A 144,179-nucleotide genomic window follows, 5' to 3' on the forward strand; every position below is an offset into this window, starting at 1 on the left:
CTGCCCCTGTCTACCACATATCAACCCACTCTTGTATTTAAAATGGTCGGCCTGCAAATATATTAAATTATTATCCAAAGATGGAAATTTCAAATTCTGCATTCGTATTTTAACCCTACTTGTTCATTTTCTCCTTTACTAGTTTAGGTTGCTCAATTCCACACAGATAATTACAACTTGTAATATAAATATTCTTAGAAAGGTATAGCAAATGCACATAACTTCTTTTTTAAAATAAATTTAATAAAATAATTTTTGTTGAAATTTTGACTTTTAGTTTTTCGTTGATAATGTAATAATAAAGTTACAGCTGATGATGATGCGGTAGAGAGATTTGATTGATGTTTCTTTTAAAAAAATAAAACTTTTATCTTAGGTGCGTTTGGTTCACGGAATGTAAGATTACTAGTGAGAATGTAAGATTATCAGGAATAGGATTATTGGGAATGTTGTATTTTGTGTTTGGTTGGCTTAGCAGGAATGTAAGATTATCGTGTTTGGTTAAAGGAATAAAGATTATTGGAATGTATATTTAATCAAATTGTCCTTATTATATATTTGTTTTTTTAACAAGTTAGAAGATTTATATATTTTCTTTAAAAATTTAAATTCATAAAATTTATATAATTTTTTTTACAAAATTTAAAATGTAAAAGGTTTAATAAAAGGGTAAAAAATTTATTTTAACTCCTGAATTTCATATAAAATTTTAATTATAGATTTTTTTGTAAATAAAATAGTTTAAGGATAAATTTGTAATTTAACCTTCGTAGAATTTTTATTATTCAATGACAGAATGATATTTTTGGAAAAAAAATTAATGGCATTTTAGTCCAAAACGTCAATAATCCAACAATACCTAAGGAAAATGAGGTAATGACATTCCCGGTAATATACCCCAAAGAATCCACTATTAGTAATCTTACATTACCGGGAATGGGATTCTCGAGCTAACCAAACGAGGAATGTGAATTCCATTTCCATGAATATCCCACATTCCCCCATCCAAACATCCCCTTATAGTTATTCATATGATAAGTGTTACATTAATAATATTATCGATTATTTATTACAAATATATATATATATCGAAAGATTTAATTGATAGTTTAGGTATTAAACACGTTAAATTTTTAATGGTAGAGTATTAAAATCAAACAAAAATTAAGTGTTGGGTATGATTTTAAAAAAATTAAAATTTAAGTATTAAAATGGATCAAAACCGATAATTTAAGCATTAGATGTATAATTTACCCTATGTTTTCGGGGTTTATTATGGCGGAAAAGTTGATACCGGAGGACAAATGGTGAGTACAAAAAATACACTATTTCCCCTATTTGTATTATGCAAGAAGGTTCCTACATGTTTCTGATATACAATCCAAGCATGAAGTCACAAATTTAAAGTAACAGTCTCAAATAAAGGTGTAAAATTTTGAAATTATTTTAAAAAGTTTAAATTGAATTATTGATGATTGAGAGAGGATCGAAACAGTAATTATTCCATTTAACTATAGAGAGCCAGGGGCTTAATTAATGAATGTTACATTTTTAAACTTTGAAAATGCCGTCAATTCCTGAAAGTTCCCCAGGGTTAACGTATTTGACTCGCAGATAGTAAGATTAGCAGGTCAATGTGAATAGGTTTAACATGTATTAATTTTATAATTACACAAGTATGTATGAGTTAATTAATTCATATTAGAGATAATTACATACGATGCCTTAAATTATGATCTCCATTTTGAATTGGTCTCTAAACTTCTAAACATTCTATGTCGATCCTTAAACTATTAATATATTATATTTTAGTCTTTACGTTAATGTGTTCTTTGAAGGTCATGAGAATTAAATTCGCTATTTTTAAAATCTCAAGAACATTTAAAAATCAGTTGATTTAATGACATATTAACAAAAAAATCAAAATGAAGTAATATTAATAATTTAATGACTAAATAAGAGTAATATTTTAAAAATTAATGATCAAATTAAAATAGTTAGAGTTTGGAGACCAATTAATTCGACTAAATCTAAATATTAAATACTTAATTAATATATGCAAATTAAATAGAAGTATATATTTTTTAAAATTAATCGTTTGTATACAATCTATTAATTAACTAATCCAAATCGAGTTATACAAAGGCTTGGGGCGACATTCTCAATCCAGTTTGCTTCTTACGCAAACGTCATGATTTGAACCCAGATTTTGCTTAAAGAATCTAATGTCTCGTCCTACTAGACCAACTTATTATTTAAAATATTAATTTTAATTAACTTAGGTGAAAATTTCACGAAATGAACAAAATAGAAATTCTAATTGGCAGACAAATAGTAGAAAAAATGAATAAAATATTAAAGTAATGTCTGCCAAAGGGGGAAATGGAATAACCACCATAGCCGGCTTAACAGAAAAGCTCGCCCAGCAAACATCTAAGACTTTTCTGAGCATTTTTCAGACAGCTAATTGCTATTATCCAATGCCTACGTTTCTCATTTGTCTCTTGTTTTTGCTATATTTATTTTCCTCATCTTTTCCTCTCTATATTACCCCACCTCCCTCTTCCACCACATCATAATCTCCAATCAAACCAATAATCTCTTTGATTAGATCTTTTACACTTCCCATGGAATCCAACCAGCTCGAAGACTCGAAGAGCTCGAGCGAAGACACCGACGATATCCGCACCGGCCGGTCCTACGAGTGCGTGTTTTGCAGGAGAGGGTTCACCACGGCACAAGCTTTAGGAGGGCACATGAACATCCACAGGAAGGAGAGCCAAGCAGCAGGCCTAGTTCTCTTCCTAGATTTGCAGACAAAGTTTCTGTTTATGATGATGACAACTACAACGTAACCCTAAACCCTAAACCCTGTCCGCCTATCCAAAGCTATCGCCCGCATTACTCCGTGGATCTTCATGAGGTATTACCTGTAAGTTATCAAACCTTTTTCCCAGATTCGGGTTGGGGATGTAGACCCCAAAACAGTGATGAGTTGTTTGTAGACAATTCACAGCATGTGAATCATTGGCCTAGGAGTACTCTTAGCTTGGGAATTGGTCCATTTGATCATGAAAACAACAACACTATGGGAGTAGTCAAGAATATGAACTAGACTTGGAGCTGCGATTAGGTCATGATCCATAGTATTATCATATATATATACTATAATTAAGAGGATTTCTCTGTATATGTATAGTATAGTTGTTCGTAGATTATTATGAAGTATTAATAGCTGGTAAAATCATAGTACTTCAAAGAACAAGGGCTTTTTTTCCTTTTTTTTTTTATTCGTATTCTTGTTTTCTTGATCTAGAACTTGATGGTGTTTGCAAACAATGGAGTATTATTGTTTCATGTTTTAGTGAAGTTGAGCTCCGAGTAATTGTTCTATAATATGGGTTGTGAGACTACAGCGATGCAATCAATGGAGAAATCAAATGAAAAGAAAACCAAAAAGTATACACTATGGAGCGTTCAAATGAGTTTTATTTGGAAAATTATGTAATCAACGAACAACACTTCACGAACCTCTTTAGTTCTCCCTGCAAAGATGCAGATCAAAAAGTTATTTATACAGTCATTTGCCAAATTCGGCTTAAACATAAATTAATTCATGCAGCGTATGTTTTCGCCATGAGCTTTAGGTATATCCATGAAATTTCATGGATTTTTTTTCTCAACTCGAAAATCGGTAGCCTTAATCCAATTTTAAGTGGGGTTAGTAAATCATATCCAGTGAATGAAGCAGATTTTAAATTAAAGATTTCTTGTTGCAGCTGCCTTGGCATTTCACTCCTGTACTGTCGTGAACTAAGGCTTTCAATTCGTCACAAGTATTATTCCCAGACAAATTCTTGTAGATGGTACAGCTTTCACGTCGCAAAAGGTGATGGTATCCAACAAAAATCGCCATTTCTTTGTCAGCTTATGATCAGGACATACGAGTGTATGTCTGGTTAATTTGTTCGGTTTGTAAAAAACGAATTCCTACAGAAAAATAAAGGGAACAATGTTTCATTGGATGACTGCATCTGTCTGTGTTCTGAATGAGAATTTGCAAACACCATGAGATATGACATTCATATTGTTGAAGGCTGTGTGAAAGAACACCATAACAATGACTCAACATTAAACAGTTAAAGCATCCAGAAAGTGTATACGTTTTTCTGGTAAGTTAACGTGCTATTTTTGAGTTCCAATGAGAAATTAAATACCATGCATTTTACACTTAGGTTCCTATTTATATGTGTCATTTTGCCCGCTGTATCAAACTCATTCAGTGACCTCAGTAGTAAAAGAGAATGTTGTTCTCCCTATACGACCCAAGTTTGAACAACTGCATCTGTAGAGTGCTCATTATCAACAGACAAAAAAAAAATCTAAACAGATATAGTTGCTTAGTTTCAAGTAGGAGCTTGGAACTTAGAAGACAGTTACAGTCAGTCGGGATTCGAATCTTTAACGCAATGACAGGAGTACAAGAAGATATTTGCAAATTGGTTATGTTGTAGGATGGTAGAGCCTAAAAGGTCATTAACTGCTTGCTACTTCATGCCACCAAGGTCTGCTTGATATACCAAAACATTTACATGTTTGAGAGAACATTGTTTACAGTAACCATGTATAAAGAGGGTCTTCCAAATTGTCACATAAAGTTCTCAACAAAAACATCGTAGATCTGTTACATAGTAAGTATACGACAAGGAAAATAACCACAAAAGATGCCACCAGTGTAAACATTCTTCTGCTTGATTTGGTCTCGAATACCTGAAAGGCAGATCAAGTTCATAGCTATGGCATGAAACAGTTGATGTACCAAGTATCAGCACACATCATACTCATATCGGGAAGAAATGGAAGCTGCAAGCAAAAGTAGTTTTGAAAAAACTCACAAAGAGCAAAAGTTCATTGAGTTCACATATGACATACCATCTTAAACTTGTCCATTGTTCCTGAGAGTATTCCCCTGGATGCATCCATATCATTTCCCTAAATACAAACCATAAGCCATAAACTAACATCATGAGAAATGAAACCAATAACATCGTGAAAAAGACAGTTTTACTGCTGCTGCATACTTACCATCTGATCCAGCATGCGATTGTGACTATTCACCTCCTCATGTATATCACCTGACAGCTATCGAAGTGGCATTTATCAGAGCATGCTTGCATGACATTTGTGTTTACAAAAAAAATCAGGACATATATGGTTATATTCTGAATGTGTTATCAATTCCACAACCTTATAATGTATCAAGATTGCATTGGCCATATAAGTGTATGATTGTATCAGGATTCAAGCTTAAAATCTACACCTAAACATGATAAATCCTTGACACTTGAAATGATAGAAAGACCTTCACTTAGTAGATTATAAAAAGATGGACAATCAACCCTCTTATTTCTCAATTCAATTGAAGAAAAAAGAAAATAAAAGAGGTGAATAGGGTCCTAAATAACGAGAGATATATAAAAGAAGACCCAACTATGTCCACTTTTAACCCTAAAAAAATAAACCATAGATTTTTCTGAACGATCTACCGTACTTACAAGAGCATATCACCTTTAATGCTCTTTAAAATAAGTTATTTTAGGATTCCACTCCCCCAGCTTTGTCAAATAGGAACTAATGAATATAAAAGAAACATTCTATCACAAAGAGTAAAAAGATTCTAACATCCCAAACCAAAAATAAAATGCTAAAACACTATTAATTCGTTAATCGGCTATATATGGAACCAATACAAACAATTGAATTAGTAATGGCATAAGATGGACAAGACTTACTCTCTTAAACAGATTCACTCTATCTTGCAATCCTTCCATTGCTCTTTCATTTTCATGCTCATCGATTTCGTGTGAGTAAGAAGATGAGGTCCTTATGCCACCTTCCTCGATGACATCGAAAAGTGCAACTCTGTTGTTACGCATGTCCCTGTAACCAAAGGAGAGATCTTATTACCAATAATGACAGCCAGAATAAGAACACAACATAACAGTAACTTCATATGAAGCATAGAATCCACAAATCAAAGTCATTATGAAAACTAACAATCAAAGAGAAGCGTTACCGTTTTAGCTATACAAACAGATAGGAAGCTCAAATTTAGAAAGGTCGATTGAAAAATCTGATATACGAACGAAGCTATAATGGCAATACCTGCTTCGATCACAAACCTTGCGAGTTGATAAACATAAACATGAAACTAACACTTTCTCAAACGCAAGAAAATGTTGATAAAATCATATGAAATATCAGATTAACTGAAAAATCAAAGGGGAGAATCAAGAAGAAAGGCTTTCAGGGGAAAAAGGAACTGATCAGATGAAAATAAATCATAAACAGATCTGAGCAAGCAATTTAACGCAACTAAACCATTGATTACAAAAAAGAATTCGCAAGATAAAGATTCGACTGACCGCCTAGGATTCATGGTTCTGCAAAATGGGAGAATCAAAGCCCTTTTTTATCCGATTTAAATGGAAGATGGACTGGATTACTTCTTCTAATTTCCCAGGCTATGGTAGCAGAAGGGAAATTATTATGAAACCAATAGATAAATATATATTTACTGATCTGATTATTTACATTTACATTTCTGATACTGTTGTATATGTGTATATATATATTTACCAGGGGATGTGATTAAAGTTAGCAATGGCAGTATGACCCGAACTCGACGGGGAAACTCGAAACCTGATTAAGTTCGAGTCGGGTCGGGTTGAATGATATCGGGTCGGGTTTGAGTTTAGGGATTTTTTCGGAGATTTTTTCGGATCGGGTTCGGGTTCGAGGCAAGGTATCTCCGCCCCGACCCGCCTCGATTATATATATATATATATATATATAATATTTTATATATTTTATATTAATTATATATATAATATTTTATTTATTTTATATTAATTATATATATAATATTTTAGGGTTCGGGTTTGAGTATAATATTTTGGGTCGGGTTTGAGGACGGGGTAAAAAAAATCTCCGACGGGACGCCCCGATAAAAAATCCATCGGGAATCGGATCGGGGATTCATTTCGGGTTCGAGAACGGGGTGAGCAAAACCCACCCGAACCCGACCCGTTGCCATTCCTAATTAAAGTAAACTAACAAAACAAATGGGCCGAAAGAGTCCCAACGCTTCTAAGGTAAATTTATAGCTCATTTTTTGCTTAAATATACAAAAGGTGTCCAACATATGTTCTTTTTCTCAGTTTAGTATCTAACGTTTTTTTCGTTTCAGTTTGGTGCCTAACGTTTCATTTTGTTACACAAAATGGTTCATGCCGTGACGGATCATTAGTTTTTTTCTGTTAAGTGACATGTGTCACAATCTGATAATTTTAAAATTTTTATTTAAAATTTAAAAAATAAAATTGTATATTTTTAAAAAAAGAAAACACAAAAATTTTAAAATAACCCCAAAACTTTGAAAACCATCATTTCAACCCATTAGCCTTTAACCCTGTCACCAGACCACCCTTCTCCGACCGGTGGTGGTGTACACCGTCGCTCCCACCTAACTCAGCAGCAACCGACGACCTCAACCCGACCCTCAGATCACCCGAAATCGGTCACCGTCGAGCTTAATCGCAAGGAAGCCATTCGGTCGCCCACCTCTAACCTTGGCTACTGCTCGTCGGGATTCATCACCGCCTAGCCCAGTGGAAGCGCCGTCCTTGACCGATCATAGCCTAGTCATCCACTCGTCTCCGTATAACAATCATTCGTGGTGGAGTGGCGTTTGAAAGTCCGACGAAAAGCCTCCATCACCGTTCGTTTTTTGCGATTTTCGGCCAAAACTGCCACCTTTCCACCTCACCGCCACTGAAGCTGAGTTCGCCGGTCCTGTCCGACCAAAACCCAACTGGTTTGGTAAGCCACCGTCGCCGAGTGGACGAGCTTGGAAGAGTTAGCTGAACGATTTAGGGGTTAGGGGTTGAAATGAAGGTTTTCAAAGTTTTGGAGTTATTTCAAAAAAAAATTGTGTGCTTTTTTTTAAAAATATATAATTTTATTTTTAATTTTAAATAAGTTTTTTAAAATTACCAGATTGTGACATGTGTCACTTAACGGGGAAAACTAACGGTTCGTCACGGCGTGACCCATTTTGAGTAACGAAATGAAACGTTAGACACCAAACTGAAACGAAAATAACGTTAGGCACTAAACTAAAAAAACATGTATATGTGGGCACCTTTTATATATTTAAACCCTAGTTTTTATACACTATATATTTTCATCTAATTATGATTATATTTTTTTTAATTATCCAATTATGTTTTGATAAAATAATTATTACTATTATATTTATATTTATATTTATATTTTATTTTAATTATAATAATTAAAAAATTAACAATGTTACATGTAAAAGTAAAGCATCGATCGACCGACGATAGTCTATTGTATGATATGAAAATTCGAGATTAATTTATGATGGAATTTTACTTAAAACAATATTTTGTTTACTCTTAAAAAATTATACGATTAATAATAATTTAATTCTAACTGAGAATATTATATTGCGATATATTTAACTTAAAATGTTATTTTGTTTACTTGAAAAAATTACACAACTGATAATAATATTGGTTGCAACCGAGAGTGCTACTTTAGTTTATTGCCTTAATTTTTTAAGTTACAACTGCAATAATTATGTAATTTATATAATTTATTATGGAGAATGCAATATTTTAAAAATCTCTAAAATAGATTATCTTTTTCTTCATTCTTATTCTTAGTTGATAGACAACGACACCAACCTCAATATTTCTTATTTTGCTTTTAATTTTTTTATATTGCATATTTAATTATTTTTTAGTTTTTTAATAACTTTGTTTTATGGTATGCTTTTCACTGTCTGATTGTCATGATTTTCTTTACTTTTACGGCACGTTATTGGTTGTTTGATCGTTGTTTTCGTTTATATTTTTTTATTATAATTGAATTTGACATCATCATGAATGATAAACACGATGCGTATTTGTTATCATGATGATCTTTCTTACTTTGGACCATCGTATTGACGTGATTTACATTAATAGATAGTTTTTTCACTCCCTTGACTTTGATTTATGATTTGTTGGTGGTTTTTAAATAGTTTAATTTCTTTTTATAGTTTGTTTATCGATGCAGTAAGATATATTTGTATCTATCTTTTGTTCAAGTTTTTATTAGGTTTTTAATCTTTTCATTGTATGGTATTTGTTTGATCTTAAGTGGCTAGTTTTTGTATTAATGGTTGTAGTAAAATGATATTTTCCTTATATCAATGGTTAGTTTTTATTATGTTTATGGTTGTAAACCTTGATTATAATTCTAGATATTTTATATTCTTAATAAAACTAATGATTTTGTTAAAAATAATAATATTTTCAATTTTAACCCAAAATATTATCTATATTATTCTAAATATATATTTAATAAATTTTCCAATTCTAAATATATAATTTTCCAATTATATTTAATAAATATATATTTAACAAATTAGTCAATAATGTTATCGATTTGAAACAAATTGTTCACTAACGTTATTGATATGTAACAAATTAGTAATTAGTGACTCAGGTGGTGTTTGTTTTCACTGTGTAAGCTCTTCAAACCACTTATGTCTGCGTCGCGCAGACCACGCGCAGACATTAGGCTTCGCAGACTGTTTGTTTTTTAGAAGACAGAAGCTCTTCAAACGTCTGTGCGAGCTCTTCTTGGTGCAGACTTGGTTTTATGTCTTTAAAGGTCTTCAAACCTCTTCAATAACAATTATAAAAATATAATTATTTATTAAAATAATTTTAAATAATTTAATAAGGTTATTTATTTTAAAATAATTTATTATAAAATAATTTATTTTAAAATAATTTATTATAAAATATGAATTGATTTATTTTAAATAATTTATTTTAAATAATTTATTAGTATGGATTGATTTATTTTAAAATATGGATTGATTTATTTTAAATAATTTATTAGTATGGATTGATTTATTTTAAAATATGGATTGATTTATTTTAAATAATTTATTAGTATAGATTGATTTATTTTAAAATATGGATTGATTTATTATTGTAGTTGTATGGATTGATTTATTTTAAATAATTTATTTGTATGAATTGATTTATTTTAAAATATGGATTGATTTATTATTGTAGTTGTATGGATTGATTTATTTTAAATAATTTATTAGTATGGATTGATTTATTTTAAAATATGGATTGATTTATTATTGTAGTTGTATGGATTGATTTATTTTAAATAATTTATTAGTATGAATTGATTTATTTTAAAATATGGATTGATTTATTATTGTAGTTGTATAAATTGATTTATTTTAAATAATTTATTAGTATGCATTGATTTATTTTAAAATATGGATTGATTTATTTTAAATAATTTATTAGTATGGATTGATTTATTTTAAAATATGGATTGATTTATTTTAAATAATTTATTTGTATGGATTGGTTTATTTTAAAATATGGATTGATTTATTATTGTAGTTGTATGGATTGATTTATTTTAAATAATTTATTAGTATGAATTGATTTATTTTAAAATATAGATTGATTTATTTTAAATAATTTATTATTGTAGTTGTATGGATTATTTAAATTTCAGTATTGTAAAACTAAAATTATTTAAATCTCAGTATTGCAAAGCTCTTTTAAGTTTAAAAAATCACTTTATTTATATTTCAGTTCATTTTAGCAGTCTACAGACATTAAAAAACAAACAGTCTTCTTCTTGCAGACTGTAGACTTTTGATCTACCTCTTTTATTGCAGATGCCTGTAAATGTAATCCGCAGACTATAAATCTTTTACTTCTGCAAAAACAAACATCACCTCAATGTTAATCATTATTAACTTAAGTGACATAAAACTACTGTAGCACGTTAGTTTGACTTTTATGACACCATTTTACCACCAAAAATAATTTTGACTATCCCTCGCCTCTTTTTATACTTCTCCTACTTTAACTCACAATTTCTCTTCTTTCTCAAAATCTCGAACAAATCATACATTGTTCAAGAAAAAAGGAAAATGGTGAGTTGAAAAGGAAGGATAGAAAGAGACGAGGGTTGGTCACAAAAGTCACACGTGATCAAATGATGTAAAAAAGTCAAATTAACGAGTCACATCAATTTTTCATCACCTAAGTTAACGTCGAGTGATCGATTCGTTACAAATCGATAATGTTGACCAATTTATTACTCTTAAAATTTTAGTGAGAAAAATAAAAATTTCTTCAAATATTAGTGACTATTTGTACAATATATTCTAATTAATATCAGAGCTCTATATGTTTAGAAATTGAAATGGGTCGAGTTTTTGTTCATCCCGAACTCTAACCTGATCTGAATTTTTTAAAATCTAAATCCAATCTGAGTTGACTCGAATTCGAATTAAAAAAAAAATTGATTCGATCAAATCGGATCAAATAGTAAACAATCGGGTGGGGGCGAAATTGCCATCCCTATTAACACGTTGAAATAGGAAAATATCGAGCTCTAAAACCTTTTGCCCACTAAACCAATAATCCAAGTCCCCAGACCCCGGCGCGCGTCGTTTCCAAGCAGCTGCTCAAAGGTCCGCCAACTGATCTGAATCCCCAACTCATGGGTTCATTGGACGACGGCGTATCAGCATCGGGATCGTCTTTGTCAAACAACGTGGAAAAATTTCTGTGCGACCGGTTGCTCGACCCCAGCCAGCCAATATCTGAGCGCTTCCGAGCTCTCTTCTCCCTTCGCAACCTCAAAGGCCCTGACCCTCGCAACGCTCTCATTCAAGGTCCATGCGCTTCATAATTTTGCATATCAAATTTCACGTCTTTCTCCCTTTTCTAATTATTTTCAGAGAATGTATGTTTTTTAAGTATATAATTAGGGTTAAATAGAGGACTAATTACTTTATTTTTCTTGAATACTTCTTTCTATTTCCATTTGCATCGTTTTTTTTAACTCAACTAATGTAGAAAATGCATGGAAAGATGAGAATTTGTGTCCCTTAATCTGGGTTAAATAGTTCGGTTGCTACAATTGATTATATAAATCTCACTAAAGATAAACGAGCAAATGATAACTTTATCAATGAATTAACCGTAAAAGTCTGCTTTCTTTCCCATAGTGAACAGTCTAATCTTTGTTGCAATCTATGTTCCTGCAGCCACAAGGGATTCATCAAATTTGTTGGCTCATGAAGCTGCATTTGCATTGGGTCAAATGCAAGATACTGAAGCTATTCCTTCTTTAGAAGCTGTTCTAAATGACCTTTCTTTGCATCCCATTGTTCGTCATGAGGTTGGTTCATGTGAAGTTGTTTTACTGTTTTGTCTTCAATTTATCTTTGTGGTGTGATAGATATTTTCCTTGATTTTTTCATATGTTATTCTGCCACAGGCAGCTGAAGCACTTGGTGCGATTGGTTTAGAGAGTAACATTCCTCTTTTGAAGAATAGTTTGGTTCTAGATCCTGCTCCAGAAGTCCGGGAAACGTGCGAATTGGCTCTCCAGCGAATTGAGGAGTTAAAATCTAGCAGTAGTGATGATAAATCATCAATGAAAGAAACATCACCTTTTTTGTCAGTTGACCCTGCTGCAGCAGCTCCATCTCATTCATCTGTTGATAAACTTCGGTATTTCTCATTATAGTTGGTGGATGCAACTTTAATTTATCTTGTTTCTTTGTTTAGGCTATTTACTGGTGTTGTCTAATATTAAGGGAGGTGCTATTGGATGAGGAAAGAGGCATGTACGAGAGGTATTCAGCTCTCTTTGCTCTCCGAAACCATGGTGGAGAGGAAGCTGTTTCTGCCATTATTGATTCTTTGGAATCCAAAAGTGTTTTGTTGAAACATGAGGTTTGATGGCGTTCCTTTAATTAATTGTCTTACTTTCTATGCAGTCTTAATTTTTTTCCATTGCAACTGGATGGATTTTTATGTTTGTCAACTGGCTGTGATAAGGTTGCTTATGTCTTGGGTCAATTGCAAAATAAAGCTGCTTCAGCTGCACTTAGCAATACTGAGGAATGTGGGTGAACACCCAATGGTTAGACATGAAGCTGCTGAAGCTCTCGGCTCCATTGCAGGTTAGACTATGTAATGCTAATGGTCCCACATAACTGCCTTTTTGTGAGGGTTGATAATGAGACTTAAGCCAATTTTGTTGTTTTCATAAGGGATAGACAATAAGTGCTGCTAAGCAATGACATCTGATCCGTCTCTTGCGTTCACTTTTTCTTGGATGACTTCTATGGCTTATGAATTTTTCCTCTTGCTGTTTTGACTTATTTAGTCTAATTGAATTCCTCATCGTGCCAATGTTATAGATGATCAAAGTGTAGCACTGCTTAAGGAATTTGCTAGGGATCCTGAGCCTATCGTCTCACAGAGCTGTGAAGTCGCTCTTAGCATGCTGGAATTCGAGAGAGCAGGAAAATCATTCGAGGCATGTAACTCACAATTCTAACTTAATTCTAGTATGATTGTTATTGAAGTCTTTTACTTTCTCGTGATGACAGTTGTAATTGTTTTTGTGTGCAGTTCCTCTACATGCAAACTCCTGCGGTGCATTAGAACTGGTAAATACTCGAGTCTCTGGGAAAAGACAGGAGTTGAAACACTAAACCACAACTTATAAATCATCTTATCTGGGTGTCTGTGTCACCATTTTGCTGCAACTTACAAATCTTTTGTTACAGGTAATGATTGCATTGTCAAAAAGAACGAGAAAGATGAGAAATGAAGTTGGAAAATTATTATTAATATCCCTTTTGTTTAGAACTCGTAACCAAAGGAACAACCCAAAACATTTGTTTTCTACTACAAACTTTTCAACTCGAGCATGATGAAAAATGAAGTCAGAACTATGTATGTGGCATCAGAAGCCTAGCTAGCTAGCGAGGAAGACAGTCAGAACTATGACAGTGGAATGTAGTTTGTTTTTTTGGGTTGCTTATGCAAACCACCATTTGCCTTTGTTAGGGAGTAAAGAACCATGATCTTATTTATGCTTTTTTTTTTTTGGTGGATGACATCAAGTCTTTGGGGTCATTTTTCTTTGCATGTTAATTTGAGTTAGCTCCATGCTTTTTCTTGGGCCAACGTGCCACGCCATTTTTGTTCTGGTTGCAGCTGTTTTGTCTGCATTTAGACTTTTTGGTTGATTGATATGATACCAAATTCTAACATGGCTGATGCAAACATACAAATATCCATTATTACATTGCATATCTGTGAATTATAGCATTAAGTATGCCTTTGGTTAGCATGTGAATTGATCTGAAATATTGCAATGGGTTGTTATTTATATGTAATATACAAAACATATATTGAACTCACAAGGAAATAACATTTATTGAATGAAATATCCACAAGTGAGCATGTGTAACACCCCAATTTAGGGGCTAAATTTAAGAAAATATAAATTGGTGGATTTAATTTGGTATTTTGAAAGAAATAAGGGATTAAATTGTAAGATTTCAAAGTTGACAGACCGTTTTAAGAAGTGCAGGAAGTTCAATGGCTAAACTCTTGGTTTAGCCATTTTTAATTATGAGATATTATAAACCCCCAGACTCCCGTATGTTTCTGGAAAATTTTCCAGTTTTCCTCTCCCGTTCTCCTTACTTCGAACTCCGATCTACTCGCCGTCCGACCTCCGATCGACGAGCCGAAACCACCATCGTGTTCGTTGCCAACCGAGGAACAAAACCCCTCAAACCTTTCGTCGTGAATCATCACCGTTCGTCGTGAATTTCAGTTGGAAGTATCGTCGGTAATAACTCGGTTTTAGTTGGTTTTTCATCGATTCACGACGATCGGGTCATCTGTTTACGACACCTCCCGCACCATCGTGTTCCTTGTGCCGTTCCGAGTCCACCGGTGTTCTTCTTTTTCTCCGGCGGCGGCGGCGCGTTGGGAGGTGAACCGGTCAAACTTCCCGATTTGTTGAAATCGAGCTCTCCGCCGTTCAAAATTGTGAACCGAGCTTTGTAAGTATCTCGAAATCGCTCAAAATAATTTTTAGAAATTTTTCCGGGATTTTATCACTGTTCACGCGCCCCCACGCGCCGCCACTGCGCGTGGGGAAGGAAAAAGTGACCGGTTTGACCGGTTTTGGAACTGTTTTGACCGGTTTGACCGGTCACAACCCGACCCGACCCGTTGACCCGACCCGACCCGTTTACCTGACCCATTGACCCGACCCGACCCGTTGACCCGACCGTTGACCGTTGACCCGTTGACCATTGACCGGAGTTGACCACTGTTGACCAAAACTTTGACCGGCTTTGATCGGGCATTAAACGACCTTTGACTTCGACCGAGTATACCTATCCTGACATTTTTCGACGTTCCAAATCCGATTCCGCTGTCCGTTTTTCGAAATTCGAACCCGAAGGCCTCGTAATTGTCAGTCAAACCCGTTGACTTTGATTTTGACCAAAAATTCCAAATTTCCGAAAAGTCATATTTTATGCTTTCGACGTCCTGAATCCGAATCCGAAGTCCGTTTCGCCAAATTCAAACCCGGTAAGCCGTCTTTCACTGATTTATCACCCGATTCGATCCGTTTATCGTAATTAAGCTCCGTTTCTGATATAATTTATGCGATATGTATCTGAGGAATTATTGGAAGTTGAATTGAAGATCAAAGGCGTTCGAATGGAATTTTTATGGTCGATCAGTATTACACGGAAATCGAGGTAATACTTTACTACCTCTTTATGCTTTATGGAACATGTTGATATTGGTAAATGCATGAATAAGATAATGTTGGTCACTTTTGTGGAGTTGAATAATTTATTCACTCGATATGAATGTGGTAGAAATTCTGTAACTGAATACGGATCGAATGACTAAGATAAGAGATTGATAATTGTTAGAATTAAATTACAAGTTTGTGATTGGTGATAAAGAAATCAGCTCTGGATTTGTAACTTATATTTTATATCATCAAGGGTTAAATGTTAAAGATACTTGGATGAAAAATTATGAGAATACTCCGATATGGTAAAATTACGAAATTACCCTTATGTTGGAAAATGATAAGAATTGCCCCTGGAAGTTGGTTAATAACTCTGAAAAGACATATTGATCCGATATAACTACTGATGTGCATAAGAAATGTTAGTTTTATTTGGAAATTATGGATAACCGGTTTTAATCCTATGAGAGTTTGTGAAGGAATCATTTCAAAATCAAAGAATGTTCGGGAAAGCAATTGATCATAGGATCTCTAAATTATAATTATTTTCGTTAAGTGCTAATATTGAAATTATTTGGTTAAGAAATTACGAAAATGCCCTTGAGAGATAAAATAGTCTGAATTGACCCTGAATGAGAGAGTACTTTGAGGATTTGTACTTAACTCGATTAAGTACGAATTTAATTGTTAAGATCCTGTCTTTGTACAGAAAAATTTATAATATTCCGTTTGAAAAATCTGAGAAGACACTTGACCCGAAAATATTCGAATAAGGGGTAATACTTGAAGAGTAATTTATTGGAGGTATTCTGCTGACAGAATGTTCGAAAGGACTGAAGTAAATGATAAGATTGAATTAAATAATAAGACCGGATGGAAGGAAATGATTGAAATATTCTAGAATTATAAAATGACCAAATTACCCCTGGAATGGAAATAACTCAAGAATGTCACCAAGCTCAGGAATGAATGGATATACTCAAGCTTTGAAATGAATAGAAAAAAATGTTAAGCACCAAAATGACCAAAATGCCCTTATGACCTAGAATAAGTAAATGTCTTGGATTAATTAAGAAATCCAAATAAACATGGATGTTGTGCTACCAGTAAAAGTTGTGAAACGCAACTTAAGTGATTAACCAACGTTAGTACTATATCATTACCTGAATGATATAAGTATCACTTGAATGTTTGTTCATCAGCTCAAATTTGGATCGATGATAATTCTGGAAGTACTTGGCGCAGCTCAACTCTAGAGCGCATACAGTACTAATAAGTGAGTAGTCGTTAGTCAAATCAACCACGAATACCAGAATGACTTTATTATATGAATAAATTGAAATGAAATGTAGTACAACGTGTATTTGAAATTCAGAAACGTCTGAATTATTCTGGAAAACTTTAAAGTAATCGAGATAGACTTGCTTACCAAACGAACTAAGTAACATCAATGAGTAAGGATTAAATAGGTGATTTGATGAGTTTGGAAACACTGTTGAACTTACATGATGAATTGTCATTATGGGTTATGAGCCATGGATCAAGTACGTCAGTATTTCCTGATATTGTTGAAACGTGGAAATGAAATAAAGACCGTTGGAAGATTTATTCAGTGATGATTATGGGGATGATCTATGGATCTGCACTATGGTATTAAAGAGTGAATACACTGGAAGGATAATGAATTGACTTGTTGACATGCATCAGTTTGAGACTTGTGTAACTCGAGTTGTTTGATAATATGATCGATAGTCGTAGATTGTAAATGACTTGAATCTTCGATTCTATATTTCATCTAAAATCACTTCGGTCATGTTTGGAAAAAAAAAACAAGTAACGCAGATGGAAAAGATTCTGAATATCTCATTTGGTTCAATTGGGCTGAAATCCTATGAATTTAAAGTATATTCCTGAATACCCCTGATTGTTTGGGTAATGGAATCACTCGCAGTAAATCTGAATTTAGAATTATTATGTATAAAGGTTCCTGAACGTTTTCCTAAAGCACACGAAAATATAGTGGGATTCTAATGTATCAACATTAAATGTCTGGCTAGATCGGTTAGTAATCGATTCTCCTCAATAGGACCTTGTTCCAGGAATTCGATCAAATTTCATAAGTTTCATGTTATCCAAAATGATAACTACAATGGCCTCTGGAAATACTGGGATTCTCTAGTGTGTTCCCTACTTATTATTGAACTATTTTATTGGTTTTAATACGTGGTACACCGAATTCATTGGTTATTGTTTTATGGATGCACCAATTTAATGTGACAATTTATGGAATATGGCTGCTATCTAATTTTTGTTTTGAAATGGTATATGATTACCATGTTTTTGGATTTATGGAATTTATGTCACGGTGCAATTGAATTTTGGAATTGAATTACGATGGAATAGCTCTGATCAAGCTAACTGGGCCTAATGTGACTCTTGAGGGCCCCAAGATGTTTCATTAGGTCGGCTTTCCTTTGCTGTGTGCTTAGGGTAAGCTATATGGACTTATTGACTTGGGCTTAAGGATACAAGCTTCAGAGCCTATCCTTAAGTCGGCTTTCTTTTTGCTATGAGCATAAAGTAAGCTATATGGAAAATAATTTTGGCAACTACTGATGGTGTACCAGAAAAGGGTTTAAACTATGATTTTCAAAAGTTAAACTCTTTTACGAAATTGTGATATTTACTGGACTATGATTTGTACCTATTATGATTTTATTATACTGTTGGAACACACTAGACATCCTATTCGATCTCCTGAAAATGTCATACTTTGAAAGGTTTCTTATGAACTGAGATTCATGGCTTCTACTCGATGAACTTCTAAGGGAACCCCAAATTATTCTACAAGCTGGTATACATATGATTCAATAAGGAAATTATATGGCTTTCTATTTATCTACATGTCATGTAGCATCATCTGGTAGTTCTGTATTACTGAGCTTTCCAAAGCTCACTCTATTACTCACCTTTTCAGGTTAAAACAATTGTACCAGTGCATCTATCGACTTCAGTAAGGGAGTTCTTCCGGCGTGGTTGCAGAGTATGGTATTTGTGATTAGGGGGCATGTAATTGTATTTTGATTTATATACGAGTTTGGAAATCTGTTTTATTTTTAAATAGTGATAAATGATTTTATAAGTTTACATGTTCTGATAAAAAGTTTTAAAATTTCCGTTATTTTTACGGTGGGTCGCTCCGGTGACCCTAATGTGACTTCCCGAATCGGATCGGGCTACCCGCATCGGTTTGGGGTGTTACATTTAGTGGTATCAGAGCTATGGTTTGAGTTAAGATTTTTCAAGATAGACCGGCCGGTCAAATGTCAAAATATGTCTGATCAGTACATGCCCCTAGACTGCAATCGTACCTCTCTGAGCCGGAACTCCAGGGCTGAGTCCCTATCTGTATTGAGTAAACCAAAGTTTCTATCTGCTAAGGCTATACTTGTACAAAAAGGAATACCAGCAACATCTGTCTAAACGCTGTAAAGTATCTCATGAGCCATGTGAGAGTTATTCATCTGAGAATTTCTGACTCGACTCCGGAAATGAAATTGAGATATGTTGCTGCTCTACGAGCCTATTCACGTATCCAATGCTGAATTGATTTCACAAGAATAAAGTTGTTCTGATTATTTACTTGGACTGAGGGAGAATTCTGAAGAGATTGATTACTCGAGAAAATTTTAAATTCTTTTATTGAAATAAGTAAAATTTATGATAAGAATGTATGCTCAGCTGGTTAAGGATAAGTGGAGGAATCGTACTTTTATAAAAGCTATTGATAGATTTGAAAGAACTGATGGAAGTTTTATTTATGCAATTATGTGACATGAATGAATTTCGAGGACGAAATTTTTTTAAGGAGGGGAGAATTGTAACACCCCAATTTAGGGGCTAAATTTAAGAAAATATAAATTGGTGGATTTAATTTGGTATTTTGAAAGAAATAAGGGATTAAATTGTAAGATTTCAAAGTTGACAGACCGTTTAAGAAGTGCAGGAAGTTCAATGGCTAAACTCTTGGTTTAGCCATTTTTAATTATGAGATATTATAAACCCCCAGACTCCCGTATGTTTCTGGAAAATTTTCCAGTTTTCCTCTCCCGTTCTCCTTACTTCGAACTCCGATCTACTCGCCGTCCGACCTCCGATCGACGAGCCGAAACCACCATCGTGTTCGTTGCCAACCGAGGAACAAAACCCCTCAAACCTTTCGTCGTGAATCATCACCGTTCGTCGTGAATTTCAGTTGGAAGTATCGTCGGTAATAACTCGGTTTTAGTTGGTTTTTCATCGATTCACGACGATCGGGTCATCTGTTTACGACACCTCCCGCACCATCGTGTTCCTTGTGCCGTTCCGAGTCCACCGGTGTTCTTCTTTTTCTCCGGCGGCGGCGGCGCGTTGGGAGGTGAACCGGTCAAACTTCCCGATTTGTTGAAATCGAGCTCTCCGCCGTTCAAAATTGTGAACCGAGCTTTGTAAGTATCTCGAAATCGCTCAAAATAATTTTTAGAAATTTTTCCGGGATTTTATCACTGTTCACGCGCCCCCACGCGCCGCCACTGCGCGTGGGGAAGGAAAAAGTGACCGGTTTGACCGGTTTTGGAACTGTTTTGACCGGTTTGACCGGTCACAACCCGACCCGACCCGTTGACCCGACCCGACCCGTTTACCTGACCCATTGACCCGACCCGACCCGTTGACCCGACCGTTGACCGTTGACCCGTTGACCATTGACCGGAGTTGACCACTGTTGACCAAAACTTTGACCGGCTTTGATCGGGCATTAAACGACCTTTGACTTCGACCGAGTATACCTATCCTGACATTTTTCGACGTTCCAAATCCGATTCCGCTGTCCGTTTTTCGAAATTCGAACCCGAAGGCCTCGTAATTGTCAGTCAAACCCGTTGACTTTGATTTTGACCAAAAATTCCAAATTTCCGAAAAGTCATATTTTATGCTTTCGACGTCCTGAATCCGAATCCGAAGTCCGTTTCGCCAAATTCAAACCCGGTAAGCCGTCTTTCACTGATTTATCACCCGATTCGATCCGTTTATCGTAATTAAGCTCCGTTTCTGATATAATTTATGCTGATATGTATCTGAGGAATTATTGGAAGTTGAATTGAAGATCAAAGGCGTTCGAATGGAATTTTTATGGTCGATCAGTATTACACGGAAATCGAGGTAATACTTTACTACCTCTTTATGCTTTATGGAACATGTTGATATTGGTAAATGCATGAATAAGATAATGTTGGTCACTTTTGTGGAGTTGAATAATTTATTCACTCGATATGAATGTGGTAGAAATTCTGTAACTGAATACGGATCGAATGACTAAGATAAGAGATTGATAATTGTTAGAATTAAATTACAAGTTTGTGATTGGTGATAAAGAAATCAGCTCTGGATTTGTAACTTATATTTTATATCATCAAGGGTTAAATGTTAAAGATACTTGGATGAAAAATTATGAGAATACTCCGATATGGTAAAATTACGAAATTACCCTTATGTTGGAAAATGATAAGAATTGCCCCTGGAAGTTGGTTAATAACTCTGAAAAGACATATTGATCCGATATAACTACTGATGTGCATAAGAAATGTTAGTTTTATTTGGAAATTATGGATAACCGGTTTTAATCCTATGAGAGTTTGTGAAGGAATCATTTCAAAATCAAAGAATGTTCGGGAAAGCAATTGATCATAGGATCTCTAAATTATAATTATTTTCGTTAAGTGCTAATATTGAAATTATTTGGTTAAGAAATTACGAAAATGCCCTTGAGAGATAAAATAGTCTGAATTGACCCTGAATGAGAGAGTACTTTGAGGATTTGTACTTAACTCGATTAAGTACGAATTTAATTGTTAAGATCCTGTCTTTGTACAGAAAAATTTATAATATTCCGTTTGAAAAATCTGAGAAGACACTTGACCCGAAAATATTCGAATAAGGGGTAAATACTTGAAGAGTAATTTATTGGAGGTATTCTGCTGACAGAATTGTTCGAAAGGACTGAAGTAAATGATAAGATTGAATTAAATAATAAGACCGGATGGAAGGAAATGATTGAAATATTCTAGAATTATAAAATGACCAAATTACCCCTGGAATGGAAATAACTCAAGAATGTCACCAAGCTCAGGAATGAATGGATATACTCAAGCTTTGAAATGAATAGAAAAAAAATGTTAAGCACCAAAATGACCAAAATGCCCTTATGACCTAGAATAAGTAAATGTCTTGGATTAATTAAGAAATCCAAATAAACATGGATGTTGTGCTACCAGTAAAAGTTGTGAAACGCAACTTAAGTGATTAACCAACGTTAGTACTATATCATTACCTGAATGATATAAGTATCACTTGAATGTTTGTTCATCAGCTCAAATTTGGATCGATGATAATTCTGGAAGTACTTGGCGCAGCTCAACTCTAGAGCGCATACAGTACTAATAAGTGAGTAGTCGTTAGTCAAATCAACCACGAATACCAGAATGACTTTATTATATGAATAAATTGAAATGAAATGTAGTACAACGTGTATTTGAAATTCAGAAACGTCTGAATTATTCTGGAAAACTTTAAAGTAATCGAGATAGACTTGCTTACCAAACGAACTAAGTAACATCAATGAGTAAGGATTAAATAGGTGATTTGATGAGTTTGGAAACACTGTTGAACTTACATGATGAATTGTCATTATGGGTTATGAGCCATGGATCAAGTACGTCAGTATTTCCTGATATTGTTGAAACGTGGAAATGAAATAAAGACCGTTGGAAGATTTATTCAGTGATGATTATGGGATGATCTATGGATCTGCACTATGGTATTAAAGAGTGAATACACTGGAAGGATAATGAATTGACTTGTTGACATGCATCAGTTTGAGACTTGTGTAACTCGAGTTGTTTGATAATATGATCGATAGTCGTAGATTGTAAATGACTTGAATCTTCGATTCTATATTTCATCTAAAATCACTTCGGTCATGTTTGGAAAAAAAAAACAAGTAACGCAGATGGAAAAGATTCTGAATATCTCATTTGGTTCAATTGGGCTGAAATCCTATGAATTTAAAGTATATTCCTGAATACCCCTGATTGTTTGGGTAATGGAATCACTCGCAGTAAATCTGAATTTAGAATTATTATGTATAAAGGTTCCTGAACGTTTTCCTAAAGCACACGAAAATATAGTGGGATTCTAATGTATCAACATTAAATGTCTGGCTAGATCGGTTAGTAATCGATTCTCCTCAATAGGACCTTGTTCCAGGAATTCGATCAAATTTCATAAGTTTCATGTTATCCAAAATGATAACTACAATGGCCTCTGGAAATACTGGGATTCTCTAGTGTGTTCCCTACTTATTATTGAACTATTTTATTGGTTTTAATACGTGGTACACCGAATTCATTGGTTATTGTTTTATGGATGCACCAATTTAATGTGACAATTTATGGAATATGGCTGCTATCTAATTTTTGTTTTGAAATGGTATATGATTACCATGTTTTTTGGATTTATGGAATTTATGTCACGGTGCAATTGAATTTTGGAATTGAATTACGATGGAATAGCTCTGATCAAGCTAACTGGGCCTAATGTGACTCTTGAGGGCCCCAAGATGTTTCATTAGGTCGGCTTTCCTTTGCTGTGTGCTTAGGGTAAGCTATATGGACTTATTGACTTGGGCTTAAGGATACAAGCTTCAGAGCCTATCCTTAAGTCGGCTTTCTTTTTGCTATGAGCATAAAGTAAGCTATATGGAAAATAATTTTGGCAACTACTGATGGTGTACCAGAAAAGGGTTTAAACTATGATTTTCAAAAGTTAAACTCTTTTACGAAATTGTGATATTTACTGGACTATGATTTGTACCTATTATGATTTTATTATACTGTTGGAACACACTAGACATCCTATTCGATCTCCTGAAAATGTCATACTTTGAAAGGTTTCTTATGAACTGAGATTCATGGCTTCTACTCGATGAACTTCTAAGGGAACCCCAAATTATTCTACAAGCTGGTATACATATGATTCAATAAGGAAATTATATGGCTTTCTATTTATCTACATGTCATGTAGCATCATCTGGTAGTTCTGTATTACTGAGCTTTCCAAAGCTCACTCTATTACTCACCTTTTCAGGTTAAAACAATTGTACCAGTGCATCTATCGACTTCAGTAAGGGAGTTCTTCCGGCGTGGTTGCAGAGTATGGTATTTGTGATTAGGGGGCATGTAATTGTATTTTGATTTATATACGAGTTTGGAAATCTGTTTTATTTTTAAATAGTGATAAATGATTTTATAAGTTTACATGTTCTGATAAAAAGTTTTAAAATTTCCGTTATTTTTACGGTGGGTCGCTCCGGTGACCCTAATGTGACTTCCCGAATCGGATCGGGCTACCCGCATCGGTTTGGGGTGTTACAGCATGATTTTCATTCATCAAAGATATTATTATTTTATGGCAATCAGAGATTACGGGAAATAATTACATTATGTCTCAAATTTCTGCCAAAAAAGTCTAATATTACGATAAACTTTGTTATCAATAGAAGAAATTTTATAGACTGGACTTTAGGCGGAAGAGCACTGGACTTAGTTCGTGTGCAATAAGAGCAGCGCCTACAAAGCGACAAAGGGCAGCAGTTCCAAGGTGCGGCCACCGGCGGAAAATAAGAGGAGAAAAACAAATTTTGTACTAAAAAAAATTCTAAAAACAACACCAAAAATCAAACTTGTATGAAATAAATTGTCAAATAAACATAAACCAAGTCTAAATTATATTGTAAACTGCGTCTAACCCATTAGAATAATAAACCAATATTGCTTAAACCATTATTAAATGTCTCCTTAGAACCCTACACAAAGGCCACCAATGTACCCCATTCACACCTCTTATAAGACTACCCCTTTTGTTGTGCCCCTTAAGGATCTACCCCTCCATTCAAGCCTATTTCTTCCCTTTAGCACAAATTCCTAGTGCACTCGTGTGGTTTGGAAAAATTTCAACATATTTATTTCGCTTATTCCTGATCTCTAGCTACTCTCTGCATATTTCTTTTCTTTCCGTTGTGAACTCTGTCATGGCACCATCTGGTACCACCGGTTCCCCTTGTGGTGCATGCAAGTTCCTGAGACGAAAATGTGTTTCGGACTGTATTTTCGCGCCTTACTTCAGTTCGGAACAAGGCCCTACACGGTTTGCAGCCATTCACAAAGTGTTCGGCGCTAGCATGTTTCCAAATTATTGTTGCACATCCCAGCTCATGATCGTTGCGAGGCGGTTGTCTCCATTGCTTACGAGGCTCAAGCAAGGATCCGAGACCCCGTTTACGGTTGCATTGCTCACATCTTCTCCTTGCAAGAACAGGTAATTAAGGAAGCTCACAGTTTCGAACATCTCTAAAAGTTTTATCAAAGTATCAGACATATATGCAACGGTTTTATAATCTTACTGGATGTTCTCTTTGTCTTGGTTTCATATAGGTGGCATGCCTGCAAGCTCAGTTACTTCAAGTCAAAGCTCAGCTAGCTCAAAATGCCATGAATTCACATACCATGGAAGGTCAGTGGGAACAAAACCTTTCTGGTTTATTCCCTTCCATTCCAAATGATCCGATTTCCCCACAAAGCTCACTTGAATCGGTTGAAGTCGAACTCAACGGTGCTGACAGTGACACCATGAATATACAAGAAATGCTTAGTATAGAAAACTTGGCTTTCCATGCTGAGAGACCATTTGATAGTGATTTGGGTGAGCTTCAAGCAATTGCCCTTAGAATGATGAGAAACTAATCATAAACTGAACCATTTGATCCTGCTTCTGTTCTGATGCTGATGATCCTTTTTGTTTTCTCAAAACAATGATGTATAAGCCAAGACTGTTCTCAAGAAAACACAGTACCTTTTTATGGGTGATTAATTCTTGTCAGTTCTGTTGTATATAAAATAAAGTAAAGCAAAAAGATTTAAGCCCCAGCCCAGGGCTGAGCTTCAGGTTTACAACCTGTCCACCATTTTAGACCTGCAAGCTCATCGCATCCCATTTACGAATCTGCAAAATGATAATGTAAGCTAAGCCAAGTTGGCATATGAGGAAAAAAGTATAGGAACTATTTCAATGAAGAATATTTAAATTGGGGGTGATTGGTGATTAGTTGAATGTGAGCTCAACCAAGGGGAAAACAAAGCTCTGACATTAAAGGAAAAGAAGGAAAGAAATACTGAACTGAACTCCATTTTTATATATAAAATATGATTAAAAAGTTTGAAAAAGATAAAGAACAGAGTATGGACCGTTTCTTTCGTAAATGAAATATTTTTATATTAGTAAGAAGTTAGACCGTGACAGACACTTCCAACTCCCATCTTTGTCAAAAGATTAGTGAAAAGTGTGTTGATTATTGGGTTAATTTGTTTTCTTTTTAATTATTAAGGTGGGATTAAGCATTAATTAATAGACTTAATGTATAGTATATGACTAATAGACTTAAGATACGTCCAGTGAGGACAACACCAAGAGCAGGCAAGGGCATGACCGTCCGTTGATTTTGATATTTTTCATGAATATTCATTCCATAAGTTTTATACGTCATAAAAATCTTAGTTTTGGAAGCCATGAAATCTTATGAATTTGAGATAAAAAGAGAGACTTTGAATAGAGAAAAATAACTCGGATCAACAAGAACAGAGAAAACTCGGATGAAGAGAGGTAAAAGCATTATATGATTTAATGAAAATCCCAAAAATAATGCTTAAATCTAGGTTTAATTGTGATATGTATTAATGAAGGAATTGATTTGGAAAATAAAATTTATGTGTGTGAATGACAGATTGTCGTGTATTTTTAAGTTTGTTGAGACCGTTAATGATGTGGTGGAAAGGACCATGAAATAATTTATCTGTTTTATGAGATCATTTTACCCGTCTATGAATAGTTATTTATACGTAGTATTTATTATATAATAATAAATTTAGGGTTTTAATTTAGAGAAAATAATTTCAGTGATAAAAATACCTTATAATATACGATTTTAACAAACTTTTTTTGGATTTGCGAAAATAACCAACAAATTCGCAACGCGAACTCCAATTTCGTAACACAGTTTCCAAATTCGCAACGTGATTACCCAGATTCGCAACGCGAACTCCAATTTTACAACGCGATTTCGAATTCGCGACACGAATCCTGCTATGTACAGAGATTTCAGAAGTTATGCAAAAGAGATAAAGCAAAACATGATAAAATAAAAATCATCAAAATTAGTTCTCTTAATATTTTTAAATTTAAAATAATAAAATTATATTTTAACCCTTTTTACTTACGGTTGGATTAAAGAGGAAACTATATATATATATATATATATATATATATATATATATATATATATATATATAGCATAAAAGCATTACTCTGACTCATGCTAGTTTATAGGAAAGAAAAGGATGCCGGTTGTTAAGGGCACGAATTCGGAATTAGCGTCGTGAATTCGGAATTAGCGTCGCGAATTTGAAAATCGCGTTGCGAAATTGAAATTAGCGTCGCGAATTCGGAATTAGCGTCGTAAATTTGGAGTTCGCATTGCGAATTTGAATAATCGCATTGCGAATTTGGAAACTGTGTTGTGAATTTGTTGGTTATTTTCACAAATCCAAAAAAATTGATTAAAATCGTATATTATAAGGCATTTTCGGTCATTGAAGTTATTTTCTCTTTAATTTATAATCATTCAAATTATTTTATTTATTTATATGTATAGGTCTCTTGAATTTTTTAAAAAAATATCCTCTAATCATAAAATATCCTAAATCATCTATCATATTTGTAATGTTTCAATATGTACTCACGATCTCTTACTAAAATTTCGAGGACAGGCGGCTTAAATAAGGCTAAGAAAAGGTGTTACCGAAAATGTCACTACCTAAAATATTATTTTTTCTACTGAAAATATTAATATTAGAAATATTCATTTTATGTAGCAAAACTAACATTTCCGATAGAAAAAATAACATTTTAAGTAAAGCTCTATTAGAAATGTTAAAAAAATATTAACATTTCCGATAGCGCCTTTCCTTAGCCATATATTAAACTGTCATACAACATAACTACCCAAAATTCCTATACCATCATGAACGGAGTTTTGATTTTAGTTCAATGGAACAAAATATAATCAATAATAAAAAAAGAGAGGAGCTCAATCAAAATAAATTAAAATTTGAAGGTCTAAATAAATATTTATTTTTATATATTTTTTAATAATAAAAAATTAGGGGCAATATCCCCTGAAACTGCACATAACTCCGTTACTTTATATTTGTACCGATTTTACGTTCATATAAGTAGGAATTATTCTATGAAAGAAGGAACTTCTTTTCTTTTTTCCTGAAGAAATTTACATTGAAGGATAAGTGTTTCTGTTCTGGAACCTAGATAATCCAATTAATTTTAGATCTATTCCAGGGTGTTGTGCTCATACGGTCATATGATTTCTTAAGAGGGTTCAAGTGGCAGATCAACGGAAGTGAAGGACTTAATGAAACTAATGCCAGGGGATTAAAGGACTTGCCGATTTGGGTGCTGTCAAGATTCCCAAGTTCATCCATCCATCCATCCACTGGAAAGCCTGAAATATTCTTCCACTAGTAGGACAGATTGTTTCCATGTTCAGGCTTGGGAGGTGGCCTATGAAGGAAGGAGATACTGGATGGGATCATGGAAGAATCAGGAACTTTCAAGTTATTAACCATGGAGTTCCTGTTAGCATTATGGACAGCATACGTTGGGTTCCATAAACAACCAAAGGATGAGACGTGGAAATGATATTGCAGGGATTATTACTATTAGTGTGTAAACAAAGGAGCTGCAAACTGGAGGGATTCTATAGCATTTTTTTTCCATGACGGTCAACTTGAGTCCCAACTTTTTCCTCCAATATTGAGGTACTATTGTAAGAAACACAATTTTATCACTGTGTGTAAACAACAGCTGCAAACTGAGAAAATTCTCAAAAAGTCTTTCGTAGGGAAGCTGCAAGTGAATTCATAAAACTCATGATCAAGCTACAAGAAAGACGTCGTCTGAACAAGAAGTAACTCTGGGTGCAACCAGACACGGACCCATCTCTGCCGACCATTCCTCCTTCAAATCACATGATTCTTCCAAGCTCTTCCCCGAAGTAACTGGGTCAATGTTTCGTTTCTTCCAGGAACTTTTGTGATTAGCATTGGTGATTTCATTCAGGATATGCACGTATAAACACAAACACTTTACTTTTTCTCCTAGTCTAGAATAACAAACTAGGTTTGTCTTTTCTTTGTTATTAGCTCAATCACAAATGACAAATTCAAGTGTGTGGAGCATGAGGTGCTAGCGGGACAATTACATAGGGTATCAGTGATATGTTTTTTCTATGCAAGCACTGTAAACAAACATAACCATATGCCCCAATAAGAGCTTCTGACGCCTGTATACAGGGAAATTCATATCACTGAATACATGGCCTATTTCAGGGCCAAAGGTCTGGATGGAAGCTCAAGCCTTCCTCACATCAAAATGTATAATCTACGGTGGGATGATACTACATGACCATCGTTTTAAGGATCACGGTAATAAAGTAGATGTAATTTAGATACTAACATTCTATGATATCCGATCTTCTATTTAATGGTATATGTTGAATTGACAATTAGAGAACCAAGTCTAAAGCAGTAACTGCAGGAAAATATACAGCAAAGGCACCCAATATTGGATTTTTATCAGAACTTTCAAACAGCTAATGATGTCTGATATAAATTGGTAAGGATAAAAGCAAGTGGTAAATTTCATTTCCACACACTATGAAGAACAGAAGCAAAAACTCTTCACAAAATGTTTCTCAAGGATGTTCTCTCTTCTTTTCCCCTACTTTATATATTCTTTTAGGGGAATGGAAGATAAAGACAAGAAACAAAAACCATAAAGCAATCTAAAATCACAAACCATTCGCAATATGTTACAGTGGAAACCATTACTACTTCCAAGAGGTGACAAGCAATTGCAGCTAGCTTGTAGCCTTCGATTGCAAAATCTGCACAAGTGACCATAAGATGTCCATTCTATGCATAACTCTGTTGTTCTGTCCCTGCAATGTTTTCATAATTAGGTATTAGATTGTAAAATGGGAAACAAAGTTGAAAGAGGATTAAAGAACTGAATCGTTGGGCACTTATAATGCAGTTTGCACATGCTTGGAGTTTCGGGCGTGTAACTTATAATACATTCAATGCATAAATATCATAAATATAAAGAGGAGTCATTGACAGCATCCAATGGGTATGGTTCGGACAGGGACATTACCGATGGAAGACACAGCAGCAAAGACAAAACGACACAACCCATGATGGACAAGATTAAAATATCATAAATCCTACCTCAACCACAAAACATATCCAAGTCTTCTCACCACGTGCTTCTGTAACCCCCTTTAAAGTTGTCAAGCCCAAGCTTCTGATGGCCTCCACTATCTCGAGAAAATGACTACAATCCTCGCACAACAACTGCATGGATCAAATAAACTAACTTTAAAATCAAGAAAAAAAAAAAAACAAAAAAAAACCTTTCATTGTGTCATTTTCAGATTATCCTTCTCTGTTTGTCACAGGTGAAATAATAAACAAAATATCCTAAACTAACATACTGTAAGCAGTGAATCCACCAATGAGATCATAAACTTAGCAAACAATAACTATAGCCAATGAGAAAATAACATACACCAAGCACCCACCGTGAAATCATAAGTAAACAACAAAGTAATAATCATATCAACAGAAGCAGTATCATGAAACTACACAGACTCTGTACCTCTACAAGCATCTGGCCATTTTTGTTTATATTCTCAACTACTATTGAGCAAACTTTTAGATGGCTTCCCAGTTCCACTGCCCAGCTTGAACCTTGTTCATAATTGGATGATCCAAGCAAATCAGCTCCCTTGTGATGCATCTACAAAATCAGCAAGATGTAACGACACTTTATTTCAGCTAGTGTACAGTAATTGAGTTGCCATTTCATGAAAAACAAGAATAATATGTAATATATGCCTACAAAGCCCATAGGTACAAGGCCCCACCCCCACCCCCAAAAAAAATTCTGGTAGAACTTAAGTGAGATCATTTAATTCATCACCCCCAATACTCAATCAGATCAGTGAGATCTCAGTATCTAATTTACTGAACCCAAACAATCATTAACCAGTACACTGCCTTACCTTTGATTCAGCACATTTACTGAGCTTGTCAGCATGCTTCGTGATGCCTTGCAGAAAGACCATGTGCTTGACTGTGCGCTCCAGCAATGAATCAATACTGCACTGCATATTTTTTCTTGAAATTTTAGTTGATTGACATTTGTAAAGAAAGAAGGAAAATTATCATAATCCAATACTAGTGTGAACAGAAAGTAATTTACCTTTGCTCCATTAGGTACAAGCTCCCTTAGCTCCTTAATACGATCTTGAATGAGTTGTCTGTCCCTTGGCCTAGGCCTGGGATTTTCGCCAGGTCTAGTCCTCTTTTTGTTGTTCTTAGCTGGTTCTGAAGACTTCTTACTACAGTTGCTAGGGCAAGCAGAAGAAAACCCTTTTGAAGACAATGCACCACGTAGAGTTGACGAACTCAAGCATTGCTGTGTGCTTTTTTCCTTGAGAGAGGACTGGTTAATTGAATAACCTGCTGAACTAATAGTATGTTTTGTTTGGCCTGAAAACTTTGGTGTATTTCCAGTAGTCAGCGATGATGGTGCGGTTCCACAAAATGATCTCTCACTTTTGATATCACTGCCGCTATGGCAAACATTTGCTACAACAGCCTCTAGGAGATTCTCTGAACCAGATTTGAAAGTTAATTGGCTGCTGCTCATCCCCTCTAGCATTTCAATATTAGCTCCAGCTTCTGTATTCTCTACCTGCCAATCAGGATAGATACTCTTTCTCAAAAACGTTGGTCCAAGAGCTTCATAAAGCTCATACCCAGCAGAAAACTTCGAGGAAGTGTTTTTAGAGTCTAATTCACTTAAATCATTTTGATTCCCCGACTTCAAATGCTTTTGAAATTTTATGTCTGAAGATTCAGGAGTGTCTAACACCTCATTTTGATAAGAATTCAAACCACCCAACTTAACAGTACCACTATTTGCAGATTGAAGTAAGTTTGAGTAGTATTTATGATCTGTTCCATACTGTTCAGCTTGAAGTGCAACATTAAATAAATCCGTACTATCTACAACAGGATGGTTTGTGTAAACATTTTCTGGTCCCATACTTGAACTTTTCCACCCACTAGTCTCCCCTTTGCATACCCCATTGTTTATCAAATTCCTCCCCAACTGATTTAAATGCTCCAAGTTGGAAACATTTGAACTTGGATTCAAGAATTTAGCAGTCTCATCACTCCCTGCTGAGGATAACTCATGCCCTTCATGCTTATTTTCCACTTCAACTGTCCTTTTCTGATGATTACTCCCCAGTGGAAAAACAAATGAACTGTCACAGCCTTTTTGGCAATGTGAAAACTCGGGCAACGAAAAACCCGACCCTTCTTCGTCTACAGCTTTATCTAAAGAAATAACTTCTGAATCTAATAGTTTTGCATGTAATCCAGGCTGCAAAATGAAAATTCATAAGTATTAATAACGTAAACAAATGTACATGTAATCTTTTGCAAGGTTGCATGCATGTACACATTCTGATACACAAAGTGAAGGAGAAACTGAATTATACCTCAAAAACTGAACTTTTCATGCTACATTCTATCGGATTGGCAATATGCCCTAGATAAGAATCTTGAAGAGAAAAGAACACATCTCTAATGTGACTCACAAGCTTCACATCCTCAAATACCTGCTCCATTCAGATAAATACAACTTAGGATTGTATTGCTGTCTAGAATATCAGTTCAAAAGAACTAGAACAAAAAGCAACAGACTAATGGCAATCATATTAAATGTCAAATCCAGAAATGGCTTCTAGGACTGGGCCGTATTAAAACATACTTTAGTAACTTTGTCATGTTATAAACATAAATATAGAGTTGAGAATTCAGAGAATCAAAAGGCTTTCAACTAGTAATAAAAATACTGAAGAAAAAAGTATCAAACGTACAAGAGAAAGCCACATGAAAATATTAAATTTTTAGAAGCTAGCTCCTTTATTGACACAAATATAATAGTGCACAACATATTTCATGCAAGCAAGAGGTGTTCGTATAAAATAAAAATTTTAGGAGGCCAAAGATATCCATATCCATCCCGAAACCCCCAAAAGAAGTTGCACAAACATCAACTTAAAGTAAAGTCTTTGATAAACATTCATAAAGTAGAAAAAACACCAAAACAAATTGAACTCATCTTACTTTATTTAAGGAGCCAAGCTGCACAACTCCCTGTGGAACACCAGCAACAACAACAATGGTCTACAAGGAAAAATGAAAAATTCTATTAATAGCATAACCATATATATTTATGGAAGGAAAATTAAACTTCAGGCAAAACCGCAAAAAGACGGTTGCAGGCAACATTATGGAAGGAATTTTCTTATAACTCCTACAGTAAAAATTAAGCAAGTTGAAACTTGTATTCACTTTATGCTAAGGTCAAATAAACTAGACCAATAAATTGTAAAAGTGAATTGGAATAAAACGCCTTCACTCAAAATGCAAGTTCCATAAAAAATATATGGACCTTTGACCTAGAAACATTATCAGTTATAGACTTCCATGTGTTGAACCATGGCAACCATCACAACTAAAAAAAGAGTAAAAGCATGCATAACATACCCTGATCCCTGCTTCAAACTGACTTTGCCAACCATCAGATAACTGAAATTCAAATCAAATTAAGGCATAAAACAGACTGAGTATTGAAAATAAAATCAACTCTGAAACAGTATGTTAGACATCAATGCTTGGTAAAGCTCCTCACCTCAAACGATGAGCAGGAGCTGTTAACATGCTTATCTGCAAATATCCATTGATGCTTTCCAGAAACTGCCACTTGTCCAACAATCCTGCATAACAAGGAATAACTACTAACTGGACTTTTGCATAAGCTACATGCGCTTGCTTGTATTACCCACTTCTTTTCAGATGCAGAAATTTGGTACTTATCGTAATCACAATTAAATTTAAAAGACCATATTTTCAACTGATTGTACCCTTGTATCAGATTTCTTTAACTACTGCAGTAACAATGAAAAACAAAATACCAAACAATAAACAACAAATTTATCAATGGGTTGAGCCATACCCTTCCCCTAGTGAATATACTTGATAAGACATCTTTGCCACAGCCAAACCAAGGGGGCTATGGGAATAATGTCCACTGTGCAAGTTTTCTAATGAATCTTGCAAACAGTTATTCTCCGAAGGATCATGTTGGTCATGATTATCGTAGTACGCATCCTCCAAAGTCAGCACCCTGCAATAAGTTCAACATTAAGGATCACAAGTAACCATTATTAATGGTAGAACAGAGTGATTAGTTTACTTCTAATAATCTTAGAACAATATTCCAAAGCTAAAAAACAACATAAGAACCCCTCCGAATATTCAAGTGGTATCAGTCCACTACTTTTTTTTTCTCTCTTTTAAAATCTCTTTAAAAAGGAAATCAAAAGAACACAAAAAGCAAGTAAGTCAATTTCCAGAGCTTCTGAAAAATTGGCAGATTGCAATTCAATAATACTAATAGAAAGAAGAAAAAAAGGTGTGGATTATATTGTATGCCAAATCCAAGGGTCAAAACCATTCCATCCTAACCAAAATAACATGGCAACTATAATTTAAAAATTAAACAAAACCTCAATTCATCTTAGATCATAAACTCCAAATAATTAGATGCAGATGGCATACAGACATCGAATTAGCTGACCACGACAAAATGTTCATATGCTTTTATTTTTTTGTAAACTAGGCCAAGAACTAGATACTATAAACCAATAAATTGAAAGAAAATGGCGATAAACTTAAAAGGAAACAAAAAGGTAAGAAAGAGGCAGATTACTGACATTCGAGCTCGATGCTTAAGCTTCCAGAAAACGGCGTATTTCCACTCAGTATTGAGACAGAGACTTCTCAGTATCTGGTGCAATCCACTGCTAGTTGTACTGCTGCCCATCCCTATCTCTCCTCAAAAACAGAAACCAACTCTTTTATTTTGTTCAAAAAGCCCCCCACCCCCAACTAAAAGCAACCAAATTTCAATCAAAAACGCTCTCCCAACCTATATTTTGTTTGCAATAAAGCCCCTAACTTCCCCTGTAAGAGCCTCTTCCAGCCTGTTTTCTCCTTAACCCTGCTCGCGGTTTAATTGGAGGTCCAACTGTTGGCAGTAGCAAACTATCCGTTCCCATTCCTCGACACCCAATGACAGAAACAGAAAAACAAAAAAGAAACGATCTTTAAGATGCCAATTACAAGATCAAACTCGTGAGGTCAAATATGAAACTCTCGTCGCAATTTACTCCGTTGAAGTCGTTTCTGCATCCAGCCATCTTTAGAACGAAAATCTTTCCGATTCGTTGAAAAGAGAGTGAAAAAAAATACAGACAGCAGCGAAATTTTAGCAGAGAAGCCTGTCTAGCGTATATCCGACGACATGGATGATTGAACTCGCAGAAGATCGAGTTTTTTCCGAGGAAAATTGCTTTCTTTTCAGTTGAAAACGAGATTCAACAAATAATTGAACTACTAGATGAAAGAAAAGAAGGAAATTAGAGGATCAAAGCTTCATGGAGTAGTGTGAAGGAATTTGTCTCAAGTGTTTTTTTCTTCTGTTGACAAAAGTGGGCTCAGCATAACATTTTATAACCTGCGCGACCTTGGGCTCCCTTATTAGTATACGCACCGGGCGCATTTTAGAAACCTTCACTAGTTACTTTACTTTTTACTTTATTTTTGTCCAATAAAACTTTAATCTAATTAATTAAACTTGTAGAATGGTATGTTTAAATTCATACAAACTAGCAATCTTCGCAGGTACCTATATGAAAATTTTTATAACTTTCGACGAACATGTTGAGCACTGTTAACGATAAAAATTATTCAATACTATTAATTTAATTTATAAAAAAATTTAAATTTAAATGATTTAACGTATAATTATAAATTAATTAAAAATTTTAAAGTAAATTATTTAAATAAGAATAAATATTTAGGGTTTTAATTTAGAGATTGGTATTTGATCCAATTATTGTTAAAAAAATTATAGAAAATAATATAATTAATATTTTATTTTAAATGATCTACTTTTAAAATTTTAACTAATTTATAATTATATGTTGAACCCTTTAGAATTTTAAATTTTATAAATTAAATTAATGGTACTCAGCGGTACTTATCGTTAGTGATGCTCCACATGTTTGTCGAGCGTGACAGACTCATCCACACTTAAACACATCCAAATTATTATCAACCTGTTGCTTTAGTGGAATTTCTTAAATAAGATCAGAAGTTCGGATTTTGATATTTGTGAATGAATCAAATTAGGTCGGAATGATCGCTTTCAAAATGAGTAACTGTACAATTCGATTCAAAATAGTCAATCAATCGATCAAATACCGGTTTCAAATTATTAATATTTAGAGTGTTCGACTAAATGTATGTTTAATAATTCATTGAAAATAAAATCTTTTTTCAAAATTCATTTTTATCGAGTAATTTAACTATATATAGTATTTAATTTCAAGTGAAATATTAAATAAATTCGTAATTTAAATTCAATACTCATCGAACAACATTTAAGTTAGTAATTTGATTGGATATAGTATACGTGTTATCTTCCAACTAAAAGATCGGGATCGATTCTAAATAAACCACAACAAAAGATTTAAAGATATTTTTAATGAATAAATAAAAAATTAATCTCTTAATTTAATAATTTTTTATTTTAGTCCCTGAAATCTTCCTATCCTTGATAAAATTTGAAGCTGGTTTTTTTTTTAAATAATCACTGGTATCCGATCTATTGACCGATTAATCCAGATCGAGTACTGCAGATGTGAGAGAGACCCTCCCAACCCATTTTGCTCTATTCGTAAACATCAGATTCGAACCCCTGACTTTGTTTAAAGGACAAAGTGTCTCATCCCACTAGATTTATAAGTACGTACAAATCAAATATTATATAATTCTAAAAACGTGGTAATTGAGTACACTTTCTAAGTCCAAGTAGTGAGATTTCATGGCCAACAAAATCATTCCCAAGCAAGATAGGGTTTTGCATCTTATCTTTCCTTTTATACCCAAAATTTTCTTTGAATTTTATTGGCTTTTATATCACAACTTTTCAGGATTCTAACTTGTAATAAATAAATAAATAAATAAAATATATTTTTTAAAATAAAAGGAGGAATAAAAATTCATTTTCAGTGGAAATAACTTAAATTATTTCATCGTTGAAATTATTACAATATAATAATGCTAACAAATTTCAAAGCATGCAAAATCCATTTAAAAAAAGAGAGTCTCATTTGTATATTATTTATTATTACATTAAACAATAAATAATATAATGTTCTTTAAAAAAAACTGATGACGTGTTCATTTTTTTAGCCTGTTGCACCTCACCAACACAACATAATTTTTTGAATCCCATGATGGTATATGTTGTTCAATGTGATGCATTTATTGGTAATTATTTCAATTATTTTTCTTTTTTTAAAGTTCATTATTATTATGTCCCCATTTGAGATATTAAAAATAAGAGAGCCGGACCAAAATTTACTCACCACGAAGAACAAAATTACTCATGATTTTTTTTAAAAAAAGGAATGATTATGTGATCAATTTCATAAAAAAATCAATGAAAACATGGTTGCTTTAGGGTAAAAGATTGAATTTTGTCGGATGTAATTCAATAGATTTCCTTTTTAATGGCAATATTAACAGGCCTAATCATGATTTGTACATCATGTATGTGTTTTTCAATGCATTGCATTATAACCATGCACTAAAAAAATAAATTTTTTAAATTTTTATTTATCTTTGCGAAAGAACATTATTATCTTTGCAAACCACTCGTATTGCGTGCTGTCATATTGTGATTAGCACAAAATTCTTTGCCTAAATAACATGAAAGTGACACTAAATTTACTCTTAAAAATAAATAAATAGAATTAAGGATTTAATTCTTCACGTACAGAAACTAAATCTCAACCTTTGCTAAAGAATAAACTACTTCTTTTTACTAAAAAATACACAATGTTTTTTTAAAAATAGAATTATAATATATTTATTGATCAAATAAAATATCATCAACAACGTCTTGTCACATGCGTACAAGATAAATACATATGTCTATCGTAAACAAAATATATCAGTGATCGACCGTTGATAGCCTGATGAGCGACAACGTGAACAATTGAGCCAATGACATACAGAGATGGATTACTCCGACTTCCCAAAGTATCAGACATATAGGAGAAAAACCTTAAGAATATCCAAAGTGAACGAATAAAAAAGAAAACTCCTTTAACCAAATTCTCATCTGTCAGTTATGTTCGTGGACCAACAGGATGTCATATGCAAACAAATAAAGGAACCAGATATCGACAAAGCAAGCAACCATGAAATCCCTTAAAACCATAGACCGAGAAAAAGACCAATAGAAGAAACCTACAACGAGAGTAAAAAAATACGGGTAGCAATAATACCCTTTACTAGAAAAGGAGTCAAAAGAAAATATTATTCTAAATACGTTATAACATTCATGAAAATTAATAAAATCAAACAACAATAAAGTAAAATTGACAGGGAAATGGTCGGAGGAGACCAACACCGCTGCCATTGATGGAAATATTGCGGTAACCGCTAGGTAGATCTTTTATAACTGTTATATAAAAAATATTAAATAAATAAGAATAAAAAGATTCTATTCCCTCCTATTTTTTATTTTTTTAATCTAAATTCCCTCCTATTTTTTATTTTTAAATAATATAAGCGTATTACAAGTAATATATGTTCAGAATCTTTCTTAGTCATTGATAACACACTATGCAAACACAATTGTTCGAATTCAGAATCTTTAAAGAGAACAATACTCTCTTCTACCATTGAGGCCGCTTAGTAATTGATCATACATAATTATTTTCCATGTATAATTTGTTTTTTAGAAAATAATAAAAGAAATAAACTTGTCGTCAATTAGTTCTTGTTGCTATCGTCCAAAAAGTTTCTTTAGGTCAAAACATCAACTTACCAATATCATCATGTAAAACTTTGACCATTGATTATCTTGCTATTCACTTGCAAATTACACCATTAAGAAAAATAAAGCTTATCTTAACATTGAAATAGAGTCAACTGAGCTTAATGCACAAATAAGCAAAGATTAGTGACTTAAATGATAAAAACAATCATACTTGTAGGGGGGGAGATAGTGAGAGGAAATGAGTAAGATGATGAACTCAAAGAATAACATGTTTTGATGTTTTTTTCTCCATCTTTTAATCTTTAACTTTCTCTCAAAAACTTGATTACTTTTAATCCCTCATTGAATAAACCCATTACACCCTCTATTGCCCTTTCAACTCATATGAGGTAAGTGCCATGTAATGCTCCAAAATGTAAAGGAGAAAAAAAATTATGATGTGACTCTCAAACGTCGGTTTGATTAAAAAGACAGTTGATTTTTAAAGTTTTTTAAAATATTTATTCGAAGATCGAATTATTCTAATATTTTTAAACAGATTGAATCAGACTTCGATATATATATATATGTTCTACTGTTTAAGTTTCTCTAGTATATTATTATTAGTATTTCGTGTAGCTTTCTTTATTGCTAGAGGGTTGGGAAACCATAATCATCCCCATAAGATTCTGAGGCTGAGCTTTTTACGAACATGTAATCTAAGAGGATGACTATTGAGACATTAGTCTTTATAGTCATGAGTGGTGGGTTTTTATGCCCTTTCTCTTAGGTCAATATAGATGGGCGCCAATATGAATGTGACCTTAGTGGCCATTACGTTAAGGGTTCTGCCTTTTAATTCCAACTTAAACATAAAAAGGTTTTACTTAAACACCCACAAGAGTCAAACTCATAAGAGCTTAGAACTTGAGTTTTAACACCACTTTTAATTTTAATGTACATTCATGTACCAAAAAACCAACCGAGAGAACTAAATAATACAGTAATGCTCAGTGACCCATTTTGACGGTATAATTTGAGGTCTAACAAAAAAAAATTCAAAAAAAATAATTATGGGACTAAATAAGAACTTTAAAAAATATCAAAAGTTTTGAGGTTAATAAAAATTATTCAAATTTTCTAGGACTTCATGAAATTTTTTAAAGATTTTGGAGGACCTACTTAAAAATTCTAAAATATTTTAAGAGTATAATGCAAATTTCTCAAAACTTTGGGGTGTAAAATCCCTTTGATCCTTGTTAACATCCGCCCCAGTTAATGCTACGTTGGTAAGAGTATTATTTATGACTTGTGTTCTAGTGCAATTTAATGGGCAAATTACACTTTTAGTACTTAAATTATCAATTTTAATCTATTTTAGTACCTAAACCTTCTTTTTTTTTCAAAACCATACATAAATTTTAGTTTTTGTTTCATTTTAGTACCCCCATTCATAATTTAATGTTAAGTTTTGAAACAAAATCGAAAGTTAGATACTAAAACAAACTAAAACTGATGATTTATGGACTAAACGCGTTAAGTTTTTAACGATGGAGTACTAAATGAAACAAAACCTAAATGTTAGGTATGATTTTGAAAAAAATTTAAAAGTTTAGTACTAAAATGGGCCAAAACTGATAGTTTAAGTACTAAATGCATAATTTACCCTAATTTAATATAGGAGTTAGTAATAAATTAACTTTTTTTGTCAATATTATTATTTGTATTTTTTATTAGTTTTGGGTGATTACAATGTAGTATATATTTAAAATGTCATAAATTATTTGACAATGAATATTTGAACACCCCGTAAGCGTCATACTCGAATCTGAGACCGATAAATATAACAATCATCCCTTCAACTATTGCAATCGTTTAATTCGTGTTAAATGTGATATTTTAAATCAAGCTTTCTAAGCACAAGTACTAAAATTGGGAAAATGGCTAGTGGTGGGCCAACCTGTGGATTAGGGGAATCTAATTATGATTAGCATTTGTGTTAAGATATATTTTAGTATTAATGCAATGCAGGGGCTGATGATTAGTGTGATTGAAGGCAGAAGTATTTTACAAAGCAAAATCACGTAGTAATAATAAAAAGTAACGCACACATCTTAACGTAGTAAAAACTACACTCAAAGGTTAAGACCGACTGTAAACTTGCATTGTTTTATTTACTTTTGAAAGGTAAATTCGACCCTTTTCACTGAAATGATTGGAAGATAGAAGTGGGTTAGGTAAAAACATTTTGATATGATGTCAGCATATGTGACACGGAATAATAGGATAGTTAATTAATCGCATTTAAATCATATTTTAAAATTTTGGATTTGATCTTTGAGGGGTTTTTTGGTACGCAAAAGCCGATCTCCTATCCACCATAGAATTGGAAGGTACAAGATGCTTGAAACCACCAGTGTTTCCGGTAAGATTTAGGGGCTTAATTTAAATTCCGCTCAATTATATTAAAATATTGGGTGAACTACGTATTTAATACCTAAATTATCAGTTTCGGTCTGTTTTAGTACTTAAACTTTCAATTTTGAAAAAGGGTACTAAAATGAAATAAAAAACTAAACTTTAGGTATGGTTTTAAAAAAATTGCAAGTTCAGCTACTACAATCGTAATTTACCCTAAAATGCTAAATCTGTACACAAACCCCAAAAATAATTGATTTTGTTCACACTTGTGCAAGAAAGGTTGAAAAGGCAAAGGCATGCTTTTGAAAACTGTAGCAGTGAAACTGAGAAGTTGCTTGGGAATTTGAGGCTTGCTTCACTTTGGGCACCGAAGTCCTACAGAAGTCCTGTTCACACTTCTGCAACAAAACCCAATTGCCAAAGTCCATCACTTAGATCATCTTTGATTATGAATCATTTGCTTCTTTGACTTTCTTTCTCTCAACATCTCTCTTATTATGGAACATAAAAGGGTTAAGCTTTAACATGCAGGTGGTGGCTGTAAGGTCCTATTGCACCTGAACTTGGGACCCGCCATGGCTGGTAAAGCCGTAAAGGTTTACGCATTTGGTCTGGTCCAGCTGTTTTACTGATAATATGTTTTCATCCTCATAATTTTTTTACGAATTAACTGTTAGTATAAAATTTTACGTCTGTCCCTGATTATAATTGGAAATTACGTAGTGTTTTAGGGACTCGTTGCATATGGAATGAACATATGTAACTGTCCAGAACACAGATGATACATGCATCAACTCACAACGACAGATATTTTCAATTTGCATACCCTCCAACATGTAAAAAGACAGACTTGTTTGATTCCATCATCAGTTGTAATGCTTTAACATTGGAGAGAATAAAAATACGTAAAGCCGATAACGTCTATAACAGAATAAACCTTAGCATCTAGTTGAATGCATGTGCTGATCCTTGTGCCAATGACCATTTTAAACTATACTAGCACCACCCTTGAGGCCACCTATTTTTGGGATCCCATCTTGGAAACCATCGCCTTCTATTCGAATTATTACCCAACATCACTGTCTCTTTCTGCGGAAACATAAACTTCAATAGGAAACCTCTGCTTCTGCGACTAGGGGTGGGGGCTTGTTCGTGTTTGGCCGCTTGAGATTGAAAAACATCACCGTGTGTGGGAAAGATCTCGTCTCGATTGCGAACAGAATATAGCCGTGAATACCTTTGTTCTAGTGACTCCTTTGGTATGTCTCTTGCTAGCAATGGAGAAGCACCGCCCCACTTGTTGGTTCCCAAAGAAGGATGTTGGGGAGTTCTAAACTCCAGAAGTTCCCTTTGCCTCATACCTCTTATTTTTGTTAAATCGGCCCCATATTCAAGGCCTTTTGTACCAGTATCTTCTGTGCATAGGAGAAAATTTCAAGACCTGCATTGGACTTATCTCCAATATTTAACGATAATATTATTATCAAATAATCATACTTTATCACACTATTAAAACAAATGGTAGCCCTATGTTATCCAAATTAGGACGTTAGTGCCGATTCTTATCTATCGAATGGGTTCAATTTGATGTATTTTAAAATATTATGCCAAATACCAATAAAAAAAGCATGTCTACAGATTACTTGTACAAAACTTGGGTAAACTACGCATTTAGTACCTTAATATCAGTTTTGCTCCGTTTTAGTACCTACACTTTCAATTTTTTCAAAACTATATCTAACGTTTAGTTTTTGTTTCATTTTAGTACCCCACTATTAAAAACTTAACGCATTTAGTATCTAAACTATCATTTTTAGTCCGTTTTAATACCTTAACTTTCAATTTTTTCTTCAAAATTTAATGTTAAATTTTGAACGAGATACTAAAATTAAACAAAAACTAAACTTTAGGAATGGTTTTGAAAAAATTGAAAGTTTAGAGACTAAAACGAATCAAAACTAATAGTTTATTTACTAAACGCATAATTATTCTACCTACTTTAGCAAGGCTTTTTTGACCCATTACCGCCAATAAAAAAATTAGGGTTTTAGGGCACATTACTTTTTAATTAGAGATTTACGACATTTGCCATAGTACAAGAGGAACCATGGGATATTATGTTTTTATTATGTGCATATTATTTTATTTTTTTAAGAAACTCATCACATCGAAGTGATGAGTTCTTTTAAAATATTAATATATATTTTTTCTAGTAATATGCTTAAAATTAGGATTGGAAAAAAAGAAAACACTTGGAACTCGTCACCTAAAGGTGATGAATTCCTTTAAAATATTATTATACTTAAAATTAGAATCGGGAAAAAAGAAGGCGTTGGAACTCGTCACCTCGAGATGAGGAGTTTGTTGAAGTTATTACTGATTACTTTAATTTATTTTAAGTTTTTTTGTGGTTTATAACTTTGCAACTAAAATACCTTGAGAAAGATGGTCACAGGCATATGACGATCAGGGTTGACGTTACGGTCATATGACAATCAATCTTGACGAATGTATTAATTTAGTACTTAAAGGGACTAGACATCCTCCGTTGGCAAGTATTGTTCAGGAGACTTACTTCATATTGGGTACACTATGGGCAGACAAATTTGCCCAAGTGGAGGCAATGATCAACGAAGGCAAAAATTAGACTTTAGATCTGGAGAAAGCAATGAACAAAAATCAAACACATGCAACATCAATGTATCTTCATAATTTCGCCAGACTCGATTCTGATTACATTGTCCAAGCACTTGTTCGACCACAAGAGGGTGAAAATTCTGCCACCTACATTAGTAATTTGAATAGAAGATGGTGTGATTATGGTCGATTTCAAGCCTTCAGATGCTAATGCGCTCATGTGGTTGATGCATGTATGCATGTCAATGTAGACTCATACTCATACGTTGATGATTGTTATAGCTTGCATACTATGTGCAACATATATAGTTGTGAATTTAATCATCTCATAAACGCTGCATATTGGCCACCAACTATTTCTGAGGAATAGTTGCCCAATCCACATTTACGAATGAAGTTAAAGGGTCGTCCTGAATATAGTCAAATTCATACCGATATGGATGGCCCACAACGAGAGCAAGTTCTACCAAAGCTTTGTGGCCACAGCAGATGTGAAAGCCATACTAAGAAGAAATGTCCACATCTTCCAAAATATCGACCGGGCCGAAAAACCTTTGTATTTGTATAGCTTCAAATGTTGTCTATTGTACATGTTTTGGATAATTTATCAATATCAATAATCATATATTTAACTTGTAACACCCTCAACCCGTACCCGACCTAGAAACGAGTCCGAGGTGTCACATTGACTTTTCAAACTTCGACTCTTGACGAAAAAAATCAAGGAAATTTAAAACTTTCATTAAAATAACATTGTTACTTTACAAAAGTTAACCAAAACAAGACAAAACTGATCAGAGCATTTGTAAAAGACATTTTTCTTACATGCCAACACTATACACAACAAAAGACATACTTTATTCGTTACTTCTGATCTGATTTTCTAGTAGTGCTGTTGTTCTTGCCACCCTATTTCCACTATTCCTGATTCTTGATACCTACGTGTAAATCACTTACACGCTAAGTCATAGACTTAATGAGACATATAAATATAATAATAATGCATTCCGTATGAATATGAACATGCAATCTATCCATTCAATCATGTCATATACAATTCAATGTAAACAATAATAATATGGTAACATATAACTATAACCATGCAATTACCTTTGATAACCTTTTATAGTCCTATGTACATTTTTGAGAACTCAAGGTATTCAAGTACATTGAGGTTGTGCACTATACTGTCACCACAGCTCGTATGAGTCCCACTAGAGGATATGAAATTTTATCCCGTATGACCTATGTATTGTATTTATCCCGAAGGACCACTCTTTAGGAACCATATATATATTCCAATGGATCAAATCTATCTCAAAAGACACTTTAAATGTTCCAAAGGATACATATATGTCTCGAAGGACCACGTAGAACCCTCGACTCTTGGCATGCCAACTATACCTATAGCTCTCATATCGTATACCATGGGCATTATTCTTATATTTCATATGTTCATGTATTCATGTCATTTCTATTGTGATCATATATCTCATATCACTTACCATGTCACATGTGCATTTAAATCTATTCACATATATCATTTATCAAATCATATGAACATATATACTTTATGCATGTATCATAATAATTATCATGTATGCATGTTCATAACTATTGTGATATGAAAATCATCATAGGAATTAGACTTATCACAAGTCTTATTCCATTGTATCATACTTCTAATATGTACTCACCTTAGCCTTGCTTTGACTCGATTCTAATCCTTCAATTGTTCCAGAACGAGATTACGTTCTAAATCTACATATTAATACATTGATACATATCAATATACTAATTGATATATTCTAAACTATCATTCCTTAGGCTAATAAGAAAGCTATTTTTATCTTTTAATGAAGGTATGCATCGATGCATCCCTTGACGGGTGCATCGATGCATTGTCTATGTATCGGTGCATAAATCACATTCGATGTTTTCATTTTTAATGGGTGCATCGATGCACTTCCTGTGCATCGATACACACTGAACAATTTCTGGAAATACCCTAGATGCATCGATACACATTGAATGTGCATCGATGCACATAGCCCAGAAATGCATTTTAAGCTCGAAACCCATCAACTCTTCACTTAATTCTTCTATTTTAAGCCCCTATCATGTCATTAAACTCAATTACCATTACTTAAACCAACTTATATCCATATAAACCCTCTTTATCTTCCATATCTCATCATGATTCTTAAAATTTAAGAATCTTACCAAACTTTCAACTTTGATATTAATCCTTTCCAACTTCACAAATCTCTTATTCTTATTGATGGCAAGTCAAATTCAACTTTCAATTCTTATTATAAACTCTATTTCAAGATTTCACTCAAGAACTCCAAACCTTTAATCTTCCCTAACTTCTTTATCTTTTGATTTTAAGATAACTTAAGCTTTCCTTAAGCTTAGTTATACTCTAATGATCATAACCAAACCTTAATTTAACCAGAAATTATCTAAATAGAAAACTCACCTTTGCTTGGCTTCACACGTGAAGAAGAAGAGAAAGGGAGAGAACTCTGGAAACCTCTAAACTTTGTTTCCTTCATTCCACGTATATCTATATATACCATTATTAAATACTTTTTTCTTTGCAATTGACCATACTATCCTTTCATTCCTCATTCTTTTTAATTTAATCCTACACCACATTTCTCATATAAGTCTTTAAACCATTCAATTATTCTAATTAAATCTCCAAATTTTGAAATCTTACAATTTAGTCATTAACCCGGTATTGAGGATGTTACAAATCTCCCCTCCTTTTAAGAAAATTCGTCCTCGAATTTTCATTACACATACCAATAAGAACATATCTTTTAATGTTCTCTTGCTCATTTCTCTACTTTATCTCCTTACAATTTATAATCAATGATTTGCTTTCACTTCCCCAAACACCCAATCCATTTCTAATTAGCTTATAACCATAACCAAACTTTAAATCTTCTTCAAATGTGATTAAACATATACTTTATATAATCAAACAATCTTCTCACATCTCCTTGCACACTTTTCGTGTTTCTACATCGAACTTATCATCTACACTTCTATATAACCTTTATCATACTTACCCCTTTGTTCAAATCCATAACTCTGATTTCATTCATCTTATAAACATATCACTGATGCACTTATTCTTAAACTCTTCTACAAATGATAACAACCTCACTTAATCTTTTAACGCTTTTATGGTGACAATTGTTCACCATATTCTATCTTATCCAAAAAATAACAAAATTACTCCATATCACTTTTCCAATTCAAAACAATGAATACCTTATATCACTATTCTGATATAATTTCAAATTCCTGAAATCATCATTTGAGTTTACGAGGCATTTCCTGATGTGTCCACTCTTCATCCTGCCTGGCCAGGCAGGTGAATAGCTGTAACAATCAGGAATATCACCTTTCACTTTATTTTGAAATTATCATAATCATACTTCTATTATAACTTAGCAATCTAATTCTATTAGCAAGACAACACACTCCTTACACTATCATATCAGAAATTTTTCACTTTATGTTGGCATGTACACATTTTTAATACTCATTTGACTTCAGTTTAAGCCTAGAATCGGCTAAACCTTAGCTCTGATACCATTAAATGTAACACCCTCAACCCGTACCCGACCTAGATACGAGTCCGAGGTGTCACATTGACTTTTCAAACTTTGACTCTTGACGAAAAAAATCAAGGAAATTTAAAACTTTCATTAAAATAAATTGTTAGTATACAAAAGTTAACCAAAAACAAGGCAAAACTGATCAGAGCATTTGTAACAGACATTTTTCTTACATGCCAACACTATACACAACAAAAGACATACTTTAGTCGTTACTTCTGATCTGATCTTCTAGCAGTGCTGCTGTTCTTGCCACCCTATTTCCACTCTTCCTGATTCTTGATACCTACGTGTAAATCACTTACACGCTAAGTCATAGACTTAGTGAGACATATAAATATAATAATAATGCATTCTGTATGAATATGAACATGCAATCTATCCATTCAATCATGTCATATACAATTCAATGTAAACAATAATAATATGGTAACATATAACTATAACCATGCAATTACCTTTGATAACTTTTATAGTCCCATGTACATTTTTGAGAACTCAAGGTATTCGAGTACATTGAGGTTGTGCACTACGCTGTCACCACAGCTCGTATGGGTCCCACTAGGGGCTATGAAATTTTGTCCCGAATGACCTATGTACTGTATTTATCCCGAATGACCATTCCTTAAGAACCATATACATATTCCAGTGGATCAAATCTGTCTCAAAAGACACTTTAAATGTTCCAAAGGATACATATATGTCTCGAAGGACCACATAGAACCCTCGACTCTTGGCTTGCCAACTATACCTATAGCTCTCATATCGTATATCATGGGCATTATTCTTATATTTCATATGTTCATGTATTCATGTCATTTCTCTTGTGATCATATATCTCATATCACTTACCATGTCACATGTGCATTTAAATCTATTCACATATATCATTTATCAAATCATATGAACATATATAGTTTATGTATGTATCATAATAATTATCATGTATGCATGTTCATAACTATTGTGATATGAAAATCATCATAGGAATTAGACTTATCACAAGTCTTATTCCATTGTACCATACTTCTAATTTGTACTCACCTTAGCCTTGCTTTGACTCGATTCTAATCCTTCAATTATTCCGGAACGAGATTACGTTCTAAATCTACATATTAATACATTGATACATATCAGTATACTAATTGATATATTCTAAACTATCATTCCTTAGGCTAATAAGAAAGCTATTTTTATCTTTTAATGAAGGTATGCATCGATGCACTACACCATGTATCGATGCATCCCTTGACGGGTGCATCGATGCACTGTCTATGCATCGGTGCATAAATCCTATTCGATGTTTCCATTTTTAATGGGTGCATCGATGCACTTCCTGTGCATCGATACACATTGAACAATTTCTGGAAATACCCTTGATGCATCGATACACATTGAATGTGCATCGATACACATAGCCAAGAAATGTCATTTTAAGCTCGAAACCCATCAACTCTTCACTCAATTCTTCTATTTTAAGCCCCTATCATGTCATTAAACTCAACTACCATTACTTAAACCAACTTATATCCATATAAACCCTCTTTATCTTCCATATCTCATCATGATTCTTAAATTTTAAGAATCTTACCAAACTTTCAACTTTGATATTAATCCTTTCCAACTTCACAAATCTCTTATTCTTATTGATGGCAAGTCAAATTCAACTTTCAATTCTTATTTTAAACTCTATTTTAAGATTTCACTCAAGAACTCCAAACCTTTAATCTTCCCTAACTTCTTTATCTTTTGATTTTAAGATAACTTAAGCTTTTCTTAAGCTTAGTTATACTCTAATGATCATAACCCAACCTTAATTTAACCAAAAATTATCTAAATAGAAAACTCACCTTTGCTTGGCTTCACACGTGAAGAAGAAGAGAAAGGGAGAGAACTCTGGAAACCTCTAAACTTTGTTTCCTTTCTTCCACGTGTATCTATATATATCATTATTAAATATGTTTTTCTTTGCAATTGACCATACTATCCTTTCATTCCTCATTCTTTTCAATTTAATCTTACACCACATTTCTCATATAAGTCTTTAAACCATTCAATTATTCTAATTAAATCTCCAAATTTTGAAATCTTACAATTTAGTTATTGAGGATGTTACATAACTAAACTCAAATTCATACATATGTTTAACTAAACTCAAATTCATGCATATATTTAAAATATTTATTCAACAAAATAAACAACTTTTTCTCTTATTCTTCCTCTCGATAAGTCGTTTGCTGAGTCGATTTTCTAAGTCTCCATTCTTCTTCTTCTTCTTCTTCTTTTTCTTCTTCTTCTTCTTCTTCTTCTTCTCCTCATCCTCATCCTCTTCAAATTTCATCTCCTTATGTTGATCAAGAATCGACTTCATTGACTCTTTCACCCACTCCTCATATGAAGACAAGCTTAAATCCGAATAATCAATATCATAATAATCAGAAGTAAAATGATCTTTCGGAAATTACCTGAAATTTTCTTCCTACAACTACAAGATTTGGTTCCCATATAACTCTATCAACTAACCCATCTACTATTTATATATTAAATATTCTCAAAATGACCGTTGGAACTCGTCCTGTGGGCGTGATGAGTTCCAACGACTATAAAACGAATATGTATTCAAATCCAAAGCAACTCGTCACCTCGAGGTGCTCACCTTTTTCTTGAAGTAGCCGGGCTCGGCAATTTTGTAAAGGTATAATTTTTGTGATTAATTTGCTTTCCTGAAGGCCACATCCTTTACTTTTACTTCAAAATGTTTCATTTTTGGGTTTAAGAAGGCATTATACAACTGCACGCTAAATACTACCGTACTTTGTTGAAATTTACTTCTCTATATTATGGGAATGGCAGTGGTTGCCGCGAGGGCTACTAGATTACCAATATATTCTTCATTTGCCAAAGAAGGGAATCTTAGCGACCTATTTGCGAAAGGAGAGGCCATATCAACACTTTTCAATGTTGTTGGAATGAGAGTTGGGATTCAGTTGGCATCTACTGTTTGTTCATCAATGCAAGGGAAGGTATTAAGATTGTAATGACATTTGGACTTGCTAAATTGCTAATCCTTTTTTTTATCGTCTCGGTTGCATTTCATTTTACACAAGCGTCGTTTCCTGGCAATTCGGATAGCTGATAGTAATAAGGAATTGCAGATGATTGTTGGGCCTCTTCTTTCCATTGTACATGTGTTGAGTGTCGTTGAAGAAATGCGAGCTGTTCCGGTCAATTCATTGAATCCTCAGAGGACTGCCATGATTGTGGCTGATTTTCTAAAGGTTGGTTTTATTTTTTATGGTTTGGACCCAGAATTTTATATATATGCCAAGGTTTTTCATCCGTCTGATTTTCCAATTGAACTCAACTCAGACTGGAAAGGTATCTGGTCCTGCTGATCTCAGATATCCGGAAGATCTCCTATGTCCTGGACGGCTAATCGAAGATGTTGGGAATGTGAAAGTAGGGAGGGCTTTGCACAAAGTTGTAAAGCCTTCGAAGCTTCAGGAATGGAAAGAAATATTCCCCGAAGAGAAGTTTGTCTTGAGTCCAGGAAATAAATGATCCGACATGTTGTTAGAGCATAATGCTACCGGAGAAGATGCACTAAGAGGTTGGCTGGTTGCTGCATATGCCGCGAGCATGGGGTAGTCCTTCCACGAGACAAGTGCCAGCGTCTTGCAAGATGCTTACGACAAGATGAACATCGTTTTCACTCCATTCCTATGTGAGCTACAGGCTAAAGGTTGGCATACCGATCGCTTTCTTGGTGGAACGGGGACCCGCTTTGCATTTTGATATTCCATCTTTCTCATACTGCCCTACATCAAGAGAATATATATTCATTTGATCAAATTATTATTCTCTTCTCTGTGTAATTTCTATTAGTGTATACTATCTCGTTAAAATGGTCTGTTTTAAAATATTTCATAAAATTTAATTATTTGGAATATTAAAATGATTATGATTAAAATTATAAAAAAATACTATAAAAAATCAATAGAAACCCTTCTAATGAGACGAAAGAAATATTTTCATTCAATTCATTCTATTTTAATCCAAATTGAATTTATTTCACAACGTATTAGAACTACACTTATGTTCTCTTTATAATTCATTATATGACCCTCAAACTATAATTCTCATTCTGAATTAGTCCTTAAACGTTCGAATATTTTAATTTCATCCTCAAACTATGACCCTTATTCTAAATTAGTCTTTAAATATTTGAACATTCTAATTTTATTCCGTAACTAGAACCTCTTTTTAAATTGGTCCCTAAACTTTTAATTTCGGGCCGGCTATGACGGCTGCTTGCGAGTTTCACTCCGGTACAACTCTTTCTCCGCCCTATTCATTTTACGTGCTTAGCTTCGTAAAAAATTTAAAATGTTTTTTATTTAACTAAAAAAATTAAAATATTTAAAATATTATTATAAAATCACGACATTTTTTTATTTAACTACAAAAAATTTAAAATATTTTAAAGTAAATAAAAAATAATATAATTATTGAGAAATAATCATATTTGAAGAAGTTTTATTTAAGTAAAATGTATTATTAAAGCAATAAAATATATGGTAAACTACATAAATATTCACCAAACTTTTAGGACACTTGCATTTTGGTCACTCAACTTTTAAAACTTGCAATACAGTAATTGATTTTTTAATTTATTTTCAGTAAGAATCCTGACGTTACATCCCGTTAATTTGTTATGGGGCACGTTACCTCCCGTTAACCCTCCTTCTTATTCTTAGTATTATTATTATTAACATCAACCTTCTCGTTTCTATCAACCTAACATTAATTGTATTTGCAACTACATAGTAAATTGATTTCTCATTATGATTCCCTCGTGAATTCGATATATGTACCCTTCATGCATGTATAACACAGAAAAGCATTAACCAAAGATAAATTAAACAGAAATTACTCCAGATTTGAAGAAGGAATAACTTGAGCCAACCTTAACATCACGAGGAAGCTGGTCGGGCTTGAACTTACGGTTATGGTAGAAAGCAGAACCACCACCAGTATTTATAAGCTCTCTCAAATGAAGCAAGTTATTGTAACCATCATCTGGAAACCCTAAATCCAAAATTTCCTTACGGACATTCTCCGGCAATGCGTCTTTATCTTTCGCTGCCGCACAAGAGGATCTTCATAACACTCGGCCATAATCATCGTCGTCGTCATCAGGAGCATCCGCGAATTTAGAGTCCACGTTATCGTATTCACCGTCGTCATAGCAGTTTTGTTTTCATCAAAGGTGTCGAAGGAGGCAGGGTTAGAGACTCGGTCATTACCAGGTGAGTCACCGTAAAATGGATCGGATGATTCTCGAGCAAGTAGTTGGAACGTCGCCGATTTCTTTTCTAATTCAGGAAACCTCAGACTTCCATCATCTTCCTTATTATGTATCTGGAAATCTGAACGCTCAACTTTTCTAGCTACCACCTCTAACAAGTCTTTACCTTCTATATTATTCAAACAGTCCACCTTTTCAACCCAGTTGGAGTAATTTTCATCCTGCCTCAACTGACTTGGGTCTTGGGAGATTTCAACCTAGTCCATCAACATAATGGTTAAATCATTTCTCTTAAAGCCCATAAGGTTCATGTCTGCAAAAACTGAATTGAAATCAGTTTTACTTGTTGGATCATAAACTTGATCCATTATGGGAGCCTAAACCCAAACCCAAACTAAATTGATGTCATTACTTACATCATTTAATTAAAGATGTCATTGCTTACATCATTTAATTAATGATGTCATTGCTTACATCAATTTAGTTAGGTGAGAGTTAGATATTTGTTGAATTTGTAATGGTTTAAATTAGTTTATTTGTGTGGTGTAGGATTGTTCTTGAGTAGTATAAATACCCCTTCCCATTTTAGTTTTAAGCATCAAGAAAAATTAAGAGCTTATAAGTGAGTGAAGAAGCAAAGTCTTATAAGAGTAAAGTTGTAGTTCTTGCTTTTGAGTGAGAGTACTCTTGTAATATTTGTTTGAGTTTCAATAAAAGTTGTTTGTGTGAGTGTTTTATTTCCAACAAAGTGGCATCAGAGAGAGTTGGAAAGATCGAAGGTCTCGACGAGAGGAATACGACGCCGCCAGAATTTTCTCAATCTGAGTTCTGACGCACCGCCACGCACCGCTAGAAGACTACTGCCAGAAAATCGAGTTGACTCACCGAGTTGAGCCGAGTTGGAGCCCTTGACCGAGTTGTCCAAGTCCATCCAAAGTTTTTTTTATTCATCGTTCCGGATTCATCCGTGCAATCAGATTTTACAAAATCTCATTATATTGAGAGATATGGCAAATGGTATGGCACCATTCCAAGTTCCGACACTCAACAACAACAACTACGACAATTGGAGTATCAAAATGAAGGCACTTATTGTATCACAAGATGTGTGGGATATCATAGAGAAAGGCTATAATGAGCCTGCGGATGATGATGCTTTTGCTACTCTTACACCAGATCAAAAGACAACTTTGAAGGATTCAAGAAAGAGCGACAAGAAGGCTCTCTACCTCATCTATCAAGCATTAGATGATGATGGTTTTGAAAAGATTTCAAGTGCAAGCTCTAGCAAGGAACCGTGGGAGAAGCTGCAAACCTCTTACAAAGGATCCGAGCAAGTGAAGAAGGTTCGTCTCCAAACATTAAGAGGTGAATTCGAATCCTTAAACATGAAAGCATCTGAGTCTATTTCAGATTATTTCTCAAGAGTAGTAGCTGTTTCTAATCAATTAAAAAGAAATGGTGAAAAGTTAGACGATGTGAGGATAATAGAGAAGATACTCCGTTCTTTGGATCCCAAATTTGAGCACATCGTCGTGACGATTGAAGAAACTAAAGACTTGGAAGAAATGAAGATCGAACAGCTCCAAGGATCATTGCAAGCATACGAAGAGAAGCATAAAAAGAAGCATGAGTTTACTGAGCAACTCCTCAAGCTGCAACTCAAGGATATGCATGAGAGCTCACGCAATGATATAAACCAACGTGGCCAAGGCAGAGGTAGAGGCCATGGACGAGGTGGAAGTCGAGGTCGTGGACGAGGCTGGAATTACAACAATAACAATTCCAACAACAACTATGAGAAAGGAGAAAGCTCAACACGAGGCCGTGGAAGAATTAATCCAAACTCAAAGTATGACAAATCTCAAATTCGATGTTATAATTGTCAAAAATTTGGGCATTATGCTTCAGAATGTAGAGCTCCCAACAACAAAATTGAGGAAAAAGGTCAATTACGTGGAGGAAAAGACAGATGGCAAAGAAACTCTTCTTCTAGCACGAAAGGAAACTGATGGTGGCCAAGCAAATTCCTGGTATCTTGACAGTGGTGCAAGCAATCACATGTGTGGAAGGAAAGACATGTTTGTGGAGCTAGACGAGTCAGTAAGTGGAAATGTTTCGTTTGGAGATGATTCCACAATAGCAGTGAAAGGGAGAGGTAACATTCTTATCCGTTTGAAAGATGGGAGACATCAATTTATTTTAAATGTCTACTATGTGCCCAATATGAAAAGTAACATTTTAAGTTTAGGGCAACTGGTAGAGAAAGGTTATGATATTCATATGAATAATTATAATCTTTCTATAAAAGATGATAAGAATAACTTCATTGCTAAATTACCGATGTCAAAGAATAGAATGTTCTTGATCAACATACAAAATGATGTTGCAAAGTGCCTGAAAGCTTGCTACAAAGATGCATCATGGCTTTGGCATCTTCGATTTGGGCATCTCAATTTTGGAGGTCTAGAGCTATTATCTAAGAAGGAGATGGTGAAAGGACTACCTCACATCAACCATCCTGACCAGTTCTGTGAAGGGTGTCTAGTCGGGAAACAATTCAGGAAAAGCTTTCCAAAGGAGTCAGAGACAAGAGCTAAGAAGCCACTTGAGCTCATCCATACCGATGTGTGTGGACCGATCAAGCCAAGCTCTCTTGGTAACAATAACTATTTTCTTCTCTTCATTGATGATTTTTCAAGAAAAACCTGGGTATATTTCTTGAAACAGAAGTCAGAAGTTTTTGAAGTCTTCAAGAAGTTCAAAGCAGCAGTGGAGAGAGAAAGCGGTAGAAAGATCAAAGCCATGAGATCCGATCGAGGTGGAGAATTTACTTCCAGGGAGTTTCAAGAGTTCTGTGAAGCAAATGGAATTCGTCGACCAATGACAGTTCCTAGATCCCCCCAGCAAAATGGTGTGGCAGAAAGAAAGAATAGAACAATCCTCGACATGGCACGAAGCATGCTCAAAAGCAAGAAACTACCCAAAGAATTTTGGGCGGAAGCAGTATCGTGTGCAGTCTACTTGTCAAATCGATCTCCAACAAGAAGTGTATGGGGAAAGACACCGCAAGAGGCATGGAGTGGAAGAAAGCCTGGCATTTCCCACTTGAGAACCTTTGGAAGTATAGCCCATGTTCACGTACCAGACGAGAGAAGAACGAAGCTTGATGATAAAAGCGAGAGTTTTATCTTCATCGGCTATGATGATAATTCGAAGGGCTACAAGTTGTACAATCCAGACAATAAGAAGTTTGTGATTAGTCGAGATGTGGTCTTCAACGAAGAAGGAGAATGGGATTTTAACTCTCATACAGATGACTTAAATTTCTTTCCTCAGTTTGAAGAAGATGAGCAGACAATGAGGGAGCAACTAGATGAATCTCAACAAGAGCTTGCAACTCCACCCACTTCACCAACATCAACCACTCAAGGAGACTCATCACCTTCATCATCGTCAAGTGGGAGTCAAAGTGAAAGAGTTGTGCAACGCACAAGAAGCCTTAGAGATCTCTATGAGGTAACTGAACGACAAGATAATCTTACATTATTTTGTCTGTTTGCCGATTGTGAACCAGTGAGCTTTCAAGAAGCAGTACAAGAAAAGAAATGGAGAGATGCGATGGACGAAGAAATCAAGGCCATCGAGAAGAATGACACATGGGAACTTACCTCACTTCCCAAGGGACATAAGGCGATAGGTGTCAAATGGGTGTACAAAACAAAGCAAAATGCCAAAGGAGAGATTGAAAGGCACAAGGCGAGGCTAGTTGCTAAAGGCTATAGTCAAAAGGCTGGAATTGACTATGATGAGGTATTTGCTCCTGTTGCTCGATTGGAGACTATCAGACTAATCATTTCTTTGGCAGCTCAAAACAAGTGGAAGATACAACAGATAGATGTAAAGTCCGCCTTCCTAAATGGAGTTCTTGAAGAGGAACTTTACATTCAGCAACCATCAGGCTATGAAGTCAAAGGGCATGAAGACAAGGTGTTGAAGTTGAAGAAGGCTCTTTACGGGCTAAAACAAGCACCAAGGGCATGGAATAGCCGAATCGACAAGTACTTCCAAGAGAATGGTTTCAACAAATGTCCCTACGAGCATGCTCTATATATCAAGATCAAATATGAAGATATTTTGATCGTGTGCCTCTACGTGGACGATTTGATCTTCACTGGAAGCAACCCAAGCATGTTTAATGAATTCAAGGATGTGATGATGAAAGAATTTGAGATGACAGACATGGGGCTCATGGCGTACTACCTTGGCATTGAAGTTAAGCAACAAAATGATGGAATTTTCATTTCACAGGAAAGCTATGCAAAGGAGATACTGAAGAAGTTCAAGATGGAGAACTGTAAGCCAATAAGCACACCGGCAGAATACGGGATCAAGATGACCAAACATGAAGAAGGCGAAAGTGTAGATCCAACATTCTTCAAAAGTTTGGTAGGAAGTCTACGCTATCTAACTTGCACGAGACCCGATATTCTTCACGCAGTTGGATTGGTTAGTCGCTACATGGAATCCCCAACAACCACCCATTTTAAAGCCGCAAAGAGAATTCTTCGCTATCTGAAAGGTACAATTGACTTTGGCTTGTTCTATTCAGTTTCTAATGATTACAAGCTTGTTGGATATAGCGACAGTGATTGGGGTGGAGACATAGATAATCGAAGGAGCACTACTGGATTCGTATTTTTCATGGGAGATATTGCATTCACATGGATGTCAAAGAAACAACTGATTGTCACATTGTCCACTTGTGAAGCGGAATATGTTGCTGCTACCTCATGTGTTTGTCATGCAATTTGGCTTAGAAATCTATTGAAGGAGATTGGTTTGATACAAGAAGAGCCTACCAAGGTTTGTGTCGACAACAAGTCAGCCATTGCCTTAGCGAAGAATCCAGTATTCCATGATCGAAGCAAGCACATTGATATTCGCTACCACTATATAAGGGAGTGTGTTGCAAGAAAAGATGTGGAAGTTGAATATGTGAAGTCACAAGATCAAGTTGCTGATATTTTTACCAAGCCACTGACCAACGAAGACTTCTTAAGATTAAGGAACCTACTAGGGGTCACGAGATCAAGTTTACGGGAGGGTGTTGGATCATAAACTTGATCCATTATGGGAGCCTAAACCCAAACCCAAACTAAATTGATGTCATTACTTACATCATTTAATTAAAGATGTCATTGCTTACATCATTTAATTAATGATGTCATTGCTTACATCAATTTAGTTAGGTGAGAGTTAGATATTTGTTGAATTTTGTAATGGTTTAAATTAGTTTATTTGTGTGGTGTAGGATTGTTCTTGAGTAGTATAAATACCCCCTTCCCATTTTAGTTTTAAGCATCAAGAAAAATTAAGAGCTTTTAAGTGAGTGAAGAAGCAAAGTCTTATAAAAGTGAGTTGTAGTTCTTGTTTTTGAGTGAGAGTACTCTTGTAATATTTGTTTGAGTTTCAATAAAAATTGTTTGTGTGAGTGTTTTATTTCCAACATTACTTTCTTCAAGTTTCCTAGTTTGTCTATCTTCTGTTACCCCTTTACCGTTCTCTCTCTCTTCTGGCATTAGGTGATCCTTGGGCTACTCTTTCTGGTAGCCCTTTCGCCTTCTTTCTTCTCCAGAACTGGTCCCTTCTTTTGTATCTAGCTATCGAGACCATTAACCGATTTTCATTTACCATACTGCCGTTCAGGTTACTTATGGCTTTGAGTGCATCCGCCCTATTCTCCATCCTAACAAAACCAAATTTACCACCTTTTGTACTTCGTTTTGATGGGATGAAACTGTCCACAACCTCACCATACTTCCCAAAATGATTCCGGAGACCCTTCCATTGAAAATTTTCCGGTATGTTATGGACGAAGACGGTTGATATCCTCTCCAGAACTTCTCTGTTCATCGCCTTGTTCCTTTGAGGCTGCTTTGTTTTGCTCATCCTACATTGTTTCTTATATGGCCAGAACCTTGTTGGCAAGAAATGAAACTTGTGATATCTGCAAAGATCAAACCCTTCTTATTATCATCTTGATGATTGCAATCTTTTAGCTTCTTGGCAAGAAAATTCACAAGAAAATGCAACAACAATATTCTCATGGTTTAACCAATTTATTACTTTTAAAGTGGTTCCTGAATCAAATATCGGAAATGAGTTTTATAAGAGCCTTATCATTTGCAACCATCTTGAAGTGGCACGGAGAAAGTGAAATTACAAGAATTTCCTTCTTCACTGCAGCATTATACCCCCTTTAAATAAATCCCTGCATGCATGCATGGAATCTTTTTACGTAACATTAATGAAAGTGAGAACAGTAATGTCAGCTTTTTCTTCTCCTTTAAAAAGCAAAAACAGGCATTGAAAAAAGTAGAGTAGTAAGAAGAAACACATCGAACAGATGGTGAGTTCCTTAAGGTGGATAAAAAAGCACACATCGAAGTATATTTAGCAACAAATTATCACTAATATTATCTGCTTAAGGTGGATGAAGAAACACTCTTTTTTTTCCACGGAAAATATTTTATTTTATTTAATATTCACATAAAGTGGATATATAATGATCTCAAAGGAATTCATACGAGATCCACACCTAAATTAACCCACCAAAACACTTCAACTCTCCAATGTTCTACTAAAGAACTCCCTAACATGTACTCCAAAAGCACTACAACCCGGAAAAATATTAAAACCCTAGGAAAGTATCAATAAAAGGAGAAAAAAATCACAACGATTACTCAAACGATAGGACATCAATAAAAATCCGACGTACCTAAAGACAATCACGAGAGTATAATTGATGCAATCGAGTCTCGCTCAATATCTCGCAAGCTGCCACACTACCAAACAATTGATCCTTACATCTCTTACAAAACATAATATCATGATGACGAAAACGCCGATGCTCCTTGGGAATATCAATACCATACAACCTTGAAACCACCTTTGAAACATCACAAAGAAAAAAACAGTAGCCCTGTAACCGAAACCTAGATCCTAATAACCGTCTAACCTTGTCAGCTCCAAAATAACTTCCTGCTCATCCCCTTCAATTTGAAAACCAAATTTCTTTCCAAATTCACATGCTCTCTCAGCTTCCTTAAGTAGACCCGGTTTTGTATACCTCACCATGTAGACCCGGATTTTGTTACCGTGAATTCTACTCCCATCAAGGCAGCCCATAGCTCGTTTTGCATCATCCATCATGCAAATCGGACAAAGCCGAACCTGCTTCCCCCTCTGCTTCTTTTGCTGGGGATAAAAGAGTCGACAACTATACCATAGTTGTCAAAGACAAGCCGTAACCCTTGATAGTGGAGATTTTCTGGTAGATTGAAAACAATTAACGTGAAACATTTCCCCCTCGCATCCTCTATCGCCTCAGTCGTCTGAGACATCGGAGTTTTTCGATTCGAGATTATTAAGCGGACAAGTCTCCAAAATCACCTCAGTCCCATTACTGAGATTTGTTCAGAAACACTCGTTTCATTCATTATAATTACAGTTTATTAATCTTACCTGCTTTAAGATTGCATCTTCAACGTGCTCAGAGTTGAAGTCTAAAATTTCCCAATCATCCTCGGTATGAGGTTCAATTGTGACCAATGTAGCTTTTGTAAAGTTAGACGCAACTCGTACTTAGAACTGTGTTGGAGTTCGACAATGATATACATTCAGCAAACTGTTGAGAAACCTTCATAGCCGAATAAAAATCTATGCAAAGAAATTAGATAAAGTATAAAAATCAAAGTTTATCCTTTTTGCAGGTTTATGTTGAGAAGAAGAAGAAGGTTTAACGGGAGATAACATGTCACCTCAATAAAACCAGGGGAGATAGCGTCAGGGAGCTTACTAAAAATAAACTAAAAATTTAATGATTGTATTGTAAGTTTTAAAAGTTAGGTGACCAAAGTACAAGCACCCTAAAAGTTTGGTGACTATTTTTGTAATTTATCCTAAAATATAATTGTTGTTTTTAAGAACAAAGTTATAAAATAGTAGTATATTCATTAATATTTTAACAGACATAATATAAGTTATCTCTCAACATTCTTTTGAGTGACCCGTAATCATATTTCAACCTTAGTGAATTTATCTTTTAGAGTTGTCATTAATTTTTTTACATTAGATAATCGGAGATTTATTTTAAATGATTCGGGAATCAATTACATGTGGAAAAAGATAAACATTCCGTAATTAAAATTTATACAAAAATTCAAAGATTCTATCATAATTTGAAACGCAGTTGCGTATAATGATTATTCACTATCACAACAGAACCGTATCCCATTATTCAATAACACAAGCCCCTGCTGTTGCGGATTCAGAGTTAATGAATTCAGCCCAAGGGAATCGAGCAAGAAAATATGGCTCTATGTTTGAACTTCAAGACAAGGTGCCATCTAGCTTTGAGAAAAAAAGGAAAAACCGTGCGATCAAGAAGTGCAAACAATAAAGCAAGGGAGTAATCACGAATGAAATCTCTGAGGTTTCACTCTCAGATTCTGACCTCCACAGTGGGAATCAAATCCTTATTCAAGAAGCTAAGAAAGCTATTGAGCTTGAAAGGAAGCTTGGTATTCAGTTCGAAGGTAACGAAGAAGAGATTATCAAGGACTTTGTTCATCTTGAATCATTCTAAAGGATTTCAACTTCGAAGAAATCAGCAATCGGTCAATATTTTTAGATTCTTGTTTTTTCGAGGACAGGGGTCATGTTCTGATTCTGGGTCATAGTTGATTCATAAATTTGTGGCAAATTTGGGAACCAATGGTAAATCATTTTTCCTCATAGAAGGAGAAAGGGCTGTGTGCGTTGGTTGTTTATTGTTACTTGAGAGAGCTTGTAGTTTGAGAATAAGATGCGTGCAGTGAATTGTGGCAATATTAGATTGAATTGTGGTACTATTAGGGATGGCAATTTAACCTGAATTCAATGGGTTCCGACCCGAATCGATAGTGTCGGTTTTTTTAAAAAATAAGTTTGGGCTGGGTCGGATTTTTAAGGGGTGAGGTCAGGTCAGGTTGAGTTCGGGTGGAGAGTGAAAAAACTCCGACTCGACCCGACCCGAGGATAATAATATAATTTCCTTAAATATTTATTATTTTTAATTAAATCTTTCATTTATATTGGGTCCGGTTGGCTCGGATTTATATTCTAAAAATCAGGTTAGGTCTTAATCGAATGGAGGATATATATTTTAGAGTCGGATCGGGTCGGATGTAGGATATAATTTTTTTGGGTTGGGTCAAGTTCAAGTGGATGATACCTATTTCGGGTCAGGTTGAGTTGACAAAACCCTACCCTAACTCAACCCATTGTTATCCCTACTTGCTACAACGTTGGTGCTCGAACTCATTATCTCTAAGAACACCAACAATTCCTTTAATTACTGAGATAAATTGATTAGATAAATTGATTGTATATATATATATATATATATAATTTTAAAGCTTAATTATTTAATAAAGATTAATGGATATGAGTTGGGTAGTATGACAAAATGAGTGTTGGATAATGGATTTAGTTGATTAATATAATTAAATTTTATTAAACTCATAATATGAATTAATAAAAATATGCATGGGATAATAAAAATTATATACAGAATTTAATAATTTTGTATTTGATTCCTAATAACAATTTTTAATTATTCCATTTAGAAATTATAATAATATTCATCGTACTTCAAAAAAATAAATTTTTATTACAGTAACTCAATCAAGAATGAACGACTTAATCTCCATGTTTCATTTTTATTCTCCATTTTGCGAGAGGTAGCAGCTGGAACGGTGGCTTTGGTTTTGTATCTATAAAGCACCTTCTTGCACTTGTTCATGTAATTATGAATCGAAATAAGGATCTTGCCTGCTTCATTTATATAATATGAGTTCCTAATACTCTGTTTCTCTCCCCCTTTCTTTTCCTTCTCCTGCAACATCACCCTGTACGATCCTTCGTCCTCCGGTACGAACTCTTCTTTGTATGTCACTTCCCATCCCACCACCGTTACATCCCACAACATCGTCACACCAGCCTGACCATTTTAAACAAAACATACATGGACGTGAGTCGAATCAAATTCGGGTCAAATTCGATTTTCATGTGTTGTTTACCTGGTTGGCGGGGATTTCGATTTCTGCTGTTGCGTTTTCTTTGAGATCGACTTCTGTTGCTTCGTTGTCAGGCGAGAACTCGTCGTCGTTGGTTCTTTTGAGGCCTCCGTATTCGACTGGAAGGTTTTCCGGGGATACGAATCTGTTGGTTCCGAACAGATGTGATGACAATGGGGAATTAAGTATGATATAAGCAAGAGGATAATGGACATTTTTCTTACTTGAGAAGAGTCCCTGTAACTCTCCCTGGTCGGGCAAAAATGGTCTTGTAATTCGCTTTATGAGTTGTGAGCCGTGAAGAAACTGAATGGGATACATGGTACCATAAGGGAACATTTACTATTATCTGCCATAGTTTTGCAGAAATCATCAGTCATCAACCATTCAATGTGTGTATATATGTATATATTATATATATTGATTGTTTTACCGTTCCATGGATGATGTCAGGATAATATTCTTCGAGCATCGTCCACCATTTTCGATAAGCGGAACGTAGTTCCCTTGTGTGAAGACCATGGAACTCCTTCCAGTCCATTACCTGAACCACTGAGTCAGCTCCACCGGGTTCAAAGTTGAGTTCTTTGATACATTTCTCAATGTACTGAACCCTCCATCTTAAAAACTTTTCGCAATTCTCTTCTGAACCAAGTATTTTATTTTGGTTATCTTTCAAATCGCCATACACATTGTAAAACAGAGGGCGACCTTTCCTGTCTACGGTTCTGTGATAACCCACTTTCTCGAAATAGGGGCCCAAGTTTTCTTCGAGTATTCCATCGGCCTTGAATTCCCTGCGCCATATCAACGTCTTCTTAAGCTTCTCGAACGCGTTATGGACGTTGTAGTTCTCCGATTTCAAGAATTTCAATAACACCATATCGGTCCCTGCGTGGGATTTGCTTGGCATCAAAGGTACACCCCAGAGTCTAATCTCTTCCGGCTCACCGATCGTGTTTAGGGTTTCATTTTGACAGACTTGAGAACCGTCTGGTTTCCCCAGGAGAGAATTCCCTTGAATTGCATCCTCAATTCTACTCCTGAATTCAATCAAAGCCTTATTCCCTTGAATGGCGTCCTCAAACCTCCACTTCAATTCAACCAAAGCGTTCTTCTCTTTCTTTTCGTCTTCATGACCAGGTAGAGTTTCCTCATAGTTTTCTTCGCCGTTAGCCTCATCGGCTCGAAGGGACAACTCGTTTTTTATCTGATCGGCGTCCTGAATCTTGCCGCTGTTCTCCCCCATGACTTTTGTTATTACAGTTTCCGGTCTTTCCTCCGTTGAAAGAAATCAAAGATTGAACGAAAAATAAAGCTTCAACCGTTGTTTATCTGGCTTGCTCCAAATTTATGACAACGAATACATGAGCCAGGTAAAAACAGGTTTCTTTATTTATTTTTACCAGCTAAAACGGTATCGTTTTGTTGGAAATGGATGATGGCACCATCAAATGAACAATTTAGCAAATCCTTTGAAAGATATTCATATAAAGAGTTAATTCATCATAAGTCCTCAAATTATGACTTATTCTAAATTTGTACCTAAACTTTTAAATATTCCAATTTCATCCCTAAAATATTACTATCATTCTGAACTAATTCTCAAACTTCTAAACATTTCATTTTCATCCTCAAATTTTTTGAACATTCAATTTCATTCCAAACTATGTCTATATTACTCACATCCTTTGTTAGTAAACTTGTTAAACCAAATTAATTTATTGCATGTATGAAATGAAATAAAATTCAGGTTATTATATGCTTGAAACTAATTGCACATTTGGGTGACTTTGGGGATGAAATTGGAGCATTCAAAAGTTTAAGGACGATTGCTAAACTCCTAGACCTAGCTGGATTGATTACTAATATATTTTGGAAAGAGGTACAAAAGTCTTCATTCTCTCGCTCACTGCCCAAACATTTGTGTACTCAAGATACAATAACATCAAAGACTTTAGTACTTAGCATCTGATGTGCAAATCAATCACATAGTATATACAAGTATTTTTCAACATTGTACATATAATTAACAAGCCCCGCAACCTGCATTTTCCTTCATGCCTCCCGGTAATTCGTCAAGTCAAACGTCAACGTTCTCGAGCAGCTGTAAAAACATGGGATAGGATATTATTTAATTTAGGATTGATAAACTAGGCTGATGCACAAGCAATTTCACTGGAATATGGAAACAAGGTTTGGTGTTAAGTACTTTACCCCATATCTGAATCCCGATAAACCCCGACCAAAGCCTCGGCCTTATCGTAAAAGCTATCTTTAAGTGATATCACAATACTTTGGAAACCGCTGCTGACTTCAGTGTCCTGGCTCGCCCTTGAACCATCACATGATTTCGAACGGATGAATCCCGCTACTTTTGCAACGTTTAGATTATCCAATGCAGCATCCACTTCATCCAATATGAAAAAGGGTGAAGGCCGGTAGCTGAAACACGCATGTATGAAGAGAACCGATATTAGGTCATAATACAAATGGAAAGCCAACCCTCTCTGATCACAAATGACTTAGCCCATCTTTCCAAGGTAGTCCATCCGACCATCTTATAATAAGTTGAATCCACCGCAGCTCTGGCAACAGATTCAACCGACAGTTGACAATGGAAAGAGTGAATAATTTAAATCTCTCAGGTGTACCTGTGGATGGAGAAGAGAAGTGCAAGTGCTGCAACAGTTTTTTCTCCACCAGATAGTTGTTCCATATCTCTGAAACGCTTTGTTGGTGGCATAGCTGTGTATTTGATGCCATGTAGAAAAGGATCATCCTCGTTTTCTAAGTTCAAATATGCTGTCCCACCCAATGGATGTGTACTACTCTTTGTTAGCTCTTTGTAGATCCTATCGATATTACTAGAAATGTGGTTGAAAGCTTCCATGAACAATTCATATCTGCATAATCATCAAGGAAAGTCAATCGGCAAAGCTTAAAAACGTTTGAGTAGACTACAGGTAGTTTCCCACGCCATTTTTCCCTTGCTGCGCATATAAATGATATTGCAGACCAAACAGCTTTCAGAAACCATTACAAATCACAATCAAGAAATCAGCATAAAGAGCCATCGAATACATTATTATACCATCTAGGCACCAAGTCTCAACAGGTTTAATCAATTTAAACACCATTTATCTCTATTTATTTTAATTTCACTATGCTACTAAGATCAGAGTTGCAACACATTAATGGTTTAGTACCTCTTCTGCTTAACTGAATTGTAAGCATCAGCTACTTGCTTCTCCTCTTTTCTGGCTAATTCAAATTCTTCAGTTACGTCTCTTTCCTTCTCTTGCAGAGTTTTGTACTGATCAAGAGCCTTCAAATTAGGAGCAGTTCTTTCAATTTCCAACACTAGAGCATCAATTTTTTGTTTGAAGTCTGCCTCAATCTTGTCCCTGTCAGAAGGCCTTCGATCCTGCAGAAGAGATCGATTTAACTGACTAAAATCATACTCCTTCCCATTCGAAGATTCAGTTTCCATTGGGTCTGCAATTATTGGAAGCTCAATGTGCTCTAAGTCACACTTTTCAATAATGTCTGCCTTCCGTTCATCCAGTTGATCAATCTGAGTCTCCTGTAAAATCACAAAACACATGTACAGGCAAGTTAATCAACATCCGACATATCCGAATATTAGATCTGATTGTAAGGAGAAAAACAATAAAAGAAAGATCTTTGGACCTTAGAATTTATTTGGCGATTAAGTTTGGATATGGATGTTGTAGCTTCAGAAGCCTGCTTCTTCCATTTTTGAATTTCCTTCTCACACTCTTCTGACTTGGATTTCCACTCTACAAAACATAAACAGGGAGACAAGTAAACTGGCATTAAATTATACACAATGAACAGAAGCAGGGTTCTGCAGATATAAAGGGAGACAAGCAGTATAAATGAATCAAAAGAAAGAAGCAATTACTAATACTTTCAGGATTTCAAATGGACAAAAATCCAAAATAAGAGCTCTTTGCTACAGCCAGCTATCATATACCAGGTTGAATTTCACTGACTTCATTTAATAATTTTAATAAACACTCAGAAGTTATATTAGAAAACTAGCACGGTTATAAAGAAACAAGTTACGAAGTCTTAAGAAGTCATTCCCCACTCTTAGTTCATTGTTAATGACTTAATTCGGCTTTCATAAACTCTCAACTGCTGGGTAGGATAATCTATTAGCATACATCATGCTGGTCAGTCTACAGACACTGCACTGCTGGAACTAAAGTTTTCTATACTTATTTACTGCTGCAAATTGCTACTGTATAACATGCCAGAGATGAGTCACTTGAAAACATGGCACATCATGATCTACAGAAGTAAATTATTAGATCCAAGTGTCAATTTGCTGATGCATCTTGATTGCATTAGGAGTTTGTGACTTAAAAAGCTGATTTCCTTGCAAGAATTGAAATAATTTATAAACTCTCAGTTTGAAAGAATTTGTGGCAAAAAATAAAAATGCACGATGAATGTATGGTCAAAACCATACCTTTCACTTCTTCCTTCCAACGATTGACGTCTTCAGAAGCCTTTTCTGTTGCCAGCTTGACTTCAGCCTCTTTTTTGTGAACCTGTTTTAAATCATTTTCCAAGAAACTGATAGAAGACTCCAGCTTCTTAATTCTTGATTCTACATCACGCTTACGCTCATACTCCAACCTAGAAGTAAGAAAGAAGAGTACATGTCAACCAACTGCTGCTATGCCATTGACAATAAATAATAGGTTGAAACCTTGTAAAGCAGCAAAACAGAAAAATCCAACTCCTATTTTTCATTAGATTCTAGTCAAAGTCTCAAAAAAAAAGAGCAAGATGCTATTGTAGTAATCACAGGCAAAAGAAACATTTACATGATTCAGCAGTATGCCCACCAAAACCAAATGTCCGAATACAATTTAAACTGCCTAGCATCTGTTAGTCACTAAATGCCACCGTGTAACCTTTTACCTAAAGGCTTTCACCTTTCTTTAGGTTCACTTCTAGCCAATTCAGCATAATCAGTATTACAGTAAAAATAGCTCATTTCCATTCATAATTTTAGTGTCTCTTTACTCTATAAGGCATTAAAGGGAGCATTTTAGAGATCACAGATTCAAAGTTCATCCAAAACGCTGATATGACAAAGTGGTTTCAAACGTTTGACCATAGTAAAAGGATTTGTGTGCCAATGGCGTGACGCATCTACTACCCTATTCTTTAGGCAAAAATGTATTGTTTTCTCCCTTTCCTTGGAGGTCTGCAGTATTACCACTTCCATGCTACAAGAGTCTTTACATCTAACAGGCATGCAACCCTCCAGTGGCCACTACTTAATGAAGAATTTAAGCAAAAATAGTTGCCATTATACATTTATGCGTCATCAGGAAGGTTAAAATCAGCAAAAACATATATTACATCAAATGAGACATTTAAAAAGAAAATATTTAGAAAGAAAGAAAACATACTGATACTTCAACTTTGCAAGTTGATTACTTAAGCTAAGCCTCTCTTCTGCCATGTTCTGGGCAGCCTTGAGCTGATTTTCTTCATACTCACGGATGTTTGCCACCCCTACAGACTGACTAAAACTTTTGAAGAGTCGATCAACAATTTCATTAATCCTCTTCTCCAGCTTCGTGATGTCTTTGTTCCTTTTATCAGTTACATCCTTCAACTGCCACCAATTAAATATATAAGAGCAACAACATAATACCAGAGAATAAAAGCATAATTGTCATCATAAATTACCTTTTGAACCTCAGGAGTTATATGTCCAATCCTATCCTTAATGTTTTTCTTCTCTTGCTTCAAGCTTTTAAGCTTGTCTTCTATGCTTTTCTGCAAAAAAAAACATTTTATGTTATGCTTCTCATGGAAATCAATTAAAAATAAAAAGATCAATAAACACTTCAACACAATAAAAAAAGCATTAAAGTGTCCATTATGGTTCATATCAAATATTGTCAGTTTTTTACCATAAACTGTATATATTACCTTCCCAAAACAAAAAAATGAAAAAAAAAATTGACCTATGAAATCAATAGAATCAACAAACCATTATGGATCAAAAAAATTATCTCCTCTTTAAAACAATACTGAGAGAAGAAAGTCAACTACAAAAACTTGAAATACCACCTCTATAGAAACATTTTTTCCCTTTAAAGAGAGCATTCCGTTAAAAGGCAGAAAGGGAGCTGCTTAGATATTAGATCGTCAAGCTACCTTCTCAATATCAGCATACTGGATTTTCTTTTCAAGTCCACTAATTCTCCCAGATGTTTCAGACTCCTTTAGCTGCATTTCTCTAATCGATCCAAGTTCTTCCAACTCAGCTTCAAACTGTTCCTTTTTCTTTTTCAGACCTGAAAAAAAGTAACAGTTAATATTATAATAACAAGGGGCTGTGACAATGTAAACATGAAATCGACCTTCAATTTTCTTATCATCCCACTTGTTTGACCTGGCTTCCATTCCACCACTTGTACCACCAGTCATTGTGCCAGACTTTGAGAGCAGAATCCCATCAACAGTTACAACTAAAGCAAGAATACAAGTTTTTGGATTAACATTGAATTCCGTAGAAAGGATCAATAAATACTAAAGGAAAAAGGTAATAAATATTCACCTTTAAACCTCTCTCCAGTCCAGCTAAGAACCTTAGCTTCTTCAAGATCATCACAAACTAGAGTATTGCCAACAGCAAAAAGAACTGCCTTCTCCAAAACAGGATCAAATTTTGAATGTTAAGTACGCAAAATGTATATGCATATGGCTGCTTGTTTGTCACATTTTCTCATATATGATAAAAAAGAACAGACTAAGCAGCTGCCCATTGAGGAAGACTAACAATTAGCAAGCAGAACCCCAGTGGTTTGGAGTGTTCTGCAACTATATAAAAGATAAATCTGTAAATTGTGAAGCAGGATGGCATGTAGAAATGTTTCTCCTATAATTAGAGAATAACTAATACAAGCTTTGGCAAAGGATATTGGATCACATCAAAGATCAGCTTTGCTGTGCCACCTAAGGTGCGCAGCCTTTCAATGATTGGCTTAACACGTACCGACTGAAGCGGTATGAAAGTCTGAGGAGGAAGCCTTTGCTCTTTCAAATACTGTAAAGAACAATCAGGAATCATCAAACTAACTTTTACAAGAACAATAGTAAATTTTTAAAATGTAAAACCTAGCAATTGAAAATATAATGTTATGGCTATATCACAAGCCCAACAACTCTTTGAAGTTTCTCAGCCTTCTTAAACTCATAAAAACCATACAAAAAGGTAAAAGTAAAGGAGACACTTCCATATAAGCATGAATCATCAACACACAAGCAAATTTAGATTTCAATTATCTGTTTTTTCTTCTTTATTTGATTCCAACTTAAAAATGGGCTACATGGAACAAGTGACAGTATATAAATCAAGAATTAAGACCGTTCTTAGACACACAAAACTATTAATCATATGCATATTGCATTATACAGCAAAAATATCTGACCAGTATGCAAGGACACAAGAAGATGGAATAACGCATACGTCATTATGCATTCTTCTTAGGTTACAGTGATTTCTCAGCAATGATAGTAGCCCTGTCAATTTTTTATAGATGCGTAGAGGGAATTTTCCTGTTTCCTACCATGTATTATATATCTTTCATTGTCAAAAATAATGAGGCATTATCCATTTTACCAACACAAAGAAAAGTCAGACAGGTGAATGATTTTTCATCACATGAAAGCACCCACATATATTATTGCTCAGGCATTTGAACAGTTCAAGGGTCTAAATACTTGTGTGCAAGTATAATAAGTTCTTTTATTGAAAGATAAATATTAAAATGTTCTTATTAGAAAAATCTAGAAAAACAAAATGATTAGTAGAGAACACAGAAAGTTAGCAGACCTTAATACATTCCTTTCCAGTATTTTCATCCTCCACGACAACCGCATCCATAAATTTTCCCATGGCAACAGTGACAGCAAGGTTGTACTTTTTCTGAGTTGGCCTACAAAGATCAGTCATGCGACCATGAACACCTTGAAACAGGCGTTTCAGAGTCTCAACAGCTTGAGACAATCTAGTATCCCTCTCATTCTCATATCGATCAGCTTTCAGTTCACGTAACTGATTTTCTATTTCAGCAATTTTCGACTTCAGGTTCTCATGCTTGGATCTGCATTTCATGGTTGTAAGTCAAAAAATAAACAAGAACATAGACAACAGAAAACACATAAGAATGAGACCACAATGAACCCAAATTAATTTATCGTCAACTTCAATAACCTGGATTTCTGGTGTTTATCTTGCATTTCTCGCAGTTCCTTTTTCAGATCTGTAAGCTCACCCTTCTGTTTAGAGGAGGTATCAAGAATCTTCTTCAGTCTAGCTCGCATTTGGTCCTCCTGTGCTTCCAGCTCATCTTCCCTATTACTCAACTGTTGGAGATTTTCTTCCAAATTCTTTTGAGCTTCAATATCAGTATGTTGCTGTCTATCCAGAAGCTCCTTCTCATCTCTTAACTTAGCAGTTTTCATCCCAGCATCCTCCTTACTGAAATGTCAATCAAGATCCCAAGATTGTGTCAGTAAATAGAAAGTAGCTTTGAACAGATTCAAGTCTAACTTACAAAATTTATTTCACATAAGCAAACAAAAACTAGTGACAGGTGAGACTCACCCAGAAGGGAGATATATATAAAAAAATTACACATCAACAATGCTTTAATTAGGTCAAATGAAAACAAATTGAAAGGTTCAACAACAATGGTCCCTTGTAAAAAAAGTATTAATAATTCAAACAAAATAATCAATAATTGATAAATCCTATTTACAATAATTTGGAGGAAATTTGAAATCATGGAAGAAAGAAAAACATCCAACTCCAACCTGCAGAGAACCAGATAAAAGCATTGTGATCACTAATAACAGCAAAATCAGGCAACACCCAGTAAACAGAAGTAGATAGCATATTTTATTTAATGATGTGCTAATAGGAAGGGAACAAAAAGACATCAAGGACAATCCAGCAGTAGTAGATGGAAAATGAAACAGGAACTTTCAATCATAAAAAAGAACCATGGTACGAGAACCAAAACCAATTCTAAGGTTGAATTTGAGGGGAAACAGGTATTTTTAATTTCAGCCACAATAAAAACCATGAAAGCATAGAAACAGGAGAATCATAATAACAGCCAAAAGTTCTTACATTTGGAAATACTCAGTAAGTTGACTGTCAAGCAAAGGGAGCTTCCCAGTACCATCACGACTTTTTTCATTTAAGTCTTCCAACTTCGCAGTCAGATCTTGTATGCCTTTCTGTAACTCTTTTATATCATCACCATGTTTCCTCTTTTCTTCCTTTTTTCTTTCAAGCTCCTTTCGATTACTCTTGATTTTTGAATTTATGCGAGACGTTTCTTCATTTAATTTCATAAGCTCTGGTTGCTGCAATCAGGGTAAAAAAAAAACAGAAGTACAAAACTGTCATAGGCCTCTTTTCAACTCATTAAAATTACAATAAATAAAGAATATGATTAATACTTAGAACTAGCTATAAAAGAAGTAATCATTATAGATATAGAAGCACAACGATGTACAAACAAGAAAAAGGCTCCATCTGGAGCATTTGTGGTGCATGTGTATGTCACATCCATCAGAATCTCCCATCCTAATATGCCATATCTGTCCTTATATATTTATGACCATGCTAGACATAGAGTCATAGACACTAATACAACACATTTCAGGTGAGGAGCAAAGAATAAAAGGCAATCAAAGAATCACTTCCAGATTCGTTCACCTGCCATAATCAGCCAAATCAATATAAATTATGTTTACCACAGACAATGCAGACAACCTTAATCCCACTTTGAAAAACCTAATCAACCCAAACTGCTAAATTCTCTATTGAATCTTACACCATAAATGCCGATAGTACCAACACATCATTATCCTAAGATCATCAAATGACAAACATTGCTCCATTGTCTTCCAGCTTGAGACATTCTGTCTTACAAGAGGATAGTGTAAGGCAGTGCCCTTAAAATATCATAATAACAGTCGAGTTTTTAAGCGCAACCTACATTAACTCTCCACCCCAAGCATTAAGATAATATGAGAGAGAAGGCCAGGGCAGAGGGCACATGATGACATTTTTGCCACATGAACAGTTCATACCAAAATCACTTTCGAAGCACTCAAGCATCTGTGCAGAAGAACTGGTTAACTTAGCCTAGAACAAATCTCCTAAAATTGAGATCAAACATCATTAATTGGAATAGAAGTCGTAGACATTAAAAGAAGTAACCTAGTTACCACAAAAAGGGATCTAGTTCAAATCCCCCATTCCCGAACTTAACCATCTAAAGAAATAGTCCAAAATAGCTTAATTGGAACTAATTGACAAACAGGTGTTCCAACCAAGACCAATAATTAAAGTCCAACAATACCAGTCTGCACAGCCTCAACAGTCAAAAGGAAAAAAGGCTTTCACAAACTCACACTTTTATCAAGTCTAATTCTTCTCTCCGAAATCCTTTTTTCACATTGAGCAATCTCCTTTAGGTATTTAGCCTGTTCCTTTTTCTTTTTAAGTGCTTCAGCTTCATAATGTTCTAGCTCGTGCATTATATCCTCGCGGTTCTTCTTTTCAGAGTCAAGGTCATCGGTTAACTTGTCAACGTCCTTTTCTATGTTATGCAATTGCCATAAATAATGCTCTTTTTTCAAAGATTTCTGCACAAATTTTTTAAACCATCAAAAGGGTATCATAATGTGTAAAACGTAAAAGCACAGTTATGCAAATCAAAGGTTTGAATTAAACCAGCTCATCTTGCAAGCGGAAGTGTCTCTCAGCTTCTTCCTTCTGTTCTTTCTTTTGTTTCCTCTCCATCACTATTGTCCTCTTTCTCTGATAAATAAGCGCTGATTTTTCTTCAGCCCTAGCTTTTTGCTCTTCCAAAGTCTCATAATCCCTCTTGAGTTCTTCAGAACCCGAAATCTGCTCGAGGAGCCCCGTAAGTTCTTTGGGATTTTTTGAAGCAATGGACTCGACATCACCCTAAGAACACAATTTGTCCACCAAATTACACCTTTACGTCTTACAAATTAGCTTAACTTCACATAAAAAGAAAGAAAAAGAAAAGCTATTCGAAAGGGGGAAACAAGATTACCTGAAAAACAAGAAAATTTCGGGCCTTAACGAGAATACCAAGTGATCTTAGCTTTCCATTGTACTCATCCCAGTTGACATTACTTCCATCGATTTGGTACTCGCTACCGCCAGTAGGGAGGATGGTACGGGTGAAACGGAGTTCGGAGCCACCGGCAAGTTGGTAAACTAATCGCACAAATGCACGTCGGCCACTTTGCTCCTTCTCACGGTCGTCGAAAGCATAGATTAAGTCTCTGAGTTGGGTTCCACGTAGCTGACCAGTTCGGACTCCGAGAACGAAGCTTATTGCGTCCATGAGATTCGACTTGCCGGCCCCATTAGGTCCAATAATGGCAGTGAAGTCAGAGAAGGGACCTATAGTTTGAAGCCCCTTGTAGGACTTAAAGTTATTAAGCTCTAATCGAAGTATTTTTCCTGGAGAGGTCAACGACGGCATGGTTTTTCACTTTTTTCGGTTTGGGGTCTTCTTAATTTGGATCAGCGATGTTAGGGTTTTGAGGAGTCGGGGTAGAATGATAAAAAAATGTTGTAGGTTTTGTTCGGATTGGAGGAAACGAATGTAATTTTCCGGGAAAGTTGGTGAAAATGGAAAGTTCTAGGGATTCAGTAATCAGTAGGAAGAGAAGTGGCGGGAGTACAGAAATTTGGGGGATTTTATAGCGGTATTAGAATTTGAGCTTCCATTTCGAAAATTGAGAGAGAACACTGAGAGTGACCAAAATCGCAGAACACTTCTACTTCTGATAGGCTTTTCGGATTTACGTTAGCCGTTGAAAAAAATGTACTATTTGATACATCGTCCTCGCAGGTTTTGGGCCGTTAGGCCCGCTTTTAATTTCACAAACATTTTTTTACAACAAATTTGATACATATACCATAAAAAATACGAAAATTATAAAAAAATTATTGAATTTTGAATTTTTTTTTTATTAATATGGAGTGAATACAAGACAATATAGGTTCAAATATAAGTTTCAACCTTTTGACATCGAATGTTCAAATCACTCCTTGCATCTATAGTGCTCAAACCCGAATCCTCAAAGGATAACAACAATTGTTTTATCACGAAAACCACCTAATTCGTGATAAATTTTGAATTTTATATCATTTTATAGTTTAAACTATTTATTTTTATATTAAATTTTAATTTCAACTTTAACTATAATTTAGGTCCTTAAGTTATTAACATGATGATAATATAGTTGTTTTTTTTATTTCTATTAACTTTAGTTTAAGTATCAATTTTGTGACGAAAGCTTAAAACGTTTTAATTTTATAACTAAAATTTAGTTCTTGTATCAATTTAGTCCACGTAAAAATCCTTCAACTCCTTTGCCTGCTAATGTTGGTCAATTGGCATTCATCATTAATTATTATTTTCGGTAAGATCAATATCAAAATATTCATATTTCATACATCTTTCTTCTCTTTAAATTGACTTTTCACTAAATCCACTCGAAATCGATGAAAGTCGATCCAAAGGTTCGATATTGCGATGTTCTAATATCCCCCGGCGACCATTCGACGAAGTTAATTTTGAGATATATTTAAGATACTAGGATATTAGTGAACTTCAAATAATTTTTAACAAATACCGTAAATCTTTCAAATACAAGAAAATCCCTTGAAATCGTAAATCTTGCTTTAGGTGAACTTACCGACCTAATATCCTAGTTAAAATTGAAATTAAAATTTAATATAAAAATTGAAATAATTTAAATTTAATGATAAAAATGATATAAAATATTATTAAATATAATTTATCTCGCTTTAGGTGAACCCCAAAAGCTCACTTTTCTTAAAAAAAATTAACATCCATAAGTTAAAAAAAACATAGCGGATACTAATACCAAACAAATATTATTTAAGTTGAAATATTAATATCTTTTAAAGAAACAATTTATTAAAAATAATATCTTTGAATTTGATTTTTCTCAATAGTTTTATTATTTTTTATTTACTGTCAAATCTCTTAAATTTTATGTAGTCAAATAATAATATTTTATAATAAAAAATTTAGATTAAAGATGCCAGTGGTAGAATTTAAATTTGACATTATATGCTCGAATTCTTGGATCATAACTATTTATACAAACCCTAATTGATAATTTTACAATAAAATATTTAATAATTAGAATAACTAAATTGATATGATATTTTATATTAATAAAAATTTTAAAGAATTAAAAAAATTATCTTTATGTAGCAGTCACCGGATTTTAAATTTCCATTGTTCTTATCAATTTTTTTTTATTTATTTTAACTATTTTTTCTTGGTTGTGTGAAAAAATTAATCCAACAAAAATGAAAAAAAAAATATTTTTCCTTCTCATTATTATTACTTTTTGAATATCCATTTATTAAATTTTAACGATTAAGAAATATCAGCATAATTTTTTAAATAGTATGTAAAAAATAATATAGTATTTTTATTTAATATATATAATATAATATTATTTATTATACTCTTATTAATTAATTGTTTTTAAAAAACCGATAGCTAGTCATTTGTTCATACCATAGTCCAAACAATAGAGTCGATGGCCATTTTTTTTGGTGAGGTGCACAGCAAGAAACAAACGTTTTGAGAAATAACAAAACTTCAAAAACAAATACATATTTTATTAAGATAAATGATTGAAACACAACTCTATTACGTAATCTAACGATTTTGATCAAATCTTTAATATATTTAGAACTATGAGACCTTATTAAAACTAGTTGAAGAACAAAAAATAAACCCTAAAAATTAAAATAATTGATCCTGATAAAATTGGGAGCAGTGTAGTTTGAGTCGATAGATAAAATATTATATCGCTTATAATGCCCTAATTTGGTACGACCTGAAGATTGATGGATTAGAACATTACACGAGACCACCTGAGTGGCTAATCCAAAAAAAATCTTTTAAACAACGTTTAACATGATCAGATCAAATCCATAAAATAAACACGAGTTTGAATATCAAAATATAACTTTTACAAAATAGGAGCTCCATCGTTAAAAATCAAATACAAAATCATAAGAAATGGAGTTTACGACTCAAATAGAAATAAGGTCCCTATGAAGTACATGCCAACTACTAAGTATCTAAGACATACTTTGATCAGAACGATCCAAGTTGGAAATCAAATTTGGCGATGGCTCCTCGATCCGTTCTCCTAAAAACATGCGGACATAACACATTCTGAATGTTAAGCTCACAAGCTGAGTGGCACATAAACAACTCTAACATACTATATGCATTCATTGCATGAGCGTATGAACAAGTATAAGCATGAACATGCAATAAATCCGACACACGATAAAAATAGGCATAATAGTGTAGTCGAAGGATCACATATCATCTCGGAACTCGCACCCCTCTATCTTACTTAAGTTACCCTAGATAAAACTTGGGTCACACAACACCATAATCTTCATTTAGAAAGACCCTCGTTGCCTAGTACCTAGGGCGCCTTCAGGGATCACTTAACATTGGAGCATACACCTTCAGGGATCACTTAACATTGGAGCATACGTCCAACTAGCATTTAAAGTGTAAAAGCAGTAACTTAACACATTCGAATGACTAAACACACAAGATGAACGTCATACATCTAAAGTAGTACAGTATCCATATCATTTCCCAAACGTCACACAAAGGCAAGTGTTATGTCGTCTTAAATTATGTAGTCCTCAATATAATTATTAGAGCTTATTAGTTATACCCACTTTTAGTCTTATTAAAGAAATTCTCATGACTCATAACCCTATTCTTTTGTCTATTTTTATTTTTATCATTAACTATAATATATAATATATAAATAAAATTTTAATTGATTCCTAAATATTAGATTTAGCATTTTGGTTAAAGCTTTCCTTGGTTACTAATTGATCTTGGGTTCAAATGCAATTAAGTTACTTAATTTTTGTTTTTCTCCCTAAACTTGAACAAGTTATATAACATATGTATTATCTTGATAACAAATGTGAGATTAGCGCAACGATTAATTCTAAAATCTAGGGGTTTAATCTATAAATTAATACATGATTAGAATAAAAAGATTTTAAATTTAATGCTCAAAATAAGACATTAGAAAAATTAAAAACAAAATCAATATCAAATGGCATTAAATGAAAATAAAAAAAAAACAAATTATATATAAGTAGTGACCAAAATGAAAGAAAACAAAGCAACGTGTCAGCATTGCGAATACACAACTTTACAAGGACCCGCACATTAATTATACAATTTTGTTGACTTCTATGTAAACCCATTAAAGTTAGTGATTATATTGAAACCATTTAAATTGAAACTATTTAAATAGTTCAATGGTCACATTTAATGCAAATTTAAAATAGTGATTGTTTTGTGATATGATCTTTAGTTATGTGGTCATTTATGTAGTTTATTCGAAAGAAACATAACGGTTCTAATTTAGCAAATAAAATATAATTACACAACCGATAAACTAATCACCGTGTCCGGACTACATAATTTTATTCCCTAACTACAGCAAGTCAACCATAAAGTTATCCAGCACTGCATCACAAGTCATGGAAATGAACATTAGCAAACCCTCTCAGATTCCTCGGTTCTCGTTCGATATTTCGTATCACTGTCGGATTCGATACCACCTGCTTTCTGGGAAGCATTCATCTGGGTTTCATTATGGGTGAGCAGGGAAGCGATGGTTTCATCATGGTTTGATGGTGAAGCACTCACCACACTTTCTATATCGGTCTCGGCAGGAGCAGTGGGAATAACGGCAGTGGTGTCGGCTTTCGAACCAGTTTCCAGCACCTCGAATTTGGAGATGACTTGTTGAAGTTCATCATTCAAATTCAGAGCCTCAAAGAGGATTCCATCATCGTCTGTAGTGCTTTCTATATCATCTGAATAGCTAGCTGTGACTGCTTGCATTTCTCCAGCATGCTCTCCGTCAGCTCATCCTGTCATCACACAAGAACTTTTCTGAGTTTTTCAGCGTTTAATAACTAGGATGATGCTATGCCGACGGTGTCACATCGGAAGAACAAGAAGATTCATGATGCAGCATGGCATTTTGAAACATATAATAACAAACTAAAATGCAGAAGCATTTCATTTCCTGGCAAACCAAAGAGGTCAAAGAGAATGTACATTCAGTTCTACAGGGTCAACCGATGATAGCTACACAGCAGAAGTTGTCCGATATGCAGCTAGAACTACGAACAAATAAACTACTTGATTATAATTAAATCATGCTGGAACCAGAAGAATTACCTTTGGGGTTTTGGCTCCGTTCCCGTACTCAAGATGCTAGAGAGCACCTCAAGGCTGTTCCGAGTTACTTCAAAAAGCTCCTTTTGTTCGACAGATAAACTCCCACAGTTATAGGCAAAATCATTACCCTGCAATCCGGTGTTATTGACAGGATAATTTTCAGGGGTAGGCAATGGCTCTCCCATATAAGATTCCAAGGTCTGGTACAAGGGTGCGTTCCCATCATCAGCATTCACCGGGATTTGTGTACTTCGTTCTTTCAAGCTCTAGTTTACGTTAAAGGAGGAAAAGTAAGCAAAAATCTGGAGAGTTAAGAGTATTTAAATGCACAATAGCTAGCATGCAATTGGTTTAGCCACATTTCACAGAGAAGCATCCAATCCCATGGTATCATGATAATTAGAGTTAATTGGATAACTTGTCCTCAAAGTATGACCCTCATTTTAAATTGATCATTAATTTTTTAAATGTTATATTTTTATCCCTAAACTATGATATCATTTTCAATTAGGCCTCAAACTTTTGAATATTTCAATTTCATTCCCAAACTATGGACTTCATTATAAATTGGTTCCCAAGCTTTTTGAACATTCTAATTTCATCTCAAACTATACGTACTTACTAATCAAATCCCTTATTAATAAAATTGTTAGGCCAAGTTATATTGTTATATGTTTGAAGAAATAAAATTTAGGTTAAACTAGGGTTGAAACTAAATTACATATTTAGATGAATTTGGGATGAAATTGAAATATTCAAAAGTTTGGGAACCAATTTAGAAAGAGTCATATTTTAAAGATGAATTGAATATTAAAAAATTTGAAAACAAATTTAAAATGAGAGTTATAATTTAGGACATACGATGCAGTTAATTCTGATAATTATTACATATAAAGAAATTTTAGTCACCGTGGTACCATATCTTGTAATTTTTCTTCGTATATTAAAAATCATAATACAACAGTATGTAAGAATGGTTTCCCCCCTTTGAACCACGTATATCTAATGTTCTTACATGTTTCATTCTTTGTTTTCTTATGCCTATGCTTCATCTAATCTCGTTCGCTTATATAAGGTTTTGTTTCCCAACATAATGGCGTTTATTATAATCTCTCTCATACTGGCATTGTTACGGTGAAAGAGACTGAGTTTAATCGGGTTAGATATTATTATCAGAGGATTACTTTATGAGTATACGATTGAGAATATTATCACAGTCTGTCGTAACAAAATTCACAAATCTCATTTTCAAGTCCGCAAACACATTAGAACATGCAGGGATTAAAGATGAAGGCCTCATACCTACAAATTTTGATGCCGAAGATAAAGTTGTTGCCAATGTTCTTATTAGAGTATGTTTATGTCCTTTTATGTCCTTGAAAGAACGGATACTAATTGCCTTTGTGGTAGGGCACATTTAACTTCCGGGAGAAAAAAGCTGACCAAAAACGGAGGAGTCAGAAGCTTTAAATGATGTCCCAAGGCAGATGAAATTTGTCATCTTGGCCTTTAAAATAGAAGCAACAAAGGAGGAAGGAGCCCCCCCACCACATGGCTTGCAATGCCCTCAATCAGCTATATAGCATACAACTTCATTATAGTTTCCATCTCCATTTTTTTGTGGAGATGAATGGTTTAATGGTACGGGTAGAGCAGGTCGCTTCACTTGGTGGCCTACCAGTTTTTGGAGGTTTATGAGCTGATTTTCTGCAGGAAAAAAGAAAAGAAAGAAGTGCAGATGCTTACATTTTGTTTTGGAGTAATTGTTAATGTTGATGAGAAGAAGTGGAGAGTAAAATAGTGGCAATGGATCATCAATTCAACAGGATCAAAATTGGGGCAGGCTGTTATAATTAAGGCAGCTAAGGACAATCAAGTTTGTCTTCGTTTGAGTAAATATCAATGTGTAATGAATGTAAAAATGCATATGGGTACTTTACTTTTGTCTATCCAATTAGGTTCTATCATCTCTAAATTCCCCCCAAAAATATTAAGCACAATCATCATTTGAGAGATGTCATTCATCTACTTTGGTTTGTATATGAAATAATATTTCATGGTGTGGTTAAATAATTATAGTATATATTTATATATTATTTGTGGATATGAACAATAATTGCTATCATCAACCCAAAGTTGGAATTTATTTGATTTTTTATGTTTTATTAATTCTTACTCACCTAACCTATGACATAAGTGATATATCAATTTGATGGTAAACATTGCAATCAAATGAAAGTTGAGATTTTTAGGGGGAAATGGGAAATACAAGACAAGGCCTTAACTTTATTCTTCTATCTATGTTTTCATCTAAATCATGATTAATTTTAATTAATTTTCTTTTTCCTTTCAAAACCCAACAATTCTTCCATCAAATAGGGTCCATCTGGTTAACCCTTTTGCTTTCTTTTCCCCTCTAATTTCCTTTTTTGTTTTCCAGTTTTGTTTCTTTAGTTTTTTTCTTATTGCAGCTCTCTATCCTTCTGTGTCACGTAGCTTTGCTGAGAGAGGGAAGAAGGAAAGAGAAAGAGCTGAACTCGAAGCTATTATGTTTGATGCTTAAAGATTGAATATTTGGCTATTTTCCACTGAATATTTTTCATCACTCGGATGTCTATCAAGATCCGTGCGTGTTTTGTTTCACCAGCTTAAAACCCATTTCAACAAAAGAGGTATGGTTTCAGTGATAAAGTGAAATGATTCTTCTCTATGTTTTAAATGATTTGCTGGTTTTGATTACATAATCCGGCGCCTGTTGTTCTGGAATTGGATTGCAAGAGAAATTGGGAAATTATCCTGCTTTAATGTATATCTTCTTTTATATAAAAAAAACTTTTTTTTAATAAATTTTGTGAATTTGCATAATGCCCTTTCTATTTGATGCTCACAAACTGGAAATTCTGGATCCTACTGGTAGCTACTTGAGACATGGTTTTTGATGGTGTTAAACTTCAAACACTTATCAAGCTTTCTTCAGTTTCTAAATGAAGAGTGAATACACTTTTCATTATTGGAGTTCAAGAGTTCTCTATCTATGACTCCTTCACTCCCATAACATAAGCAACGGAGGTGTGTTTTATACATTTACACTTAACAAAGCTTTTAAAGTATGAAATCATTTTCATTTTAGCATTCTTTTTCCTTCCATTTTTGCTATCCAAGATCACAATTGCTAATTGTGTTTGTTTTGATGAGGTAAATTAGTCAAAAATCTTCTTTCACATACCAAACTAATATATTAATTGTGGACGAGAACTTATAATTTATTTTAGGGTAAATTACACCAATCATCACTGACCTTTTCTCTTTACTGTTTTACTCACTGTACTTTAATTTCCTTCATTTCGTTTTGCATCTATATAACAACCAATCTATAACGTCCTTAGTGAGAAAACAGTGGACTGACCAAATAACCAAATATATTAAGTTCAGTGAAGAAATCGAACCGATTTAAAGTATGAGTGAAATAGTAGGGAGAGTAAATATCAGTGATGATTAGTGTAATTTACCCTTTATTTTATTGATAATATTATATTTTGTTGGAAGTTAGCATTTCTATATAGGAAAAAGTCAACATGGAGAATGCCATGAATGTGCAAATAATATATTTTCTGCAACGATGAATGGATGCTTGTTCTACTCATAGGCATTAGTCAAAAGCTTCCCCATTTTTTTTAATGCATGAAGTCTTGTACTTATGAAAAGATCATGTCTGAGCAGTTTTCATACTACTTTGAATTGTATATATGTATGTATATTTTAAATTCTGTATGCTTCGTTGGAATACAGGTCAAATGGACACAACCTCGGTGAGATGTCTTATCAACAGTATTGCTCGATTCATTCATCTTGTATCATGCCAGGCAATAAAAGTTGTTCCTATCGAAAAGGAATACAGGAATATGGCTGTGGTGTTAAAACTTTTAAAACCGCTGCTTGATGATGTTGTTGATTGTGAGATACCTTCGGATGAACAGCTGTGTAAAGAGTGTGAAGAGCTGGACATGCTTGTTAATGAGGCTCGAGAATTCATGGAGAACTGGTCTCCTAAGATGAGCAAAATCCACATGGTAAGTTTAATCTCAATCTTTACAGTTTGGAAATCATACCTAAAAGAAAAAAATAATAGTGCTCGAAACTTGGATGCGTTTCCTGTTGATTTTTCCAGCTGCTTTATAGTACGAAACCTTTTATAGGAAGAATGTTGGTTGCATTAATGCCAGGAAATATAAGTACCTAAACTTCGACTTCCGTGAGGTTCTGCTAAATTTCTGTTAATTAGTAGGTTATTATAGTTCGTAGAGGAAAACTTGAATGATCTGCTGCAAATATATCCCATTTTATTACAGAGTGCAAGAAAATCTATTGCTTGGAAATGTAATACGGTCAAATTTAATGGTAATAAGGTCGCCAGATCGGTGCCATTTAGATATTAAAATGCTGTACTTCTTAGAAGAACAAGAACACTTGAGTTATAAAATGGCAAAGGTAATCCAGTTTATTATAAATTGCTATTTCCCTCGTTTTTTATGTGCAATCAAATGTAGCATATAGTAAAATGAATATCAAAGGTGCCGGAGGACTTCCTCTATCGTGTCCTAGTCGCCCCAAAAAAAAAGAATCTTGAATATTTGATGTTAACATGTATTATGCATACCTTTCCCTGTTGAATAAAGAAACAGTATTTTCAGGCTTCTACTACCATTCTATTTCAACCACTTATTTTTGTTTTAAAAACGTGCACAGGTTCTCCAGAGCGAGCCTTTTCTGATAAAAATGCAAAGCTCTTCACTAGAGATATGTCACATATTATATAAATCATTGCAGTCATCACCATCGACTTCGAGTATAACCGGTGTTCAGGTAAGAAAAAAATCTAATGCTGTTGCTTAAATAGTATATTCAGACGACAAAAGTGCTATTCATATTCTTTTTTTACAATTTATTGCCCTTTTAGAAATTGTTAAGGCAACTGGATGTGATCTGCTATCACTTTCGCAGTCTGAGTTGGCTGAGTAGTGAGACTAATTTGATGTTCAACTGTTTCAGCACTGTATTCGGGAAATTAAATGTCTGAAGCAGGAGAGACTATCCGACAATATAGGAGAGGCTTTGAGAAGTCTAGAAGATGGTGCTATTCATGGCTCTGATCATCTGGTAAAAGTTATCAAGTCGCTGAACTTGGCTTCAAACCAGGAACTGTTGAAAGAAACTGTGGCTGTGGAGAAAGAGAGAATGAATGCGCAAGTCAACAACACAAAAGGGAAATTAGATCAAATCAATCAGATTGTGGATCTCATCTCTTCTATACGTGATTACATGCTTAACATTGAGCAATTTGAACCCATAAGTGGCATTTCAATACCTCCACATTTCCTTTGCCCCCTTTCGTTGGAGCTTATGACGGATCCCGTTATTGTGGCTTCCGGGCAAACTTATGACAGGACCTCCATCCAAAAGTGGCTTGATAGTGGACTCAGCATTTGCCCAATGACCCGTCAAACGCTCAAACATAGAAATCTCATTCCCAACCACACAGTTAAAGCTATGGTAGCAAATTGGTGCGACGAAAAGAGCTTGCAACTCTCCGATAACACTGGGCATGCTAAACTTGTCCCAATCTCTTCTCCTTCAAATCATATAACCTCTCAAGATTTAACCCATACCGATAGTTTCCATTGCTTTGCAAACCGTATTAGTTTCACATCAAGATCATCTCTCGAGGTCGGGAATGGTTTAGATAAGCTAAAGCTTGACATGTCATCTAGATTTGGCGGAGAGTGCAATAGATGCCAAAGCAGGGAGATTGAGAAGTATGACCAGTCCTCTGATCATTCATATATTCACAGCAGAACTGAATCAGCAGCGACTGAAGCTTCCACTAGTGATTATGCACCTCCTGCTTCAAATGACTTGTCAAGAAGGTCAAAGAAACATGAAATGAATGAGGTAACTGAAATTTCATCCGAGTGCCTTGGCACTTATCCTTCAATGAAAGAATCTGGATTTTCTTCCTGGACAACAGGAAAGCAGTCGCAGGTCTCTGGAACAAAAGCAGAAGAGGCAGTTAACGGGAACCATGATTATAACAAAGCATATTCCATTACTTTTTCTGTGTCAGGATGTGATGATATAACTACGAGTTCCCATGTGATGGAATTAGTAGACAACCTTAAAAGCCCATCAAATGAAGTCCAAACTGTAGCTGCTGCAGAGTTGCGCTTTCTTGCAAAGAACAACATGGAAAATCGTATAATAATCGGTCGCTGTGGTGCTATTGCACCGTTACTTTCTCTATTATATTCGGAAGTGAAGCTAACCCAAGAGCATGCTGTTACAGCCCTTTTAAATCTCTCAATTAATGAAGATAATAAGTCTATGATTGCAAAATCAGGAGCAATAGAGCCACTAGTTCATGTTCTCAAGTCAGGAAATGATGGAGCCAAAGAAAATTCTGCGGCTGCTTTGTTCAGTCTTTCTGTCTTGGAAGACTACAAGGCAAAGATTGGACGCTCTGGTGCTATCAAAGCGTTGGTGAATCTTCTGGTTACAGGAACATTGAGAGGGAAAAAAGATGCTGCTACTGCTTTGTTTAACTTATCAATCTTTCATGAAAATAAGACTCGTATGGTTCAAGCAGGTGCAGTAAAATACCTTGTCTGGTTAATGGATCCTGATAGTGGGATGGTTGACAAGGTAGTCGCTCTTCTCTCAAACCTGTCAACAATAGGGGAAGGGCGTGTAGCAATTGTTCGAGAAGGTGGTATCCCATTACTAGTTGAAATTGTTGAATCAGGATCGCGGAGGGGTAAGGAAAATGCTGCCTCTGTATTGGTGCAACTATGCCTAATAGCCCCAAGTTCTGTATGCTGGTTTTGCAAGAAGGGGCTGTGCCACCACTCGTCACATTGTCCCAGTCTGGCACGCCAAGAGCAAAGGAAAAGGTATGCAGCTCAGTTTTTTTACTCTTCTGTTACAGTGATGCAGTCCTTGCATTCTCCTCTATCAGATCTTAATAAGCAATATTGCGATTATTTTCCTTCTGTTTGTCTTCACCTGTACAATTGATTTGTGATTATATTGCTTGTGTGATGAACTCTATTGACGGTTCTACCACTTTTCCATTTATTTATTGGAAATTGACCTTGCTTTCGCGCTTCTAATTGTGACATATTAGAAGGGTAGGAAAATGTGTTACTTTTCCGAAATCCCTTGCGGAAAGTAGCGAGTGACATCACATCAGAAAGGCATAACATTTCTTGTAATGCTCGTTAAATCTTAGTTAGAATTGATGTTTTCTCATTCATTACATGTTTGATCACATATTAATCTGAAGAGAGAAAAAGTCTGCATGCATGTGCGAAAATACATGATATTTTTCCCCCTGTTGCAGGCTCAACAGCTTCTCAGTCACTTCCGGAATCAGAGAGAAAGTGCCACTGGGAAGGGCAAGACATGAAAACCGACTATTTTTTTGTTATATTTTTCCTTTCTGATTTTTTGATATCCTACTCCACGTAAGTTGGTCTCCCTCAATTGGTCCTTTTGGACTTCTCGTTTCATACATTATTTAATCCTCCAGCTATATGCATTAATGTTATACTCTATTCTTTGTTTTTTTTAATACCCTTTTTAAATGTGGTTAGAGGGTGAGGAAACAGGGTATTGTTGTTCCCATGAGGGCTGTGAGTTGTCTATAATTTGCTGCGATATTTTCCTTAGAAAAACCTGGCTTGCCATAGCATCCAGAGTAGCTTTCCATTTAGTTCTATTTGTTTTAGTGATAGGTTTGTAGATATATTTGTACATATTCTATAGACTCTTGTAATCTGCTGTAGGATCTTGTTAAAAGATATTTATTGCTATTTGTCGTCAATTGTTCCATTCTCCGTTCTCGTGTTCTTAATCTTGTACCGAATGGACACTAGATTTTTGAATTGTTTCATGGTTTAGTTACCTGTTATATACACTTTCCCGACGAAGGACAGCAAATCGTTGACCCTAAACACCCTGCTCAACCCAGATTGATTTCCATTGGCTCAGGAAAAAGCACAAACCAGAGAGTTGGTTGGCATCTATGGCTAAGGGACTAAGGCTATCTGTAAAACCAGTAACCAACCCAGTCTCCCCTCTCTTTTACATTATCTGGGTGAACTTCATTGCAAGTTAAAACCCGAGGTGATAGTAGACAAACTACCCGTTGATGATACGCGGGCGATAGGTGGTACTGATATGCAATGCTAAAACCCGACCAAGCCGAGGCGATAGTAGACAAACTAAAGGATATTCGCAAAGCTTCATCCCCGTTGATGATGTGCGGCAATAGGCGGTACTGATATGATAATACGTTCAAGTGTTTTTTCTATTGTTGTTACCTGAAACTTGCAGCTTGGTCCTACTCCAACTGGTATGAATTACTGTTTAGAAAAAGCATCCAAGGCTGGCTCTGTTTCACTCATGTCATGCATGGACCCATAGTTTATACAACAGCTTGCCATTAGCTAATATTTCTCACTGATCAGACTCTTTCAAGTCCTTGCTATACTGTTCCCTGTACTGACCATTCATCCTCTTCTCCACTCCGATCCTCCATGACCGATCAACGGTGGTGTCAAACGTGAAAATCCGAGATTCAAACCCTACGTTGTCATTCCTTATCTTTGAAGCAATTGGCTATGCCTATACACCCCATCATATGTTTCCAAAAGCATTACATAATAGAGATTTGGGTTCCACAAATCAGGAAAGAATATTATTAGTAATTATTTAATGATTAATTTCTAACAAATTGATTGAAGCTTAGACAGCCCATAATAAAATAATATAAGCTTGAATAAAATATTACCATTCTCCCAAGGCAAGAGAAATTACGAGAATTTTCATGGATAACGGGAAATGTGAATTGACAAGAAGAACCCTACTTCAAATCTTCAATTACTTGTATTAATCATTTTTATAATAAAATATTTGAACCCCACTTAAAATATTAGAACCTTTTAATAAAATTAAAATTATAAATTTTAATTTTAATGTTGTAAATGAAATAACTTAAAATTTTATAATAAATTTTTTGTTGTTCGATTTAAATTGAATAATACTAATGATTATATTAAAAAAAAATCATAGATGTATACTTTTTCATTGACTTCTCCTGGAAAATGTTTGAATGGGATAACTAATAGGTATTAATCGGCTAAATATAAACTTGATTAATATAATTATGGGTAAAGTACACAAATTGTCCTATGACTATAGAACACTCCTTTGTTATTCCTTTTAACTATTAAAAGTTATAAAATAATCCTCCAATTATTAGACATTGTTTTGTTGAGTCCCTCGGCTATTAAAAGTTACAAAATGGTTACTCAACTATTCATTATGTTCCAAACACATCCTTTACTGTTAAAAAAATAGCGGCACTCTGAGCTGGACGTTAACCTAGTGACTAAGATATAATAAAACTTGATCTCAGAATCTTAAACGACTATCATATCTCAGTCAACATGCTAATGTCCAACTCGAACTATCGTTAACTTTTTAACCAAAAAATGCGAGTTTGGAACATAATAAATAATCAAGTGGTCATTTTGTAACTTTTAATAGTCGAACGATCCGTTGTTTTTTCCTCACCGACAAATGAGAATTAATAAGAGCTATGATTTTTTATTGAATATTTCCGGTGGAAAGAAAAAAAAAGAGTAGAAAAAAAAGCATAAAATATTTCAATTTGATGGAAGAATCCAATAATGTGGGACAAAGGATGATGACTAAAATAATGGAATGAATGAAGATGATTGATGCTCTTATTAGGGTTCATGGGATCATTTTCGTTTTTACCTAACAAAATGCAAACAGTACAATAAACATGCATATCCGCACGTTTACTACTTAAAATCATTTTTAATATATTCAAATATTTGGTAAAGTACACAAATGGTCTCCCGACTACAGTGTAATGTTTTATTAAGTCTCTCGACTATTAAAAGTTAAAAAATGGTCCTTCAACTATAAAGTGTTGCTTTGTCGAATCTCTTGACTATTAAAAGTTACAAAATGATCATCTGACTATTTATTATGTTTCAAACTCTTCCTTTTCCGTTAAAAAATGACGGTTATCTAAGCTAGATGTTAACATGATGGTTGAGATATGACAGTCGTTTGAGATTTTGGGATTATATTTTATCATATCATAGTCAGCAAGTTAACGTTCAACTCAAAATACCTCAAATTTTTAACGAAAAAGGATGAGTTCATAACATAATGAATAGTTGGGTGACCATTTTGTAACTTTTAATAGTTGAGGGACTAAAAAAAGCAACACTCTATAGTTGAATGATCATTTTGTAACATTTAATATTCAAGGGACTTAATAAAATAGTATCCTATAGTCGGGGATCATTTATGTACTTTACCCTAAAATAACATTAAACATTCAAATTCTATATAGATTTATCACACGTTAATCCATAAAATTGATATAGTAGCTACTAAATATATCATAAAATTAAAACATAATTTATAATTTGTAATATACTTTAATTATATAATTAATAACCTCTAAACTGTTTAATCAACCATAGGTGTAGACAATAATTTTTTAGTTCATTTTTATTATTATTATAATAATTATTATTAATATTATTATATATATATATTATTTATTAAATATTACAAAGTCCAAAACTGAGGCCCATTTACAAGAATCAGCCCAGACCAGATAAAAACCCTAAACATTTAGGGTTTCAACTAGGGTTTCTAAACCCTAGCTCCACGCCGCCGATGGGGAAGGATGACAAGTTTCCAGCCGCCCCAGCCAACCGTTCAACTCCCAGGCGTCGACTCCAAACTTCCAGCCGCCTCTGCCACGCCATTGTCGACGCTCCCACTGCCAGGTGACCCAACCCGCTGCAGCCACGACGCCGCCGCCCCGAAGAAGTCTCCAGAAACGCCACGAAGCCATCAACGTCAAGCTCTATGGTGAGTCACCACCATAGCTATGGTGAGTCACCACCATAGCTATGGTGACTAACCAAGACATCCCTTTTTTGACCGGTCTGAACAGAACCTCGTGATGGCTATAAAAGCCACCATATCTGCGAAAGAACAGAACACGGACAACAACATGCACACAGAAAAAACAAACTAAACAAGATTGACATCCATTTTCTAACATCAACAACCAGTAGAGAAATAAAAGAAGGAAGAAGAAAGAGGAGAACCTACATGCTATCACATTGAAAACCAAACGGTGCCAGAATATTCGTTTATTCGAAGGTAAAAACCTTCGATTTTTTTAGATCTAGGGTTATTTAGAGGTTTTTAGGTAAAAATAATGTTAATTTAGGAATAAGGAGAACTGAGCTTTGATTTGGGGTATATTTGTAAAATCCGGCCACTATCTACGATGGCCGACGGTAGCGATTGGTGCCAGAACAAGGCGGCCGACCGGAGGCTTTAGAGAGAAGACAAAGAGAAATAAACATTTCTCTCTGTTAGTGAGAGAAAGAAACAAAGAAATGAGAAGGATGAAGGCCTTTAGGACCGTTTAAAGGGTATTTATACCTTCGTTTTGGTGAAGGCCTCTGTGTAATTTCCAGCATGGTCAAACCACATGCGCAATAACTCATACTTTGTAAACTTATATTATGGTCACTGAAATCTATTTTCTATTTATTTTAATTTGGTATTCGAATTTTAATATATTATATTTTAGTCCTTGTCCGTATACTTATATATATTTAGGTAAATACCATATTTAATCTCTCATAATTTTATTAAATTTTATTTTGATCCCAAAGAGCTGTCTTGAGATTCGAGTTTGTTCCTCTCATGACTCACTTGATTTACCAGATCCGAGTTCTTTAAGTCTCAATTTTGGGTACATTAAACATAGAGCCTTAAAGTCAGTTTCAGAGTTGAATTTTCATTCATAAAAAATTAGGTCCCATTCCTTTAAATATATCCATATGATAAAATGTGAATTATTAAACAATAAGAATTGTGTCCTCTGCACATTACAAATTCAAAGTTAGGTAGTTGTAATATATTATATTTAGTAAAGTAGTTTACCGATATGTATGCGCCTTTACCTCATGTGATAAGGAGAAATTTGTGATGTTTATACACCGATAATATATTATATATAATATTAAACCAAGTTTTAAAATATTTATTTTAATATATTTAATTATTGTTTTTTACGAACATATATATTTAATTAAATAAAAATGTTTATTTATTTTTATCAAAAGAGAAGAGCTATCTTAATGCAACTAGAAGTCATTTTCTGATATTCTTAAATAAATAAATATTCTATTTTTATAAATTATATATTAATTTATTTTAATTATTTTTAGAGAAATTTTTTATTTATTTATTTTTTAATATTAAGAAATGAGATGTCTTAAAGCACCTAGAAGTCATTTTCTGATATTTCAAAGTAAATAAATATCATATTTATAAAATTATAAATATTTTCTTAAAATTATACTAATAAATTTGAAATAATAGGATTATGAATTAAATATATTTTTGAGTTTTTAAATTTCCAATAATAGAGACAATTTATAATTAATGGATACCTATTTTGGGCGTTATAGTGGGTGCTAATCCTTCCCTAAACGTAATCGACCACGAATCCCTTCTTTATTAATTTTTTTTGTTTATACGCAGATTAGTTTATCTTTTAAATTATGTTTTCTTAAAAATTATTTTAAAATATTGTTTTTAGGTATTTGACATACCTAACCCAAAAAGGTCAATGGCGACTCCCAAAACATTTTTTAAATCAAAATCATTTATTCATCTTATTTTTATCGCCAAGTAAAAAAATTTGTGCCTGGACGAAAACTGGTTACGACAGCTTGGCGACTCCACTAGGGACCTGGTCAAGCTTTGAAATTAATTTTAAATTGTCTCTATCAATTAGAAATTAAAAATTCATATATTTAATTTATAATTCTTTCCTTTCAAATTTTTTATATATATACTTTTTATTTTCATAATATTTTATATATTTTTTATTAATATCTTTATTTTATTTTCAGTTATTAAATTTCAATTTTATTTGTTTGTCAAAAGTTTGAATATTTCTCCTTACACACAACACATGTATTGCATAACATAAGCTTTATAATTAAGCTTGTCCCTTTTAAGTGGGAGTGAAAGCGACGTATTCGTGAGAATTTATGCTCCGTGTCAGACCTAGCAAGTAGCTTTCGGGGTTCATATGTTCTATGTCTTCATGAGAATTTATTCTCCGTGTCAGGCATAGGGAAATGTGTCCCCTCGAATTGAACTCGATCCGCTTAAGTCTGTAGTGGACTAGGATTGAGGGTTTGACAGCTTAAGGGGGCACCAACAAGGACAGTTCGAGTACCTTTACACTTAGAATTGAAACCCTGCATATAATAAACCCTAGAAATTCACCCGATTTAAGACAGTACTGAACCTCTGTCCGTAGGTGTACACAAAGGAGAAATAAGTTCTAATTTTTTATCTTTTTAATTTATTTGATTTTTTCCTTTTTCTGAATAAATGCATGCAAACTAGTAATCATGCGATTAGGTTAATTTTTCCCAAACAAAGCATGGAACTAGAAATCATGAGGTTAAGATTTATACCTTAATAGATAGTATCTTTTCTTTCCATTAATTGATACTAACCAATTTATTTTTTTCCTTTCTCATTTTTATTTTTCATACATTTTGTTTTGCTCTAATTTGTTTATACTGATTTCTTTTGTTTGCATTGCATGATCATGACATAACCAAAAGGTGGTGACTTGAAAGATTGTTCATCAAATTGGAAGAATTCATAAATGGAAAAAAAGTTTTATGATCGAACAAACTATGATGCAGCTAAGGAAAGGCATCCTGAGGGAACTCCGAGGATAGAGGAGAGCTATACACCCAAAGATCGTATGCCCATTGAAGAGCAAAAGGAGATACGAGAAATAAGAGACCAGATGTCCAAAATGATGGGTAGAATATCTGTTTTGGCCAAAGGAAAAGAGACATCTACACGAAAAGAGAAAGAGGTCAATGAACATAACCTTACAATCTCATATATACAAGGAACTTCAGATCCTAACCAATTTGAGAAATTACAGACAGTCATCATTCGTATTCATAAATTGTCTGGAGATACCAAAGAAACGGTGACAACTGTAAAATCTCCCAGAGAGGATAAGAAATCATGTAATATGAAATCATCGAAGTTTAGTCTGCTCCCGACGTCTAAAACTCAGGTTCAATCCAAGACAAAAAACGGTTCTCATTTTGATGTTATCCCTATATCATATAAAGAGTTATATAAGAAGCTACTTGAAGCATGAGAAGTGGCTCTGTATTACATAAAACCGTTCCAACTCCGTATCCAAATTGGTATGACATCAACGTTTATTGTGAATATCATGCCGGACCTCAAGGACATACCATCGAGAATTGTCTTACCTTCAAACGTCAAGTCTAAAGTCTTTTGGATCATGGAACCTTACAATTTGTGATAAATGATCGACCTAGTTTGGTAACTGAAGATCCTGCTAGATTAATACCAAAAGTCTTCAAAGGTAAGAGTATCAATAGGGGCGCCCAGAAAGAAGAATATTTGCTGAGGTTCGAGGCTCAAATACGTCATTTAAAGATCGAAAACGATAAATTAAGCACCAAAATGGAAACCATGCATGAAGATTTCCAGAATGTCAGTCAAGCCTTTCAAAATGCTGGCATAGGAAATACCCCAGAAGAGTGGATAACAGGGGTCACCAAACTGAAAAAGAACTGCAATATACATGAAGGTCGAGCCAAGAAGTTTTCTCATGATTTAAGAGTTGCAGAAGAAAAATGCAATACATCTGTCTTGGAATTGAGAAATTGTCAAGCCAAAAATCAAATGTTGAATAGTGCTATGACCAACATGGAAACATCATATCAGATCCATCAGTATCAGATTGATACTGAATTAAAAACCACTATAGCCAAGAACAAGACATTGAAGAAATGTTTAGATGATTATGGAGATCTTGTACGAGAACTTCTTGAACACAAAGGTTCTCTTACAAGGGAAAATGAGTAACTCCGAGAAGTGACACAGAAGATGAAGAAAAAAGAAAATGTCATGGAAGAAGTTGTAGTACAGACAAACGATATGGCCCATAAGCTGATAGACTAACTTAGCTTTAGAGAAGTTAAGAGGGAAAGTTATCCTCTATATGTAAAGTTGTTAAGGTTAGGACTGAAAGTTGTCTCATACATGTAAAAGTTTTGTTTGATGCACGGAAACTTTTGTGTTCAATGAAATCTGTTCTAAGATGATCACTCTTGAGTAATACCTTTTCATACATGCATTTGCATTTTGCATCCTTGCATTTGTACTTTTATGTTTACTTTTGTATTGCACAATTTGCATTCTTATTGTTACATTTATATCTTTGCATTTGCATTTGCATTTTGCATTTGTATCTTTGCATAATTACATTTTATTATTTTACATGTATTTAATCATGAAAACGTGGAATAATTCGTGGAGAATTCCATGACATAATTTTTGAAATTAAAGTGGAGATAACTTGGTCTTCCTAAAGAGGGATAAGAGCCATTAAGGAGATTTTAGCAATGGTTGGTAGAATCGAGAAACTGCAAGAGCAATTTATCAAGACTCAACAAGAAATAACTGATCATGCAAAAAAGTTCCAGGCTGATTCAAAAGAGCAAATGATCATGTTAATGGACATGATGAATGATATGATCTATGGAGGGAAACCCTTAGAGGATCCCGCTGTGAAGGCTATGAATGAAGTTTTGAATGATAATGATGAGTTCAACGTGATAGTGTCTGATGATCAAGAACCTATTAGTGAGTATGGTAATTCAAGAGAGCTTCAAGATTTGGTCCCAGGGGGCATTGGTGAATTAATGGTGAATGAAGAATCAATAAAAGGAAAAAGTTCACTTGTGAGAGATAAGCGTTACTCAAAGAAAAGGGGCATAGAAAAAGGTCAAAGGTTGATCAAGAAAAAATAATGTGCAGGGTTTTCAATTTCCTCCATTCAACTCTTCAGGTGAAAAATTGCATTCAAAAATACTTTCAGTCATATTAACTACTCCACGACTTGTTCAGCCACAATGGCCTCCAAATGAGAATTGCACATATAAGGAGGTTCCTTGGATAAACCAGAATAGAATGCCAAATTGTTCAGCTAAGGTTCCTGGTAACCTTGAGGGAAATGTACAAGATACTTTAGAGCAAGCAATTCAAAAATGTAAGGTAAAAGAAGGGGTTAAAATTTAATGCTCAGAAATCACGGCCTCGACAGATATTAATGTGATCAAATCCTGTGAAGAATATCAGAGGTAAGAAAATGGCAAAAAGGTTCCCATGGATGTAGTCAGAGATTGGCCCGTAGGTGTAAAAATAAACTGGGAAGATGTAACCATAAAAACATCTCAAACACTCATATCAGACTTCCTGAGGACAGGTGGGGCTTTGGGCAGTTTAGAGAACATGACGAATACTACACCAATCACAGCTTCAATATGTGTTCAGAACCAGGACAAAACTATTGTCACCAATAAGAATTATTTTGAGCCCAATTTCCAACTGATAAACGAGGAGATGAAATATGACCACAAAACTGCTAAGAAAGAAGTAGAGGTTGGTAAGTTTGAGGAATCATCCAAACGATTCTAGATAAGAGAAATGATCACGAAATGGGGAGCAAATGAGGACAATGACCCTGATCCAATTACACACTCAACATTAGAAGAGTAATGATGCATAAACAAGTGGAAGTGTTATCTACCACTGTAGTACCTTTCTATTTTCAGCATCTTGTTTGAACTTATTTTTTGTTCCTTTCTTTGCCTTTTTATGCAATAAATAAACTTGTGTTGCTCCTATGGTTATGAGCAAGAAATTAAATTTTAATCTTGAAATTTTTGAGTATCAAGTAGATTAAATATTCTTTTTCAAGAATTATAGATCTTTTGCAAGTGGTAAAATTATATCTTCCATATCCCATCCAATGTCAATTACTTGATCCTGACAAAGAAAAACCAAATCTGAGACTCTGAAGCCATGTCTCTACCTATTTTTGAAACACCAAATCCAGATGTTTACCTTCTTAGGTAGAGTTGATTGGCTTATAACATTACACCATATATACGACTTCAAAAGTCACACATTTGTCCTTACAAATACAAAACATCATAAACCAAAAGACCTCAAAAGAACCAAACTTTCAAATTATCCGTAAATCTTCCTGCAAGAAGAGACGAGATGAGGCATCATGGATCAACTTATCGAAGATAATTTCGAGTGATTGTGTCATACTCAAAGAAGAAAGAAAAAAGATTGATTTAAATAAATATATCATGCATTAATTACATTGTGTTCATATAAATAAAGATTAATCTTGAATATTCATCCCCTTGGGGATATATCTTTTTACAAAGGCGTCTGTGTATGAGATGACGAATGACATTGTTTCATTTATCCTTTCAAATATATGTATATATATATATATCCCTTGTTATCCCCTTTTGAGTCTATAATATTTTTTCTGATTCAACCTTAACCAAGGATCACTCTCCACATTGGGGGGCAAGAAGAAGGATATATGCTCACAGGAATAAAGATTGTCAATTACAAAGGCAAATCTTCATGAAATGAAAAGAGTTTTGAACTACAAGGTAGGTCGAATACAAAGTGCTTGAAGATCAATATAGTCAAGAATAACGAAAGAATTTTTGAAATGCAAGAGGAAAAGGAGGTGCTCAAAGCAATTGAAGTCATATACTCATAAAAAGAAAAAAAGGAAAAAGGAAAAAGGAAAAGGAAAAAGGAAAAAAGAAAAAAGAAAAAGGAAAAAGGAAAAGGAAAAAGGAAAAAGGAAAAAGGAAAAAGGAAAAAGGAAAAAAGAAAAAAGAAAAAAGAAAAAAAAATTGAATCAAGATGGGTTACTCATTGAGCCTCAAGCTACAAGGTTGATCAAGTGCAATAAGTTCAAAAATTTATATTCAACAAGAAGCACAAGAAATACTGGAGAGGAAGGAATCTTATAGAAAAACCCCCAACAAAGCAGATCCAAGTCAAGCAAGGCAAGATTGAAGGCATCAGAATGAATTGATCATTGGTTCAATTACCCTTAAAACACTTGTTTGAGCCTTTTTATCCCTTTCTTTCATAACCATGAACCCTGGCCTACGTTACGTACCTGAAAAGTCCATTCTAATCATACATGGATTTCTATGTGAAAGAGACGATCTTCAGATTTCATTCGCCTCTCAGGATTGATTTTTATTTGTAAAAATTGGTTTTAAATCTTTTATGCATGATATAGAAAAATGATAAAGAAGGGGGTTCAAGATGTAAATTTTTAAATAACATCTTGGAACCAAAGGAGGATTCGAGTTGAAAACCTGAAAAGGCGGCTCGAATATTGAATGGTGTAACAACGACATAAGAGACGATCTTAAGCTCTTGATAAAGCACCGCACATCCCAAAGACGTTCCTGAGATTCGGGAACCAAGAAGTATCTCCATCAGATGAGCATAACAACCCTTCATTCAAGATTGTGGAATCTCAAAGAAGATATATATGCTTGACCAACCTGAGATACCTTACTTTACCAGAATCAACCTACACCTGAAATCAGTCAATAATTTTGACACTTGCCATAGGACTATGATTTTTGAATGATTTGAAAGAGTAGTTGATTTATTTGATATTTATTAATTTCATGACTTATGATTTCATCCTATTGTGAACCTGTAAATGGCAATACTTTACAAAATTCTGTTATTCTTCAATGAAGAAAGGAGAAAAAACATTTTCAAACAGGACAATCTCAAATGAGGAAGGTCCTTGAAGCAAGTTGTTGCCTATTCTACCTCTATTGAATCAAAAGAATAAGTCAGGCCAAAATGATGAAGGACTCTTGAAATCAAGTGGTCTGAGAAGCCAGAAAGTTTGGAGAATTGAACTTATGATGCTTTCCTGTGACATTATCAGCAACTTATCAAGAATGATTACCTTGTTCTAAAGGGAGATACTGAAAGCCCATTTCAACTAAACATTTTCATGGTTCGGGAAGAGTGGGATATGTAAGTGTGTATCTTGAATCAGCAGAAGATGACATCACTTTAGCAGCCATTGCAAGAAAAGACGCCAACAAAAATCTTCTAGTTCATCCCGATGATGTTTATTTCTTCCGGTAAGGTTGTTATACAGAACGCCACCAACAAAGAATTCGAATTCGACAAATCTACTCATCAATTGCTCCAACTGATCACCATTCAGTTCTTGCACCTTTGCTTTCAAAAGTATGCCAAGACAGTATAAGGAAACCTCTGTATCACTGATTCTAGAAAAAAGAGACAAGATATTGATACCACCGGGGAACCTATCTTTAGCAGATCCTCATCCTCGTGTATGGTTTTTAGGGAAACCTATAAGCATTTCCACTTCATCAGGTTCAAGAGGAACAACTTTATTCCTTCCAACCCATACCAGATTTCATTTTCGGCACTCATCAAGAACATACTTCTGGAGAATCGAAGGAAGGTCACCATTTTCTTTGTCAGTGGAATAGCATCATGTATGGTGCGTGGAGGAAGCAGAATAAGAGAAAATCTATTTTCAATTGGCAAATTATGAATATAGCCCCTTTTCCGTGTAGCAGCACAGAAATACTTCGAATCTACAAATTCTGGCTCTACATCATATAAGTACCGTGATATTTCAGTCCAAACACCAACTGCAGCAAGTACCACATTCTCATAGTAGAAATAAAGAGGCTCAATAGAATCTTCTGGAAGTATTCTTTGAGTTATCTGATCTGGTTTGCTAGGAACTCCAAAACTAATCATCGGATTTGGAAGATGAATTGCATGATCGTTTTCATTAAGAAGCTTCTTTTCAAGCTTCCTATGCTTCTTCCTTTTCCAAAAATCATAGCCCGAATTTCTCTTTTGCTTGTAATTGGGGTCATTGCATAATGGTTTCCTATCTTCTACCGGAAGAAGTGCGTCAGCAGCCTTAGTCATTTGATCATCACGTATAAAATTTGTCAATTCTGTAATTGATGAATCCAGACCACATATCTCTATTATTATTGAAGCCTCAGCCTCTGAATACCCCATTTTCGTCAAGTGTAACAGTTTATTCTCCTCATCAGAATCAAAATTCAGGATTTCCTCGGTATTAGAAGAACTATCAATATATGTGAAATTATCCTGAAAGATCGCTTTATAATTAGATGAGTAGTTATCAGAATCAACATGTTGCATGGGTGCAGACTTTTCAAGAACCTGTACCACTGTAAATGGGCACCTCATTCAGAAGAAGCACATATCTCAGACATACATTTCTGTCAGAATGATTGAATAATTCTTAAATTTGTGACAACATAAAGAGAATTTCTCAAATTACTTGACAACACTGCTATTTTGTAACACCAGAATGAGAGATTCAAGATAAACCGATTTGGGACACGAATAAAGCCACAAGTACCCATAACAGTACATTGTCAAAATTGGACCTCGTGGGGATCATGATATTGAAATTAAACAAACATTGAAAGTAAGCCTTACAGTTTAGAAGGTTGGGGGCATTTTGAAGGCCCAATTCAAACAGATCCATGCGGGACATCTTGAAAACCCATTTCAACCAGAAATATAATGGTGGGGCATTCTTGGAGGCTCATCTCAGCAAGAAGTAATATTGAGCACACTTTTAACATCTGTATCAACAAATGTTGGGGCATTTTAAAGGTTACTTCAGACAGATCCATGTGGGGCAATTTGAAGGCTCAGATTAACAAGAAGCAATTGTTGGGGCATGCTGAAAACCCCTTTCAATTAGAATCAGGAATATTGATGTATTTTGAATATTCATATCAACAAATATAGGGGAATGCTGAAGGCCCACATCATCATGTGTTAAATATCATTGATTTGAACAAATATTTCCAATGAAACAGAAATGTATGGAGAATGAAAATGGAGAAACAATTGCAGTCGAGGTGACTATACATAATTGCTTCATTCATCAGGCAGTTGCATTATGGTCCTGTTGTTGAACAAATATCTACTCAGCAAGTGTGCTTTCAAATACCCAATTTTCTTAACTAAGTGTCACATGACATCGTGTTCTTTAAGCTACATCATAGTTGCATAGATAAAGATGGTCCCCATGCAGACTATTCGATCCAGGGTCCAGTTTCTCAAGATATCGGCTTTGAATTTGGTCTTTTGGGTGTCAGTGATGATTGGAAATATTTCTTTGAGATTCCTGGCAATTAATTTCAACCATACTGTTGAGGTTACGAAGCTGTTTTTCACATCAGTTTTGCTTACTTGATGACATTGAAGAGCGAGGCTTGACTTATGTATATTACCCTTATTCCCGTTGTTACTATGGTTATCATTGCCAGCCAGGGTGAATTGAGTTTTCATCTATTTTGGTTTTATAATGTGCGTTTCATCCCCAGCGGCAAGAATTCCATGAACATCCTTTTGTACATGGTTCCTATAGTTGATGTGTTTCTACTTCCTACAACACTCGTTATGGAAGAAAATGTGACCGGTATCACACTGGTACTTACCTGAGATGATATCAAGATCAATTGGAATCTCTTATTCAATTTATCACTAGCATATTTTGTGAATTTGACAAACTTTTTGGTCATGAAACACACCAACCTCTCACCTGTATTCCCCCTGAGTTTTGTTCTCAAGAGATCTTGTGGCATCATATAAAAGCTTTGAACACTGTGCAAAGAGCTTCCTTGACCAGAAATTTATGCAGAAGCCACAGGAAGAGATGAATGCGTTATCAAATGTTTTATGAACATCTGGGTAGAAACCACATAAGAGGATAAATGTGTTATCAAATATTTTCGAACCAGTGATTATGGTGCTTAACCAATGTTGCTATCATATGGTGTTTTCATTTATTGATCTGAGATAAAGTTTTCTTCAACCCAAAGGTTTGAAATGAGATATGATGAAGATTTTTTTCCATAAAAGGGAAGCAGAAATTTTAACAACAAGAAACTAGTGGAGCCAACTAATGTTGAACAACAGGTTTTTGTTAAGCATCTCGACATGATATGGTCCAAGTTGCCTTATTGAGATTTGATTATATGTGGAGACATGAAGGAATTAAGATACATCCCCCTTATAATGTGTTGCAAGAGTAAAATCAAAACAGATGCTGATCTCCTAATTAATCCCTGCTGAGTCAGGTATATCTACATCTACATTCTTCAAAGATGATAGATTTTCTCAAAGATGATAGATTCTCTTTTCAAAGATAAAAGCTTTATTGGATTTCTACACAAGTTCAAGCAAAGAAATCCGATGTTATCAAAGATAAAATGGGGCATCAAGGTCATAATTCTGATTACGGCAAGAGTTCCATAAATGAAACATTTCTTCTGAGATTTTAATACAAGCAAAGAAGATACAAAGATACAAGATTGATCAGATGGTTCTTCAGAGATACAAGCTTGATAGTATAAGTTGCTACACTGATATTCAAAGGTAACCCTGGCAATAAATGATGAAGTAAAGGAAGACCGAGTTCGCCACTTTGAAGCCAAATGAAGATTGCATCAACATTCATGCATTCATAAGAACATCATTTACACAATAGGCAATGCATTATATTGATACATCTGAGTGCATTCAAACATGAAACTTTACAGATCTTCGTATGAACAAGAAGATTCATGATGAAAAATACCTTACAAGAAGAAGGTATTCAAAACCGCAAATGCAGGAATTACGTAAACATTCGAAGAATAGATGGACGCAATCCACAAGAATGAGCATTATCTTTATTTTGGGGCATGTTACCCAATCAACAAGTTATTTCAAAGAGAAAACGATTTCCAAAATTTCTCATCTAATCTTTTCTAAAAATGAAATTGTTGAATAGTAAGAAAACGATTTTCATAGTTTATTACTTAGTAAACTGTTTCCCATATCTGTAAGACCTTCAATGCTTGATGTTTTCAAAATCTTCGGGTCATCTGTAAGCCCTTCAGTGCATGATGTTTTTAAAAACCTTCGGGTCATCTGTAAGCCCTTCAGTGCTTGATGTTTTCAAAACCTTCAGGTCATCTGTAAGCCCTTTAGTGCATGATGTTTTCAAAAACCTTTGGGTCATCTGTAAGCCCTTCAGTGCATGATGTTTTCAAAAACCTTCGGGTCATCTGTAAGCCCTTCAGTGCTTGATGTTTTCAAAACTTTCGGGTCATCTGTAAGCCCTTCAGTGCTTGATGTTTTCAAAACCTTCGGGTCATCTGTAAGCCCTTCAGTGCATGATGTTTTCAAAAATCTTCGGGTCATCTGTAAGCCCTTCAGTGCTTGATGTTTTCAAAATCTTCGGGTCATCCATAAGACATACAGTTCAGGATATTTTCAAATAAGATTTTAAGAAACTGATTTTCAAAGGTTTCTTGATCTTAAAGCCTCTGGGTCATCTGTAAGACCTACAGTGCAAGATGATAAGACCTCAAGGTCATTCATAAGACCTCTGGGCAGAATGTTTTCAACATTTCCATCATACTCAATAAAAGCCAAATGAAAAATTATTGTCTTTTTTTCGTCTTTGCTCTATTCTTGTTAACACAAGAATGAGTAAAGAGGGGCAGCTGTAGACAATAATTTTTTCAGTTTATTTTTATTATTATTAAAATTAAAATTATTATAATAATAATTATTAATATTATTATATATATATATTATTTATTAAATATTACAAAGCCCAAAACTGAGGCCCATTTACAAGAACCGGCCCATACTAGATGGAAATACTAAATATTTGGGGTTTTATCTAGGGTTTTTAAACCCTAGCTCCACGCCGCCGATGGGGAAGGATGACAAGTTTCCAGCCGTCCCAGCCAACTGTTCAACTCCTAGGCGTCGACTCCAAACTTCCAGCCGCCTCTGTCACGCCATTGTCGACGCTCCCACTGCCAGGTGACCCAACCCACTACAGCCACGACGCCGCCGCCCCGAATAAGTCTCCAGGAATGCCACGAAGCCATCAACGTCGAGCTCTATGGTGAGTCACCACCATAGCTATGGTGACTCACCTAAACATCCCTTTTTTGACCGGTCCGAACAGAACCTCGTGGTGGCTATAAAAGCCACCATATTTGCGAAAGAACATAACACGGACAACAACATACACAAAGAAAAAACAAACTGAACAAGATTGACAGCCATTTTCTAACATCAACAACCAGTAGAGAAATAAAAGAAGGCAGAAGAAAGAGGAGAACCTACATGTTATCACGTTGAAAACCAAACGGTGCCTGAATATTCGTTTATTCGAAGGTAAAAACCTTCGATTTTTTTAGATCTAGGGTTATTTAGAGGTTTTTAGGTAAAAATAAGGCTAGAGTTAGGAATAAGGAGAATCAGGTTTCGATTTAGGGTATATTTGTAAAATCCAGCCACCATCTACGGTGGCCGGCAATGACGATCGGCGCCGGAACAAGGCGGCCGGCCGGAGGCTTTAGAGAGAAGACAGAGAGAAATATTTATTTCTCTCTGTTAGTGAGAGAAAGAAACAAAGAAATGAGAATGATGAAGGCCTTTAGGGCCGTTTAAAGGGTATTTATACCCTCACCAAAACGACGTCGTTTTGGTGAGGGCCTCTGTGTAATTTCCAGCATGGTCAAACCACACGCGCAATAACTCATACTTTGTAAACTTACATTATGGTCACTGAAATCTATTTTCTATTTATTTTAATTTGGTATTCAAATTTTAATATATTATATTTTAGTCCTTGTCCGTATACTTATATATATTTACGTAAATACCCTATTTAATCTCTCATAATTTTATTAAAATTTATTTTAATCCCAAAGAGCTGTCTTGAGATTCGAGTTTGTTCCTCTCAGGACTCACTTGATTTACCAGATCCGAGTTCTTTAAGTCTCAATTTTGGGTACATTAAACATAGAGCCTTAAAGTCAGTTTCAGAGTTGAATTTTCATTCATAAAAAATTGGGTCCCATTCCTTTAAATATATCCATATGATAAAATGTGAATTATTATACAATAAGAATTGGGTCCTCTGCATATTACAAATTCAAAGTTAGGTAGTTGTAATATATTATATTTAGTAAAGTAGTTTACCGATATGCATGCGCCTTTACCTCATGTGATAAGGAGAAACTTGTGATGTTTATACACAAATAATATATTATATATAATATTAAACCAAGTTTTAAAATATTTATTTTAATATATTTAATTATTTTTTTATGAACATATATATTTAATTAAATAAAAATGTTTATTTATTTTTATCAAAAGAGAAGAGTTGTCTTAAAGCAACTAGAAGTCATTTTCTGATATTCTTAAATAAATAAATATCCTATTTTTATAAATTATATATTAATTTATTTTAATTATTTTTAGATAAATGTTTTATTTATTTATTTTTTAATATTAAGAAATGGATTGTCTTAAAGCACCTAGAAGTTTTTTTTCTGATATTTCAAAGTAAATAAATATCTTATTTATAAAATTATAAATATTTTCTTAAAATTATACTAATAAATTTGAAATAATAGGATTATGAATTAAATATATTTTTGAATTTTTAAATTTCCAATAATAGAGACAATTTATAATTAATGGGTACCAATTTTGGGCGTTATAGGGGTGCTTATCATTCCCTAAACGTAATCGACCACAGATCCCTTCTTTATTAAATTTTTTTGGTTTAAATGCAGATTAATTTATCTTTTGAATTATGTTTTCTTGAAAACTATTTTAAAAGATTATTTTTAGGTATTTGACATACCTAACCTAAAAATGTCAATGGTGACTCCCAAAATATTTTTTAAATTAAAATCATTTATTTATCTTATTTTTCCCGCCAAGTAAAAAAATTCGTACCTAACGAAAATCGGTTACGACAATAAGTTTTGACCAAACATAAAAGGTTAGGCTCTTTCAAATTTTGAATCATAATAGTTGTAATAATATCATGTTTTAAAGTTAAAAGGCTCGCCTACTTTCATTGACTTTTTATATTCAGTTCAACGTTATATTTTTTTGAGTAAACTACACGAGGAGTCACTGAACTATGAGATCTATTTATTTTGAACATTAAATAAAAAGTTATTTCAATAATATCAAATATAAAGTTTTTGTAACAAATAATTAATTCATGATGTGACATATAATAATTTTTTAATAATCATCCCTTGTTTTTATTTGTTTGATATGCTCTTATTTCAGTCCTTTTGGAGAAGTTGTGGGGTTTTGATGTTGGATATGCAATTAATTGAAGAATTCATATATGTATGCATGCATGCTACAAGTTGTCAACTTACTTGAAGACATCCCAATTTTCCATGAGATGTAAAGGTTATGTTGGTGGGTTTTAGGTCCTTTTCCTTTGGGTCAAATTTACTCCTCAGGCCCAAGTAATTCCCTAATGATTTTTTCTATTAATTTGGGTAATGATTTTTCTATTAATTTGGGTATTATTTAAAGATAACTCTGAATCATTTGTCGTTGACACATGTAATACTTTTGGTGTTAAAATCCGGTACCTCAAGAAATAACAACGATTCTTTTATCCCAATCTTAGTTGGTTCGAGCAGTAAATTTATATATTAGTTATTTTATATTTTAAATAGAATAATGAAAGAAAGGATCGTAGATTAGCAAAAAAAAAATGGAAAGTAGGTCAAATATCAATTCAAAAATTATTTCATCTTTGCTGTGTTGTCTTCATATGAACAGTAGAAATCTGGGAAACAAAAAGTGGACTTATCATGTAGCTGTAGCTGAGAGAATTCTATAACAAAACAAAGTTTTCGGTTCCTTCACTTGTCTTGCAACAACAGTTTTAACTTTTGATTTCATAAGCTCAATAATAGTATGCAACTGTTCTTATCATCAAAACGACAAAACCCTAGTTCAAGATCCAAAGCCTAAAAAGAAAACATCCCATCACCACCACCAAACTCTTCTTCGTTTCCTTTTTGAAACATTCGAGAACAAGCTATAAAAACTGTTTGCTGTGATTGTTTCCATTGATTCGATTCGAGAAATGGATAGCTTCAACTCCGAAAACGGCGCCACCGGCCTTGTGAACGTTAGCCATAACGGTGTCACTTCGTCGTCTTCTCCGACCTCAAGCCGCTACGAGAACCAAAAGCGCCGTGACTGGAACACTTTTGGGCAGTACCTGAGGAATCATCGCCCCCCGCTTTGCTTGTCAAGGTGCAGTGGAGCTCACGTCCTCGAATTCCTTCGCTACCTTGACCAATTCGGCAAGACCAAAGTCCACAGCCCAATCTGTCCTTTCTATGGCCACCCGAACCCGCCGGCACCTTGCCCCTGCCCGCTCCGTCAAGCCTGGGGCAGCCTCGACGCTCTCATCGGCCGTCTCCGTGCCGCCTTCGAAGAAAACGGAGGAAAACCCGAAGCAAACCCGTTCGGGGCACGAGCCGTGAGGCTTTATCTTCGTGAGGTTCGTGATTTGCAGTCGAAAGCAAGAGGGATTAGCTACGAGAAGAAGAAGCGTAAACGACCACCACCTCAACCAATCTCATCTCTCCCACTGCCAATGCAACTGCCACCACCGCCACCAGGTGCAACTTAAAAAGATCAGCAAAAAATCCCATCTCTTGATCTATGTGGGGTAGTTTAGTTAATCTTTAATTTTGCCATATAAATATATTTCTAGGGCAGCTCTTTTCCCACTTTCCTATGCTCTCAGTTTGCTGTTTAATTTTCTCATCTCCAATCTACTTTTGGTGCAAACAGTGTCAGTATTCCTCAGTATTACTTAAAAAAATTCATTGTACTAGCAGTTTGTTGCTTAATTAAGTGGAACCTAATTTGCTCGATCATGGCTTTTCTCTCATGTACTTTGCCAAAAAAAAACATATATATTTGCACTTCATTTCCCCTTTATTTCTTTGGGTATTTTGCCTTCATCTGCCTGTTCAGATTTGTCAACCACTATAGTTGTTTAGTGTTTTTTGTTGCAGACGGTGGTCGGTGTTTTTCACCTCTGACTTCCCTCCTGTTTCTCTCCCTTTTATTACTTGTCTTGTCACTTTAATTTCACTGCTTTTACTGTCTAGAGTTGATTGGTATTTATATATAAACGTCAAACCATTTGATAGATTGATCTTAGCGTTGTTTTACTCACTGAAAGTGCGTTAGTGGCCAGAAAATGGTGTATTAGACTATTGTGATTGCTTGTAGATGTGCTTATCCGTCGGACGCTAGTGCTTGGTGCTGTCATTTCAGTGTAGGAACGTATGGCAGACAATGGTTATGGTTCATATATAGGTTATATTATTATTAACATGTAATTTCATTAGTAAATGAGCTGATATTTTAACCATATACAAGTCTTTGACACCTTAATAGATTACTATTCCAGTGTTGTGGAGTTTCATCTTCCACTTTCCTTATTTGTCAGGAGGAGGAAGTCTTACAGTTAAATTTAGTGACGCTCACATTTGAAATGTCTTTCTAGATACTAAATTAGGGGGCTTGCATGATCTGCAAATTGTTTTTATGTACACGAGTGGAAGACTGTTTAAAATTATGGGTGAAAGATTAGTGTTCTTTTTATTCTAAAATCTTTATCTTATGCCTTTGCATTCATTTGTCATGTAACCACTGTTCCTGAAAGGTTACAGTTTATTTATATAGTATAAATCTAATTAGTTTTAAATGAAGATATAATCATCTAACGAATCTAAATGGATGCCTGAGATTAAAACTTTATGCACTAACATTATTCATTATTTTAAAAAAGTTGTAATCTCGATCATATATGTAGACTCATCCAATAATGATATTTTTTTATAAAATTAAAGTGTTCTATAAAGTTTAAGTTCATACCCTTAAAATTTTATAATTTAAATTCGTTCCATAACATAAAATCAAACGTGTCTTATTTTCGTCCTCTTTCTCCATACTTTCACTTATATATACGAATGGTAATTAAGACAACGAGATTGGAAAGTATTTACTTACATGTGTATGTATTTTGTGAAGCCAATTAGTTCATTGAAATGTAAATGTCAATATAGGCATTTTCACACATATCTACTCCAATAACCTTTTGATATAATCAAAGGGAATTTTTCTTAATTAATGTGGCCGACAGGACACATATGATTTGGGTTTTGTGATTAATAATTGAGACACCCCCTCTTATGTTTTAAGTATCCAATGGGACTGTTCGAGAACCTTCTTTTCCCTTTTAGGGGTGAGCCGAGGTATCGATACATGCATGCTATTAATTGTGGTTTATATTAAACATATTATGTAATTGATCCCAATATGTTTTAAATTATACATATAGGGGCCCCTTTGTGAGGAAAAGAAGAAGAAGAAAGGGCATGTACAAAGCATTACCTTTCTGATGTCACCATATATGCATACCTAAGATTATGTTGGAAAGATAAGTTATTTAATGCTGAAAGTGTGGTCAATAAAATAGCAAAAAAGGGCCTAAATTGAACGAGTAGTCAAAATTAACCTTTTTTTGTTATTTCCCGTAACTTTAGGGATGAGACATAAATTTCATATGATGGATCTCAAACATAATTATGTTTGTTTTATTGTCTTTAAATAATTGTTTTTTTAAGATTAAAATTTGTTATAATAATAATATCATTATCAAGTGTTGAATTCGAACCTTGGTTGATTTTTAGTTAGTATTCCCATACTTAACCATAGCAAGCTCTACTCCATAATTCTTTGCAGTTGAATTGAAACTCTATATATTATATATATACATATATATTGATTTTCATGGTTTAGTTTTTTTAAAAATGGAATTATATATAACTTTTAAAATTTATTATATTTTGGGTAAATTAGGAATTTAATACATAAACTATCAGTTTGATCCGTTTTAATACCTAATCTTTCAATTTTTTCAAAATCATACCTAAAGTTTAGTTCTTGTTTCATTTTAGTATCCGTTCAAAATTTGACAATAAGTTTTGAAAAACAAGAAAGTTTGTGTACTAAAACGGACCAAAACATATAGTTTTGATACTAAACGCATGAAGTTTTTAATGACGGGTGCTAAAATGAAATAAAAATTAAACGTTAGGTATGATTTTAGAAACATGAAAGTTTATGTACTAAAATGGACCAAAACGGATAGTTTAGATACTAAATGCGTAATTGACCCTATTTTTTCTACTTGTTTCGGAAGTGGAAATAGAACAAATGGAGAGGCATATGGGGAGTTTTGTCATGTAAAAGCAGTACAAAAATGGAGGCAATAGAAGCCAAAGGTTGATGACAGTAAAGCCCAAAATTTACCTTCCCCATAAGCCGATATGTGATCAATACTTATGCATGCAATTTCTCTGAACCCCACCTTCTCTGCTAAGCTAAGGCCGACCCCTCCATGCACATTTCTCAGATCCCTTCACGTTCCTCCTATAATACTTTTACAAATTTGAATTAACCGAATATCAATACATACGAATACATACACTACCTACGTAAAATATGTACATTACATAACAATACATACGTACATACAGATATATACATTACGAATGTAAAATATTTGGGCAGACAACTACGAGAATCCCGCAACCAACGGTGCAATGAGATTGGACATCCGGGTTTTGACGAAAATAACAATACATGAGATTGGACCCACAATCCACGTGCACACCTGCCACCCATGTCGTCTCCTTTACAGTCCAATATTATATTTAAATAAAACAATTAAATCTCCTACATAATTATATATACCAGTATTGTATTGACGCATTGCATGGGGGCCTCCCTTGAAAGAGTAAAGCAAGGGTAATCAACTGGCAGTGAACATGCTTTCTCATTTTTATATTCTTTTCTCGTCTTGGTCGTTTCTTTTCGGTGATGGTGCTTTTAGAGGAATGGCTTCCTGCACTCTCTCTCACTGATCTCAGTGTTTAGTTTACAGCTAAATGAAAACGTATTGGACATGGCCATGGGAGTTGTCAAGCAGCTGAAAAATCAGTGGGTAGGGGTCTATACATTCACTTGGCATTTGCATAACGGTAGCACTTAGCAGACAAATTTAACTGTTTCTGCTGCATCACCACCACTCCTCCATCAGTGTGTTTCAGCTGCTGTACATCCCTACTGCTTTGCCCTATATATATTAGTATGATTCTACCTATGAAACCCTCAACTGCCTTTATGATCTCTTTATATATAAAAAGACCTTTGAGATTTGAGGGCAAAAAAAGATTGATTATCGGCATGGAATCTGGTTTTTTGGGATGTGACCCAACACCTTTCAAACAACCAACTGTAGTAACAGAAAATTCCAACCCTAGCCCACGTTACCTTTTATTTTTGGGTAAATTGAACGTCTTGCAACTGAAGTTTACTATCTCTCTTATTTTACTTAATGTTCTTTCAATTTTCTCAATATACTCACTAAACTTTATAGATTATTTTTTCACTCCGTCCTTAAATAATTAAGGCAAAAAGGCATCATAGGTCCCTACATTTTTGAAAAAAAAAACTAATGTGATCATCATATTATTTTTCTCTCAATATAATCATTCAACTCATAGAACAAACTCAATGTGGTCATTCGACCAGCGTTTTTCATCGTTGACCGTTACCATACTGGCATGCCAGTTCACGGTGTTGAATTGATGGTCCACGGTGCTGATGTGGCAGTACCTATCATGTTTGAGGTACTAATTTAGCTAATCTATCATTTCATCCACCACATTAATTTGTCACAATTGATCGCCATGTCAGTACCGTGGACTGTCGCGTCAACACTGTGAACTGCGACATCATCACTATAACAATCAAATGATGAAAAAAATTTGTCAAAGAGTCACATTGAGTTTGTTTTCTGGGTTAGAGAGTCACATTTAGTTTTTTCTTCAAAAGTAAAGGGACCTCTGATGCATCTTTTCCAATAATTAACGACGTTTATGACACGACAACCTAAATCAAAACGACATCATTTTTATTAAAAAAAGGTCATGTCATAACACCATAATTATTTATCGGCATAGAGAAAAAAATTAAATCTATAAAATTTATTGAGTAAATTGAAAGTACAATGAGCGAAATAGAAAGAGAATAAAGTTCAGTTGCCAAATGTGTAATTTACCCTTTTCTTCATTACGATTGTTTCTGCAGTAAAACGTATCGATATGTGGGTGCATGGAAGATGGCACGTAGTAGTAGGTAAAAGCACTGATAGCAACTAGAGTGGTTTCAGAAAACAGTTGCGCTTTGGTGAAATTGTTGCGCGTAGCAGGTGCTAAACAGTGAGCTACTAGTGAGAGTGAGGACCACCCGCGGTAGCTAATTATGATTAGTACACCAAATAAGTATGCGCGTCTCAAGTTTGGCTGAATTTCAAACTTCAGACTTAGTGGTCAACACTGTAAAATATTGAATGTTCTTTTATGATATGAACCCAATTTATTGGGCCAAATACATAATCAAGCTAAACGTAATGGGCCGAAACTTCTCAAGCCCTGTGATCTAAGTCTTGCATATGAAATATATTATCCAAGTTCGGTCGTGTATTATACTCACCCTAGACTATTCAATAATAATAATAAGTTTGAGTCTCCCGTAATAGCTTTAATTTATATTGACTTTGTTATTGAAATGAATTTTTTTTATTACTTATAATGATTAAACGTGTAAATAATTATTGTTTTTATTGAAACTAAATTATATAATATAATATTTTTAATTATATATGTGTTCTTATATTTCCCACAATCTCTAGAAACCCACCAACGTAATCATCACTTGAAAGACGTACCAAGAATAATTCAATTATCCAACATCGAAAGGAAAAAAAGGGACATATAATTGCATTATTGTTGATAAGAGATGACGACTCTTGTATTTTCTCGAAATGATTGTATGTGATATGTATTATTAGATGTCACCTTCACCCATCTATCACATGTGGAGATATGGCTAACAATTATTGGTTTTGTTGTTTTTGTTTTAACAAGCAACGAATATATATATATATATATATTAGTTTTACACATTTATAAGACCATTGAATGAGAAAAATTAAAGATTGAGATTAACAATAGAAAATGATAAGATATTCACTGAAAAAACAAAAGATTAATCTTAGTATTTGAATTTCCTCAAATCGACGATCTTAAAAAGGTGTAAAATTAAAATAATTTTACAATTATATATATATATACAGACGTTTGTTATTATGTTAGAAAGTGCGAACTTTTAAAATTTAAAAAAAATGTTAAACTTATAAAATTCTAAAAACAAAAATAAATTATCAATAAAACTAAATAAATTTTTTAAAATAATACTAATTTAAAACTTTGAGGAAAACGAGCGATCAAAACCTCAACTTTGATGCATCCTATATATATATCCACCTAACACAATTATTGGTTTTATTACACCAACTAATGATTAATGTCTTGTTGTATAAATAAATATTTATTGATACGAGCTATATGCATATGAAGTTCACGTGAGAATGTGTAAATTTACTAGTTTCTAATAGATATTATATTATATTTACATAATTAATAGTAATATATGATATAACTACTAATTAGTTGGTCTAATTGGATGAGATACTATATCCCTTTAAATAAAATTAGGGATTCGAATCCTAACGATTGCGATCCGGATTAGTCGAGCACATTAGATCGGATACCGGTTGTTATACCAAAAAAATAGTAATATATGATATTGTAATGTACGTTTAGTTGAATTTGTTTAAAGTTTTAATAAAAGAATATATAGAAACTATACAATATTCAGCTAAGATGGTATAAATATTTTTTTTAAAAATAAAATAAAAGCAAAGAAAGCAAATTTTGTGTAAAAAGACCGGTGAAGAATTTATATAAATAAATTTTTACAATGCCACTGATGTATGCAAAAAATACATAAACCCTAAACTAAAAATCAACCAACAGACTTCATGCACCCCTTTGAATCGCCAAAGGCATGCAGACAACACCAAACCAACGTCACAAATCAACTAATAAATGGTAAATTCCTTGTTTCTTTTTCCTCTTTGTGCTCAATAAACTTCGTCAGAAAATCATACTATTATCGATCCCGAATCTCATGTCGTTCGCGATAGAAGCCACACCATGAACATGAGGATCATGATGATAATCACCCAAGCTGTTTTCATCCATGTTCATATCCCACAAGAACTCGTAATCAGCGTCGAATTTCGAGCCGATTTCATTGATGCATCGATTGTTGTCGTCGTCGTCGTTGCTGTTGTTTTTTTCGTGACAGGAATTATATTGAAGCAGGTTCAGCAAGCTTTGGCCATGGCCTTGAAGGGGTGGTTTGGTGGGTAAATACCCACAAGCATAGTGGTATGATCGGTTAAATAAGGGGCATGAATTGAGGGCTCCAACATCATTTGGGAGCTCAGCCTGGTGCTGTTCTCTCCTCCTTTGCTCTTGTGGAACACTCTACATAGAACCCAGTCCTCCTGTCGTAATAAAAATAAAATTGAATAAGTCAGATAAATCGAGAAAGGTGTCTGGTGCAGTCGTATCTATGAAATTTATAATTTCATACCATTAAAGTTTTAAATCAAGAACCCAATCATGCCTCTCTTTAATCATATTCACATGATAATTAAGCACTTGATTACGATAACAAATGAAAATGGAACGAATAATAAGTGGACAACTTGCATAGATTATTCCCACCATGCTTTTTCCTTAAGTTTACTTAGAGAAAACACCCTTATTTCTATTTCTCAAATTCACATACACATTGGCTGCAACATGTCAACCTCTCTCTACCCTAAATTTCAATCTCTCACTCCAAAAGTCATTTTCAAACAACATATATATGAACATACATGTGATATGAGTATATAGTTGAAAAGAAAGAGAGGAGAAAATGTGACCTTGGGGGGCATATGTGGGGACTCAAGCCGAAACTCATGCATGATCCAATCCGTTTTAATTCCGTTCGGAGCTCGGTTCCGGTAGAACACCAAAGTTTTTCTCATCCCTACAATCTCTAGGGTTCTCGGGTTGATCACCGTTCGATCCTTCCCTGTCGCTTTCCAATAACCGGATGTGGTTGCCCGGTTCGTACGGAATCCGGTGGCGTACTTTCGGTCTCGGAAATTAAAGAAGTACCACTCAGTTGCGTTCAACTTTGCCGTCTCTTTAGTTTCATTCATGTCGCCATGCACACACAAAACATAGAGCTAATTTAATTCACTTTTCATTTCAACTTTACCCCCATACTCAAAAAGTGATGAAAAGGAAGAAAATCTCAAAGCAGCTGATCGGAGAAGATGAAAATTAAAAAAAATATATATAAGAGAGACCTACCAGGAAGCTGCCATGGCTCGCATGTATGCAAATCAATCTCCAACAAAGTACCCTTCAACACATCCTCGTTGGCTATCTTCTTGTAGAGATAATGGCAGACCAATTCCTCATCGCTGGGATAGAACCTAAACCCAGGAGGCAGTGTTGCCCCAATGTCCCTTAGCCCCATATTTATGTTGCCAAGAAGCAAAAGGAAAAGGAAAAAAGTTGACGGATTCCTTTGAGACCTTGCTATGGAGAGGTTTAGTGAGAAAATTATTGAATAAATTTAGGGTAAGAGATGGAATCAAAATGAACTAAAAGAATAATATTTAAATATATAGCTAGTTTATGATCATGACAAATCAAGTGCCTTCGCCATTTAGAATATCTTAGCAATATTCTAGTATATATATATATATATAGGGACCAGCCATGCTTCATGCTTGTATAGCTAGTTAGTTAAATTGGGAAGTTTCAAGAAACACCAAAGTTACAAGAAAGCTTAATTTATTTGTTGCGGAATGGGGATATTAGCAATATTAATTATAATTATATATGGACAAGACCTAAAATTAATGAGTTAATTGCTTCGTAGGTTCCCAACTATGATTTTTATTTCAATTAGTCCATAAACTTTTACACATTTCAATTTTATTATCAAACTATGACTCTCATTCTAAATTAGTCATTAACTTTTGAACATTTCAATTTCATCCCCAAACTATGAATTTCATTCTAAATTGATCACTAAACTTTTAGATCTTCCAATTTTATCCCCAAATTCATCCAAATATGTAATCCATTTCAACAATAGTTTAATCTAAATTTTATTTTTTTCAACCATATAATAGTATAACTGACCTAATGATTTTATTAACGAGAGATGTGATTAGTATATACATATAATTTATCATAAAATTGAAATATTCAAAAAAAAGTTTAGGGATCGATTTAGAATGAAGATCGCGGTTTGGGGATGAAAATGAAATATTCAAAAGTTTGAGTACTAATTTAAATGATAGTCATAGGTTAAGGATGAAATTGTAATGTTTAAAAGTTTAGGGACCAATTTGAAATTAGGGTCATAGATTGGGGACATGTGATGCAATTAACACAAAAATAATTAGTAGTGGAAAGTTCCAAACCATTCCTTTTTATCTCTGATTCTCAAACGGATTAATATTTATGTAGAATAATAAATACCCGATCTATAAATACTATTGGATGTATATACAAGCTAAGGTCATTATAATTTGGATGTAGAAATCCCTTCAATTAGGGATGGTAAAAAAATCGAATCGTCGGGAAAATCGAAAACCAAATTAAACGGGTCGAGTTCGGAGATGATAAACAGGGACGGGACGGGGAGAAAAAACCAAATGTTTTAAATGGGGATGAGGACAGGGACTGGCTTGGTAATCCCCACCCCGATTACCCGAATACCCAACCCGATAAATATTAAAAATAATTATATATATATATATAATATTAATAAATTTAATTTAAATTAAAAATATATTTAATATTTATATATTTAATTTAAATATATATACCCGGTCGATACCGTTTAAATAATTATTTATGCTAAACGGAAATATCCGTTTCCCCGCGATTTTCCGATTACCCGATGGGGATCCCCGTTTAAATTCCCACCGTTTTTAAGCGAGGACGAGTATGGGCTTTTTAAACGGAGATGGGGAACCAATCCCCAGCCCGAAACCGCCCCGTTGTCATGCCTACCTTCAAGGGGCTATAATAATAATGGATAAAAAAATAAGGGCATATGAGTTTTTTTTTCATATTTTGAGAACAATAATTATTTTTCATATAATTTTCAGTACAACACATATGCTATTTAAACTCTTCAAAAAAACAAATTAAATTTAATGGGTCAATTAAAAATTATAATTACTTAATGGATTAATTACATCAAGGGCCCCCATATCATCCTACATCTATAGAAAGGGATAAAAAAATAACCTTATGTCCCCGACCACGTGAACCAACAGATTGCTCTTAGCAATAACAAGACAACTCAAGGGAATAAATAAATAAATTTAATAGCTGGAATAATATTAATAAAATAAAAACGGATATTGTTATTATTAGCAACTAATAATTATCGACTTCCCATCTGTTCAATTCTAGATCACATAAAAGAAAACAATCAGTGGGTCTGACGAATTGTCTTTGATCTGGGCCCCACTAGTGGCGAACGACATGGGGCTCATCTTTCATGAATGTTTATAAATTTATTATTTTTTAGATAAAATGTTTATAAATTATTGACATTGTTTAATTATATAAAAGCGCATAAATTAACTAATCTGTGAATAAATTATTTTTATAAAACCATTTCAAATCATACAAAATGTAAATATATTTTTAGTTTTATAGGTGTGACACCCTAATACAATTCGACACAAAGTCGACCGATTTGAATGTTACATTGTACTACCAGAGTGACTAACCTAAAAAAATTCTTTAAATACCTTTGCAAATCATAAAATTAAAACCATTTGAAATAAAGTAAATCAAACATAAATAAATAGTGTTTACATCAAGGAGCTTCCAGAATAAGTATACCAATATAGTACAGTCGAGTATTTAAAACATAGATACGACTCAAGTACAATAAGGTATATGAATAATACATATCTTTTAATAAATGATCCTCAACACGTACTTTGCTGCTCGAGCTATCTTGAACGTCCACTGCGCACTAGGCTCTTCGAATGTTCCTTCTAAAGACCTGTGCACGAAAACAAATTCTGAACACTGAGCTCACTACCCAGTGCCACACTAACAACTAAATCATACTAAAAGTGTTCATTAAATGCTCATGCTATCAACTGAAATAAGAAAAATGAGTATACTCGTATATTTCACACTACTCTAGGGTAGACATCATGGTGTGGTTGGAGGGTTACACATCTCAGAACACACACCCATCTATTCTACCTAGGGTGAGGTCTGAAATCTCTACATCAGACATAACACCCAACTAACCCACCCCTCGTGGGTGTTCGGTCCTCGCACCTTAATTAGTCTCAAAGTGCCTCGTGCAATTGCCTAAAGATATCTGGACATTCTATACTCCAAAGCTATCATCTTCTACTAGAGCAACTCGAGTGTCTTGGCCATTTCTCGAGTATCAACCAAGGTTAGTTTTATGACATCCTAATTGATATTTTTTACAGTTGTAATTACTTATTATCGATATTTCTCACTTGTAGGTTTATTTGAAGGTGTTTTAGTATTTTTAGGTCCCTCAATATTACTTATAAGTCACTTGGCCTTATTGCCTAAAAATGTATGATGAGATCGATACTCACCCTTGGGTACTGATACTATAGAGTTATAATAAATTGAGAATAGTAGGTAGTAACGATACTATTGGACCAGTATTGATACTCCCGAGCTAGAGTATCGTTACTATCCAGGGTATCGGTACCAAAATTTATTTCGATGTTTTAAAAAATACATCGGTATCAATACTCTTATTGAGATTGTCGATACTCTACCCTTAGTATCGATACTCTCATGAGTACCAATACCAAAATGGTAAACTGGAATTCGCTAAGTTTATTCGATATCAATACTACCCTGGGAGTATCGAAACCAAACCCTTAGTATCGATACTCTTTAGAGAAGTATCAATATTATTCTTCCTAATCTTCTAACTTTTAAGTTGTTTGATGAACATTACCTTTAACACCCCAAACCGTAACTCGGATACAAATCTGAAGTGTTACATTGCTTTTCAAAACATTTATTCTTACAAAATAACTAAAATTCCAATTCACATTGAAAACAAAACTGAATAATTTACATTAATTACAATAATACGATTTTACAAAACCAATCAAAGCATATCTTATTCAAATCTTTACTTATATACCAATTACATTCTTTATAACAAAATACATATGATTCAAATTTTTTCTGATCTGATCTTTGGAAAGGAGAAGATGACCTGACATGTCTATCTTTACTCATTTTTCTTCTCGGAACCTACGTGTGAAACATTCACACGCTAAGTCGTTGACTTAGTGAGACATATAAACGAATAATGGAAACTTGAAGACTTAACAATAAAAGAACATTTCATATCATCACATCATACAAAATCATATAATATTACATATAACAACATGCATACATACACCTATATCATCATCATATTCTTATAATTATTATTAATCTTATACTTATCATTTATACAAATCATATAATACATTTCACAAAGAAACACACATAACATCACACAAGGTTTATTTATGTTATCTCATTATTAGCCCATGTACACTTGTGAGAACAAAAGATATGTGAGCACATAGAGGTTGTGCACATAATCTGTCACCACAGCTTGTATAAGTTCCTACTAGGGGCATATAAAATTGTCTCGAAAGACCACGTAGAAATGTCCCGAAGAACCACATATATGTCCCGAAGGACCATATAGAACCCTCGACTCTTGGCATTCCAACTATATCATTGCTCTCATATCACATACTATGTGCTTATAATTTATACATTTCATATAGTTGATTTCTCATAGACATATATCCACATGTTCACATAGTCATATAGTTCATCATATATACATGAAATCACATAGTTTATTATCTCGTAGCTCATGTCATATTCTCATATGGTCTTGTAGATCATTGTCATTTACTAATATCACATTTTCACGTAGTCACATAGACAATATCACATAAACATTTAAATCACATAGTTCATATTTTATAGCTTATATCTTGTTCTTATATATTCTCATAAACATATAAACACATAGATCATCATTCCATAATTTATATTACATGTTCATATAATCATTTATATATGTACCACATAACTTATATTTTGTTCTCGTATGTTCACATAAATCACGTGACATATGTCATAACATATAAACATATATCACTTATATCTCATCATTTATATACTAGTTTAATCTATTTACTTAGTTCAATTTCACATTGTTCCTATAACCTTCTCCTATGGCTTATAGATCTTTACCATATAACCCATATATCATAGTTTCATTTAAGTACATGAATCTTCCCCATATAGTTTATCTTACATGATCGTATCATCATTTACGTACATGTCTCCTAATTGATATACTATTCTCATATTATCATATAGGTCAATACTACTTATCTTATCTCACTTCTCATTTAATCATATAATTCCATTATACTAGTTCACATATATTTATCACACAATCATGTACTTGCCTAGCTCATGTTCATATTGTTTATATCACATTTTCACATACTTACCAAGATCATATCACATATATCAATGTCATTGAACTTATTTCACTGTCTCGTGTTATTATATAGGCATATAATCTCATATGGTCACTTAGATCATCACATATACCTTTGCTTATATATCTCATGTCATTTCTCATATAATCACATATGTCCTGTGTAATAACATATTTCAAAGATGGATATAAGTATTATATCATATAGCTTATGTTTTATTTTCTTAAATTCACATAGATCACATAACATATAATGCATACAAGGCATATTCACATAGTACAATCATGATCATTATTCTACTCATACCATCATATATTTAAAATGTCGAAGATATACTTATCGCAAGTCTAATTTCCATCAAATAATATTTTATCCTAGTATGCACTCACCTTAGCCTCACTAGTCCAAACAATAAACTTATCTCTTCATGATCGATCGTATCTCGTTGACTCATCTGGTACTTGTTTCCGTTTGATAACTACATAATTCATATAATCGATATAAATATCGGAATTCGAATTACTCTAAAAGATTTTACTAATGTAAACTAATCAAAACACTAATTTCTAAATTTCCATTTGAGTAGTATCGGTACTACAAGTACAGTACCGATACTTCTATGCTTATGGTATCGATACCATCCCACGGTATCGATACCTATTCTGGGTTCTAGAATTCATTCTAAAATGGTACTGATACTAATACATTGGTATTGAAACCCATGGTACCGATACTACCACTTCAGTATCGATACATCATGAAGAATTCAATATTTGCCTTATGGTATCGATATTGTTCATGCAGTATCGATATCTACCCAATATTTTCACGTATTATTACTTTGTAGTATCAGTACTACTTATCCAATACCGATACAACCAGCCCAGAATATACTTTACCACCCGAAAATTATCAACACTTCATATAAACTTCACTTATAGAACTCATTTCATACTATCAAACTCAACTATATTCACTTTAATCATCTTTTATCATTCTAACACCTCATCATCTTCAATGTCTCATCATAATTTTTTAAACTAAGAATCTTACTAGATTTTCAATATGATCCAAATCCCTTTTTAACACTTTAGATTTCTTATTTCAGCTTATGACAAGTCAAATTCAATTTTAAAATCCATTTACTTCTTCTTTTTAACAATTCACTCAAAAACTTCTTATATTCAATCTCTCATAACATATTCATTTTTGAGTTTTAATCCACCTTAAACTTTCCTTAAGCTTATGTATCACCCATAGACAAAAACCCAAACTTAAAATCAAGAAATACCAACTTACCAAGAACTCACCTTTGAAATGAAGCTCACGGGAATAGAAGAAGAAAATAACTCTCCAGATTTTTCTTTTTCCCTTCTCTACATGCTTAAATACCTTATAAATGAAAGATAAAAATCTTTCCATTGAAAAAACCAATTTACCCTTATTTCATTCAATATTTACTAAACAATCATTCACAAAACATTCCCCATAAATCCCTAAACTTATTAAATTTTTTTGAATCTGACCATAAATTTTCAAAACCTACATTTTAGTCACTAGTCCTATTTTTGGGATGTTACAGTACCGATATTATTCTTTTAGTACCAATACTCGTACCCAAAAATGCCTTATTTTGGCACGAATTTGACTCCCCAAACCACACCAAAGGCCATGTTGAGGTTTCCCAAACATTGTTAAGTCTTAGGTATGTAAGAGAGGGTAATAATATGTCTTTAACATGCTAAAAACACCAAATTACTTGTATCTACCATGAATGCTAATATATGTTTTTCAACTCAAGACTCCTAAGCTAGGTGCATTCCAATGACCACAAATGGTATGAAAGAGTTATGAAAGTGCTCTCAAATAAACCAAGGGTCAACTTCTCCTTCCATCTAGCCTTGAAGTTTTCTCTCACCTCTTTCACTAATCAATGACAAGTTTAATGAGTTATTGGCTCATCTATGAGCTTGGATTGAAGTTAATGACACTTCATAACACTTAAATCCACTTAAAATGAGCTGAAATCATTTGGTTTCTTAAACCTACACTAAAACCCATTTTTTAACTACCATATCTCAAAATCTATGTTTGGGGGCTTGAATTGAAGCTCTAGTGATGGACATGAAAACTTTTACCTTTACAAATCCGAACAAGGCTTGGAGAACTACAAAGTTTTAATCTCTACTTAGTTTTTATGTAGTGGAAAAGAAGATGGAGGAGAGAGAATGAGACAAAGTGGTGGAGATAAAGAGGATAACTTTTAGCCTCTTACATCACCCCCTCATTAAAAGGATTTTAGCTTTTGTTTTGAAAGATGGGGAATTTGCTCTTTTTTTATAACATAAGACTAAGAATAGTTCAAACTACACTATTCACCATCTGCATCATTTTGTAGAAATCCAATATATTATTTGATGGAACTATATTTTACACACTCCAATTGATTTCTTCCCGCAATTGATGCCATGTAGTTTACCGCTCGATTACATTGTCTTGATTCATATTGCACTCTAACTTATCATTCTCGTTTCATCATTTCATCAAGACGTTGTAGAAGAGTAATCCAGGCAAGGCTCGGGTAAGTATGTTGCACCATCGTGACAACCTCTAAATTATCCAATGACAGTATGTCATGCCTCATACCCAAATCCCATACATACTAGAGACTTAGATACATCCCCCAATGTTTTCTCTCAAAGACTGAACAATGACCAAGAAACTTGGAGAATCTAATCTGCCATTCCCCACTATAATTTTGTATTGTCCCACCACAAGCAGCTAAACCATCATTCTTATGGCGAGCCCATCAATATGGGTCCTAACATAAGCACAATTCATACTCCAAATGGGTCTAGCTCTCCTAAAAGGTTTTTGGGCTCATCTAAACTATCTTGGGTCAACCCGAAATTTTTAACCTGGAATTTGGGGTGTTATAATAGGGGTAGAACTATAAATTTAACCTTATGCTTATGATTTTCAATAAATTAGTCATTACTATTTGAAGGTTAATATCATATATATTATAAATCAATTAAAAGTAATAATTATATTGGGATTTGCAGAAGCTCGAATTGGCAACCGAAAAAGTTTACCAATAGGGGTTGAATTGGTTTTTGTGTTTAGGGAGTAAGGAGATTAAAAAGATAGACAAATTGCACAACGATTTATAGTGTTTCAACTTCTCAACTAATTCTACCTCCACTACCTTAGCTCCTCACCAAGGATTTTCTAAAAAATTCACTAATTTGTTGTTTCTTTTTTACAGGATCAATAGATAACATTTACACTCCCTAGTTTTTCACTTGACTAAACTAGAACCAATCTTTTTACACAAAGGAAAAGAAATGTAAACAAAGAAAACCTCTAAAAATGAAGGTGTTTACAAAATTTAGCTCACAAGAACAAAATATTTACAAAAGAAAGTAAAATAGGAATGAAAAAATATTCTCTTGTGTTTGAATGCTTGGATAGGTGTTCTAACCCCTCTTCAAGCGTCTTGAACTTGTATTTATATGTTGGAATGAAGTTGTGGACGTTTCTAGCCGTTGGGGATGATTTCTAGTAGTTTGGGGATGAAATCTCTAGAAAATAAAACTGCCAAGTACAGAGGGTATCGGTATTCCTAAAGGGAGTATCGGTACTACCTTTGTTATTTTTAAATCAACTAGTCGTTACTAGCCATTAGGGCCTGATGGTATTGATATTATGCCTATGGTATCGATACTACTATTTAAAGTAGTATCGGTACCCCTTTGGGTATCAGTACCATTTTTTCATTATGGAATTGAGTAATGCTGATAGTATCAATACTACCTAGTGGTATCTATACTTCCCTTATCTTTGGTATCAGTACCATATGAATAATACCGGTAATGTTCATGAGGTATCGATAATGTAAGAACAATATCAGTACTGCTTGTCCAGAAAATTATTTTGTTCTCAATTCTAAGTTAGATGGACTTTGTATTATTTTTGAAAACTTTGAATAAATTCAATTCAAATCCAAAAAAAAACATTTTGCTTAATTGTTATGTCAAAATATAGTTTAACAAATTAAAATATCTAAATTAAAATATTATATAAATCTTAGAAAACAATACGTTTATCTTAAAGTATTTAAAATTCACACTACCTCTTATTATTATCTTAAACAAAATGAGGACAAAAAAGATGTTTTGTTTGTGATAACATGTGCTATGTTATAACGATAATAATAGAGGGGGAACAGCTTATATGTAGTAAATGATGAGTGGATTGGGTTCACCAACACTTATGTTCCATGCAATTTATAATTATAAAGGGAAAATACACAAATGGTCCTACGATCATATAATATTATTTTATTGAATATTTTAATTATTAAAAGTTATTAAATGATAATAAATATATGATACTGCTTTATTCAGTCTTTTAACTATTAAAAATTACTAAATGATCATGGCTACAGGGAGTTGCTTTGTTAAGTCTATTAACTATTAAAAGGTACAAATTTAACAACAATATGAGTTGTACGTTAATCTATTGACTGAGATATGATAAAATATGATCCCATAATCTCAAACGACTATTATATTGTAGTCAACATGTAAACATCCAGCTCAGACGATCATTAATATTATAATGGAAAATAATGATTTTGGAACATAATAAATAGTCAAGTGATCATTTTGTAATTTTTAATAGTCGAAGAAACTAACAAAATAACTTTCTATAATCAAAGGACAATTTTATAACTTTTATTGATCAAGGGACTCAATAAAATAATATCTTATATTCAAGGGACTATTTGTGTACTTTACCATATTGATAAAAGGTGTCATATTATTGTTCGGTATTTGATAAGTCGGATAAGACAACATATATATATATATATATATATTCGACACTTCAGCATAAAAAGTGGACATTTTACCGCAAAAATGGAAACATTGCTCGTGATCTCGGCAATCCGTGAAGGAGAAGAAGTTTGGTCCAAGTCTGTGTACCACACCCGTTAACGTCAAATATTTTTCATTCATAAGATTTGAGCATATACATTCTTCAAGCAAGCTATACATCTATAATTACTCTAATAATAATAAATAGCAATAATTTTATGCGAATACTATTGTTAATTATTTCTTTTAAAGACTTTTATAGGCTAACTTTACGGTCCACATCAATAGGTACACGTCATAAGGGTGGATGCCATATAGATTATTCTAAAAGGAAATCATGGAGAGGAAAGAACCCTAGCAATTAAAAAATAATTATTTGAAATGCTTCTAAAAGAAGATAATAATTATTGTTAATCCCTAGGATTTAGGGTTTTTTTTCCAAAGACGAAACCCTAGATTTAAAATAGACATTGTAAAACAGAAGTATAATCAAATTTCATCTTTTACGGCGGGTCTCCGACAGAAGATCGACCAGTATATCAGAAAGGGTATGACTAACTGAAACGCCGTTACCACCATCCCGCATAACCTGTTCCCCTGCCCTGAGCATTTCTTAATGATTTCCACTTGCATAACATCCCATTTTCATTATTCACGTACGTACCGTCTCGTGCATGGCCGATGTAAGATGGTCGTTCCCTTCATGCAACCCACTCATTGCTTTCTCTTTAGAGTTTTGCATGAGCAACAGACCAACTAAAACTGATTCATTCTTATCTTGAGCTTTTGCACCCTTCTTCGAGTGAGAAGGAGCTGTTTGCACTTCCAATTATCAAAGAATCCTTAGGATAAGTGGAGTGTCAACTGAGTCATCCACACGTGTCGGAACCCCAGGTTGAGTGTCAACCTGAGTTTGAGTCATCTGCACATGTGTCGGAACCCCAGGTGGGTTTATCAAATGTACATGCGCCACTTGTTTTTTTTATTATTAACAACCGTTTGGCGTCGTCTTAGTCATCACATGCGCCCTGTAATAATTTTAATAATATTGTATTAAATTCTTTAATTTTATTTGGTCTATTATGAATGTATATAATTTTATGCATATTTATGCGCAACACTCTTATATAATAAAATATTACTATTTAAATGATTACTTTTGTTGATCGTAATTTTACTAATAAGTGATTCAAATATTATTGTGATAATATTTATTTATTTTTAATACTTTTATAAACATATAAAGATGGCCATATAATCTCTCCCATTTTTTCTTTATAATTTGGATTATTTTTTATAGATCAAATCGACTTTTTTTATTTAGTTGACAACGACACCAATTTTAATACTGATCAATGATTATCGGTTGTTTTTTTTATTTTTTTATAAATAATTATATATTTATCACATGTTTGTCTTTGTCTTTTTGCATGTTTATCTCCTTCTTTTTGCAATTTTTGGTTTTTTGCCATTATTTTTGTTTATATTTTTTCTTCAAGGTTAGATTTGAGATCGCCACGACTGATTAAGATGACGCTTATTTGTTATCATGTTGATCTTCCGTGCTTTAGACCATCGGATTGATTTAGATACGCGTTTTGCGTTCGTTGATAGTTTTCTTTCGTCGCTTGACTCCTATTTACGTTTTTTCGGTGGTCTTTCAATAGCTTCATTTTATTTTGTGATTCGTTTGTCGATTAGTCAGATTTGTTCCTATCTTTATTTTATTTTGGTTCAGATTTTTAATATTTTCCTTCTTTGGTCCTTGTGATAACTAAACCGTTAGTTTTTGTGTCAATGATTATAATAAAATGTCTTAATTATAATTTAATTTACGTTTACAGTCATACTTATAAATCTTTATAGTAATTTTGAATATTTTTTAATTTTAATAAAACTAGCAAATTTCTATATATAAAAAATAGCCATATCATGGTGAAATGGCAGAAACATTTTTATATCAAATTTAGTCTCTGTTAATTAATAACAAGAAATTGTTATTACATGTTTTTGTTCCTAAGTGCAGTTCGTACCACTCATAAAACAATCATAAATGAGTTATTAATTAACATGGGAACAAAGTAGACACACCTCTTTTGTCAATATAGCTGGCCTATGGTAGAGTTGGAGGGATTTGGTTAAAATATTTTTATAAAAAAATATTTTACAATAATTATTATTATTTTTAAAAAATATGATTTTGATTTGGGTGATAGCTTGAAAATGCGGGAAATTGATATCTACAAGTATAAGCATCGTTGATTAAGCAGCCATGGATGTGATTGGTAGTCGGAATAGCAATCCCGACAATTGTATTCAATAAGCTATTAATAATCTTCCATTAATTGATTACCATTTTAGGTAATATACTGATTTTAAATTTAAAAAAAAAACTATCACTCAACCATAACTAGAACCAAGTAACGAAATCGAAAAAAATTAAAAAATTGATCTGAATTATATGATTTAATTTGGTTCAAGTTTTTCTAATTTACAGCTCGATTTCAGTTCGGTTTTAAAAAATAAATATACAATTTAATTCCGTTTCAACCTAATTAAAAAGTAAAAACAAAAATAAATATCTAAAATATATTTATTTTAAATTTATTATAAAAATTTTAAATAAATAAAATATTAAAACTAATAATATTTTCTTATAAATTTAAATCAATATATTTCCACCAGATTTAACTTTAAATTTATTTATTTTAAGTTGAGTTTTAAAAACGATGAACAGTAAAAAAAGTTGAACCGATCCGACCCGAATCGACCATTATGATTTTTATGTCATTCGATTTTGGTTTCTGTTTTAAAATCCATATAGTATGATTTATATTTTAGTGAAAACCAATTCGAACCTAACCAAATACACTAAAAATTTAGCTAACCCTTATTCCCATATGTAATGGGGTAAGGGGAGGTAGGATAGTAGGCTGCCCCCAACACCAGGTTGAGAGCAGCTTCCGTGGGAGACCTCTAAATTATGAAATGTCCTCCATAAAAATCGATTCCACGACTCCAAAATTAAGAGCCTTGTGCTCTACCAAATACTCATAACTATAAATAACTAAATTAATATAAAATTAATGAAGCAGGGTTCGGTGCAGTGATTGACGCGTATACTACCAGTGGTGACGTTGCATGCTTGATTTGGTGACAGCTGGAGAGATAATAATATGTACGATAAACGAATAATAATATGGAAAATGAATAAGAAGAATTAACAGCTAGGGTTTTTTTGTTTGGTTTTATTGCAGAGATGGCGTGTATAGAGAGAAGGGTTTTAGGGTTCGTGAGTGATTTAACTCGGTTAAGACGCCATCAATATTTTTAATTCGCTGAGCGCCGCAAATGTAAACAACATTGATTGAGAGGTACACCATTTTTGGAGCTTTGTTTTTTGACAAAGAATCCCATGCATGAGCATAACTATCGCATGAAGAGTTCTTGCTTTTCAAGCATAAGCAATCTGGATATTCTGGAGAAATTAACTTGGGGTTTACTGGATCTTGAAAACTATCCTTCACCTACATATATACATACATGACTCACTGAGTCATTGGCATCCGAGCTGTTGTTTTCACCGGCCCCCTAGCCTTAGAAACTAGTTTATAGCACCTGATTGGCATTTAGGCTGACATAATATTATTCTTAAATGACATATCATTAATATTTAAAAGATTCTGTTAAAATATATAAATATGTAGGGATAGTTTTAGAATCTGATACATAATTTAAGGATGTTATGGATAATTGATCCAATTATATGTACCCCTGAAGTTTAAGCTAAGAAAGATCATTAGTCTTCGATCTTCTTCTGTCAGCTCAACCTGTTTTTTCTTTTTCCTTTTTAAAAATGAAATTTAATTATAATTCTCATCGACTGTAATTTTGTAGTTGAAAGACAAAGGAAGACGCGTGTCCTTGTAATGCTTGGTTGTCGATAAACACTGACAAACAGTAACGATGTTCTTTATCACAAGCAAAACAATTATGTCAATCAATCTTAAGACATTCAATGTAAAAAGAAGCATCTGTGAAATTGGAGGGGCCATAGCTGTATAGCTTGATAACATCTGCAGCTCTTTGATTGCCCTTTGGATTTAACTCTAGGATCCATTAATCTAAACCATAACCCTAATTATTACCCAAAACTTGCCCATTTCTTACTTTCTTATCATCATTAATGTTTTGTTTTTGGCAGATAGCTTCATCGTCATATTCAATCAAGCTCGACTTCTTCTACTCAAGGGATTAATCCCAATCTCATTATTAGGTTGATCAATACGGTGTTCAAACAGTTAATTTAGTCATCGATCAAACTAAATTTTCGTTAATCGAATTAATTGAATATTTTTTAACCGTTAATCGAATCAATTTTTTTTAAAATATTAACCGAACCGAACAATTTGATTATTTCGGTCGGTTAACCGATTTTTTATATTTTTTAATCATATTAATTTGAATATAATAAATGTATTTTTTTATTTAGGTTAAAATTTACTTAGTTATTGATAATTTAATAAGTATAGTATAGTTAAAAAATATTTGGGTCTTAACTCTCAATAGGTTTGAGCTTAAAATAAGTATTTATTGTATATAATATATTTAATAATTAATAATTTCGGTTAATTCGGTTAATTAGTCGGTTAATTCAAATTAATTTAATAAGTATAGTATAGTTAAAAAATATTTGGGTCCTAACTCTTAATAGGTTTGAGCTTAAAATAAGTATTTATTGTATATAACATATTCTTTTAAAAGGGTCTCTATTTTAAAGAATATGTTCGGATCATATCGGATTTGATTTTTTTAGAGATTATGTTCGGATTGGATTTTTTTTAAATGCGAGCAAATGAAAAAAAATTCAGATGATATTCCAATTGTTCTATATATAATTTAGATGGTATGCCTTTAGTTTTGCAAGTAATGGTTTTGTGGTGGTTTTGGATTTTTGTGATATAGTTAAAGAATATTAATATATACTTTTTACAGGCTCTGTTGCTATGAAAAATAAATGAAGGGTTTTAATTGGATTCATCAGTTATCATCCACACTTGGTTGTTTTTAGGTTTTTTGCTCTTAAGGATAGAATTTAATGTGGTCTAAATTATTGATGAGTTCTTATGGTTTTAATTGACGAGTTTTTAAGTTTGAGATTAATAAAAAAATTCATCCTGATTTGAACTCGAACTTTAGTTGGAAACTCGTTAGATCCCGTCCAAACATAATTGTCAAAAAGAACCTTGAAAATATCTCAGGTTTGAGTTATTGTGTAGGCAGAAAATCTGCTCTGGAAGATTCACTCACCGAAATTAGGTGTGTGACCCGAGTCGATTCAAATTATTTAGGACAAAACCTTGGAACCGGAGAAAAAAAAGAAGGAACCTTGAAAAGATCAAACTACATAAAAGGATAATTAATTACTTACAAAGTATTTGAAATTGATATTTCGCACATAAAATACTTTTAAAAAATTCTACAACATACGTCATATTATCAAGATGTGTTCTTTAAAACATTAGATACGGTATTGACGCGTTTCCAACCTCCTGCTACTTTAACTCCGAGAATGAATGTTGCAAAGGAGTTGAAGGGTTTAGGAGCTCCAGAGTTTAAAGGTGAAGCCGAAGAAGGTCCTGTTGTTGCGGACATTTGGCTTAATGATATAAAAATTATGTTAGATGGTATCCACTGTTCTAATGTAGAGAAGTTAGATGGAGTGGTCTCTTTGCTTCATGGGCAAGCAAGAATCTGGTGGACAAACGTCACTCTGAGAATGACAAGTGATGAAGTGACCTGATCCTTGTTCTTAAAAGAGTTCAAACACAGATATATGGGAGACCAGTTTATCAGGCAAATAAAGCAAGAATTCTTGAACCTGAAGCAATTGGACCGCACTGTATATGAGTATGAGTGCGAATTTAATAAATTAAGTCGCTTTGCAGCAGAGTTAGTGCCTACAGAGAAAGATGCTTGCGAGTGGTTTTGTAACATCCCAAAATACGGGTTAGTGATTAAATTGTAAAGTTTCAGAATTTGGTGATTAAAGTAAGATGATTGAATAGTTCAATGATTTGTTCAAAAATATTTCCTAAAAGTTTTATAGTAATTATCCAAAGAATTAAAGGGCAAAATGGTCATTTAGCATGAAAGATATTTTTTCTCCAATAAAATGAATGAATCACGTGGGGGTGGGGGAAAGAGTTATTTGAAAACTCTTTCTTCTTCTCCCAACCGTGAAAGCTAGGCAAAGGTAAGAGTTTTCTGATTTGTTGATTATTTGTTAAATTAAAGGTTAGGTTTTGAGCATTAGATGATAACTAAGCTTAAGGAAAGCTTAAGTTGTCTTATAATCAAAAGATGAAGAAGTTACAATAGATTTAAGAAAACGAGTTTTTATATGAAATTATGGAAAGAGTTGATAAGTTGAATTTGAAGTTAAATTTGACTTGTCATCATGTTAATTAAGGAATATGAAGTGTTAGAATTGTATTTAGAACATATTGAAATTTGAGTATGATTCTTGAATTATATGAAGGATAGAATTTTGAGGTTATGGATGGTTTTCATGGATATAAGTTGGTTTAAGTAATGATAGTTGAGTATAATGACATGATAGGGGTTTAAAATAGAAGAATTGAGTGAAGAATTGATGATTTTCGGGCTTAAAATACAATTTCTGGGCATAGGGAACCGATACCCTATGAAGGGGAATCGATTCCCCTTCTTGAACGAAAAATTTCCAGTATGTTCAGGGGGTATCGATTCCCCCTAAAGGAAAAATGAAATTTCGTTCAATAATCTGGCTTAAGTTGTTAACATCAAGGTTAAGGTTTAGGCTTCTGATAGTTGTTTTGAAATGTTATATTTATGTAGATATTGAGTCTAAACAAGTTCTGGAATAATCAAAGGATTAGAATTGATTCAAATCAAACAAGGCTAAGGTGAGTGCAATTTTAATTGTACTTATATTATTGAACGAACATTGGCTTGCGATGAGCTAGTGACGGAGTTACTATGGTAAGAAGTGACTCCTAAAATGTTATTTGATTTGTGATGCATGCAAAACATTATATATGGATGTTTTATACATCACTGGGAAGTATTTTTTATAAGTATATTTCCATGTTTGAATGCATAATTCCATAAGCACAAGCATGTGATTTATATGGATATTATGTGTGCATGAGTACCTGAAAGTGGACATATGCGTCTTATGTTATTTTATGTGACATGATTGATGTGAACATATGAGAATAAAATATGAGATACGTGAAATTAATATATGTGAATACATTCATATGTGAGCAAGATATAGCATATGTGTTTACATGAACACATGAGAAATGATATAAGCTATATGATATGATCTACATGATTACATGCACATATAATACATGTGATATGATATGAACATATGTGAAATGGGTTATATGAAAGGGGATCTATGAGATCATACGAGAATGTTATACAATGATCTATGAGATCATACAAGAATGATACAAGTGATTTGAACAATAATAAATGATAATGCCCATGTTATGTGATATAAGAGCTAGTGGTATAGTTGGCATGCCAGGAGTCAAGGGTTACATATATCCTTTTAAGACATATGATACGTCCTACGGGACACAGATTATATCCTTCGGGATGACAGGTCTTTCGGGACACAGATGACATCCTTCGGGATGATAGGTCATTCGGGACACAATTTATACGAGTTGTGGTGACAGCATATGTGTGCACAACCTCAATGTACTCACATACCTCTATTCTGAATAATATACATGGGCAATACAATTGAAAGATAAATTAAAGTGAAAGTGATGCAAAAAAGATAAGTTGCATGTGTGCATGACATAGTTATATATATGTCATACGAAATATGTGCATGCATATTGAAATGTCATGATCGAATGGTAAGAATGCATACTCATGAATCTACTATTCTATGTTTATTTATTGCCTCACTAAGTCTATGACTTAGCGTGTAAGTGATTTACACGTAGGTACCAAGAAACGAGAAGAGCAAGAATAAAAGTGACAATGACAGTATTATTACTAGAAGATCAGATCAGAAGTAATCGACAAATTATGTATTTTGGTGTGTATAGAGTGTTGGCATGTAATAAGTCATTAATTACGAGTACTCTGATGGAGTTTGTATTTTGTGGTCATTTTTATGTAAATTAACGTATTTTGCTTTAAACAAAGTTTTAAATTTCTCTGTTTTCAAAAGAGTCAAAGTTTGAAAAGTCAATGTGACACCTCAGACTCGTATTCGGGTCGGGTACGGGTTGGGTGTTACATTTAATGGCATCAGAGCTAAGGTTTAGTCGATTCTCGGTATAAACCGGAGTCTAGAGCGTTTTATATGGTATACATGCCAACAAAATAGTGAAAACTTCTGATCTGATGGAATAGTAAGTGTACTATCTTGCTAATAGAATTAAAATACTATGTTATATTAGATATATGATCATAAGAGTTTCTAAAGTGAAATACAAGGTGATAGACCTGAAGGTAATAACATTCACCTGCCCTGGCCAAGCAGGGAGAAGAGCGAAAACCTCAGGGAATGCCTGTATAAGATTAGAGAGTGATTCATGATGTTGAATGATATTATGATGTGTTTTAATTTTATACTTCTATAATTCATAGAATTAATGTATTGAAAAGAGTTGAGAACACCTAAGTTTAAGGGTGAATTTGAGAAATGTTCCATTGTTATGGAAATTTGATTAAATGCTAGGAAGATAATATTAGAAAATTTTCATTTCTCCAAAGTGGGAGAAGTTAAATTGAGTAGTTTTATTACTACGTAGGTAAGCTAGAAGTATGGTGAATAAATGTCACCATAAGAATTTTAAAATATCAAGTGACATGGTTATCATTTGTAGAAGAATTTATGAATAAGTACATGAATGATCACTTTATAAAACAAATGAAGTTCAAATATATGAGATTAACAAAGAAGTTACACATGCATGTGTATGAGTATAAGTTTAATAAGTTAAACAGATTTATTGTTGTGTTGATTTTGATTAGGAAGGATAAGGAAGAACATGTGATTGGTTGTTTAGGGCTTGAGCCTTAAATTAAAAGAGTGTTACTAGTTTTGAAATTTTTCTCAATTCAAGAAATGATTAATCGCGTTAAAATTCTATAGAGAGCTAAGAATAAAAGGATTGGGAAAAAAAATTCAGATGATTAAGAGAATTAATGTTTAATAGAGTTAAGCACCAATAAAGAAAGATAGAGATTCTAGCTTTCAACTTCAAACCAGATATGAATTAGTTGTATTCTTCGCCATAGAATCAAATCAGATGAGAGTCAGACAGACTAAAGCAGTAGGGTCTGATATTTGAAGATTAAATAAGGAGTTAATTGATGACAAGTCAGAGTTAAAGACAACCTTTGTGAATTGGGTTAAAAGCTCTGTTAGAAGTTATGAAAATTGAAGCAAGAAAATTATTTTAAAGGGATATAAATGAGTTTAAGTATGTGTATGTGAGATAATGATTTGAATGTTCAAGAGAAGATATAGAGTAATAGAAAAGTTTGAGAATGAGTAAGTCGGCGAACAATTTATAAGATAAAGGAAGTTATAACATTTGATTTTAATCAGAGAAATAATATTGCGTGTGAGTAAAAGTCCAAGTTTGAAAAGTTGAGTAAGATATCATTGGAATATATATATATATATATATATATATAAAATAATTTGATTGAAAATATGGTATATGATTGAGTGGATAAGGGTTGTACCCTAGATTAAAAATTAAAGATTTCGTTTAAAAATTGAGGTGCTATTAAATAATGTTAAAGGATATCCACTATTATAAAGTGGAGAATTTAAATGAGATAATTTAGTTGCTATGCAGTTGAGTTAAAATATGGTAAATAAATGTTGTAATGTGAATAATGGAAGATTTATTGATGTGAATATTGTTTCGGAAAAAGTTTAAGAAATAGATATGTCAGTAATTATTGTATAAGATGGAAGATGTTGAAATGTTGAGAGTGAACAAATAAAATTTCATGATACATGAGAATGAATGTGGATTTGATAAGTTAAGTAAACTATTGTTGAGATAATTCTGATTGGAAGAAAATATAAAGTGAATTAATCAAGTATGATATGGATTTGAATATGGTTAGGTATTTGAATCCTATATATATATACATGATTAAGGCAATGAGAAAAGTATTTACAGGTTTTAAAAGACGCTTTGAGGAATAAAAATAATGCAATTATAAGAAATGATAAAGAATAAAGTTATGTGAAAATAATGTTAAATATTAAGATTATGAAAATGTGATAAATATTATTAATCAGATATAAGTACAAGTGTTATTATGATGTTTTTCATATAGATATGAAAAATGTAATGGAGTAAAAAAATGAATGAAATGATTTAGATTGCAAGGAGATTTTGATTTGTGAAGGAATAAAGAGATAAGTAAATTAAATGATAGGGTTTAAAGGTTTAAGAATGAAAAGGGTTATGATGAGGTGTAAAGTATAAGTTTGGTATAAAAGTAAGAATTTTTCAATTCTAAGTGGAAAGGATAAAGAGTTATGAATTTTGTATCAGAATTTCAGTAGAGCCTAAATTTGGAGGTTTATGAAGAAACTGATTAAGTTAGTATCCTTTATCAAATGAGGTAAATATTTCTTGGATAAGTATGTAAGGTTATATGAAAAGATTGTTGGATTTTGTAAATTGTATGTCTTAATTATATCTGATGAAGATTTAAGATTATCTCAAAGTTGTGGATATCTTTGAAAATGTCTTAGGAATTTAAATTAATTGTAGCATTGATATCTATGCATAGACAAATACTGAGTTTAACATATGATTGATACTTTAAAAAGGGTATGTATGATTGAGTTCAAAGAATCATAGGAAAATTATTCACCTTTAGTAGAATTTGTCTATAATAATAATTATCAATAGAGCATTAAGATGACTCTGTATGAAGTTTTATTTGGGAGAAAATGTCGGACATCATTAATTTGGTTCAAGTTAAAGGATCAGAATTTTAATTTCCAGGATTTATTGAAAGTGGTTGAGGATAAAGTAAAGATAATTTAAGATAATTTCAAGATGACATCTAATCGACAGAAGTATTAGGCAGACTTGAGGCAGAAATAAATTGAATTTTATGAAGACGATAAATTTTTCTTAAAGTATCGTATTAGAAAAAAAAATCAGGCAAAGGGGAGAGTATAATAGAGTTTAAAAGATCGGAAAAACAATGTCAGACTAAGTTAACCAAGTGTAACATGTATTGGTTTAAGGTTTTGTTTCTTAACCATGTAAATATAGTAAAAGAGATAAGGATTTATTTATATGTATGAAGGAAACTTGAGATATATTTGAATTATAGTATTCTCTCTAATCAAGTTGTTAAAGATAAGCATGTTACTTTTGAGATGATAAAAAGGGTATTGACATCAATTTCAAGATTGATATGAGTAAAATTTAGAAAGAAAGGTGTATAATAATTTGGATGAAGATGATATAAGAATAAATGTTTGGTTTATGTTGTAAGTCATTAGAGATTGATGAAAGAAATCAACGGACTCATGATGTTGAGTGATAAGGATTGAGATTACCGTATGGATGGAACCTTATTATTTCCATGATGAGCGACATTATATTTATACGAATTTATAAAGATTAAAAGGTGTAGAATCGAATGAGTGAAAAGATAGGAATGAATGTAATTCCTTGTTGATTGAAAATAAGTTTAGTAATTGCAGCCACGAAGGGAAAGTTAAAGACTTAAAGTCAGATAATGTTGTCATAGGAAGAGTTATTATTGAGTTTATTTAATGAGTAGTAGGTTCGCAAGTAAAGAAAGATATCAAAATAGTTTTTTTGTGACATTGTGTAAAAGAAATGCTGGAAACTATTAAGTTAGTTGAATAGAAATATTGAGATTTTGTATGGACGGATTGGATCAAAGAAGTTGAAGAAAAGTGAAAAAAAATTAAGATAGTGGATAGTTAACAGAAGTTCTATATATATAGTTAAAAAATGGAATTTCTAGATAAGTGATAAAGTATTTATTAATGTCTTGTTCCGAATAAGATTCTCTGTATAGTATAACTCAGTCCTACATTCATTGGACCTTATGGATCTTTAAAAGAGGTGGATGTGTAGTATAATATGGAAGTACAAATATGATATAAGTAGACAGTTCCCATCTATTTGTACAGTGAAAATTCGAGGACGAATTTTCTTAAGGGGGAGAGATTTGTAACATCCCAAAATACGGGTTAGTGATTAAATTGTAAAGTTTCAGAATTTGGTGATTAAAGTAAAATGATTGAATAATTCAATGATTTGTTCGAAAATATTTCCTAAAGTTTATAGTAATTATCCAAAGAATTAAAGGGCAAAATGGTCATTTAGCATGAAAGATATTTTTTCTCCAATAAAATGAATAAATCACGTGGGAGGTGGGGGAAAGAGTTATCTGAAAACTCTTTCTTCTTCCTTTCTTCTTCTATCAACCGTGGAAGCTAGGCAAAGGTAAGGGTTTTCTGATTTGTTGATTATTTGTTAAATTAAAGGTTAGGTTTTGATCATTAGATGATAACTAAGCTTAAGGAAAGCTTAAGTTGTCTTATAATCAAAAGATGAAGAAGTTATAATAGATTTAAGAAAACGAGTTTTTATATGAAATTATGGGAAAGAGTTGATAAATTGAATTTGAAGTTAAATTTGACTTGTCATCATGTTAATTAAGGAATATGAAGTGTTAGAATTGTATTTAGAACATATTGAAATTTGAGTATGATTCTTGAATTACATATGAAGGATAAAATTTTGAGGTTATGGATGGTTTTCATGGATATAAGTTGGTTTAAGTAATGATAGTTGAGTATAATGACATGATAGGGGTTTAAAATAGAAGAATTGATGATTTTCGGGCTTAAAATACAATTTCTGGGCATAGGGAACCGATACCCTATGAAGGGAATCGATTCCCCTTATTGAACAAAAAATTTCCAGATGTTCAGGGGGTATCGATTCCCCCTAAAGGAAAAATGAAATTTGGTTCAATAATCTGGCTTAAGTTGTTAACATCAAGGTTAAGGTTTAGGCTTCTGATAGTTGTTTTGAAATGTTATATTTATGTAGATATTGAGCCTAAACAAGTTCTGGAATAATCAAAGGGTTAGAATTGATTCAAATCAAACAAGGCTAAGGTGAGTGCATTTTTAATTGTACTTATATTATTGAACGAACATTGGCTTGCGATGAGCTAGTGACGGAGTTACTATGGTAAGAAGTGACTCCTAAAATGTTATTTGATTTGTGATGCATGCAAAACATTATATATGGATGTTTTATACATCATTGGGAAGTATTTTTTATAAGTATATTTCCATGTTTGAATGCATAATTCCATAAGCACAAGCATGTGATTGATATAGATATTATGTGTGCATGAGTACATGAAAGTGAGCATATACGTCTTATGTTATTTTATGTGACATGATTGATGTGAACATATGAGAATAAAATATGAGATACGTGAAATTAATATATGTTGAATACATTCATATGTGAGCAAGATATAGCATATGTGTTTACATGAACACATGAGAAATGATATAAGCTATATGATATGATCTACATGATTACATGCACATATAATACATGTGATATGATATGAACCTATGTGAAATGGGTTATATGAAAGGGGATCTATGAGATCATACGAGAATGTTATACAATGATCTATGAGATCATACAAGAATGCTACAAGTGATGTGAACAATAATAAATGATAATGCCCATGTTATGTGATATAAGAGCTAGTGGTATATTTGGCATGCCAAGAGTCAAGGGTTACATATGTCCTATAAGACATATGATACGTCCTACGGGACACAGATTATATCCTTCGGGATGACAGGTCTTTCGGGACACAGATGACATCCTTCGGGATGATAGGTCATTCGGGACACAATTTATACGAGCTGTGGTGACAGCATATGTGTGCACAACCTCAATGTACTCACATACCTCTATTCTGAATAATATACATGGGCAATACAATTGAAAGATAAATTAAAGTGAAAGTGATGCAAAAAGATAAGTTGCATGTGTGCATGACATAGTTATATATATGTCATACGAAATATGTACATGAATATTGAAATGTCATGATCGAATGGTAAGAATGCATACTCATGAATCTACTGTTATATGTTTATTTATTGCCTCACTAAGTCTATGACTTAGCGTGTAAGTGATTTACACGTAGGTACCAAGAAACGAGAAGAGCAAGAATAGAAGTGACAATGACAGTATTATTACTAGAAGATCATATCAGAAGTAATCGACAAAATATGTATTTTGGTGTGTATAGAGTGTTGGCATGTAATAAGTCATTAATTACGAGTACTCAGAGGGAGTTTGTATTTTGTGGTCATTTTTATGTAAATTAACGTATTTTGCTTTAAACAAAGTTTTAAATTTCTCTGTTTTCAAAAGAGTCAAAGTTTGAAAAGTCAATGTGACACCTCGGACTCGTATTCGGGTCGGGTACGGGTTGGGGTGTTACAGGTTTGTTGAGGGCTTACGCCCAAGTTTAAAAGAGATGCTGATAGTGTTGAATTTATCCTCGTTTCAAGAGGTAGTAAATCGTTCTAAAGCCTTAGAGAGAGCTCAAAATGAAAGGTTTGGGAATCAAAGAACCCAACCATCTAAAAGAACTGGGGCTTCATCAAGTTTTGCACCACCTAAGAGAAGTAGAGATTTTGGTTTTCGATCTCCAGCACAATAATAGTCGATGGAATCCGTTGCAAGAGGATCAAATCAGATGAGAGCTAGATAGACTCAATCTGTAGGGTCTGGTGATGGACGAGCACATCAGAGTCAAATTAGACAATGTGAAATTTGTGGAAGAAGCCATAGCGGAACGTGTAGGGTAGTTACTGGAGCTTGGTTTCGATGTGGTGAAGTGGGACATTTCATGAGAGATTGTCCATTAGGGATAGGAGAACCAGTACAGTCGGAGCGATCTTCTTCGATGTCTCAAAGAGGAAGAAGTAGAGGAAGAGGTAGAAGTCAACCTGAATCCTCTACTCAACAGGAAATATGTTCCACTGCTCGAGTGTATAATATGAATACTAATGAAGATTTTGATGATCCAGAGATGATAACATGTACCTTTTATTATGTAATAGATATGTTATGATATTGATTGATATGGACTTATATATTTATATATTAGTAGTAAATTGATGTGAGAATTGAGAATTCAATTAGAAGTTATTTATAGTGATGTGGAAGTGACAAATTTATTAGGGTACAGTGTTGGGATAAATAAGATATGTTGAGAATGTTGCATTAGAATTTAGAGAATTGAATTCCCTGTTAAATTGATGGAATTACTATTCAAATAATTTGAAGTAAGATTGGAAACTATAGAATTAGAGGATCTTTATCGTTCTAAAATAAAGTAGTTTCTTTACTTCAGTGACAAGATAAGGTAGAAGGAATGGGTGTTATTAGGGGAATATTAAAAGAACAATTGATGAATACTATTATTTTGGGGGAATTGGAAAATATGTACATCAATAATCAGTTTATAAGACAAAGGTAAATGGAATGTTTGAATGCAAACCAAGAAAATTGTATTATGGATAAGTGAGAATGAAGGTTTGATAAGTTAAGAAAATGGAGGACGAACTATTTTTGATTGGGAAGAATGTATAGTATATGAATGGTTTGATGGTGGGGTATGTTTTATTGGAATAAATGAGTTGAATAATAAAGTAGCATGATAGTGAGTATAATAAAGATAAATGATTTGTATGTTTGGCGGAAGTAAGAATTAACTGAAAAGTTAAAGGTAATAAAAAGGGATAAGTAATTTGTGACTGGAATAAGGAAAAAGATATGATCTATGAGACAAGGATATAGTGATTTATAAAGGAGTAAATAGATAGGGAAATTAAATGAAAAGGGTGTAAAGTGTGAATTATAAGTGGATATGAAAGTAAAGAAATGGTAGATGGTGTTATGAAAAGATTGTTTGATTCTGTAAAATGTATGTTTAATCAAATTTGAAGAAGAGTTAAGATTGTGCTTTGGTCAAATGATGATGAAATAAGAGTTTGAGTTATTGTTATAAGGTAATTAGAGATTAATGAAGAAATAGATTGATTTATGATATAAAGTGATGAGAATGGAGGCAAAAGTAAGTCATTGGTTGGAAATTGATTTTCAATGGTCAAATGTAGGTGTATAACCAAAGAAGAGAAAAGATCGAAATGGATTGATTTACTTGGAAATTGAAGGCAAATCATTTGTTGCAATTGCGTAAGGAATAAAGTGGAGAAAGCAACACGAGAACATTAAAAGATATGATCTTATTAATATGTTTAGCGAAAATTCGAGGACAAATTTTCTTTAAAGGAGGGGAGATTTGTAATATCCTCAATACCGGGTTAGTGACTAAATTGTAAAGTTTCAGGAATTGGTGATTAAAGTAGGATAATTGAATAGTTCAATGATTTATTTGGAAATATTACCTTAAAGATACTAGTAATTATAAAAGGTATTAAAGGGCAAAAGGGTCATTTGACCAAGAAATGAATAAAAAATGGGATATGGTAAGGATATATACACGTGGGAAAGGAGAGATTTCTCCAGAGCTTTCTTCTTTATTCTTTTTCTTCATACGTGAAAGAGAGCCAAGCAAAGCTAAGCTTTCTGATCTGTTGATTATTTGTTAATTTAAAGTTTGGGTTTTGATTGTTAGATGATAACTAAGCTTAAGGAAAGCTTAAGTTATCTTAAAATCAAAAGATAAAAGAGTTAGGGAAGATTAAAGATTTGAGGTTCTTGAATGAAATTTTGATATAGAGTTGATAATTAGAATTGAAAGTTGGATTTGACTTGTCATCAATCTAGTTAAGACATATGAAGTGTTAGAAGTTGAATTAAATCATGTTGCAAAGTTGGTATAATTCTTGAATCTCATAAGAAGAATATGATTTTGGGGTTTAAGATGAAATAAATGAGTATAGATTAGTTTAAATAGATATATAAGAGTTAAGAATAGAAAAAGGGATGAAATATGAAGAGTTGATAGAATAAAGAAGGGATTTTCGTGCTCAAAGTATTATTTCTGGGTTGTGTGCATCGATGCATCTTCAATGTGCATCGATGCACTCTCAAATAAATGAACATCGAATGCAATTAGTGCATCGATGCACCTGCTTAAAATACAAACATCGAATAGGATTTATGCACCGATTCATAGACAGTGCATCGATGCACCCGTCAAGGGATGCATCGATACATGGTGTAGTGCATCGATGCATACCTTCATTAAAAGATAAAAATAGCTTTCTTATTAGCCTAAGGAATGATAGTTTAGAATATATCAATTAGTATACTGATATGTATCAATGTATTAATATGTAGATTTAGAACGTAATCTCGTTCCGGAACAATTGAAGGATTAGAATCGAGTCAAGGCAAGGCTAAGGTGAGTACATATTAGAAGTATGGTAAAATGGAATAAGACTTGTGATAAGTCTAATTCCTATGTTGATTTTCATATCACAATAGTTATGAACATGCATACATGATAATTATTATGATACATGCATAAAGTATATATGTTCATATGATTTGATAAATGATATATGTGAATAGATTTAAATGCACATGTGAAATGATAAGTGATATGAGTTATATGATCACAAGAGAAATGACATGAATACATGAACATATGAAATATAAGAATAATGCCCATGGTATATGATATGAGAGCTATAGGTATAGTTGGCATGCCAAGAGTCGAGGGTCCTACGTGGTCCTTCGGGACATATATATATCATTTGAACATTTACAGTGTCTTTTGAGACATATTTGATCTACTGGAATATGTATATGGTTCTTAAGGAGTGGTCATTCGGGACAAATACAATACATATGTCCTTCGGGACAAAATTTCATAGCCCCTAATGGGACCCATACGAGCTGTGGTGACAGCATAGTGCACAACCTCAATGTACTCGAATACCTTGAGTTCTCAAAAATGTACATGGGCATATAAAAGGTTATCAAAGGTAATTACATTGTTATAGTTATATGTTACCATATTATTATTGTTTACATTGAGTTGTATACTGCATGATTGAATGGATAGATTGCATGTTCATATTCATATTGAATGCATTATTATTATATTTATATGTCTCACTAAGTCTATGACTTAGCGTGTAAGTGATTTACACGTAGGTACCAAGAATCAGGAAGAGCGGAAATAGGGTGGCCAGAACAACAGCACTGCTAGAAGATCAGATCAGAAGTAACGGATAAAGTATGTATTTTGTCGTGTATAGTGTTGGCATGTAAGAAAAGTGTCTGTTAGAAATGCTCTGATCAGTTTTGTCTTGTTTTGGTTAACTAGTGTAAAGTAACAATATTATTTTAATGAAAGTTTTAAATTTCCTTGATTTTTCGTCAATAGTCAAAGTTTGAAAAGTCAATGTGACACTTTGGACTCGTATCCGGGTCGGGTACATGTTGAGGGTGTTACATAATCTTTTTGCACGTTAGAGTAAGTACATATTTATCTTAAAATTTGATTTTTTTTAAAGTTAATTATTCATTTTATTAACAATATATATCTTAAAATTTAATTTATACATATAATATTTAAAAAATAATTATTAATATATATATTTATTTTAAAAAATATTTTTAGATACGCTACTTTAACAAAGAAGCGCGCATGGTTCCCAAGTGCACCTCCCTACCACCTTATTGCTCAGCTTGTCAATTCAAGCAAAAGAAAAATCTGTTTTCAATTAAAAAAAACCTTTCTAATAGTTTTATTTAATTTTAAAGGCAGTTTTAAAAGATCGTATCAGATAAAATTACAAATTTGGACAGTGTCACTTTGTACCATTTATGCACCCCACTAAGGTTGCCTAAGACAATAATTTTTGGTTGATTGGTGTCCATAATGCCAACCTCATGACATGTGGAAATCATCTGAATTTTTGTTGTTTTAAGCAATTATTCATTTGTAATTGTGTACATAAATATTAGTTAAATGATTTTTCTAAAAAAAATATAATTATTGTATTATTTTTTAAATTTAGTAGAAGTTATGAACTAAATGTAAACAATATTTTGAAATAAATAAATAAATTATTGTA

The 144,179-nt window shown here is 33.6% G+C and overlaps 8 protein-coding genes and 4 pseudogenes across 11 annotated transcripts; 6 read left to right on the plus strand and 6 right to left on the minus strand.

Annotated features, from left to right (window-relative positions):
* The first annotated feature begins 2,578 nt into the window (after nucleotides 1-2,578).
* Nucleotides 2,579-3,147, plus strand: LOC120152138 (annotated as a pseudogene).
* Nucleotides 3,148-4,595: 1,448 nt separating this feature from the next.
* LOC120152114 (bet1-like SNARE 1-1) lies at nucleotides 4,596-6,516 on the minus strand. The gene is made up of 5 exons (XM_039164402.1): nucleotides 6,426-6,516; nucleotides 5,793-5,940; nucleotides 5,086-5,142; nucleotides 4,933-4,992; nucleotides 4,596-4,770 (listed from the first exon to the last, which is right to left on the minus strand). Exons 1-5 carry the CDS (start codon nucleotides 6,437-6,439, stop codon nucleotides 4,612-4,614), a joined length of 438 nt encoding a protein of 145 aa, XP_039020333.1. The 5' UTR covers nucleotides 6,440-6,516; the 3' UTR covers nucleotides 4,596-4,611.
* Nucleotides 6,517-11,528: 5,012 nt separating this feature from the next.
* LOC120152136 (deoxyhypusine hydroxylase-like) lies at nucleotides 11,529-13,943 on the plus strand. Its single transcript, XM_039164419.1, is given in 8 exon segments — nucleotides 11,529-11,797; nucleotides 12,173-12,306; nucleotides 12,406-12,641; nucleotides 12,728-12,866; nucleotides 12,972-13,024; nucleotides 13,026-13,096; nucleotides 13,337-13,455; nucleotides 13,551-13,943. Coding segments are annotated over 8 exon segments (960 nt in total). The 5' UTR covers nucleotides 11,529-11,622; the 3' UTR covers nucleotides 13,584-13,943.
* A 10,613-nt stretch (nucleotides 13,944-24,556) lies between these two features.
* On the plus strand, nucleotides 24,557-25,550 carry LOC120152137 (annotated as a pseudogene).
* Nucleotides 25,551-29,586: 4,036 nt separating this feature from the next.
* Nucleotides 29,587-35,539, minus strand: LOC120152135 (transcription factor bHLH155-like). 3 transcript variants are annotated; one of them, XM_039164417.1, is made up of 11 exons: nucleotides 34,793-35,537; nucleotides 34,033-34,203; nucleotides 33,709-33,793; nucleotides 33,564-33,605; nucleotides 33,141-33,200; nucleotides 32,510-32,629; nucleotides 31,201-32,391; nucleotides 31,001-31,102; nucleotides 30,595-30,735; nucleotides 30,165-30,290; nucleotides 29,588-29,875 (listed from the first exon to the last, which is right to left on the minus strand). In XM_039164417.1, exons 1-11 carry the CDS (start codon nucleotides 34,900-34,902, stop codon nucleotides 29,795-29,797), a joined length of 2,229 nt encoding a protein of 742 aa, XP_039020348.1. In that variant the 5' UTR covers nucleotides 34,903-35,537; the 3' UTR covers nucleotides 29,588-29,794. The 3 variants fall into 3 exon arrangements, 2 of the variants coding, with proteins under 2 accessions (XP_039020349.1, XP_039020348.1); XM_039164418.1 differs by lacking the exon at nucleotides 32,510-32,629 and having other exon boundaries at nucleotides 29,587-29,875; XR_005518659.1 differs by lacking the exons at nucleotides 29,588-29,875; nucleotides 30,165-30,290 and having other exon boundaries at nucleotides 30,717-30,735; nucleotides 31,001-31,097; nucleotides 34,793-35,539.
* Nucleotides 35,540-50,338: 14,799 nt separating this feature from the next.
* Nucleotides 50,339-51,366, plus strand: LOC120152105 (protein root UVB sensitive 2, chloroplastic-like). Its single transcript, XM_039164396.1, has 3 exons — nucleotides 50,339-50,629; nucleotides 50,762-50,884; nucleotides 50,976-51,366. The coding sequence occupies exons 1-3, from the start codon at nucleotides 50,447-50,449 to the stop codon at nucleotides 51,165-51,167; spliced, it is 498 nt and encodes a 165-aa protein (XP_039020327.1). The 5' UTR covers nucleotides 50,339-50,446; the 3' UTR covers nucleotides 51,168-51,366.
* Nucleotides 51,367-62,617: 11,251 nt separating this feature from the next.
* Nucleotides 62,618-64,381, minus strand: LOC120152130 (patellin-4-like). Its single transcript, XM_039164412.1, has 4 exons — nucleotides 63,469-64,381; nucleotides 63,260-63,384; nucleotides 63,039-63,180; nucleotides 62,618-62,959 (listed from the first exon to the last, which is right to left on the minus strand). The coding sequence occupies exons 1-4, from the start codon at nucleotides 64,282-64,284 to the stop codon at nucleotides 62,630-62,632; spliced, it is 1,413 nt and encodes a 470-aa protein (XP_039020343.1). The 5' UTR covers nucleotides 64,285-64,381; the 3' UTR covers nucleotides 62,618-62,629.
* A 558-nt stretch (nucleotides 64,382-64,939) lies between these two features.
* Nucleotides 64,940-74,933, minus strand: LOC120152106 (structural maintenance of chromosomes protein 1-like). Its single transcript, XM_039164397.1, has 18 exons — nucleotides 74,198-74,933; nucleotides 73,849-74,085; nucleotides 73,527-73,760; nucleotides 72,232-72,470; nucleotides 71,311-71,577; nucleotides 70,930-71,200; nucleotides 70,016-70,140; nucleotides 69,652-69,761; nucleotides 69,455-69,562; nucleotides 69,249-69,388; nucleotides 68,775-68,864; nucleotides 68,492-68,700; nucleotides 67,537-67,706; nucleotides 66,729-66,838; nucleotides 66,245-66,621; nucleotides 65,690-65,941; nucleotides 65,253-65,480; nucleotides 64,940-65,142 (listed from the first exon to the last, which is right to left on the minus strand). The coding sequence occupies exons 1-18, from the start codon at nucleotides 74,633-74,635 to the stop codon at nucleotides 65,094-65,096; spliced, it is 3,654 nt and encodes a 1,217-aa protein (XP_039020328.1). The 5' UTR covers nucleotides 74,636-74,933; the 3' UTR covers nucleotides 64,940-65,093.
* Nucleotides 65,665-79,705, minus strand: LOC120152108 (TOM1-like protein 2). Of its 2 annotated transcripts, none has more exons than XR_005518658.1 (2): nucleotides 78,611-79,160; nucleotides 65,665-65,676 (listed from the first exon to the last, which is right to left on the minus strand). XR_005518658.1 is itself a non-coding variant. In XM_039164398.1 (2 exons), exon 2 carries the CDS (start codon nucleotides 79,103-79,105, stop codon nucleotides 78,752-78,754), a length of 354 nt encoding a protein of 117 aa, XP_039020329.1. In that variant the 5' UTR covers nucleotides 79,106-79,134; nucleotides 79,448-79,705; the 3' UTR covers nucleotides 78,608-78,751. The 2 variants fall into 2 exon arrangements, 1 of the variants encoding a protein (XP_039020329.1); XM_039164398.1 differs by lacking the exon at nucleotides 65,665-65,676 and adding an exon at nucleotides 79,448-79,705 and having other exon boundaries at nucleotides 78,608-79,134.
* Nucleotides 79,706-81,794: 2,089 nt separating this feature from the next.
* LOC120152107 lies at nucleotides 81,795-87,233 on the plus strand (annotated as a pseudogene).
* An 18,969-nt stretch (nucleotides 87,234-106,202) lies between these two features.
* Nucleotides 106,203-107,096, plus strand: LOC120152134 (protein LIGHT-DEPENDENT SHORT HYPOCOTYLS 3-like). The gene has a single exon (XM_039164415.1). The coding sequence runs from the start codon at nucleotides 106,539-106,541 to the stop codon at nucleotides 107,091-107,093; it is 555 nt and encodes a 184-aa protein (XP_039020346.1). The 5' UTR covers nucleotides 106,203-106,538; the 3' UTR covers nucleotides 107,094-107,096.
* A 6,245-nt stretch (nucleotides 107,097-113,341) lies between these two features.
* On the minus strand, nucleotides 113,342-115,170 carry LOC120152109 (annotated as a pseudogene).
* Between the last annotated feature and the right edge of the window lie 29,009 nt (nucleotides 115,171-144,179).

This window comes from Hibiscus syriacus, unplaced genomic scaffold (genome assembly GCF_006381635.1).
Source record: "Hibiscus syriacus cultivar Baekdansim isolate YM2019G1 unplaced genomic scaffold, ASM638163v2 tig00111085_pilon, whole genome shotgun sequence".
Lineage (NCBI taxonomy): Eukaryota > Viridiplantae > Streptophyta > Magnoliopsida > Malvales > Malvaceae > Hibiscus > Hibiscus syriacus.

Bases quoted from the DNA above. Each gene is read 5' to 3' on its own strand.
- LOC120152114 (XM_039164402.1), bottom strand. The intron at 4,993-5,085 runs GTAAGTATGCAG...GTTTGTATTTAG, and splicing joins ATCGCATGCTGGATCAGATG to GGAAATGATATGGATGCATC. The intron at 4,771-4,932 runs GTATGTCATATG...TCTGCCTTTCAG, and splicing joins CAATGGACAAGTTTAAGATG to GTATTCGAGACCAAATCAAG.
- LOC120152135 (XM_039164417.1), bottom strand. From the start codon at position 34,902: ATGGGCAGCAGTACAACTAGCAGTGGATTGCACCAGATACTGAGAAGT. The intron at 33,794-34,032 runs GTATGGCTCAAC...CTTGTTATGCAG, and splicing joins GTATATTCACTAGGGGAAGG to GATTGTTGGACAAGTGGCAG. The intron at 29,876-30,164 runs GTAGGATTTATG...AAAACATTGCAG, and splicing joins GGATATGTTTTGTGGTTGAG to GGACAGAACAACAGAGTTAT.
- LOC120152105 (XM_039164396.1), top strand. From the start codon at position 50,447: ATGGGAATGGCAGTGGTTGCCGCGAGGGCTACTAGATTACCAATATAT. The intron at 50,630-50,761 runs GTATTAAGATTG...AAGGAATTGCAG, and splicing joins GTTCATCAATGCAAGGGAAG to ATGATTGTTGGGCCTCTTCT. The intron at 50,885-50,975 runs GTTGGTTTTATT...AACTCAACTCAG, and splicing joins TTGTGGCTGATTTTCTAAAG to ACTGGAAAGGTATCTGGTCC.
- LOC120152130 (XM_039164412.1), bottom strand. From the start codon at position 64,284: ATGGGGGAGAACAGCGGCAAGATTCAGGACGCCGATCAGATAAAAAAC. The intron at 63,385-63,468 runs GTAAAACAATCA...AAACTATGGCAG, and splicing joins CTGACATCATCCATGGAACG to ATAATAGTAAATGTTCCCTT. The intron at 63,181-63,259 runs GTAAGAAAAATG...CGGAACCAACAG, and splicing joins GTTACAGGGACTCTTCTCAA to ATTCGTATCCCCGGAAAACC.
- LOC120152106 (XM_039164397.1), bottom strand. From the start codon at position 74,635: ATGCCGTCGTTGACCTCTCCAGGAAAAATACTTCGATTAGAGCTTAAT. The intron at 72,471-73,526 runs GTGAGTTTGTGA...CCCTGATTGCAG, and splicing joins GAATTAGACTTGATAAAAGT to CAACCAGAGCTTATGAAATT. The intron at 65,942-66,244 runs GTACTAAACCAT...ATGATTATGCAG, and splicing joins AATTCAGTTAAGCAGAAGAG to ATATGAATTGTTCATGGAAG.
- LOC120152108 (XM_039164398.1), bottom strand. From the start codon at position 79,105: ATGCAAGCAGTCACAGCTAGCTATTCAGATGATATAGAAAGCACTACA.
- LOC120152134 (XM_039164415.1), top strand. From the start codon at position 106,539: ATGGATAGCTTCAACTCCGAAAACGGCGCCACCGGCCTTGTGAACGTT.